Source organism: Haliotis rufescens, unplaced genomic scaffold (assembly GCF_023055435.1).
Source record: "Haliotis rufescens isolate VD_foot unplaced genomic scaffold, xgHalRufe1.0.p SCAF_10, whole genome shotgun sequence".
Lineage (NCBI taxonomy): Eukaryota > Metazoa > Mollusca > Gastropoda > Lepetellida > Haliotidae > Haliotis > Haliotis rufescens.
In genome coordinates this window covers 15055380-15199558 of record NW_025963780.1, presented here as the reverse complement: position 1 = coordinate 15199558, position 144179 = coordinate 15055380, and the positions used below count along the sequence as shown (strand labels likewise).

Below are 144179 nucleotides of genomic sequence, written 5' to 3'. Positions count from 1 at the left end.
CTCCGATGGCCCGGGCTCTGGGATGCTTAACAGGCAGTAGCTTCCTTAAATGTCATAATGGGACTCTCAACCATCCACACAAACCATCAAAGAAAGTACGTCTTGCGATTTACTGTGAAATTGTGCACCGATCCCTACGTTCTCCCACAGCTTACTCCGTTCCAAGTACCCACCATCAGCCGGTCTCGGAAGCTACACAGCCAGAGCCAGGACATATCTTCTCTGCCCTGGAAACACTTCATCGCAACTGGTGATGGTTTTATCGTTAAACACGGTAAATTGGATTACTTTAGAACCACTTATTGAGTTTTATTGGGAAGCCTTGTTGGCTGTCAAGCTGGAAAAAACGTTCAATTGACGACAAACGAAGAAAAACAACATTGCACGTTTTCCGCATATTAATCACGTTCTTACCGGTTGAACCTGGGCGAGATTTGAACGTGGGAAAACGCAATCATGAATCGCGTGCTTTTCACAAATCTGACAAGACTTGGGGATGAGAACAGTTAGCGTCAGCGCCAAGCTTAACGCGAGGCTTTCCATCTTATTACTAATGCCGCTACCTATTATGAAGCTCACATAACGCTGGCAGTGGCATTGACAGCTACAACAATGAGGTCGGCTTGCTGTGACGTCAGTCGCGTGTCGTCATTCTTATTCATCTCCGCTGAACATGTCTGCGAGGTCGATCTGTGGATAGAAAATTATCTCACCCTTTCGATCACTTTCCAACGACTGGACTGATATAACAGCAATTAATACGATATCACGTTTGTCGTTTACTGTTTAGTTTTTCGTTTATTTTACTTCTTTCATCGAATGTTATTTTTTATGTTGCCAGATCGAAAACAAGATGGCCTCCAATGGTGACGTATTAAACAACTGGCAATAAACGGTGACCGAATAACGGTGTATATATACGGTAAGCACAACTAAACACAGCTTCACTGATGACTTTCATGGCCACATGTGCCGTAGTGGACGAACGGAATTCATCCATTTCTTTTGTAGTGCACGTGGGACGGTCGGATAACCTAGTAGTTAAAGCGTTCGCTCGTCACGCCGAAGACCCGGTTCGCCGTGATATTGCTGGAATATTGCTAAAAGCGGCGTAAAACCATACTCACTCACTCTAGTGCACGTACGTGAAAGATTAAACGGTCTAAATCACTGCACGTCTCTGTACATAGTTGCGCCCCTTAGCCGTCCTCGATCCGATGATTATGGGTTTGAATCCCAGGATCGCCCAGATTATAATGCTTGTTTTGTCAGCACCATGACTAGCTCATGGGTTTCAACAAAATGGTAAAAGTCTAAGACCTGCATTACTTCGGACTTTCCTGCCACATCAAGCTGACGCGCCGCGATATAACTGGAATACTGTTCAAAGCCCCGTTAATCGTCCGTCACTCATAAACTTTTGTGCAAAAAAAACATGTCCTCTCCGATCCCTTCCACAAGACGATACACGGTCTTAATGACAAAAATTAATGAGCAGTAAACTAAACAATACTGCCCTATGTTCCCCATTAACGGAGGGAATGCCATGTGGAATACGGTTACTGACGTCCAATGGCCAGTCTTGGAGCCTCGGACCCGGCTTACAGTGTGTCGTGCCTCCCATGTGATTTCATGTCCTGATTTTCTAGAGATATATGCAGGCCATGTGGCGTACTGCTTTATGTCAAATAATGGGAAAATGTCACTTCTGGGTAATATTTCTTCACTCGCTGTTCCTGGCGACGTTTTGTGGAATAAAATATGTACATAAAATCGACCGACGGTAATGCGCAACTTAAACTTTGTGTCTTGCAATGGAGAAATTAATTTTGCTTACAAAATGTTTGAAGCTATTTTTTCGTGAAATAAAGGGAAAATATGTCCTTTGTAGATTTGTAACCTCGTCAAGCACATTAATTTCTTTTGTACAAAGTCGTGTCAGTCTGATTCAAGATTTTTTACTTTTATCGATTCCTGGTTCATATACAATAATTCATCACTTTAATTCAGCCTTTGAAGTTTTCAATGCGTTTAAAGATATAGTTAGACATTTCAAAGGGATAAAACGCGGTTAACGTTTCGCTGAACAACTGTATTTTAACCATTGTTCGATACTCATTTGGTCTTGCATTTATCATATGAAATAAGGTAAGCACCCAAAACTCCCCGGAGGAGAGAGTAAGTGAGTAGGATTTTACATCGCTTTGAGCAACATTCCGGGAATATCACAAGACCCCAGAAAAGTGACTACACACATTGTACGCTGGACTTACATTAAGGGCTATGAAAACATTTCTTTAAAATATACTCTTCAAAAAAGGTAACGCAATACGGATATTTTTAGCCATAGAAGCAAAATTAGCGGACCAAGAGCGGACCAAGAGCGGACCAAGAGGTTGAATGTGTTATAGTGTCAGTGACAAATTTCCCGGATTAGAATGATCACAACAAGGACATGCAAACCGTAAGTCGGGAAACACGTACGATTCGGAAAAACGCACCCAGTGCATTAACAAAAGGGTCATGGAGCTGCACGCACTGCACGTGCAGCTGCACAATGAACGGTATTAAAGTGCAGGGTTTTTGATTGCCTGGCATCTGCGTCAATCGAACAGTGACAGTTCAACAACATGCCAGGGCGGTCGGGTAGCCTAGTGGTTAAAGCGTTCGCTCGTCACGCCGAAAACCTGGGTTCGATTCCCGACATGGGTACAATGTGTGAAGCCCATTTCTGGTGTCCCCGGCCGTGATATTGCTGGAATATTGCTAAAAGCGGCGTAAAGCCATACTCACTCACTCACTCAACAACATGCCAAGATTAACAGAAGTGCAAAGAAACAACGTCAAAGGCCGGTTGCAGGCAAGGGAATCCCGATCAGCTGTAGCCCGGGTTTTTAATGTAGCGCCCAACACCATCACAAGGCTATGGGATCGGTTTCAAGAGCATGGGTCAACACGTGATCGGCCAAGGGACGACCAAGAGTAACCACCTCCAGCCAAGCTCGCTACATCCGACTGCGCCACCTACGTGAAAGGACGACCACAGCCACCCCAACTGCATCCCAAATACCCGCACCAGACCCGTTTCGACCAGACCGTACCAAAACCGTTTGAGAGCAACAGGTCTACGAGCAAGACGTCGTGTTCGACGCGTCATATTGAGTCGACAACATCGTCAACAACGACTGCATTGGTGTCGTCAACACAGGGTATGGCCTCAACTGCGATGGAGAGATGTCTGGTTCAGCGTCTAATCAAGATTTCTCCTCCGTCGAGGGGATGGAAGAGCACGGGTCTACAGACATCGGGGAGAACGTTACGCTGCGTACACGAAGTGGACAGGTTTAATGGGGGTAGCGTTATGATGTGGGCGACTTTCTCTCACCATGGTAGGACAGGTTTGGTCCATATCCAGAGAAATCTTACGGCTCAACGATACATCAACGAAATTCTCCTACCACAGGTCCTCCCAATTGCAGCCAACGGCAAGAGTGTTTTCCAGCAGGACAACGCTCGACCGCATACAGCACGAATCACAAGAGCCTGACTTCACAACAACGTTAAAGTGTTCTCCCCTGGCCCTCTCCAGATCCCCGGATTTGAACCCGATAGAGCACCTGTGGGATGAATTGGATAGACAGCTACGCCGACGTCAACCACAACGCCAAACGTTGCAGCAGTGGCTTTTGCGTTGCAGGCCGAGTGGTGTACCATTCCCCAGGATGTGATTCGCATACTCGTCTCTTCCATGGGCAAGAGATGTCAGGCCGCTATCGATTCCAATGGGGGACATACGCGTTATTGATGGTAGCTGACCTTCACCTTGGACTTTTCGTATGTACCGATAACTGAGATGACTACAATCACCAAGTGTTCTCTCCACAACATTTTGGCTCAATACCTTGTACGGTTCCTCGTATAAATGTATATTCCTACCTCACACAAATCTGACTTTGCGTTTCTTTTTTTGAAGAGTATAACCCCACCGCCTCAACTACTTAGGCAAGTCACTTAAATACTTAGACGCACTTCTTAACTTTTGTGGGTAAATTCATTGGACGAAGTGGCAGTTTGCGGATACATTGTCACCCTTGTTTATACACACGTGTTTCTTGGATATGTTCATGGTGGCAATGGATACAGTCATTTGTTTCAGACAGTGGGCATTTGGAGAATACCCTATGAGTTACTATAGGGGGTTATCTATCCACATCAGTCCAGGTATAACTCATTTCTTTAAAAGCTAATGTGGAATAAAACGTGTGTCAGACCAAGGAAGATAATCGGGGCGATTCTGGGACGTAACTCAGTTCACGTGTACTTGACGTTTACGGCAAGGTCACAACCCTGTGTGATGATCCACTGTGTAAGGTGCAGACCAATGACCTTTAATGAGGTGAATCAGAGACAGAGCCAACGACCTGCAGCTAAGGGACGCAACTCTAAAAACGCACCTTAGACGAGTGGGGACCGCGTAGCCCCGACTGTAAGAAACACGGCAAATAACTGTTAATTCTATAGCCATTGTGCGGTAAGTACTTGCATCGCTCCCGTTACAGGCACAGATAAAAACCTAATAATACCCAAAACACAGTTGATAGTTTCTTTCAATCGATTCCTAATCAGGACAAGTTATGGTTCATCTGTCGCCCCTGGTTACATGTAGATATTACTCGTAGACAAGGTACGTGTTGCCAAGTGACAAGTGACATGCTTCCTGCCTCAAGCTGAAACACCAAGCCGTCGCCAGGTGGCGCTTTCTACGCCCGCCTACGGACATTGCCGAAGAAGAGGTCCGAGATGATACAGGTTGATCATTACCGATGTCATCGCCTCAACCGCAGAAATTGGAGGGGCTCTGGCAGAAGATAATTTGTTCGTAAGTGACGACAAGCAGACGAGATTTTAATTATTGAGGGGAAAAGGCGAGATTTATGTTTGTGAATGTCAGCAATTACCACACGCACGAAGTTCAGTGTTAATTGTTGCCATGCAACTGACAAGCAGTACTGTCGACTATACACCTTGCTTTATGACTTGCTATTGTGGGAAGTCGGCAAAGCGTAGGATCCGATACTCTTGATTACTCGTACATCCACGGGTAAATGTATTTTGTGAACGGCATAATATAGACTGCAGTAATAACGAAATGATTAAAAAATTCAGCGGTACCGTAGTCAGGAGAAAAGAGCATCATTGTCTTTCAAAACATATTTCAGCCCTGCTTAAAATTGAATTATTTGTATTGCTTCGGTGCAATTCAATGTGCAGAGTTGCCTCCCTTTCCCGTTTCAAGATACCCTGATCGCGGTTCTGAATCAAAGATCCCCTCCCCTTCATGACCATAGGTGTGTATTCCTAAGAGGTCTTTGGCTTGGGTGACTTCAGGTTTCAAGTTCCCCTGACATCAAGCTGGCTTGCCGTGATGTAGCGGAAATAATGTTTAGAGCGGCCTTAAATCAAACTCTCTCGTCCCTGTATGAGGCATACTCGACATTTCTTGAAACCTGGGGTCATGTCTGGTATTGCCCGCACACGTGTACAAGACGATGACATGTGGTTTGGCCCCGTGAAGAATTGGCCTTCAGAAACCCATGTTTGTCGTAAAAGGCCACTAACGTGATCGGGTGGTCAAGCTAGCTGACTCAGTTAATGAATGTCATCGTATCCCAATTGCGCAGATTGATGCTCATGATACCAATCACTGGATTGTCTGGTCCGACCGCCACCATATAGCTGGAACATTGCTGAGTGCGGCGTTAAACAACAAACAAACAAACAAACAAACGATGTGTAATGTATGATTTTCCACCTTAAGGATTAAGATCGCTGGCATAGACGTTATAAAGACAGAATGGCAAGCAATGAACACATGTTGTTTGTAAAAGAATAATTACTATTGATTTGAAGGTTCTCTTCATTGGTAACTTCAAAGCAAGATAAAACGTGGTAAAATCAGTATTCTTGTAACACGTCCGGGCTTCTTCGTGCGTGGTACAAAAACCTGAAACGCAGGACGTTGTAAATGGGATATCAAATGTCTTTATGTGGTCGTCCTGTTGCACGTAAAATGCCATTATTTGCGGAACTTGTCTTGAATTTATCACAAATGTTTCAAACTGTAACAATGTCCATTAACGCAAAAATAATGTCGCATGTGATACAGACGAACATGTCAATCTGGCCGACATTACAAATGTCAGTCAACAGTTCGGCAAAGGCCAGGTGATGAAGAAAGTCGTGTACAGGATCTGACGGCGGCCGCTGTGATATTCGCAGCTGGATAGACGCAGCATCAGAGTCGACATGGTGGCATATGTCGCCTAGCCAGCAAGCACGTGCAGCTTTCTATATGTTTTCTCACAGACACAGAAATCGTGAAAATAAAGTCCTGGAAACAGACACGGTCAAACGCACAGAAACCGTCACACAAAGACATTCATAGACACATGTACCAGCACTCATACAGTGACGGTGACTTCAGCGTTTTTTTACCATAACTTCGTGTAATAATTACTCACGCGCGTGTGTCAGTATATGAACCCCAGTCTCATTACAATCAGATCTTAGTTCTAACTGCATAAACCAACATCTGAGGACATCCCATGACGGGTCACATCAGAACGACCTTTCATCCGACCAATCAGAGCGTCGCTTACAAGATCAGGAAAGTGACAGTCGGAATCATGTAACCTCGAAAGTCTTTACACGGGGTGTACCCAACGACAGTTTCTGGCTGGACGACTGAATCCGTCCAATACATCGTCTGTCTCTCGCTTGAATGGGATAAACATTTGCCAGGAAGAGACTTTCTATATCCCTTGGAAAGTACTGCCATACAATCTTGGCCATCTATCAGACATTTTAAAATGTTCTTTTGTTGAGTTTTCAAATTTTGAATCGTGAACTTTGTCAAAACATTTTTCAAAGCGTAGTCTGGAAAGGAAGTCGTCATGTCGAAACTGGTGCTGTATAACCCGTATAAATGATTTCTAATTGACTGATATCGACTACTTGTTAGTCATTCATTGGTCGGTCAAAGTTCGCGAAAGGTCGTTCTGACGTGACCTGTAATGATGTCCGCAGATCTTTGTTTAGAACTAAGATCTGATTGTAATGAGATTGTATGAATCCCTGATTCAAATCACATCATATCCCATGCTACTCACCAATGATTGGTCCAGTGGGACGTCACTGGCGTCTGCTTCAACTAGGATCATTAATGGACGGGGGCAAGAGAAATGACACACTGTTTCTATTTAGATTTGAAGCGTGACATCCAACACTCCACATCAAAGACAACTTGGATGTTACACAACTAAAGGAAAATACAACAGTTCATGTGCTGGCACTGTCATTTAAACAGCACGTGACAGAAAGACCAGTTACCGCCTACATACCAGTTGCTAAAAAAGTACAAAAGATGCTAACAAAAAAAATAAAGGCAACTGATATTTTACTGAATTGACAATGTCATCTTCAAAATGTTTTAGCCCAGTGAGTGCTAGCATAGTTATGTTAGAGTCACGGTTCTCTGTCTCAGGTTCTACTAAGTGTGTGTTTCGTCTACCTGGGAACAACAACAACAAACTGTCGGACATCCAGAATGTCCACTGAACAATTCTTTATTTATTTTTAAACCTGAGACCAAATGTTTTTTACCAGCATTTTATGAAAAACATAATTTCCTTCAAGAAGACCCCACTTTGGTGAATTCCAAGACCATGGGCATGTTACCAACACACAGCGCGGTGCAGGCCTTAGTGCCTCCTTAGTGCAGGCTAGCTTGAACAACCAAACGAAACGACTGACAATCATACAATTTTGTAGGTTAAGGTGTAGTGCTTTAATATAGTTCTAAAAGAGAGGAATATTTGACGTCAAATTGGATATGAGATTAGATCAGCCTTCAACAGAGACCAAAGGTTCGGTTTTATTTAAAAAACATATTTTTAAGTGTAAAACTTCAAGCTAGGCTGCAGACAAATCTCCCTGCGGATGCCGCTTCCATCATGAGCATGGGTCCTTGCACTTCTGCGTTATACGCCGCTGACGCTTTTGTCCATTCACAAAACTGGATCTTGTCATACAAAAATGTTGAGCACTGACAGTGATACTAAAAGAAACTCGACAGTGTGTGTTTTGTAAGGCCCAATGGTAACATTATTTCAGGGGTCCCCCGGGTCTACTTGTGATTAATCACAACATGCTTAACGTTATCTGCAATGATTGCGGTCGGAATTGATCGGGCGCAGAATCAACACGGAATGCATATCCTCGCCTCTCCTCGTACAACAACGAGATATCTGTGATAGTGGCGGCAGAGGGGGCGCTATGCCTTGGGCTTCGTTAACCGTTTATCAGCTGAACACTTGTTGGAGGGTTAGCTTTATCTGTGCGACGAGTAGTGGCAGACTCGGGAATAGGGTGGCGAGAGACCTCCCCGTCTAGTAACCACCTGATCAATTATTACGGTGTCCTTGCTAATTCATGTTTATAAAACCCTGGTGCGCACCATTCACCGCGAAAAAACATTTTGCTAAATGCGTCACACTTCCGGCTGTCGTTACAACTCCAAATAAACAAACGAAAAAGAACCAGTTCATCCTTATCGGCTACAGCCGAGTGAACCATTGAAGTTCGGAAATAGAAGTCTGTGTAAATTCACCCTAACAATCTAAGTACTATTTTCCATGCCTAGATTATACGAAGATATAGAGAACGAACAGACATCTGTTCGCGCACCAACTTAACTCAACGGGGACTCAATAGTTGGCGATTTGGATTCAACCATCACCATCAACCATCACAATCATACAGGGAAAGGTTTTGGTAGAAGCAGGACTCACTTTAAAACCAACTAAACAAGTCACCTACATATCTTCAGCAAAGATGGCATCCATGTCTTTATACTTCAAAAAATAGATTCAGTCACACAGATCCAGACCTCTAAAACATCTCCATGACATGTGTCATTTCTTAGATTTGGTCTTGTTTTATCACACTTTTGTAGCAAACCTTTCCCGCATCGTCTCCCCTCAAAACAACCTTCTGAAAAAAGACGCATCATCCTGACAACTGATATAGGGTACATTGTAGGACAACTACTTCTCAGGGCGTAACTTGGAATGATGTTGTTAATTCTGTCTTTTGACCATACTAGCTAAACAAAGTTAATTGGTAACGTTTCTATTGCTCGTCAGTTTCCAAGTAAGCGTATATGATGCTTAATTATCATTTCCCATCACTGTCAACAACTGTCATGGCCTCTTGTGTAGAAATCAAATAGTCCGCCCCTTAATGTGACCTGCACAGCCAAACCCGACCCCAATAACAGACTGTTCCAACAAATCCCTGAACAATACCTGTCTCAAAGTGCACGTGCACGTTACGTTGACTTCCTACTGAGATTGAAATATTCACGTCAAAGGTTACACTCAAAGCATATATTCGTGAATACGATACACGTATGTACTATAATTCATAGATAAAGAACTATTCGTTCTTACTTCTTTACACACAGCGTTGACATAGCCCAGGATCTGTCTCAAGGATGCCATTTCTTGTAATGGATCAGCAAGGCATGAAAATGTCGGGCCTAAACTTATTAGGGTCAGTTACTTTGGCGACAGTACCCCAACGTGGGTCAAGAGGCTTGGTGGGTGCAGTGGTGCTTGTGCTAAACATCTATACATACCCCAGGTGATGGGTAAAGTGTAAATGTATCACACTGGAATTGATTTTCACTTTGTAAACATTCATAAAGGGAGGGCCAACATTTATGAACGTCGGAGCTTGTTTGCTAGCATCCGTCTAAAACATGTATTCTCAACTTGTTAATGCACACCTACTTTTCCACAAACCGAATACCTGTGGGTACGTGTGAGCCCCGCTAGTGATTACTGCTACAGAGTTCTATCTGCACGGGGATCTGCGGGGCTCCACACGTGTCCCATGCGGTCGACAGTGTCACAGGGGGCGCCGATTGTGTTTGTCATCGTATTCTCACATGTTCAGCACTGGAACCCATTGCTAGCCAGCCTCACTGTATATCTGAGTTTGTTTCTAAATAAACAGCAAAAGATCGATTTAAAAAAATATAACCAGCGAAAAGCACCAGTTCGAGCATTTGAGTTATACAGTGCGACGTTCATGAAGACAATTTCCAAATGTAGTACTCTGGCACATAATCTATACAGTGCGACGTTTCATGAAGACAATTTGTGGGGACAAGTTCTATTCACTGACGAGTCTCGTTTTCACCTCAGCCACAGCGATGGACGGATTCGAGTGTACCGACGTCGAGGTGAACGTTGCGTCAATCATTGTGTTATGGAAGAAGATCGGTTCAGAGGCGGCAGCGTTATGGTATGGGGTGGGATTACAGCAAGACAGAGGACCCGTTTGATAGTGGTAGAGGGAAATCTCAATGGACAGCGCTACCGCGACGAGATCATCGGTACCGTTGTTCTACCGTTTTTGCGTCGTCATGGCCCAGGCATTACCTTTCAACATGACAACGCCCGGCCTCATATTGCTCGACTTGTTCAGGAATCTCTTCAACAAAACAACGTGAATGTCATCCCCTGGCCGACTCGTTCCCCTGATCTCTCACCAATCGAGCACATGTGGGATGAGATGGATTGGCGCCTTTCGACGTCAACCACGTGCTCCAAAGACACTCCATGAACTTCGAAACGTGCTCCAGCAGATATGGACAGATATCCCACAGGCCTTTGTGCGACGCCTGGTCCATTCCATGAGACGAAGATGTGTTGCTTGCATCGCAACCAGAGGTGGACACACACACTACTGATATGTAAATTGAAATTTTTGGCATGTTCATGGTTATTTTTTTATGAAATCACGCATTTTCTGAAGTCAGTATGGCAAATTAAACCATTTGAACACTTACAGGAGTCTTTTATTTGTTGCAAACTGAAATTGTTTCAGAATTGGTAAAAAACATAACTTTGCATTAAATCTTATTCAATGTCACAGGAACTTTTGTTGTTCAGTATATATCCCCCGCCAGCACTGCCGACATGAAGTGAGTGAGTTTCTTAACGCCGCTGTCAGGAATAGTCCACCATTTCACACTGAAGTATAAACAGCCGAGGCTGGACCAGACAAACCAGTGATGGTTAGTATGAACAATGATTCCCGCAGTGTAGGCTCCATGAAAACATGAATTGTCGCAGAGGATGCTTGGAAAAAGTTATTATGCTTCAGACTTTTGAAAAAAATGGAATTGTCACAAAAAATATATTGTTGCAAAAAGAATATCCAGTCTCCGTACAAATGCAATAATCTTGAACGCGACGGTAAACCTCATTTCACCTAACCTTTTATGTTTTGCTTCCTTAATAGGTTTGGCAATGGCGATGTAGAAATCAGTGACTTTTGAGGGGAAGCAAATATACATATGAAAGTCTACATGAAACTGATACAAACTGCTACTGGGATGAGATTACAGTACATTGAAACCAGTCTGCTCACAATGAAAAAAGACCACTTGCTGCTACTGAAATGTTTCAATGGCTAGGAATGTTCTCAATAATGACTTAGTTTGAAATAGAGACTAATCTAGTCTTCAAGATAGGAAGGCTCGGGTTTGTTCCAAAGATAATGATTAAGCCTACAAACGATTGAAACTTAATGATAAAGTTCAACCTTTACAATGATTATTTTATTTTTCCCAAAAAGTAACGAAAATATGATATGTCTCTGGCCTTTCTCAACAAACTGAGATTAACATTTGTTTCAGCTGTTTTTCTATTCAAAAGAGAGTGGTTTGACATTTGAATGTCAGCCAGTTGTAATGTCATTCATTAGAAATGACTACATGACCAACTGATAACTTGGATACACGTCACTATTGTGGGCACTGTGTAGTGTAATCTTGGTGCTTATATCGGGCCAAAGTATGTTTCTCGTCTTGAATTACTTATCAAATCGAAATGGCATCATTGCTATGAGTATTAATCACTTTCTCTCAATTATTCCTATATATCACCCGTTATCCACCATGATGGTATTAATTCTCCATCTTACACTCGGGATCCAATTGGGAAAGATTCAAGTTGTCCACATACATGGTTATTGTTTTTATGCTTTAAGAAATCGATTGATGGTTGAAATTTAATAATGCAGGACCATCATAATCCTTGATCTTACACGTGCATCATGTTGTGACACACGAGAATTGCAGTATCCGCTGCCGGTGTGTAACTCGGTAGTATTCTGTGATTGAGAGAGTATGGGAGTGTGTGTTCCTTCACGTCAACGAATACAGTCCCAGAAGTGGTGACCAATCAAAGTATTATCCGTATTCGTGCAATCTCAGTGTAAGTGAAGTAGCGTGGACCCTAGACAACCTAGGAGGGTGGATCCTAGAAAACCCAGGAGTGGGAACCCTAGACAACCCAGGCGTGGGGGCCCTAGAAACCCAGAAGTGGGGACTCTAGACAACCTGGGAGGGTGGATCCTAGACAACCCAGGAGTAGGGTGCCTAGGCAACCCAGGAGTGTTTATCCTTGACAACCAAGGAGTGAAGACCCTAGACAAACCAGGAGTGTTTATCCTGGACAACCCAGGAGTGGGGGCCCTAGACAACCCAGGAGTGTTTATCCTGGACAACCCAGGAGTGGGGGCCCTAGACAACACAGGAGTGTTTATCCCGGACAACCAAGGAGTGAGGACCCTAGACAACCCAGGAGTGTTTATTCTGGACAACCCAGGAGTGTTTATCCCGGACAACCAAGGAGTGAGGACCCTAGACAACCCAGGAGTGTTTATCCTAGACAACCGAGGAGTGGGGATCCTAGACAACCAAGGAGCGTTTATCCTAGTCAACCCAGGAGTGTTTATCCCGAACAACCAAGGAGTGAGGACCCTAGACAACCCAGGAATGTTTATCCTAGACAACACAGGAGTGTTTATCCCGGACAACCAAGGAGTGAGGACCCTAGACAACCCGGGAGTGTTTATCCTAGACAACCCAGGAGTGTTTATTTTGGACAACCCAGGAGTGTTTATCCCGGACAACCAAGGAGTGAGGACCCTAGACAACACAGGAGTGTTTATCCCGGACAACCCAGGAGTAGGGACCCTAGACAACCAAGGAGTGGGGACCCTAGACAACACAGGAGTGTTTATCCCGAACAACCAAGGAGTAAGGACCCTAGACAACACAGGAGTGTTTATCCTGGACAACCCAGGAGTGGGGACCCTAGACAACCAAGGAGTGGGGACCCTAGACAACACAGGAGTGTTTATCCTGGACAACCCAGGAGTGCGGACCCTAGACAACCAAGGAGTGTTTATCCTGGACAACCCAGGAGTGGGGACCCTAGACAACCAATGAGTGTTTATCCTAGACAACCCAGGAGTGTTTATCACGGACAACCAAGGAGTGGGGACCCTAGACAACACAGGAGTGTTTATCCTGGACAACCCAGGAGTGGGGACCCTAGACAACCCAGGAGTGTTTATCCCGGACAACCAAGGAGTGAGGACCCTAGACAACCCAGGAGTGTTTATTCTGGACAACCCAGGAGTGTTTATCCCGGACAACCAAGGAGTGAGGACCCTAGACAACCCAGGAGTGTTTATCCTAGACAACCGAGGAGTGGGGATCCTAGACAACCAAGGAGCGTTTATCCTAGTCAACCCAGGAGTGTTTATCCCGAACAACCAAGGAGTGAGGACCCTAGACAACCCAGGAATGTTTATCCTAGACAACACAGGAGTGTTTATCCCGGACAACCAAGGAGTGAGGACCCTAGACAACCCGGGAGTGTTTATCCTAGACAACCCAGGAGTGTTTATTTTGGACAACCCAGGAGTGTTTATCCCGGACAACCAAGGAGTGAGGACCCTAGACAACACAGGAGTGTTTATCCCGGACAACCCAGGAGTAGGGACCCTAGACAACCAAGGAGTGGGGACCCTAGACAACACATGAGTGTTTATCCCGAACAACCAAGGAGTAAGGACCCTAGACAACACAGGAGTGTTTATCCTGGACAACCCAGGAGTGGGGACCCTAGACAACACAGGAGTGTTTATCCTGGACAACCCAGGAGTGCGGACCCTAGACAACCAAGGAGTGTTTATCCCGGACAACCCAGGAGTGGGGACCCTAGACAACCAATGAGTGTTTATCCTAGACAACCCAGGAGTGTTTATCACGGACAACCAAGGAGTGGGGACCCTAGACAACACAGGAGTGTTTATCCTAGACAACCCAGGAGTGCGGACCCTAGACAACCAAGGAGTGTTTATCCCGGACAACCCAGGAGCGGGGACCCTAGACAACCAAGGAGTGATTACCCTAGACAACCCAGGAGTGTTTATCCCGGACAACCAAGGAGTGGGGATCCTAGACAACCTGGGAGTGGGGACCCTAGACAACACAGGAGTGTTTATCCTAGACAACCCAGGAGTGTTTATCCCGGACAACCAAGGAGTGAGGACCCTAGACAACACAGGAGTGTTTATCCTAGACAACCCAGGAGTGGGGGCCCTAGACACCACAGGAGTGTTTATCCCGGACAACCCAGGAGTGTTTATCCTAGACAACCTGGGAGTGGGGACCCTAGACAACCCAGGAGTGTTTATCCCGGACAACCAAGGAGTGAGGACCCTAGACAACACAGGAGTGTTTATCCCGGACAACCAAGGAGTGGGGACCCTAGACAACACAGGAGTGTTTATCCTAGACAACCAAGGAGTGAGGACCCTAGACAACACAGGAGTGTTCATCCCGGACAACCAAGGAGTGGGGACCCTAGACAACCAAGGAGTGAGGACCCTAGACAACACAGGAGTGTTTATCCCGGACAACCTGGGAGCGGGGACCCTAGACAACCCAGGAGTGTTTATCCTTGACAACCCAGGAGTGTTTATCCTGGACAACCAAGGAGTGAGGACCCTAGACAACACAGGAGTGTTTATCCCGGACAACCCAGGAGTGGGGACCCTAGACAACCAAGGAGTGAGGACCCTAGACAACACAGGAGTGTTTATCCTAGACAACCCAGGAGTGAGGACCCTAGACAACCCAGAAGTGTTTATTCTGGACAACCCAGGAGTGTTTATCCTGGACAACCCAGGAGTGCGGACCCTAGACAACCAAGGAGTGTTTATCCCGGACAACCCAGGAGTGGGGACCCTAGACAACCAATGAGTGTTTATCCTAGACAACCCAGGAGTGTTTATCACGGACAACCAAGGAGTGGGGACCCTAGACAACACAGGAGTGTTTATCCTAGACAACCCAGGAGTGCGGACCCTAGACAACCAAGGAGTGTTTATCCCGGACAACCCAGGAGCGGGGACCCTAGACAACCAAGGAGTGATTATCCTAGACAACCCAGGAGTGTTTATCCCGGACAACCAAGGAGTGGGGATCCTAGACAACCTGGGAGTGGGGACCCTAGACAACACAGGAGTGTTTATCCTAGACAACCCAGGAGTGTTTATCCCGGACAACCAAGGAGTGAGGACCCTAGACAACACAGGAGTGTTTATCCTAGACAACCCAGGAGTGGGGGCCCTAGACACCACAGGAGTGTTTATCCCGGACAACCCAGGAGTGTTTATCCTAGACAACCTGGGAGTGGGGACCCTAGACAACCCAGGAGTGTTTATCCCGGACAACCAAGGAGTGAGGACCCTAGACAACACAGGAGTGTTTATCCCGGACAACCAAGGAGTGGGGACCCTAGACAACACAGGAGTGTTTATCCTAGACAACCAAGGAGTGAGGACCCTAGACAACACAGGAGTGTTCATCCCGGACAACCAAGGAGTGGGGACCCTAGACTACCAAGGAGTGAGGACCCTAGACAACACAGGAGTGTTTATCCCGGACAACCTGGGAGCGGGGACCCTAGACAACCCAGGAGTGTTTATCCTTGACAACCCAGGAGTGTTTATCCTGGACAACCAAGGAGTGAGGACCCTAGACAACACAGGAGTGTTTATCCCGGACAACCCAGGAGTGGGGACCCTAGACAACCAAGGAGTGAGGACCCTAGACAACACAGGAGTGTTTATCCTAGACAACCCAGGAGTGAGGACCCTAGACAACCCAGAAGTGTTTATTCTGGACAACCCAGGAGTGTTTATTCTGGACAACTCAGGAGTGGGGATCCTAGACAACAAAGGAGTGTTTATCCTAGTCAACCCAGGAGTGTTTATCCCGAACAGCCAAGGAGTGAGGACCCTAGACAACCAAGGAGTGTTTATCCTGGACAACCCAGGAGTGTTTATCCCGGACAACCAAGGAGTGAGGACCCTAGACAACCCAGGAGTGTTTATCCTAGACAACACAGGATTGTTTATTCTGGACAACCAAGGAGTAAGAACCCTAGACAACCCAGGAATGTTTATCCTACACAACCCAGGAGTGTTTATTCTGGACAACCCAGGAGTGGGGATCCTAGACAACCCGGGAGTGTTTATCCCGGATAACCAAGGAGTGAAGACCCTAGACAACCAAGGAGTGGGGACCCTAGACAACACAGGAGTGTTTATCCCGGACAACCCAGAAGTGAGGACCCTAGACAACACAGGAATGTTTATCCCGGACAACCCAGGAGTGGGGACCCTAGACAACCAAGGAGTGGGGACCCTAGAAAACACAGGAGTGTTTATCCCGGACAACCCAGGAGTGAGGACCCTAGACAACACAGGAGTGTTTATCCCGGACAACCCAGGATCGGGGACCCTAGGCAACCCAGAAGTGTTTATCCCGGACAACCCAGGAGTGGGGACCCTAGACAGCCAAGGAGTGGGGACCCTAGAAAACACAGGAGTGTTTATCCCGGACAACCCAGGAGTGAGGACCCTAGACAACCCAGGAGTGTTTATCCCGGACAACCCAGGAGTGGGGACCCTAGACAACCAAGGAGTGGGGACCCTAGACAACCCAGGAGTGTTTATCCCGGACAACCAAGGAGTGTTTATCCCGGACAACCCAGGAGTGGGGACCCTAGACAACACAGGAGAGTACTTAGACAACCAAGGAGTGAGGACCCTAGACAACACAGGAGTGTTTATCCCGGACAACCCAGGAGTGGGGACCCTAGACAACCAAGGAGTGAGGATCCTAGACAACACAGGAGTGTTTATCCTAGACAACCCAGGAGTGGGGACCCTAGACAACCAAGGAGTGAGGACCCTAGACAACACAGGAGTGTTTATCCCGGACAACCCAGGAGTGGGGACCCTAGACAACCAAGGAGTGAGGATCCTAGACAACACAGGAGTGTTTATCCTAGACAACCCAGGAGTGGGGACCCTAGACAACCAAGGAGTGAGGACCCTAGATAACCCAGAAGTGTTTATTCTGGACAACCCAGGAGTGTTTATTCTGGACAACCCAGGAGTGGGGACCCTAGACAACCAAGGAGTGTTGATCCTAGACAACACAGGAGTGTTTATCCCGGACAACCAAAGAGTGAGGACCCTAGACAACCCAGGAGTGTTTATCCTGGACAACCCAGGAGTGTTTATCCTAGACATCCAAGGAGTGTTTATCCTAGACAACCCAGGAGTAGGTAGCCTAGACAACCCAGGATTGTGGACCCTAGACAACCCAGGAGTGTGGATCCTAGACAACATTGGAGCGTGGGCGAGTCATTTGGATTTAAAATCGCTTTGAAAAGTAGTTCAGTTATATCATGGGTTTGGGGGAAAGCCCAAATTGATGCAGGTCTCAGACGTCTACCACTTTGGTGAAACCCTATTGCACGGGTATGGTGCTGGCAAACATCATCAGGACAAACCAGGATTCGAACCTATGATCCAAGGTTCCTGGCATGCTAAGGGACGCAACAACGGGCGGCACAACACGCGTTGTCAGGACATCCAGGATGTACCGTGCACGGTTATCTTTGTTGAACACTTTGGCCAGTTCCTTTTCTTCCAGCATTTTCAGGAACAGATTATCTGATTAACAATTCCCAGGCCCAACCCAGAATATCGGTCTTTCCTTCAACAACATGCTTAAATGTTGTGAAATAACTGAAATACTGTGAAAGAACTGAAATACTGTAAAAAAAACTGAAATACTGTAAAAGAACTGACGTGTATACTGCTCGTCAACTCAGGCGTACAAATCAGCTGTATTTCTAGTTACACCATCATTATATGGAACAAGCTGAACCAGTCAAAAGCTCATGTGTTTCCCAGTACAGGTGAAAATACAGGAAAGAAAGCTATAACTCAAGGAAGGTTGCACATATTTGACAGGAGGGACAAACTGACATGGTGCTATTATTAGAGGTTTCTTTATCTTTTTAGTGCAAGCAGTGAATGTCTTCTGTGCTGACTTCTGCCTGTCGATACTCCCATGACTTGTGACCACATACTTCTCATACTTCCACTGAACATGTCACTTAACATACAGCTCACATCGTGTGATAATAAAGATTTAGATCGTCACAGTTATATACGGATTACTTGTTACCACATACTTCTTATATTTCCACTGAACATGTCACTTAACATACAGCTCACATCGTGTGATAATAAAGATTTGGATCGTCACAGTTATATACGGATTACTTGTTACCCCATACTCCTCATATTTCCACTGAACATGTCACTTAACATACAGCTCACATCGTGTGATAATAAAGATTTAGATCGTCACAGTTATATACGGATTACTTGTTACCACATACTTCTCATATTTCCACTGAACATGTCACTTAACATACAGCTCACATCGTGTGATAATAAAGATTTAGATCGTCACAGTTATATACGGATTACTTGTTACCCCATACTCCTCATATTTCCACTGAACATGTCACTTAACATACAGCTCACATCGTGTGATAATAAAGATTTAGATCGTCACAGTTATATACGGATTACTTGTTACCACATACTTCTTATATTTCCACTGAACATGTCACTTAACATACAGCTCACATCGTGTGATAATAAAGATTTGGATCGTCACAGTTATATACGGATTACTTGTTACCCCATACTCCTCATATTTCCACTGAACATGTCACTTAACATACAGCTCACATCGTGTGATAATAAAGATTTAGATCGTCACAGTTATATACGGATTACTTGTTACCACATACTTCTCATATTTCCACTGAACATGTCACTTAACATACAGCTCACATCGTGTGATAATAAAGATTTAGATCGTCACAGTTATATACGGATTACTTGTTACCCCATACTCCTCATATTTCCACTGAACATGTCACTTAACATACAGCTCACATCGTGTGATAATAAAGATTTAGATCGTCACAGTTATATACGGATTACTTGTTACCATATACTTCTCATATTTCCACTGAACATGTCACTTAACATACAGCTCACATCGTGTGATAATAAAGATTTGGATCGTCACAGTTATATACGGATTACTTGTTACCCCATACTTCTCATATTTCCACTGAACATGTCACTTAACATACAGCTCACATCGTGTGATAATAAAGATTTGGATCGTCACAGTTATATACGGATTACTTGTTACCCCATACTTCTCATATTTCCACTGAACATGTCACTTAACATACAGCTCACATCGTGTGATAATAAAGATTTGGATCGTCACAGTTATATACGGATTACTTGTTACCCCATACTCCTCATATTTCCACTGAACATGTCACTTAACATACAGCTCACATCGTGTGATAATAAAGATTTAGATCGTCACAGTTATATACGGATTACTTGTTACCACATACTTCTCATATTTCCACTGAACATGTCACTTAACATACAGCTCACATCGTGTGATAATAAAGATTTGGATCGTCACAGTTATATACGGATTACTTGTTACCCCATACTTCTCATATTTCCACTGAACATGTCACTTAACATACAGCTCACATCGTGTGATAATAAAGATTTGGATCGTCACAGTTATATACGGATTACTTGTTACCCCATACTTCTCATATTTCCACTGAACATGTCACTTAACATACAGCTCACATCGTGTGATAATAAAGATTTGGATCGTCACAGTTATATACGGATTACTTGTTACCCCATACTCCTCATATTTCCACTGAACATGTCACTTAACATACAGCTCACATCGTGTGATAATAAAGATTTGGATCGTCACAGTTATATACGGATTACTTGTTACCCCATACTTCTCATATTTCCACTGAACATGTCACTTAACATACAGCTCACATCGTGTGATAATAAAGATTTGGATCGTCACAGTTATATACGGATTACTTGTTACCACATACTTCTCATATTTCCACTGAACATGTCACTTAACATACAGCTCACATCGTGTGATAATAAAGATTTGGATCGTCACAGTTATATACGGATTACTTGTTACCACATACTCCTCATATTTCCACTGAACATGTCACTTAACATACAGCTCACATCGTGTGATAATAAAGATTTGGATCGTCACAGTTATATACGGATTACTTGTTACCACATACTCCTCATATTTCCACTGAACATGTCACTTAACATACAGCTCACATCGTGTGATAATAAAGATTTGGATCGTCACAGTTATATACGGATTACTTGTTACCACATACTTCTCATATTTCCACTGAACATGTCACTTAACATACAGCTCACATCGTGTGATAATAAAGATTTGGATCGTCACAGTTATATACGGATTACTTGTTACCACATACTTCTCATATTTCCACTGAACATGTCACTTAACATACAGCTCACATCGTGTGATAATAAAGATTTGGATCGTCACAGTTATATACGGATTACTTGTTACCACATACTTCTCATATTTCCACTGAACATGTCACTTAACATACAGCACACATCGTGTGATAATAAAGATTTGGATCGTCACAGTTATATACGGATTACTTCTAAACACATACTTCTCATATTTCCACTGAACATGTCACTTAACATACAGCACACATCGTGTGATAATAAAGATTTGGATCGTCACAGTTATATACGGATTACTTCTAAACACATACTTCTCATATTTCCACTGAACATGTCACTTAACATACAGCTCACATCGTGTGATAATAAAGATTTAGATCGTCACAGTTATATACGGATTACTTGTTACCCCATACTTCTCATATTTCCACTGAACATGTCACTTAACATACAGCTCACATCGTGTGATAATAAAGATTTGGATCGTCACAGTTATATACGGATTACTTGTTACCCCATACTTCTCATATTTCCACTGAACATGTCACTTAACATACAGCTCACATCGTGTGATAATAAAGATTTGGATCGTCACAGTTATATACGGATTACTTGTTACCCCATACTCCTCATATTTCCACTGAACATGTCACTTAACATACAGCTCACATCGTGTGATAATAAAGATTTGGATCGTCACAGTTATATACGGATTACTTGTTACCCCATACTTCTCATATTTCCACTGAACATGTCACTTAACATACAGCTCACATCGTGTGATAATAAAGATTTGGATCGTCACAGTTATATACGGATTACTTGTTACCACATACTTCTCATATTTCCACTGAACATGTCACTTAACATACAGCTCACATCGTGTGATAATAAAGATTTGGATCGTCACAGTTATATACGGATTACTTGTTACCACATACTCCTCATATTTCCACTGAACATGTCACTTAACATACAGCTCACATCGTGTGATAATAAAGATTTGGATCGTCACAGTTATATACGGATTACTTGTTACCACATACTTCTCATATTTCCACTGAACATGTCACTTAACATACAGCTCACATCGTGTGATAATAAAGATTTGGATCGTCACAGTTATATACGGATTACTTGTTACCACATACTTCTCATATTTCCACTGAACATGTCACTTAACATACAGCTCACATCGTGTGATAATAAAGATTTGGATCGTCACAGTTATATACGGATTACTTGTTACCACATACTTCTCATATTTCCACTGAACATGTCACTTAACATACAGCTCACATCGTGTGATAATAAAGATTTGGATCGTCACAGTTATATACGGATTACTTGTTACCACATACTTCTCATATTTCCACTGAACATGTCACTTAACATACAGCACACATCGTGTGATAATAAAGATTTGGATCGTCACAGTTATATACGGATTACTTCTAAACACATACTTCTCATATTTCCACTGAACATGTCACTTAACATACAGCACACATCGTGTGATAATAAAGATTTGGATCGTCACAGTTATATACGGATTACTTCTAAACACATACTTCTCATATTTCCATTGAACATTCATATACCGGAAACACATATCATGAGGTGTGGGGTAGTCGTGTGATTATAAGGAGCTCTTCACAGTCATACGCATCGTCCTATACCCGGTGTGGGATGTGCACAAGTACTGTAGTCAAACCCTAAGTGACGGCCTACATATTTTGAATATCCAACAAACTGATTGCATGACCTGGTTGTCTTTGCACACACACCGAAATAACCCGGATGAGATCATACAGCAAGGAAACACAGCGGAAATGCGTCGATCGTGGTCAACGCGAAACTCAAACAAATTGTTCCAACCTGGAAATACACTGAATGGCGGAAAGGAAAAAGAACCCATGTAAATTTGACTTACTATTTTTAGAACTTATGAGTCTTAAATGAAATATACAAATGTCCATTTTTAGGTCATGGCGATGTGAGACACATCTGAATTCATTATGCATTGATATGCGTCATTATGCGTGACTACCCAGTCTGTACATAGTTGATATGCTGCACATACCGAGTCGTGACTGAGGGACAAAAGAAACTATAGACGGAGTTGTTGTTTCTATGTAATCGAAATTTCACTGTTGTGAAATTTGATTATGGCTATATATTTGTAACAAAATGGCTCCTACCATGTTGTAAATTTGTGCCGAAAAAAATGTAAATTTGATGTCGAGATGTTTAAGATAGCCATCAGCAGTTTTGTTTTATGTGAACATTCTTTTTGAATCTTTAAACGTTGCAAATCAATATATATTTCCGCCAGTACAGTTCATTTTGTTATGTAATATCGCCAAGTTAGGATATTTTCAATTGAAAACCAAACATACACTCTGCAAAAAAGGAACCGCAAAAGTGATTTTAGATGTATGCTCAAAATTTGCACCCTTCATCGTTATTGATCCAGGCACCATATGTCACACATGGAACAGCAGGTTTTCAAGATGAATGTCATCTGTTCTTAATATCTTGTATGGCCACCATAAGAGTCCAAAGCTGACTGGCATCGTCGTCTCATGGAAGCAATCAGATCTCGAATTGTGGCCTGGATAATGTTCACCCACTCTGCCTGCAGTGCTTGTGCCAACTGTCGGAGGTTCTGTGACGGGTGCTGACGTGCTCGCCTTCGTTGGTCCAGTGCATCCAAGAATTGTTCAGTTGGGTTTAAATCTGGAGACCTGGAGGACCATGGCAGGACCCGTATATATTTTTGTTAATTTTTTGTTTCATTTTAGTTAGGCGGTCACCATTTCGTGAGTAAGAAATTGTACCCAATGAAATATCATTACATGCGTCAGACGACCCTGCTCAGAAGTTGTTTGATTAGGGTTACAACATTCGGGGCAACGGGTGGGACAGGATTCGTGAACACCTGGTGTCATCACTATTTGATGGTTGAAAACACGAGCATCAGTCTTAGCAAAATTTTCGAAGCTGTCATCAGAAGAATTGCATTTGAAACACGCTATGAGCAAGATTTTACCATGATGGTATCAACCTCGAACGTCAATGTCTACAAATCCGATCATAACATACAGTGATGGTTGCGTATATCTCTATAAAGGGTATGTTTCAAAGGTGTAGCTTCATATGAAATAAGCGCCCAGAGTTCATATTGAGAATCACACGCAACTCCAGGCAGTCATTGCATACATTTCCTACAGTACTTGTGTTTGTTTCACAGGTGTAAACTCAGGCTTTTGGTCCCAAATATGTACAAATATTTTTGTTAATTTCAAATAGACCTCCTGTGCAAAAAAACTGTTGAGAAATTTTGAATACCAGATTTGTTTATATGTAGCTGCTGCTGCTGAACGGATTACGTACCTCAGTGAACTAACCTGGGATAATCACGTGGCTGGACTAACGGCAGGTGTAAATGCTACTGAGTTCAGGACACTGGGATCTGGACGTAACGTTTGTATGACATCTACAGTGTGGCCCCTTGTCTCAACTGTCTCTTGTCATAGATGACACCAGTCTATGCGGTGAGTGAGTGGCGAGAACAAGTTGACACACACATAGAGAGAGAGCGGCATGAATACAACGTTATACAATGTACTTAAAAGCAAATTTGTCAAACATATTTTGACATCACAATATGAAGATACACTTGCCGACTCGGGTCTTTCAAAAGAAATCATTTTCAGAGTTCAAACCGTGTCAAAATAATCTCCCAAAATACGTCCCAAAATCACCCCGAAACGTGGGATGGGCTCACAGTGTGTCCTCCTGTAAAACCTCACTGAGGGTTTCATGGAGTCAAAAGGTGTGATGAATCTATTCTTATTAGTGTTGGTCTCTGTGGTCTTTATAGTTTTTGGTCTTCTAGATCGGGTCACGGGTGGCTGTTTCTCTGATTCATGGGTAATGTCGTCACACCACAAAGTGACAGTGGTGGAAAGTCTATGCTCGCGACCATTCTTCACCTGTGGCACTTGAAGGGGGACTTGCGCTACGGCCAGGAGCCTACTGCCTATGTGAGGACGCTGTAATACTTGTGTCAAACGAAGACATTGTCTCTGTGTAATGACGATAATCACTAACTGCTAGAGTCATATGATACATTCATCTGGAAAAATGGTAAGTGAGTGAGTGAGTTGGGTTAAACGCCGCTTTTAACAGTATTCCAGTCATATCACGGCGTGTCAGCGTAATGAGGAAGGAAAGCCCGAAGTGATGCAGGTCTCAGTCATTTACCACTTCGGTGAAACCCACGAACCCGGGTATGGTGCTGACAAACCTAGAAACATAATCGGGCGAACCGGGATTCGAACCCACAATCGTGTCCAGGGGACGCAATTCTGCACAGCGAATCGCGGCGCCTTCGACGACTGGGCCATCGGAAAAATGGTAAGCACCGGTACTTCTATATTTGCATATATCTATAACTTCCATTTATCTTTCGAAAATATATACAAATGACACTTTTATCATTATGATAATTGTCTAAGATACCAGCATTACCACCGATACCTGCTGAAACGTTTGTTTGTTTGTTTAACGCCGCACTCAGCAATATTCCAGCGGTCTGTAAATAATGGAGTCTGGAAAAGACATTCCAGTGATTGACATCAGGAGCATCGATCTACGCAATCGGGATACGATTACATGCATCAACCAAGTCAGCGAGCCTGACCACCCGATCCCGTTAGTCGGCCCTGAGGACAAACGGGTTGCTGAAGCCCAATTCTATCTCGGATATTCACTGTTTGTTCCTCAAGATGGTCACAAGTACTACGTCATATATCACGTGATGCAAAGAAGCGGGGTATACAAATATAGGCCATATGCAAATATATGCAAATATATGCAAATATATGCCATGTACTTCTGGTTTCTGCATGTATAGATAAGAGAATACCACTATGTAACCAAAAACACTTTTATTTCGTCAGAAAATTAATACAGGGTTAGGATTCACACATTTTACCCATGTCGGGAATCGAACCCCAGGTCTTCGGTCTGACGAGCGAACGCTTTAACCACTAGGCTACCCGACCGCCCCCACTTGAATGAAACAAGCTAGGGCTGACTGTTGTCCGGGTTTCCAGCCCCTGTAGTCCCACGCGGGAAACAAGGAAGTGCGGGTGGGAGAAAGACGATACATGTTTTTACAACATTAGTGACGGCGGATTAAAGGTTACTTTTACAAAGACGCATTTTTATCTAAAACGTTTACGTTTATAAATGCGTTTACTGACATGATCGACATTGAGAATCGAGCACCATTAACTTCAAACAACTCTTCTTCCGTTAATCGCTGGCGTCCGGAGGAAATTGCGTGCGTTTCTGAAGAAGTTCTTATGGCACTTCCCCACTGTCCGTCTCTGTGACCGACACAGAGCGTGGCAGCAAGGGGATACGTCTGGAACATGCCGTGGACGACAAAACAGGGAGGAGGACTGTTTGCCATTGCTACAAACGACAAAAGCGTTGTCGTTCTGATGTCGTTACATGAGACATTACTTGAGAACTGTAGACTGCAAATGATATTTCTATCGGAAGTAATGACGTTCCATACTAAGTATATCTAGTCTAACATATCCGGGGCCTAAGTCACACTTGCGTTAAATAACGTACTTAGCGTAGAAAAATCTTTCGTTGTTTAACGTATCCATACGTGGTTCATTGTAGCTGTCCGTGGTTATCTGTGTTCACAACAGATAGCCACGTAAGCTGACATTTTTGTTAACGTAGTAGTAACTTAGTTTAATATAGTTAGATGTAGTTTGCCGTTGTTATAACCATAGTCTACTGTAGCCAAACGTAACGAACATCGTTGTTATCAAGGCATAAAATATCTACGAACAACTAAGGTAAACTACATCTTAGTAGGGGCACAAGTCCGTCTATATAGTTCAACTTTCGTTCAACTTCACCCGGTTATACTACACTACACTACATTTACCTGATTGACATTAAAGAACGTTCAGTACAGCGAACTGAGTATTGGTACAGTAGTCTACGTTTTGAAAATGCTATATCACGTCTTGCTAGGTGTGCTCTTAGCATCTGGAAGTTAAATTAAGTTACAATACGTCGAAATAAGTTAAACTAAGATAACTAGGCAGCAAGTATTGGTTGATACACGTGATATTTATAACCCATGATGACACCAGTCTGATCATTTGCTGTCTGACGTCTGCAGACACAACAAGAGTGATAGAAGAGTAAATATGATTCGGTTCTGGGCTGTTGTCAACAAAGAGCTGCTATGTTATGCCCAGTGTATCATGCAATTTGAAGAGGATGAAGAGAAGCAGAGAAAAAAGAGAAGATGGTGGGGTCGTGACTGGCTTCTGCGCAGATCAATCCATGGTCAGTATGACGCCCTGATGGCAGAATTACAACTTGAGGATCCTGAAGCTTTCGTGAACTTTCTGCGCTTGGACATAGCCACATTCCATGAACTGTTAGCAAGTGTAGAGGACCGTCTCACCAAGAATAGGACCCGATGGCGTGATCCTGTGTCTCCTGGACTCAAGCTGGCTGTGACATTAAGGTTCTTGGCTACTGGAGACTCACACCACTCACTGATGTATAATGTCAGACTTGCTCACAACACCATCTCAGGAATGATTGTTTCCGTGTGTAATGCTATTTTGGATGTCATGGAAGCTGAGGTTATGAAGACTCCTATCGAACCCCAAGATTGGTTACAAGTGGCAGAGCGATTTCAAGGAAGATGGCAATTTCCACCTGTCTTGGGTGCTCTTGGTGGCAAGCATATCGCCATACAAAAGCCCTCCAATTCAGGCTCTACGTATTATAACTACGAGGGGTTCTGCTCCATTGTATTAATAGGCCTGGTTGATGCAGATTACAATTCCGATGGATTCAGGTTGGTGATGTTGGGTCTAGCTTCGACAGCCAAATATGGAACCACTGTGCCCTCCACCAATCAATACAACAGGGAGCCTTTATCATTTGATATACCCTATTACATCATTGCAGATGATGCCTTTGCCATGCAGAGTTGGCTAATGAAACTATTCCCTCACCGGGCACTGGCACACGATGAGCTAGTATTCAATTATCGCCTTTCAAGAGCTCGCCGTGTGGTTGAGAATGCCTTTGGGATACTCGCAAACAGATTCAGGTGTCTGCTTCGCACTCTCCAGGTTCAGGTAGATACTGCATCTTTGATAGTGAGAACGTGTGTGGTGCTGCACAACTACCTGAGAGAAAGGAACCCCTCCAATGATGTCATGACCCTGGACAAGGAAGATGCAAACCACAACTTGTATGACCCAATAGTTCTGACCCTCATTTTCATCCCTTAAATATGACAAAATGATCTCAGATTTTGCGTGAATACTAAGGAAAGATGTCTCTATCAAATTATTTGAAAACCTTTAAAGGGAAAGATTTGACCGATTAAATACAGTAATGTAGCTTTAACTATATATAAGCTTTATCTTTAATTGAAATGGGGCTCTTCCAACATCTATTTGCAATTTAGATTCTATCTATATTTGAAAATAGGACCTTATTTACAGAATTTGTTTCAAATGGTCTTTTAATAGGAACAGGCAGTTTGTTTTGGTTTGTTAGCACAAGTTAATAATTTGGCTGTTTTCATATTATATCATATCATATCAACAAGATCGCATTTGTATTTCTTATTTCAACTTTATGTTTAAAATACAAACAAACCTACCAAATAAACATGCAGGGAAGCATGAATAGCCTTTGATCCTCCCGGCAGGATGTGGTGACAGTGGTTGCCAGCTAGGAACAAACGTAAATCCATTCCTCAAAACCTCCACTCTAGAATTCAAGGAAGTCCTGTAGAGAGTGCGAAGGAGGTGCACTTGAAGACCACTCTGACTGTCCCTGCTGCGGCTGCTGTGGTTGATAAACATGCTGCCAGGGTGGCATCCATCCCGTTGGGCACTGTTGCTGCTGTGAAACCGCAATATTTGAAGCCATCTGGTAGTCCCCACTGGTGGATGATGTGACTGGAGGGATTGTGTGTGGCTGTTGATGCTGTGCTTGCATCTGAGATAGCAGATGTGGATGAGGTTGGGACTGTTGTAGCTGTACATGTGCCTTTGCTTGAGTCCTCGCTTGCGCCTGTACTTGCGCCAGCTTCCTCTGCCTGGACTCCCGCCTGTATCTGATAATCCGATGTTGAACATTCCCTTGAAATGAATCCCATGCCTCATCATCGAATTCTGCTGCTGATATACCAATGAGCCTTCCAAATGCCATGCGATCAGTCTCCTCCTGAAGTTGACAGAGAACAGGAGAGCTTACCAAAAATTAAAATTCATATTTCATGAAAAAAAATTCACATTTTGATATTATCTTTCATTTAAAAATCAATTTATAATCATCAATCATATTTATTAATCAGTCGTAAACAGTTAAGTACTGTAAGTTTATGTCAAAATTTTCAGTTAAAGTTCAAGAAATTCAAATACCAAAATCAATATCACGATGATATATCATTTCAATAATTGACTCTTATAATACATGTTCTGTAACAGCTGTTCCTGCTGCCTCTGGGTTGTGGCAAAACTTTCCTCAATCTTTTGGATGACCATTGCAGTCTCAGAGGTCTTACGGTTTTTTCTTGATTGAGCTGTGGAGGGAGGTTGATGCTCTTCACAACACACCGGAAGATCCTCTGTGTCTGACTCTGAGTTAGGAGCTTTTCCTTCCACTGCAGCAGGCTCTCGAAATCCTTCAGTTGGGCAATGAGCTGCAAGTAGAAGAACAAGACAAGATGTTAATTATATAAAATATTTGTGGCATTGAATTCTATTTTTTTTAAAACCCATGGGTCAATGGTTGTACTCACATCCACTCCACACCTCTTTGGTACCCTATACACGTGTTATATAGTCTGAGAAGCCAAGTCTCGCCTTCAGCCACTCTTCTCCGAGGGTGAGATTCTTTCTCCCAGCACCAGACGCTGTTCTTGTGGCCTTGCCATAAGTGCTTCTCATATTCGGGAACCTTGTGATCAGACGGGGACCCGATGCATTGGTACAAAAAATATATTCAAAAACAAATTAGTCATTTTGTTAAAGAAACATGAAGACCTGAGGTAAATATTACCAGTATTGTAAAAATGAATATTTGGAAAGAAAAGTCGCCGATTGGATTTTACTAATTTGATAACAAATTACAGAAATATTGAACACACCATCAGATTCCTTTGCCTGGATGAGTGCCGCACGTTCTTCCCACAAGGCTTCCTTCTGAGTTCTTTTGCAAAAAAATGAGTGGTTCTTGTTGAATAGTTCAGGGTGGGCTTCTACAAATTCAAACACCCGAACCTCCTGATCATCTTTGAGCTTTAGGCCAGATCTCCTGGGTGCTGACTTTCTTGGAGCAGCTGCCTCTTCCTGGACATTGCAACTCTGAGAGTGACATCAACTTCATCAATAGCCTGCAAGTCTTCATAGATCGGATCCTCAGCAACCCCAGAAACAGCTGGAACCTCAGGATTCTCATGAACCTCAGTAACCTCAGCAATGTCACAAGCTGGGGTTTGACCTCTCCTGTTTCTTGTTTTCCTCATGGCTAGACTTTATTTAAGATAACCCTAACTAAGACCAAAATGACGAGCGGAATGAAACATATATGTACTTTGTCAGGAATTCAAAAGTGAAAGAATGATGAAAACCACATGTCTCTTTATATACCCTGTACCTATTGCGGGAAATGGGCGTTGTTAACCCTAGTTTAACGTAATGTAACGCTTTTAAATGTAGTTCAACGTACCTGAATGTACTAGCTACTGTACTTTACTGTCGTCTAAAGTAGCTTAACGTAGGAAAACGTAGATGACGTGTAGCACCCTTTTCGTACTTCAATGTTGTTCACTCTAGTACAACGTACTTGTCTGTAATTTGACGGACATTTCCCTGGTAACACTTTGATATAGAAACGTTGTTCGAAGGTAGTCAAGCTTTTTTTTGACATATTACGACACGTTAGTGTTATTTTGGCTACGTTAATATCCCTAAAGATAACTATAGCTACTAACGCAAGTGCTTGTTTGTTTGTTGTTTAACGACGCGCTCAGCAATATACCAGCTGTATGACGTCGGTCTGTAAATAAAATAGAGTCTAAACTAGACAATCCAGTGATTGATAAAATGAGCATCAATCTACGCGATTGGGATACGATGACTGAATCCAGCGCGTGGGTTGTTTGCAATAATATTCACATCTCCATCTGATCCAGCACACAAATATTGAGTGAGTCAGTAACAGGATCGGGTGGTCAAGCTCGCTGACTTGGTTGATGCTTGTCATCGATCCCAATTGCGTGGATCGATGCTCATGATCACTGGATTGTCTGGTCCAGACTCGATTATTTACAGATCGCCGTCATATAGCTGGAATATTGCTGAGTGCGGCGTTAAACAACAAACAAACAAAACAAACATACATACAACTATTGTCTTCTACAGTCCAAATTATTGCGATCTAATGACATTGTACATTTTTCAGGTTTAAGGTCGACTATTTTAAAAGTCAATAATATTTATCAAAATACCTCTAAATATAACAAAGTTATAAACATCATTTAGAAACAAGTATTAGTCAATGTCGAAACACTAGTATATGAAACTTCAGGGCAAGTGATGACCAACCACCAGGTAGCTTTCTGCTAACACAATGCTTCAGAATCCCCGTGCATCAGACAACAGTGCGACCCATGCCCCTTAAGTGTACGAGGGTATCTGTGGTGATGACTCGTGAACATCTTAATTACTTGGATCTGCAACATGTGCATGCGATTCCCATGCTGATAACATTATTACAGTGTTCCTGGAATAGAAGCACTGAAACAGTCCAGCACTGAGTGTACCACTATTGCATTAGCTACCTCAGTATAGATACCAAGACACTGAACAGACGCCCGGGGAGCCTCCATGATGGGTTGATGCATGGCATGCCGTGCTGATGGCTGGTTATATTTACTTTGGAGATTTTTGTCCATTTGTCCAGGGAAACACCCAGCAGTGGCTGCTCATCATTTATTGAAGGTGCTGCAGGAGACTTGCATTTTCCATTTACAGCCAATTTGTGTTTGGGGGAATGTTTTTGTCAACTCATTAATTAAGATGTTTTTGCGACTGCGAAATGAGTTTAATTTAAAGTTTAACACTCAAATCCCCAATCAATTGCACATGACACGTAATGATTATGAGGCCGTGTTGAGTGTGCTCAGATTTTCTGTTCCTTTCTGTATTTATGTGTTGTGATAAGGAAATCAATATGGATTATGCATGTTCACAATATAGAGTCATGCTCCTGCAAAAACTGCCAGAAAACCTTGGGAAGAACATTAATTTTACCATATTACATTTTTGGATTAAACGAGGAGGTCCGAGTGGTCTAACCTATTTAAACCATAGCCGAGTGTAGACGACATAAACTCCTTCGTTTACATTCTAATATAAAAGTTGTGATTGCGGCCTATCACTTTTGCGAAGGTATGTAAATAGTATTTCCTCAATTCATGCTGCAGTCAAACTAACATATATGGCAGACGCCTAACGTTGGCGTGCACGTCTTGCGTGCAATGCACGTTCATTTCGAACCTTTTAGTGGTACAAGAGATTAACTATTCTTGTTCGAAGCTACCATTTGTTATATTTTGGGCCGTTTTACTCGCATGATATAATAAGTTGAATGCACTTGTTTGTTGCCACTTCGGGAAGTCCCCACATGTTATATTATAGACGTGTTGTCGGGAAGAGTACATGGTATATGATAAACGTGTTTGTCGCCACCTTGGGAAGAGTACATGTTATATTATAGAAGTGTTTGATAGAAGAGTACATTTTCCTCACAGTACATACATGAAATCGTAAGAGTATACCATCAATACAGGCAGGTTCTCCTGCCACATGACTCAAATAAAGTGACATTTAGGACACCGCAGTTTTTATAATAGGAATAACAGGAAAATAGGTTTCATTTTGTAAACACTGAAGACAGATGAACTGGTTTGTATACTGGTGTTTTATTTATTTCCTCAGTATACTAGTCGTGTTTCAGAGCAAACGGGAAGTTGGCAGGATTCGGACTGTGCAGGGGGGTTCCGGCAAAGGTCCTGAAGGTGTTACAACGCGACCTGTCAGCCACTTCATACACACTGACATCAACTTCATCTGACTGCTCTATGGTCGAAATTTTTGTTAACAAAAGTGAATGAAACTTTGAATACAATTAATGAAATAGGTTACAAAATTAATTCCAGATATACAATTAACAATTTTATAACCATAGAGTGTAATTACATAATTATTTTTCGTACTTCAGTAGGGATTTGTTGACATGGTACTTCCGGTGTTGCTCACGGTGTTGCTCTTTGCATTGCGTTGGGAAGAAAACATAACAAATTATGATGACGTGTATTAATTATGCGCACCCCTCACTAAACAGCTGTGTATTTTTTTGTAAAGATCGCAGGTTAGAAACAAAGTACAGTATGCAAGATAATTTCAAACCAAAATTTTTATCTCGCACGTTTTTAGAAATAATAACGATGTACACATCACTCATATCATTAATAGACGGCAACTTAGTAACTGTCTGTTAAAAAATAAACAGAAGTTTTTAAAGGAATGAAATTCCATGTATTATTTCTGCTGTAAGCCAATTGGTTAAGATCAATGTGAATGGCAGGGACTATGAATTATTTTGTACTGTCTGCCTTATATATCCTCAATTATCAGATCCAAATTCTTGACTGGTGATTGGTTAAAACAATAGGTTCAGAAATGAAAAATCAAAATTTCAATTGAAAAGTAGGAAATATGTTCAATGGTGTGAACATGAACAAGTTATGAATAAATTCATAAAATCATGCAAAATCACTTAATATATTTGTGAATTTTTACTTTATAAAGGTAACTGCAGAAAATGGAAATAATAACCAAGAACATGAAACTTTATAGAATTTATAAGGGCAAGTGAAAACATCGCAGGCCAAGTACAAAATACTATCTACCTGCCCTGCAGGACAAGTTGCTTGAGAATTTTTTCGAGCCCTGCTTTATGTATATTACATATTTCAGAGACCCCAAAGTCTATTTTTGAAAACCGAACCTTTTAAGTTTTTACATGCCATGAAATATTATCCATACTTCAGAGGACCCATAGAAACATACTTTCTTCTTAAATCCTGTTAATACTACCACTGTAGCTAACCTGATTATGTATTCAATACCCTAAATGTCATGAAAACAGTCGCCTGAGATAGTGTTTCTAGAAATGCTCACATCAGATATCAATTGTAAACCTATCTTTCATAAAGAGAAATGGGTTGTAAACTTGCTAGTAATTTATCTAGTTTAATCTTTAGATATTTATTGGCCTTTTGGCATAGTGTTAGTTTAGCGGTCAGAGCCTGCTTGTTTATATCAGTCACTTATCAGCTCCAAAACCAAGCTTGGATATAACTGAAGTACTTTTTAAAGCAGTGATGAACCCAGCAAAACTTGTTTTAAGGTAATTAAGCACAAATTAAAGAAACATTTTTCACATATATTTTGTGTATCTTATCCAAAAGAATACAATCAGATAAGACTATTAACTTCAGCACCTGGATGAGCACTATTCAAGAAACTAGTGTCTCATCTAATAGGTGAAAATGTAAGGGAGACATTCAGCTTCATCAGTACAGCGATGTCAGAGAAAATGTTGGACAACAATAATCAGATGATGACATAGGCAGTATTTGGCCTGGTATGATAGACAACAGACACTGCACCATGACATGGTGACCTTTACTATAACAAAACAATCATGATTAGAATGGTGTTTATTACATTTATTGTAGACACTCACAGAGGATGAAGTATGATGAAATGAAAGCAAAGTGCCACTGACGTGAAACTGATTGTGCAGAATCAATGATGTCCTCATCATGACACTGTACTTTATAGGAAAGGAAAAGAAATTTAAGCAAATCTCTTCCCTTCTGCAACATCTCCACTGCTGTCAGATGCAACATCTCCACTGCTGTTGGATGCAACATCTACACTGCTGTTGGAAAAGCTAACATTCTGCACTCAAATAGGGCGAAAAGTGTTCACAAATAATGTGCACAGCTATATTGGTATTCTCTGTTGCCAATTCACAAATCAACCCTATAATCCGTCAATTCTTTTGACCTATTGGAAGTTCCTGACTCTTGTAAGAAAACTGCCTATTGAACTCCATTTCTCTCTTTCTGTCACCTTGATACAGTAAAGAAGATATATTCAGAAATATCCATATACATTTTCTTCCCTAAGCCACAAAAAAAATATTTTGGAGCTTCATCAAATTCCCAGACAAACTTGTGTTCCTCCACAGGTCATCTTCAAAGACTGAAATGTCTATTCATTGTCTGTGTGTTTATTGCCTGCCACTTAGCCTCTGCAGTCTGTAAGCATGTCCACATATAAAACCCCTAAACACACCCACCCACCCCACCATGACCTTGTGCTGAAGTTTATAGGTCACTCTCAAGCTGTTGCAGCAATAACCTCCTCCTCTTCTCCAACTCCCCTTCACTCAACTCACTCTCAGTGCTGTCGTAGTCATCATCTCTCTGGAACAAATAACCTCCCATTACTTGTCTGTCTCTGTGGATAGGGGTACTTAGTGGTTTACATGCAATAGTCAAGTATTTCACTGAATGATGTTTCATGCCACAGCAATCTTGCAGCTATCCTGGCAAACATGGTTGTGGCTGAACAAGGACAATCAATAGGCTACATCACACATCCTAGCCACCCAACTCACAGTTGTCTCTCAGACATGCATGGGGCACTGGGAACCACATCGGCCCCACAATGCCAGCTGAGTCTTACAACAGTGAGGATCAATGTTTCTCAAATCATTGCTTACCAAGGTAATATCTGGGAATACTGTTTTACATCAAATCATAAATAGTAAATAATATACTGTATATCATTTGTCAGACAAAGAATTGTTAGCATGCAACCATGGTAACTACTGATGTACATGGGAAACTTGGATTATCTTCAATCTGCACAATACATGAAGATGCTCCACCTACTCAAATTCAACATTGTTTCATCTCACTGCAAAAGCATTTATCAACTATGCATATAAGATCCTTAACATATTTAGAAAACATGTTCAAGGCTCATTAACCATGTTATTTATTGAGACATCAAACCATGATATTACTCCTCAAATGTGAACAGTAATTGATTGTTTTATTGTAGTCAGCCATATTCCAGCTACCAGTATATCCTCATGGCCTGAAGTACTGTGTCCTGGGACAGGGAAACCAGTAGATCATCAATGTCCCACTAAACCAGAAAGTCACAGCCGATGTCAGGTTTTTAGGACATGCATGCGGGGGCCTATTCTGCCCCGGATACCAACATGTTAGATTGGGCTGGTCATCCAGAATGTGATATTCATCATCCCAAAATTCATTGTTTCTATTTCTTGTAAGGAAGGTCATTTTTCCCATTTTCCCCCACAACTGGGAGATCACCAGCAATACTGGCATGGCATCGTTCTCACCAAGTGTAACTACATTTCCCAAAAGCCCTCATGCAATGAATTCCATTCTTTAAATATCAATCAACAAAAAAAGAATGATATATGAGGTTGCCTATTTCAAACTTTTTCACATGAAATGAATCGTAGTCAACATGAATTGAATCAGCAATTACTATGTCTTCTCAGAAAACGTTCATCACCAAGAACAACAAAATATCAACAATGAAATTTGTATGAAATTTGAAATTGTCCACAGAGAAAAAAACAGAATAAATTTGAACGCATTTTGATTCTTCTTACACATCTCTTGAGAAATGAAACTCTGAAATGATGAATGAACTTGTCTCTAAATTACAGGCCTTAAATACTTAATCAATCAGGATTGGACCTTTGTGTCATTAATTCAACATTAATGATTATCAGAATCACTATACATTCAGACAAGAATAGAAAATAACAGAAAAGAAACCCAAGAAGAGTGTATTCAAGTTTAACTTGTATTTCTTCTAAATCAGAATCTTACAAAAATAATTCAGGGTTGACTGATTCAATAATACAGTAATCCAACAATAGACAAACCCCTGAAAGGTCCCTTGGTAGAGGAGTGGGCTTATAATAGGTGTTTCACTTTTCAAATGAACATAGAGGATGTCTGGGCGCAGTTATAATCACTTGACTGCCATCCTGTGGTAAGCTTCCCTTCCCGCCAGACAGTGATTCTGGTGACTTGTTGTTGTAAGTCATGCAACTAAGTGAGTGGGTGGACTCAGCCCCCAGCCTTCTACAGATAGGAAAGAGGGGCACCCAGCATCCTATAGTGAGAGAGTGGAATTCATGGACAACACCCAGTGTCGGAAGTGTTATACACAGATCACTCTGGGGGACATCTTGGTATATTCTCTCAAAACATGTCCGAAACCCCCACATGATACATGCTGAAACTGTGAGAGTGAGTTCACTGAAGCATACCTGACGTGGTTCGCAAATCCTCCAGGCCACAAATCAACAACAAAAGCACCTGATGGCTCTGACCAGTAATCCCTACACTGGATAATGTTGGAGAATTCCTCGTTTTTACTGTAGGATACTCCCTGACTCTTCTGAGACACTAGCTTAAAGTTGGCATAAACTATTCAGCTTGTACACCCCACTCATGACAACACATTATGCTGTAGTGAGCATCCATACAGGTCAAAACATAACATAACACACCAAACAAACCAGTCTATGACCAAGGACTACATTTGCAATTGGCAATCAATGTTTGCCATCTGCTCTCCAGGCCAGACACTAGCATCAACATGTCAGGTACGTGAGGTGAAATTGGGTTTAACGTCATGTTCAAGAGTATTTCACTTATATAGTGATGGGCACGTGTGTGTGGCTGCTCGTACTAGTCCAGACTAATGCAGATTTTATAGAGCTAGCCCACTGAGATATCATGCCACAGTTTAGCATGAATACCCCACTCTGACAAAGTATACTGACTCCTAGCCGACCAGTCCTTGTTTTATCCCTTTAATGATGAGTGCCAGCGTGGGTAACAAGTACAATCATTTAACATCTTTTGGTATGATGTGGAATTAACCCCGACTCCCCCTCTCTGGGCAGACACTCTACCCACTGCACCACAGTGGCGGTCCATCATGTGATGGAGGCGATATGTTATTAACACAACACAGAAAACATGTAACAAGGAACATCAATGCAAATGTGTGGATGAGTGAGTGAGTGAGTGAGTGAGTGAGTGAGTGAGTGAGTGAGTGAGTGAGTGAGTGAGTGAGTGAGGTGAGGTGAGGTGAGGTGAGGTGAGGTGAGGTGAGGTGAGGTGAGGTGAGGTGAGGTGAGGTGAGGTGAGGTGAGGTGAGGTGAGGTGAGGTGGGGTGGGGTTTAACGTCGCGTCCAAGATTATTGCACTTATATAGCTACGTGCATGTACATGTGTGTGTTTGTGTGGCTGCTTGTACTAGTCCGCACTGATGCCGGTTTTATAGTGCTAGCACACTGAGATACCATGCCGCAGTTTAACATGAATACCCCACTCAGACACAGTATACTGACTCCGAGCCGACCAGTCCTTGTTTTAGCCCCTTAATGCCTAGCGCCAGACAGGGTAACAATAAGTACCATCTTTTAACGTCTTTTGGTATGACGCGGTCGGGGATCGAACCCCGGACCTTCCGCTCTCCAGGCGGACCACAAGACCACGGAGGCGGTGAGTGAGTGAGTGAGTGAGTGAGTGAGTGAGTGAGTGAGTGAGAGTGAAATCTAAGTTATTGTGTGGATGAAGATGGAGAGGGTTGTGAACTACGATGTGGTTAGAGGGTCAATGATGGCTGATGATTCAACTAACCTTCTTGGAAGCATGCTGAAAAGGGAAAAACAGAGGATGTTATGTATGTCAGTCAGCAAGCACGTAATACTGTACATGATAACAAGCTCACTCCAGACATCCTAAACCTAACATACTTGACACCCCACTGCAATTTGTAGGTAGGTTAATTGAAAAAAAAGGAAATAATTTCTGATGAGGTTTTGAAAAGAGTGAGTAAGTGAGTTGGGTTTAACGCCTCTTTTAACATTATTCCAGTTATATCACAGTGTGTCAGCTTAATGTGAGAGGAAAGCCCGAAGTGATGCAGATATCATACGTTTACCACTTCGGTGAAACCCACGAGCACGGGTATTGTGCTGACAAACCCAGAAACATAGTCGGGGCGAACCGGGATTCGAACCTACAATCATAGGTTTCTGGCATGCCCAAAGGATGCAAATCCGCACAGCGAATCGCGGCGCCTTAGATGACTGGGCCACCCGTGCCCCCGGTTTTGGTAAGAACTGTATGATGCCCTGGCAGCAATATTCCAGCTACATCCCACCTGCCTGTAAATAATCAAGTCTGGGCCAGTGTATGAGAAACAAGCTACACTGTTGTCATTTGACATGAGACAGGTGCATCGGGCCTTACAGTCCTCATCCTTTTGTAATCAGCCTGAATTCCCCCAAGGAGTAGTTTCAGACTAGTGACAGATGTGGTTAACCATTCAGGGTCACAAGAGGAGTAGGGACAGATTACTGGAAGCAAGGTTTCTCAACATTGAACACATACCAGGGTTCTTGTAAAACAAGAATACTGTGTTATCACCATCCCCCACCATGGGGCAAATTAGAATTCTGATTGTTCATATAGTAGTGAATATGAACTATATTAAAGAAGCCCTATAAAGCCTTAGAAGAGATAGGCACTTGGGCCCGCTTTATGTCATCAGAAAAAAATAATTACATGTGAAGCTAATACACACAAAAGAACCCTTCTCTGGTTAAAATAGCTCAGTCTTGTTAAGTATCTCTCAGATAAGCTAACATCAGTAGTTTCTGAGAAAACTTGTTCCGATTGCAGACACTATGTAACAAGTAAACTATCATGGATCAAGGGCCGTAACTCTGTAAAAAAGTAATTTATCGGACAATTTTTCGAATTCAGTCTTGACAAGTATCTCTTTGATAAGCATGCAAACATTTATTCAAGTAACTTTAGTAGTTTCTGAGAAAAGTTGTTCCCACTCAGTTGAAAAGCAAGGAGCAAGAGCAATAACTTGGTAAAAAAATGAGTTTACGACACCAACTTTCGAACTCATTTGAGATCATGACCAGTAACATCAGTATTTCTCTGACTTAGTTAGTTTTTGAGAAAATTTGTCCACTTTGAGAAGCGGATGGAAGGAAGGAAGGAAGGAAGGACAAACTCCATTCCTATATCCCTCGCCCCACTTGGTGGCGGGGAGAATAACCTGGCGTCATGTCCTGATGTATATGAAATCATACACAAAGTCTTACATGCGATTCTCAGAAATTCTATTCTGTAGGTGGAAAAACTGATATATTGCTTGGTATATGATCCAGATGTGTTCATCTGTCAGTGTCTAGGCTCAGTATCAGCACGAACACCACAATCACAACGATGCATTGGACATATAAGACACTGTTAGATCCATCCATTCCCAACGTGCAGCATGCCCAAGCCAACGCAAGTTTGATTTCCAACAACACATGATAGCATTTCATTGATTTCAAACAATGTTGTCTGTCTATAAATGTGCTCAGTATTAAAAAGGAGGAGCAGTAATTGACACATGACATTTGGCAATCTCGGTTCCCATTACCGCAACTCATTACCTGTCTCATATCCTTGTGGTAATACATGTATCATTTTCTTCCAAACAATTTTGAAAAATGTTCCACACAAGATTTACTTTTAAACAGATTTGAGTACACAGACTGGGTTCAGATGTCTCCATACTAAACCAACACACAACTGCAAAGAACCTGTTTTGACTTATAATGCTAGCCTGTGATTACTCCCGAGTTATCCTGTCTTCCTAAACAAATTAGCTCTCCGTCCATGCTGCTGTTTTTAGCAGAGACTGGGAGACTCTTTCACTAGAATCACACCCACATTGCCATACAGAGGGAAATAAAACACAACAAACCTTATCATGTCTGTCTTTCCTGGAGGACGGTGTTGGAGATTTCTTCCTACGAGAAGACTTACTATCCCTCTCTCGTTCCCTGTCCCTGTCCCGTTCTCTCTCACGTTCCCGTTCCCGGTCCCGATCGCGGTCCCTGTCACGGTCCCGTTCCCGGTCCCGATCTCTTTCTCTCTCTCGATCATGTTCATGCTTCTCATCACTTGAATAGCCAGAACGTGACGGCTGAAAAACACACACCAGCCTTACAGATGAAGAGCTAACACACTATTGTTGTTTCATTAAATTTAATTTATAAATCTGTGGAAAAGTCAGTCTAGGAAATGTGGGTTACAAATTCTTGGCAGCCATCAGTGTCAACAGTGTGGGGACTTACAGATCTGGAGATGTGCTTCTTCTTCTTCTTCTTCTTGTGTTTCTTCGATGTCCGTTCAGGCTCAAATTCTACATAAACAAAATGCAAACTGATACTCATAGAAGTGAGAAAGGAGGACAAGTCATCAGCTTATTTCCTCATATAGGTGCTGCAACAACAAATTGCTTTTTCTTTAACATCTTTTGTTACTATAATCAGAGTAACCTCATGGTCAGTCATGGTGGTCAATCAGGTCAACATCAACTTGCAAAATGTCCACAGAATGTAACAGAAATGAGAACAACTCAACCAGTGGCTGCTAGAGGCCTCCTGATGGACGCAACCCACTATCAGTTGTAGAAATCTACAGTTTCACTTCACATAAGTCAGTTGATGGGATCAAGCAATATTAATGGTAGATGAAAAAAACCTCTAAGACAATGGGATTTTAACTGGTGACTTCTTCCACCCCCTGGGGATAAAGGGCAACAATTGTCCCCAAGCAAACTATGCTTGACATAAGTGATGACAGGTGTCCAGGCTTGGTTGAATGTGTGTCATCGTGAACTCCAACAGCGTTGATTGTTGCTCATAGTCTCAATCACAGGATCATCTCGCCCAGACTTGATTATTTATAGGCTGTGGTCCTATAGCTGGAACAACAAACAACAAACAATACACAATACACAAACAAACCTAACCTCTGTCTGAAGGTGTTCCGGGACTGGGAGACCTGGACTCAGAACGGGATTTCTTCTTCTTTTTTGCTTTGTGTCTTCGATCGTCTTCTTCCGAATCACTCTGAATAAACAAATAATATTCAATTATTGTGACACAACATAATGGAGTCCTGAATCAAAGACAGCCAACAGGCAGTTTAATAATTACATGTCTGTACAAATGACTTACGGAATGTGACCTTGACCTTGACCTCTTGACCTTGTGTTTCTTTGATTTCTTTCTCTTTGCATGGTGGTGCCCACATGTCTCCTCATAGGCAATGACATACTCCCTGAACAGTCTCATTCGCTCAGACTCAAGAGTGATTGCCTCAAAAGCTGTCTCCTGTTCTAACTTTGATCTTATCTGGAACAAAGAGAGATTCCTCTGCTATGAATCAATATCGTTTCTTTGATTAGCACATGAATGCTTCAGTGTTCCATAATGTGAAACCAAAATCCAGCCTAAATGTTTACATTACCATTACCAAGGTCATTGTGACATACTGCATATTGAATTAATGCATCACCCAGACAGCCAGTTTACACAAATCCATGGATAGTGTACACAGAGATTGGTAGTCGAGTGTCTTTCCATAAACCTTAACTTTACATAGTACATGTATTACAATTTGTCATTTCACAGTTACAGGTGTAGGTAGTGTTGGCAGCAGACCCAGGTGTAGGTGTAGGTAGTGTTGGCAGCAGACCCAGGTGTAGGTGTAGGTAGTGTTGGCAGCAGACACAGGGGTTGGTGTAGGTAGTGTTGGCAGCAGACACAGGTGTAGGTGTAGGTAGTGTTGGCAGCAGACACAGGTGTAGGTGTAGGTAGTGTTGGCAGCAGACACAGGTGTAGGTGTAGGTAGTGTTGGCAGCAGACACAGATGAAGGTGTAGGTAGTGTTGGCAGCAGACACAGGTGTAGGTGTAGGTAGTGTTGGCAGCAGACACAGGGGTTGGTGTAGGTAGTGTTGGCAGCAGACACAGGTGTAGGTGTAGGTAGTGTTGGCAGCAGACACAGGTGTAGGTGTAGGTAGTGTTGGCAGCAGACACAGGTGTAGGTGTAGGTAGTGTTGGCAGCAGACACAGGTGTAGGTGTAGGTAGTGTTGGCAGCAGACCCAGGTGTAGGTGTAGGTAGTGTTGGCAGCAGACACAGGTGTAGGTGTAGGTAGTGTTGGCAGCAGACACAGGTGTAGGTGTAGGTAGTGTTGGCAGCAGACACAGGTGTAGGTGTAGGTAGTGTTGGCAGCAGACCCATGTGTAGGTGTAGGTAGTGTTGGCAGCAGACCCATGTGTAGGTGTAGGTAGTGTTGGCAGCAGACCCAGGTGTAGGTGTAGGTAGTGTTGGCAGCAGACCCAGGTGTAGGTGTAGGTAGTGTTGGCAGCAGACCCAGGTGTAGGTGGAGGTAGTGTTGGCAGCAGACACAGGTGTAGGTGTAGGTAGTGTTGGCAGCAGACACAGGTGTAGGTGTAGGTAGTGTTGGCAGCAGACCCAGGTGTAGGTGTAGGTAGTGTTGGCAGCAGACCCAGGTGTAGGTGTAGGTAGTGTTGGCAGCAGACACAGGTGTAGGTGTAGGTAGTGTTGGCAGCAGACACAGGTGTAGGTGTAGGTAGTGTTGGCAGCAGACACAGGTGTAGGTGTAGGTAGTGTTGGCAGCAGACACAGGTGTAGGTGTAGGTAGTGTTGGCAGCAGACCCAGGTGTAGGTGTAGGTAGTGTTGGCAGCAGACACAGGTGTAGGTGGAGGTAGTGTTGGCAGCAGACACAGGTGTAGGTGGAGGTAGTGTTGGCAGCAGACCCATGTGTAGGTGTAGGTAGTGTTGGCAGCAGACCCATGTGTAGGTGTAGGTAGTGTTGGCAGCAGACCCAGGTGTAGGTGTAGGTAGTGTTGGCAGCAGACACAGGTGTAGGTGTAGGTAGTGTTGGCAGCAGACACAGGTGTAGGTGTAGGTAGTGTTGGCAGCAGACCCAGGTGTAGGTGTAGGTAGTGTTGGCAGCAGACCCAGGTGTAGGTGTAGGTAGTGTTGGCAGCAGACACAGGTGTAGGTGGAGGTAGTGTTGGCAGCAGACCCATGTGTAGGTGTAGGTAGTGTTGGCAGCAGACCCATGTGTAGGTGTAGGTAGTGTTGTCACCTGTGTCAGGGTATAACATAGCATGTACTTACGTCATCCCACTTGGTGTCAATATCTATGGGTGGAGACAGCTGTTTCAACAGAGTCTTGAAAGATCCCTCCAGTCGCTTCAGCTGGAAACACAGGATATAGTGTTAAACAGACTCATGTACTTGTCATACTATGCTATTTAAGCAATTTAAAGTGACATACATAGATAATCGTGATATATCCCAGCCAGATTACAACATAAAGTGTGAAAAGTTCTCACCAGTATCAGCTACCCTTTAGGGAAGCTAGGCTCTAGGTTTATACTGTACTGTGTGGGTGAATATTGCTTAACATTGAATTAGAAACATTGCAGCTATCTTTGTCTGAGGTCTCAATATAAATAGTTTCAATATGAGTAACCAAAATGTCTTGATACCGAAATAAATACACATCAGTTTCTTCAACTGTATCACCGATGTGACATGCCATAACTCTTTGAGTACTTGAGGTGAGACATATACCTTCCTGGCCTCGTCCTTCAGCCTCTCTTTCTCACGAGCCTCAGCCTTCTCTATCAGCTGCAAACATGAGATATACAGAATATGTTCACCTGTAGTTTCATCAAGTGATATCATTCATAAAGAGAGAGATTGACTTAACACAGATTACAGTATTTCAAGACCAAAGTGTCAGGGTTGTAGATGTTTGGTAAAACCAGTGTACAAAGGTATGCTGCTGACCGGTCAACCAGGAATCATATCAAGATCGGGGAACTGGGATTTGAACCCTCTGAACATCGAGGTGCGGAGCCTCAGACCACTGGTTTATCTCTGAACCATCAACAAAAGATAATGTATGTCATGACCAGCCACTGACAAATTTATGGTACTCCTAACCTCACATGAGGTCTGATCCTGTGATACATACACTATTATAGGTGAGCTTGATGTTGCCGGTGTCAAGGCTGATAGCCCGTCTGTCACTGCTGATGACAGCTGCAAAGTCATCGTATGTCGTGCTGACCTCCACCACAAAGCCCTTCTCCTGTTTTTAAACAAGCACAGTGTATGACATTAAATATAGTAGATCTGTGAAAGAAACACATGTCCAATACCCGATTGTACTTGGGTGTAATGGAATGATGTAGAGAGGTGGTTACTTCGGGGCCATGATCTTGGAAATTAGGTTGGGAAAGATGGGTGAGATACAACAAGACTAGAGCGCATCAGATGTATAAAGCCAGGGTATCTTTTCAACTGGAAAACCAAATAACAGTATTCATTCTGACAAGTCTCTTTGAATGTCTTCAGTTCTAACCTTTATCACATATCACCGTCTGGCCCTGTAAGTGAAATGTGTCAATATATCAGTCCATTGTTTTTTCCTAGTCTCTGACATTAAACAAGCGGTAATTTTACCTCACTGAGTCTACGACTGTTATATGTCTGGTAAGCACAGTTGTGTAGTGACACTGATTGCTGTATAAAATCCACATGCCTTAGTACATTCTAGCAAATAATGCTCCATCATTTCACAGTCTAGGTCATTAATCCAGATAATACTGATCAAAGGACTGCCACTAATTGAGGAAGACTGACTTTGCTGACTGGCTGTTCATTGTTGCAGGAAAGGCCCAATCTTTACTTATGATCACTGGTGGAATATCTGCACATAGCTAGAGGGACACTTATTACTCAGGTCAGGTTATTTAGCATATAGTATTTAAAAGAGATACTTCAAGTCAAATATCCTCAATAGTCCCAAGGACTTCAAGAAGAAGAGCTAATATCCCTGCCAGTTATTAAGTGTGTGTACTGTACTTACTCGGAGAATCTCCTTCACTATCTTCTTCTCGTCATGGAAGCGGGCCTTGAGGTCCTCAACATAGAACTTGAATAGGTCGAGCGGGGTTGAGCCAGGCTGTCCCAGCATCATGGTGAAGCGCAGGTCTTGACTAATGATGGGATACAGGTCCATCCACAGAGACATGGAGTTGAGCTTGCCCTGGTCGTGCAGCTCGTCCAGGAGAACCTGCATGTCAACACAGATCATGTTAGATGAAGCTACAACAGAGACATGGAGTTGAGCTTGCCCTGGTCGTGCAGCTCGTCCAGGAGAACCCGCAAGTCAACACAGATCATGTTAGATGAAGCTTGTTGGATGCAAACATAAATGACTATCTGTGGTGGTTGCAGAGAATTTGAAAATGTCAAACTTAGCACCAGACAGATGATGTCCACATACACCAAACAACAGATCAGGTGCTGTCCACATACACCTAACAATAGATCAGGTGCTGTCCACATACACCAAACAACAGATCCGGTGCTGTCCACATACACCAAACAACAGATCCGGTGCTGTCCACATACACCAAACAACAGATCAGGTGCTGTCCACATACACCAAACAACAGATCAGGTGCTGTCCACATACACCAAACAACAGATCAGGTGCTGTCCACATACACCAAACAACAGATCAGGTGCTGTCCACATACACCAAACAACAGATCAGGTGCTGTCCACATACACCAAACAACAGATCAGGTGCTGTCCACATACACCTAACAACAGATCAGGTGGTGTCCACATACACCAAACAACAGATCAGGTGCTGTCCACATACACCAAACAACAGATCAGGTGCTGTCCACATACACCAAACAACAGATCAGGTGCTGTCCACATACACTAAAGAACAGATCAGGTGGTGTCCACATACACCAAACAACAGATCAGGTGGTGTCCACATACACCAAACAACAGATCAGGTGGTGTCCACATACACTAAAGAACAGATCAGGTGCTGTCCACATACACCTAACAACAGATCAGGTGGTGTCCACATACACCTAACAATAGATCAGGTGCTGTCCACATACACCAAACAACAGATCAGGTGCTGTCCACATACACCAAACAACAGATCAGGTGGTGTCCACATACACTAAAGAACAGATCAGGTGCTGTCCACATACACCTAACAACAGATCAGGTGGTGTCCACATACACCAAACAACAGATCAGGTGCTGTCCACATACACCAAACAACAGATCAGGTGCTGTCCACATACACCAAACAACAGATCAGGTGCTGTCCACATACACCTAACAACAGATCAGGTGGTGTCCACATACACCAAACAACAGATCAGGTGGTGTCCACATACACCAAACAACAGATCAGGTGGTGTCCACATACACTAAACAACAGATCAGGTGGTGTCCACATACACCAAACAACAGATCAGGTGGTGTCCACATACACTAAACAACAGATCAGGTGGTGTCCACATACACTAAAGAACAGATCAGGTGCTGTCACCCACTGTCACTATACATGCTGAACACAGCTTGGAATAACACAACTTGCAACTGACGAACACTAAAAACTATGGCAATGGCTTGCTTTGAACTCACAATGACTTTGTATGCTTTCACTCACTCTGGTAGTGTGGGAGGGAATCCCAGCTGTGACTCAGCCCAAAAAAGTATGAGAATCTGTACTTTCCTAAGAAAGTGTTATCCTAAATATAACATTTATTCGGTTTGCCTTCAATAAAACAAGACAAAACATAATAACAGGAATTCCAGTTTGGCTAATGCTAAAGATATCCTTATGTCAGGTAAAATTTCAGGCTTTTTAAGGGTGTTACTGTTTGGGCTAATAAATGTTTCAGGATAAATTGCATCCCTAAGAAAGCCATTGTAGATGTGATCTCCTTGATGTTGTGAGCACACATCTAAGTGCACAGCTCTGTCCATCTGAGGCAGCTTCATGTAAAATTATTGTTTGTACAGAAGGGCATGTTTCAACAGAAGGGTTTGTAGGTTCATGCACAAATGTAAAAGCATGCAAAGTTTCCTGAAGTGGTTGGATAGATTAGAAGTGAATTATCAACAGTGATAAATAAGAAACATAACATTATCATTTTCTTATTCATGATTTGAACATATGCCAGAAATAAATAAACTATCCCCCTTTGTATCTGACTATACCACTGTATACAAGCATCACCTACCACACAACAGATAATGCTGGGACGTACATCATGGCGTCACTACAACTGTGATGAAGGCCTCACTTTCTCTAGTCCTTAAATCTCTTTATGACCACTCCCTAACACAGATGAAAGGTAATTGTCATCAACTCAGCTATCAAGTATAATGTGCCATGAAATGTCTGCTGCCTATTTTTATGAACTGAAGAAAATAACTTTGCCAGAGGAAGAAACACCAATTTCTGGGAAATTTTTCGCGACTTTTTCTTTCAAAACATTTGGTACACGTCAAACTTTATTTCTCAGCATCATTTCACAAATGTTGGCAAGACTAAAAGAAGAGAAAAGCACCTGCTTCTTTTTGGCAGATACATTCTCCATGCAGTGGAATGAGGATCCTTGAGAACACAGTGACAGGGCCACAGTGAGTGCTGTGACGGAGGCGTGTGGGGGTGATGTACATTACAGGCTGTCTAGCTCCCACATACCAGCATAACATGTCACCACGGGACTGTGTAAGCCAACTCCAAGACCTTCTTCCTTTAATTACAAGAGCAGGTGCAGGCTGAGATAATTCAATTCTGTCCCTCTTCTTTGTTCAAGCACCAGCGCATATTTAATCTGACGACAGCTACGGGCCACGGAAGCAAGTGCAACTTTGGTAACAATTATAGTGATTACAAACATAAAACTGTCATCAGTTCTGACATGCCTAAAATTTAGGTATGTTTTTTCATCTGAAAGGATGAGAACGTTCTCTTCTTCTGAGACTTGAATTGTCTATGATGGCAACTGGCAGTATTTTTCAGAATAATTAGAACTGTTTCTTGGGCTTATTGATTTGTTGTACATATGACTCAATAGCACCGTTTGTGTACTAATCAATGGTAAAAAACAGCAGCGCATTGTAACAGTTCTGTCCAAGAAATAGTTCTATTGCGTGATGGGTCTAATTCGGCAGTTACACTGACTGATGTGTCTCAGAAGCAGAAGTTGCAATGAGTTGGTTTTCAGTTGCTTTTTGAAAGTATTTCAGTTAGATCACAGTGTGTCAGTTTAATGTGTGAGGAATGCCCAATGTGATGAAGCTCTTGTACAATTACCACTCTGTGGAAAAGCTGATTAATATACCTCTAGGCCTACAGACAGGGTGGGTTTCACTGTACACTGGGACAAAATGTCAGTATACATGATAGCATCCACATGACATTATTAACATTTATATGTTTATATTTCACAGTGTAAATGTAAATGATTAATGTTTCTGGGTCAAAAGTTTTCATGAGTGAGTGAGTGAGTGTTTTACGTCGCTTTTAGCAATATTCCAGCAACATCACGGCGGGGGACACCAGAAATAGGTTTCACACATTGTATCCATGTGGGGAATCATTGTCATGAAACAAGGGGACATGAGGGAATGGATAACAGCACAGCCATTGTCAGAGATCCCCAGTCAGCCCGGGGACAAGGTCACTAAACGAATAATCGCCGCGAATAGCTGCAAAATTGCTGATGCGGCGTTAAGCAATATTCACTCACTCACTCACTAAACGAATAAACTGACAGTTGTCCCCACAGCACAGTCTCAGGACTTGACATTGATGCTGCTAATTAACTTAGTAAAACAGGCTCATACTGCAGAGCCAGGAGGCTCATCAGCCTAAGTTTACAAAATATTCCCACAATCAATGTCCACATGTCCACAGGTTTCCATTCACTCAGCTACAGACTTTTGGGAAACATGTAATTGAAAATAATGGAATTCTTTACATTTTTTGTTATATTTTGCAAAGAAGTATATCATTAACTTTGTTTATTTGATGAAGCTTATTAAGGTGACAAACATCAATGCCCAGCATTTTAAAACTTTAATTTGAATTTGCAAATAGTTTCAACAAAACAACATCACAAAGATTTTATCAAAATGTGGTGTTATCATAAGAAGAAACACACCATGCCAAATGTCAGCTTCATGAGTCAAGGAAGAAGTCAGTAAAGAGCATGCAAAAAGAACAAAGCTCTTTCCAATGCAAAGGTCAGTGTCAGGGTATTGTGAGAGTCATAGCTCTGTGGCCCAAGCAAAGAGTGAGCGAGTGAGTGAGTGAGTGAGTGAGTGAGTGAGTGAGTGAGTACCCTAGCTCTGTGGCCCAAGCAAAGAGTGAGTGAGTGAGTGAGTGAGTGAGTGAGTGAGTGAGTGGAGTGGAGTGGAGTGGAGTGGAGTGGAGTGGAGCGGAGTGGAGTGGAGTGGAGTGGAGTTTACGCCGCTTTTAGCAATGTTCCAGCAATATCACGGTGGGGCACACCAGAAATGGGCTTCACACATTGTAACCATGTCGGGAATCGAACCCGGGTCTTCGGCGTGACAAGCAAACGCTTTAACCACTAGGCTACCCGACCGCCCCTTAAGCAAAGAGTAATTTGGCTTTGACCAGCCATTGGGTAACTGACACACGTGTCACATTGGCCAAAACACTGGCCAGCTGTCTGTGGACAGTTTGAGTCTGAACTTGTGTCACTGTTTACCCTTACACCTCATTGTGTAGGATGGTTAGACTTGGCCTGGACCATAAGACTGACTCACACAGAAGCATTCATAGTTTGCACACAGATTTTTCAATTCATACCTCCATGAACAGAACAAAATACAGTCAACCCTTATAAATTAAATTCGACAATGAAAACATGAGTTAAGAACAAAAGTTGATTAAAAACAATTATATAAATCAAAGCAGACAAACATGATGAGATCGATAAACATTCCAGGTGTAGGAATACAAGGTGATCAGGTGATTGTTTCATTGATGCAGATAACTTGAAGTCAGAAGCTAACGATGGAGAGTAATGTCAAACAAAGTTTATTGGACTGGTCAATCAAGGCAAAAGGCAAGGGGAAAAACTTTTACGAATCAGGCAAATATGTCAGAGAGAAGGCGGCTGTTTCAAATGACATGGTTAGTAATCGCCAGATTCAAACATTAGTCTCATGAAACTGAAAGATATTGCTGGGAAAATGTGAGTTTGGAACTCAAAGAAACCCGAAGAAAACAGACGACATGAAATTTGATATGCTAACCCTGAACAGAAATCTAAACCTTCACATCACACTCATCCACAACTAACATTGAACTAGTGATGTCAAACTTCATGAATTTTAGAATGAAATAACATGTTTCACAATGTTGAATGTTTGCATATGCCTTAAAAGACCCCAAAGACTGTGATGTGACCTACTTTATTTACTACCCTGTGATGCACTCCATGATGCCCCAGGCACAGGACCCTTAGACTTTCAAAATTAGGCTCCCAAACGCTCTTGAATTTTGTATGAGGCATGTTCCTGAAGTCCTCTAACAGTCTAATTGCTTCAAAATGACCAACACACAGAGTTTTCCTCAGAGGAAACTCAGTACCCAGTAGGTTCTACATTGTGTCAGGAACGCATGTGTCACCTACCACAAAGCTCTCCCTGTTGTTTGGACACACAATACCCAGTAGGTTCTACATTGTGTCAGGAATGCATGTGTCACCTACTACAAAGCTCTCCCTGTTGTTTGGACACACAATACCCAGTAGGTTCTACATTGTGTCAGGAATGCATGTGTCACCTATCACAAAGCTCTCCCTGTTGTTATGACACACAATACCCAGTAGGTTCTACATTGTGTCAGGAATGCATGTGTCACCTACCACAAAGCTCTCCCTGTTGTTTGGACACACAATACCCAGTAGGTTCTACATCGTGTCAGGAATGCATGTGTCACCCACCACAAAGCTCTACCTGTTGTTTGGACACACAATACCCAGTAGGTTCTACATTGTGTCAGGAATGCATGTGTTACCTACCACAAAGCTCTCCCTGTTGTTTGGACACACAATACCCAGTAGGTTCTACATTGTGTCAGGAATGCATGTGTCACCTATCACAAAGCTCTCCCTGTTGTTATGACACACAATACCCAGTAGGTTCTACATTGTGTCAGGAATGCATGTGTCACCTACCACATAGCTCTCCCTGCTGTTTGGACACTCAATACCCAGTAGGTTCTACATTGTGTCAGGAATGCATGTGTCACCTACCACAAAGCTCTCCCTGCTGTTTGGACACTCAGTACCCAGTAGGTTCTACATTGTGTCAGGAATGCATGTGTCACCTACCACAAAGCTCTCCCTGTTGTTATGACACTCAATACCCAGTAGGTTCTACATTGTGTCAGGAATGCATGTGTCACCTACCACAAAGCTCTCCCTGTTGTTTGGACACTCAGTACCCAGTAGGTTCTACATTGTGTCAGGAATGCATGTGTCACCTACCACAAAGCTCTCCCTGTTGTTTGGACACACAATACCCAGTAGGTTCTACATTGTGTCAGGAATGCATGTGTCACCTACCACAAAGCTCTACCTGTTGTTTGGACACACAATACCCAGTAGGTTCTACATTGTGTCAGGAATGCATGTGTCACCTACCACAAAGCTCTACCTGTTGTTTGGACACTCAGTACCCAGTAGGTTCTACATTGTGTCAGGAATGCATGTGTCACCTACCACAAAGCTCTACCTGTTGTTTGGACACTCGGTACCCAGTAGGTTCTACATTGTGTCAGGAATGCATGTGTCACCTACCACAAAAGCTCTACCTGTTGTTTGGACACACAATACCCAGTAGGTTCTACATTGTGTCAGGAATGCATGTGTCACCTACCACAAAGCTCTCCCTGTTGTTTGGACACTCAGTACCCAGTAGGTTCTACATTGTGTCAGGAATGCATGTGTCACCTATCACAAAGCTCTCCCTGTTGTTTGGACACACAATACCCAGTAGGTTCTACATTGTGTCAGGAATGCATGTGTCACCTATCACAAAGCTCTCCCTGTTGTTTGGACACACAATACCCAGTAGGTTCTACATTGTGTCAGGAATGCATGTGTCACCTACCACAAAGCTCTCCCTGTTTGGACACACAATACCCAGTAGGTTTCTACATTGTGTCAGGAATGCATGTGTCACCTATCACAAAGCTCTCCCTGTTGTTTGGACACACAATACCCAGTAGGTTCTACATTGTGTCAGGAATGCATGTGTCACCTACCACAAAGCTCTACCTGTTGTTTGGACACACAATACCCAGTAGGTTCTACATTGTGTCAGGAATGCATGTGTCACCTACCACAAACATCTACCTGTTGTTTGGACACACAATACCCAGTAGGTTCTACATTGTGTCAGGAATGCATGTGTCACCTACCACAAAGCTCTACCTGTTGTTTGGACACACAATACCCAGTAGGTTCTACATTGTGTCAGGAATGCATGTGTCACCTACCACAAAGCTCTCCCTGTTGTTTGGACACACAATACCCAGTAGGTTCTACATTGTGTCAGGAATGCATGTGTCACCTACCACAAAGCTCTCCCTGTTGTTTGGACACACAATACCCAGTAGGTTCTACAGTGTGTCAGGAATGCATGTGTCACCTACCACAAAGCTCTCCATGTTGTTTGGACACACAATACCCAGTAGGTTCTACATTGTGTCAGGAATGCATGTGTCACCTACCACAAAGCTCTCCCTGTTGTTTGGACACACAATACCCAGTAGGTTCTACATTGTGTCAGGAATGCATGTGTCACCTACCACAAAGCTCTCCCTGTTGTTTGGACACACAATACCCAGTAGGTTCTACATTGTGTCAGGAATGCATGTGTTACCTACCACAAAGCTCTCCCTGCTGTTTGGACACACAATACTCAGTAGGTTCTACATTGTGTCAGGAATGCATGTGTCACCTACCACAAAGCTCTCCCTGTTGTTTGGACACTCAATACCCAGTAGGTTCTACATTGTGTCAGGAACGCATGTGTCACCTACCACAAAGCTCTCCCTGTTGTTTGGACACACAATACCCAGTAGGGTCTACATTGTGTCAGGTATGCATGTGTCACCTACCACAAAGCTCTCCCTGTTGTTTGGACACACAATACCCAGTAGGTTCTACATTGTGTCAGGAATGCATGTGTCACCTACTACAAAGCTCTACCTGTTGTTTGGACACACAATACCCAGTAGGTTCTACATTGTGTCAGGAATGCATGTGTCACCTACCACAAAGCTCTCCCTGTTGTTTGGACACACAATACCCAGTAGGTTCTACATTGTGTCAGGAATGCATGTGTCACCTACCACAAAGCTCTCCCTGTTGTTTGGACACACAATACCCAGTAGGTTCTACATTGTGTCAGGAATGCATGTGTCACCTACCACAAAGCTCTCCCTGTTGTTTGGACACACAATACCCAGTAGGTTCTACATTGTGTCAGGAATGCATGTGTCACCTATCACAAAGCTCTCCCTGTTGTTATGACACACAATACCCAGTAGGTTCTACATTGTGTCAGGAATGCATGTGTCACCTACCACAAAGCTCTCCCTGTTGTTTGGACACTCAATACCCAGTAGGTTCTACATTGTGTCAGGAATGCATGTGTCACCTATCACAAAGCTCTCCCTGTTGTTTGGACACACAATACCCAGTAGGTTCTACATTGTGTCAGGAATGCATGTGTCACCTACCACAAAGCTCTCCCTGTTGTTTGGACACTCAGTACCCAGTAGGTTCTACATTGTGTCAGGAATGCATGTGTCACCTATCACAAAGCTCTCCCTGTTGTTTGGACACACAATACCCAGTAGGTTCTACATTGTGTCAGGAATGCATGTGTCACCTATCACAAAGCTCTCCATGTTGTTTGGACACACAATACCCAGTAGGTTCTACATTGTGTCAGGAATGCATGTGTTACCTACCACAAAGCTCTCCCTGCTGTTTGGACACACAATACCCAGTAGGTTCTACATTGTGTCAGGAATGCATGTGTCACCTACTACAAAGCTCTCCCTGTTGTTTGGACACACAATACCCAGTAGGTTCTACATTGTGTCAGGAATGCATGTGTCACCTACTACAAAGCTCTCCCTGTTGTTTGGACACACAATACCCAGTAGGTTCTACATTGTGTCAGGAATGCATGTGTCACCTACCACAAAGCTCTACCTGTTGTTTGGACACACAATACCCAGTAGGTTCTACATTGTGTCAGGAATGCATGTGTCACCTACCACAAAGCTCTCCCTGTTGTTTGGACACACAATACCCAGTAGGTTCTACATTGTGTCAGGAATGCATGTGTCACCTACCACAAAGCTCTCCCTGTTCTTGCGCTGCTGGCGCTTCATCCTCCGCCGCTCCCGCTCCCGCTCGTCATCATACTCCTGCTCCAGCATGCGAATGTGGTCCTCAAAACAGATCAGGGCATCCTCCTTGTCCATATCTGACACCAGAAACAGTGATCAAAGTCAGTCGGCATATCAGCAGTGTTGAAAAAATAAAACCCCAGGTTGCCATAGGACCCACAGACTTTAGACCCTAACTTAAACTCTTCAGACCCTCATTTAAAAAACTACATCTTATTGTGACCAAAAAAACAACAAGTAAATTTACTGCAGGCCAAAAGTACCCATGTAACTTTGAAACTATGAGTTCAACATCAGATCTACCTGCCATGGGCCTACAGGCAGGCATTTACTTGAAACAATGCATATCACTCTCGTCAACTTAAGCACCCAAGTCAAATTTAATTTATCTTAGACCTCTAATAATTGCAAACAAGGCTAAACTCAACTTAAACATACTAAAATGACACAAAGATATAAGTTCAGGCTAGTACATAATGACTTCATGAGACCACACAGAGCAAGCATTGGGTGCCAACCCCCTAGGTAACGGAGTGGACAAGAAAACCTGCCCCAGGTCGTCCTGTAAGGCAGACCCACCCCTGTTCCCTGGACACCTGTCAGTGTTCTGTTACTCAATACAGACTGGGATCATTACAATCTCTCATTTGTAAAGAGAATTCCAGTAGCTGCATGCTATTGAAACAATAATCAATACCAGTTCTTCACTTTTCCCAAAACATCCATTAACTCTAAATGTGATTGTCCTTTGGACTGGTTCGTGTTTTGTATTTAAGATAAGAATAAAATGCTTTCAGAACTATTATCCATTGATCTTATCTGACTACAAATGAGTTTGTCGCCAGGCATTGTCTCTAACACTGCTTCTTCCATGGTGAGTGTGTATTTTCAAAATACAGACAGAGAGTGAGTGAGTGAGTTGGGTTTAACGCCGCTTTTAACAGTATTCCAGTCATATCGTGGCGTGTCAGCTTAATGTGGGAGGAAAGCCCGAAGTGATGCAAGTCTCAGATGTTTACCACTTCGGTGAAACCCACGAGCACGGGTATGGAGCTGACAAACCCAGAAACATAACCGGGGTGAACCGGGGTGAACCGGGATTCGAAACCCACAATCATAGGTTTCTGGCATGCCCAAGGGACGCAACTCTGCACAGCGAATCGCGGTACCTTAGACGACTGGACCACCCGTGCCCCCTACAATACAGACAGACTGAGAGGGGAAATAACCAGGCAGCTGAAGACTGCTGACGAGTAGTAACACCCATGACTGAACATGCTGGTGTTTGTTGCTTAACACACCACGCCTGTATTCCAACTATAAATATTCAAATCTGGACCAGACAAACCAGTGATTGATATCATGAGCAACCACAATGGCCATAAGAGTACAATCACATGCATTCAACTTCATCACCGAGCCTGACCACAGAAGTCATAACTCACCTCCGACAGCCAGCACGGGTTTCTAACTCAAAATGTCCAGCAGTTAAACATGGGGGTGAGGGTGATGACAAAAGACACCATCCCACATGGAACAGTGATCGATCATATTACTTGACACACTGATATCCTGGCTATCCTTGACTTACAGTAAGCAGCAGGTATCAAGGTAATACTCATTTTTTTTATATTTGGTAACAAATATTGAAAATTATACTCCGATGAACACATAAAACTGTCATGGACAATTGGCAAAACATAACTATATCAGAGACAATCCAAACTACTGTATAATCTGGTAATAAACTGCATTATTTGAGAAAGGTTGTCAGACAGGGAGATTTCCCCAGGTTCAAGTGCTCCCATGGGTACAATGTGTGAAGCCTTGTGAGAGTATTGCACTCATGCGGCACTAGTGCAACCATTGACTATAAATTTACCCATGGAGGTAGAATATTAACTTTCCTATCAGAATGTGTATGTAAAATAAATTGGAAATACAAGACTGGTTTGAAAAAGGACAATGCTTAGTAATGCATGAACAGGAAATCTGGACTTTTTTACATACACCAAGACAAGAGATGAGTACATGGTGCACCAACAGTTTTCTTTGACAGCTCTACGTAAACTTCTGTGAGCAGACATAATACTGTCTGAAGCCTGAACCGCTTATGATATAGCAAAGTGATCTGTATGCTTATGTAATGTTACACATTCTATGACGTCAAAAGAAAATACAGAGATACACATCCATGTGGCAGGACTCCCTTTGTTTAGAAATAGTACATTATTCAGTTCTCTGTGATGGAACGACAACATATTTCTGTATTGTTTTGTTCATGGGGAAGCAAACTGTTCTAACAGACATTTCAATATTGAAACCATGTACCTCTTGGTACCATCACAAATAATATGGTGAAATGGAGACCTTAGACTCCCACGTGCACCTGAATGTGTAAGTGTAATCTGACTCAATGTGCACATTATTAATGAGTAGCAGCCTCATCATCAAATGTACTGAATTACAGGAGAAGTAAAAGATTTGACATCATGGTTTGTTTTGTCTCTGAAGGCATTAGGGAAAGGCATTTTGGTATTTCTAAGATGCTTTGCTAAACAGTCAAACAGTATTAGAAATTTTGGCATTAGTCCTATAGGTCCTTGCCAAACTGCCTAATAGCTAAGATATCACAAGGACCAGTAGAAATTTGCCATTATCAAGGGTTTTTCAATAATATGTTATCATTATAAGGACGAGAAGACCAAAATTGTTAGTTTCCATCACTGCCAAAGGGTAATAAACTACAGTTATATATACACTATAACACTTTAATCGTTCTGGGAAAAACGATACATTATTACAACAAACATGGGGTTAGAGCAAACCTTATAACTTTTCTGAGAGCCCGAGTTTAAGACTAACCTTGTGTTTTATTAGATATGGGTTTAAAATCAAATCTGTAATAAGCGTGTAAAACTATACTTTATTACACCACACATGGGGGTAGAACAATTGTGAACAAGCAAATATAATTTTAATATCGGACATGCATGCATTCCATCGGAATGCGGTTGTTCCGCCTCATTTGTTTCAGTACAATACATTTATATGAAGAGGAAATTATGAAGTAAACCCTTCTGAGTCTTCAGTTATCAGGATAAATTGTAAAAGGTTTGCCCAACAGATTGGGTACATGTCAAGTTTGGGATTTTTAACAATTTTTACAGAAATAAAGTACTCTCCTGAGAATTCAATATGTAAGAAATAGTGAAACATGAAAAACAAAAATGAGAGGAGTAAATCCTTTGTGGTCAAATGTGCACCTGGCATCAATATTCTGTCAATTAAACCACCCAAAACAATTTTAGAAGTTGCTGTTAGGAACTTGCCACAATGACTCACAATTACACTGCAAAGGTAACATGGACATGCTGCAGTTTGAAACATTTACATGTTAAAATACTAAACTTGTTTGTTTCTAGCTGTTTTCTCATACAGAATAGTTGACTTGACTCAGTGTCATGGTGATGGGTGTAAGTCAGTTGTCAGTTGTCCTACTTTACCTTTATGAGTGAGTCTATGGACGCTATTCTGTCAAGTGACTGGGTTTTCCACACAAAATGTTGTATATGCAGTATCGAGATACATATCGTATGATGGCTTCTGTATCAAGATATGTATGGTAGGGTGTGTTCACTGACAGTAGTATGCAGGATGTTTACAGGAGGATTATTGTTGATTAAGGAACTTGGTCAGTGTTGCCTTTGTGATTTAGTGTCAAGCTAAGACAACTTCTGTTGAATTTACCAACTCAGTGTAATGAATCTGGTTTTAATTAATCAAGTCTTGCTACAACACACACATTAGGTTATCCCCAAGAAATGTATTATTCAAAGTGTTTAAAATGCCTAAATTTATAACTGGTTGATCAAGTAGCTGTTTTACAACAGACTATTTATAACTGAACACATTGAAAACAATAAAGTCACTAAAATATGAATGTTTTACGAAAGTGGAGAATACATCATGGAAGCCCTGTGCCACAGAAACAATCAGATCGTGACAGTTGAAAAGAACAGACCCACAACTGAATGTCAACCTCTTTACCTCAACCAAAAGGTTGTAAGTCACTTTTTGAAAGGCATATTATGGCAATCAATTGATTTGCAGTTAACATTAACTTTCTCTTCATATTCAGAATAAATCATTGATGGCCAATAAAATAATTGACAATCAACATGGTAACTCCAAACTAACTGCAGCAATGTTACTTGTTCTGCAACAAGTAATACTGTATGCAATTGCTCAACCAGATGGATTTCCTTCACAATATTCAACTTCAACACTCTCTGGGACTTTGGTAGTTTGGTGGGGGGGGAGTTGTTTATTTGTCAATCTAGAGTTTTTGTCCCAGACTTTGTGTGCTAGTTGTTTCTTTGTTAGTTGTTAATTTTTTGTCAGCAATATTCCAACCACATGACCGAGGTCTGTAAATAATCAAGTCTGGACCAGACAATCCAGTGATTGACATAATGAGCTTAGATATGTACAATACAATACATGCATCAACCAAGTCAGCAAGCCTGACTTCCCGATCCTGAAGGTCAAGTGAGCACATGGGTTGCTGAAGACAGATCTTCACCGACTGTCTCCGTTCTTTGGTGATATCAGACAGCTTGGTGATCATGACATAATGTGACACCATGTTTACTATGTTATGATTCTTAAATCAGCACTCCTGAATGATATCAACATGATTAATGTTTAATTTAATGAGCCTTGTTAATTAAATAAGGTTCCTGTTTTCTCATCCAAGTGTAAAAAAACTCTGCAACAATGAAGCACCACCACAAGCAATGAACCCTCATCCTAGTGTTTTACAACATCAACATTCATCATATAACAACAGATTTGCTGACTTGAAGAAGTATACTTCAGACATACCATGGAAGTCACTCGATGTCACCATATTTGGACATGATAACTGACCAGTGAGACTGTCTTCCATGTGGGCACTATCAAAGTAATAACTACCAGTGTTACTCGTACATGTCAGTAATGTCACACCACACATAAGAAAGATGTGGGAAATACATAACTGCATTTGTTTTTATCATGTTTATTCATTTGAGAAATTAGTAGCAAAGTGTTCTAAAAGAATAAGGCTTTATCTACACGTGGACAAATATTCAAAAAGTTTGAATATTACTAATAATATGATGACTATGTTTATGTAAGAATGTTGGTCCTGTGTTTCTGTATGTTCTGTAGTAAAGTGGGAATGTGGTCAGGCAAAATGCACAGTATAAGGCTGAAAACAAAAACATAATTGGTTCTCAGGCAATAGCTTTTGAAAATATCGTACGGGTGGGTGGCCTTTTTTTTTTGTGGTTGCGTACAAACTAGTAAGAATTCAAATCCATATATCGCTGTGTATAAGGCGAGTTTTTCATAACTAGAATTAGGAGGCTTTCTGTGTGTGGGGGGGATGGGGGGTGGGGGGTTGGGGGGGGGGGCAGCATCCTTTACACAGGGTTGAGTTTTTTAATGTTTTTGTCCGCAACACAAAGACATTACTGATAACATGTAACACCAGAAATACCATGTCAACAAATCCGTACTGAAGTATGCTAATTAATCATATAATTACACTGTCTGGTTATAAAAAGTGTTCATCATATATCTGGACTTATGGTTGTAATTTTATTCAACATTTCATTCAATATTGTTTCAATTCATTTCGGCAAAATGGTATGTGAAGTGATCAGAAGATTGCAAAACTCAACATTATTTACAGCAACCAGGGTCATATTGCTGCTCTTGACACTTTGAAACGAATTTTAGTGGATAGAAATATCATAAATGCCATACATTGAATCGCCGAAAGTCACATTTGTTGTAGTTTGACCATTATATGTCAACAAAGTTTTCGCCATCGCGGGCGCGGGAGCATCGATGAAAAAATATCAGGCAATGGCGATCAGCTGAACCAAAGTGCTTCGCTTATCGTTATTAATTTATTTCACATATATATAGTAAAGCTGCAACTAACATGATATTGGAATAAATTATTCCTGATAAAATAATAGTTTCAGATCCCATTCTTCCGCTCATTGTATCAAAATCCTGTAAAATTGACCGAATCACCTGTAGATTTCGAGAAACGTGTGTACAGATGATTGCTACTTCCGGCTCAGGTTACGAGACAAGACACACGGTAATCTTAATCTCTGCATATAAAACAATGCCAAACAGAACAGGAAATACAATTTAATCGGTAAATCATCATGTCTAGCAATGTTTTATCTCAAATTTGTATGGGCCAAGTCTAATTGTTATTATCTGTTCGTTTCCCTGAATTTGCTGAAGGGATACGATGTAATTTTTTTCTGTGGAAGACAAACACATTTTTATTGCAAATGTAGGGATTTTGTATGCACTGGTGACGTGCTTCATTCTGATTCCCTTTATAGATGGGGTATATAATTTAGCATCGATTTCCCGCTTATTTTACACATGTAATTGTAAATCTTAAACTCTGCGTATGAAGTATTGTCCCACATACGGTACAAAAAATACCATTAAATTTGTATTTGAAACCATCATCATGTCTTGTGATGTTGTATCGCAAATTTAATGTTTTCATTGACCAAATTTGCAAACAGCAAAACAAGCACACAAACTCCTATTGCCGCCATGACCATAACACACGAGATGTGCAGTAATTTGAGTAAAGCAGTGAGCATGAGAGGGGAAGTAACTCCACGTTATATTGGATCGCATTGTTTTTAAGTTTTGCAGCACTTCACTGTTGGGGGCCATGTGTTCGAGACACGGAAAATTTAAGGATTTCTTTTTTTTTTTAAAATGGAAATAAAAACGAAACGTGCGGCAGACTTTATGATGATGCGGCGGTGCCTGAGAACCAAGAATATTTTTTTCTTTTACCCTAACCCTTCCTTTTTTATTCAAACAGTTAGACTTGATCATAAATCTCAGAAAAGAGTTGCAGCCAGCAGACAACCATAAGCGTGATAAGTATTCAAATATCTTACAAACGTCATTATACAGAAGTCCCAGAGGCTGTTACATGGGCAAAGGGAGGTAATACCAGTGTAACAGGAGGCAATCACTGATGACCCTGTGACGAGGATTGTGTTGACTCTGGCATGTCTAATGTCTACATACAGGGGTGTTCAATTAGTATGCCCTACTTGCCCGACCTGGGAAAGTAAAGTGGCGGCCAATTGGAAAAATAATTTAGTTGCCCTCGGGCAGGTATGACAATCTGAAGTATTAACTTAGAAGATGCATTGTGTGTTTGTCAACTGCAGATAAAATATGTTACTTGACATTTTTCTATTCCACTTATCTCCCAATAGCTGTTGCTGCAGTTAAAAAGAATTTGTTGTTAAAAGTTGTCTTCTTTTCTCTAATTTAGCAGGGCAAGTTGATGATCAGACTGGGCAAGTAAAATATTAAGGTATAAAATAAAATATAAAGTTTACTTGCCCTTGGGCAAGTAGGAAATGTTGGTATTGGAACATCCCTGTACACCATTGATCAAGTTCTCTGTACTACAGCCTTTAAGTTTAAGTAGTAGAGAGAGCAATACTGATTGGTAGATCCAATTAATTCTATTTTTCAACCATATTGACTGGATTTGGGTTTCAGCCAAGACATTTGCTCATGAAATCTGTGGCTTCACATGTAATGACTTTCTTTTGGTATATATTATTAAAGTTTTATCAAATCATTAAAAAAAAATGACACTATAAAGGTTTCAAGGCTTATTCATACACTGTGGTATTTGGTACTTGATGGGGAATGCACAGAGTGCACAGAGTCTCTGGTCCTGTTAGTAGAGAAATACAAGCACCTTTCACAACCACACTACACCCTCGACAGGGTGTTACCAGATACCAAATGGTGCATCTTATATCCATGAAAACTGAATGCAAATGAAAAATGGATGCAAATATAATACAGATGACTATGTCTGTCTAAATCATTAAAACTAAGTCAATTATAGCATTCAGGGCAGATACAATCCCCACACACCACAGAGGCGGTCAGTGAGCACAGTATATTGAGATTCAAAGATGTTCACATAAAACAAGTACGCAAACACATGCAAAAGCATTACACAAGAAAACCCACAAGAAAACCCACAAGAAAACCCCCGAGAACTCTGACCCCAGTTCCATACCTTCCCACACATGATAGTCTGTCCATCTTTACCACCTGCAAACCATCCTACAGTTCCCAGCCTACATCTATGACAAAGAGGAGACAACACTGTATGAACTCACTCTGTAGATCCGGGTCCTCTGTGAAGCGGGGGTTGTCCAGCAGCATGGCTTGAGCTTCCGACCATGTAGTGCAGTATGTGAGACTCGGCATGCTGTCAAGGATTTCATTGAACAGTTTGGTGTTGCGCTTTCTTAGTGTCTTGGCTTCCTCCTGAAGGCATGAGAGAATGAATGAGAAGCTACAGAAGTGGCCATGTTCATGCTAAATCCACACACCACGCAACAAGACACTGTTGGTTGAAGTGAGGTAAAAGTTGATGTTCTCACTACACCAACACAAGGTTCATACAAAAATTAATGTAGTCTTTTGTTCACCATGTTCAGGCCTTCTCAAATCTTTCATCATACTAGGCTAAAAGTAAGTGTGCTTTCAAAAGATAAATGAGGAGAATCTTACATTGATTTTCTGTCAGAAAAGCTCCATTTGTACATTCAATTACACAATCAAAATATTAAAGTCCAGACATATTATCTATAGACTGAATTACAGACTAATCTTTGGCTATATAATGTGATCATGCAGTATTAGAAAAAGTAAATACAATATATTTATTGGTATAGTCCTTGAGTTAACTCATTGTTTCAAGGCATTTAATGAAATATTTAGGGCTTCTCACAGCAGATTCCAACTGAAGGCTTTGTCAAGCTGGGCACCAATCCAGAAAGCAATCATAGCACTATGACTGTCATAACTGATGTGAAGAATGGGAGTTACAATTATCTTAGTGCTATGATCTGGGGAACAGGCCCTGGAGTTCACACTGCAGCTGCCTAAGATGGAGTTACCTACCTTTTCCCGTTTAGCAAGGAGATGCACAACATCATCAAACAGATCCCGGCGGTCTCGCTCGTTGACTGCCCGCCACGCCTCCAGGTCTCCAAACATGTTGTCAGCTTTCCTGTAGTTAATATTAGTACGATAAAGTGAGTTGTTTTCAATCACAAACAGTAACAAATTAGACATGTTTAGAAATTACTGCAACAGCAATTTAAAGTTATTCAGACAAGGGTTTCCAGTGTGTGAGTGAGTGATAGAAAGCCATAAGCTACAGTCAGCAATATTACAGCTGTACCACAACAGATGATCAGTAATCCAATTTGGACGAGATCATCCTCGATTCTATTATGATATAGACGCTGGACCAATCCACACCACAGCTTTCATTTCACTAACCTAGAACAAACATTCTTTTACTCATGTGCTTGAAGCCAACAACCAACTGCCTCTTCTGAACGAGAGTTTGGCTTAGATCAAGATTCGTACAAGCAAAGTGACTGGTCTTGGTTCAGTCCAATATTTAATCAACTGAGAAGGAAGTTTAGCTAGTAAAGATATTTTGAGAATTTTGATGGGGAGGGGTGCCCTAGTGCTACTATAATTTCCTGCTGTATCTGAGGAGACCGACACAGAGGAGAGCCAGTTATCAGTGATATCACCACTTGTTTCAGTCATGAAAGAGCATGGTAGCTCATGAGTCCAGGGTAAATACCTTAGCAGAAAGGAGACATGATACGCACTCGATACCCGAGAATGGAGCAAAAACCAGTGGTTGATATAACACAAGCACCTATCAGGCCAATCTCATTAAAATTCAGATCTTAGTTCTCGCTATCACTAAACTAAGATCTGAGGACATCCCATTAATGGTCATGTCAGAACCACCTTTCATCCAACCAATCAGAGCGTCACTTACCAGATCATGAAAATGACAGTCGGAATGTGTTTTCTAATCATGCAACCACGAAATATTCAACATGGGGTATTCCGAACGACAGTTACAGGTTTTATGATTATATCCATACAATCTAGGCCATCTTTAAGCCATTCCAGAATGTACTTCTTATCTGTTTTAATTTTTTTAATCGAGAATAAGTCAAAATATGTTTCGAAGCGTAGTCGCCAGTTTGAAACTTGAGTCGGAAAGCTCAAGAAAGCTGCCTTCTGATTGGCTAATGTCGATTTCTTGTCAGTCATTTCATTGGTCGGTCAAAATTCACAAAAGGTCATTCCGATGTGACCCATAATGGGATGTCCTCAGATCTTTGCTTAGCGGTTGAGAGTACTAAGATCTGATTTTAATAAGATTGCTATCAGGCAGGTCATGCATTGTAACTATGTTATTCTGTTCTTGCAGACAGTGTGTTGAATAACACAGTGACATTTCTACAGTACAGTGTATCCTCTGATCACTGTCATATTCTAAGCCAATGTGTGCCTGGTCCAAGCACTGTCAGCCTGACACAGGAGCCTACCAATGAGGTCTCAATGAGCGTCTGATCATGTGTCCCCTCTCAGCCTGTCCGGACTGATTGTAAGGTCTACAGCAAGAATTCTCAACAGATTCCAGAAAATATTGTAGAAAGTCGGAAGGCTACTAGATGATCTCCTGAATCAGTATAAGGGGCAGTGGGGTAGCCAGCCATGTTGACTCATGTCGCCAAAGTACAGGGTTCAATTCCCAACATAGATACAATGTGTGCAGCCTAATTCTGGTGTCCCCCGTCATGATACTGCAGAAATAACGTTAAAACCGACTTCACTCACTCCGAAATCAGTAAGGTTAAAACATTTTTGGATGAAATGACACTTTATCAAATATTTCCACCTTAGTATACAATGGTATATGTCAGTGAAGTAGGCATTCTCTACCTCTTCAGCTGCTACATCAAACAGTGGGACAATCGTACCAGTATTTCACTGTAGAGTTCATCTTCTCATTGTTACACAGGAAGTGTTCAAGGTCTTCCTTGGCCTGCTTGGCTCGTAGTCGCTGCTCATCCTAGCAACACAATAATAAGCAATAAATGTGTATGATGTCATAACATCATGAACAAAACCTATTAAAGAATAAACACCAAATGAAAGTTCAAAGAAATGTTGTGTTGGATAAATAATAATATACTCCCTTGTCATGCTTCCCGTTTATTTTGTCAAAATCTAATAGCAGGGAAATGAATCTCATTAAAATCACATCTTAACCCTGATACGCTTACCCTTCTGGGCAAATATCTGACAACCTTTCACGTCACATGGACCCTGAGCAAATTTTGACCATCCAATCCAATGAATCATAATGAATGATGTTTGGGTTTCTTGAGCCAATCAAATGTCAGCTTTCAGATGAAGCTTTGGTGTCTTTCTTTATCACCTTGGGAATTTTGATCATAGCAAAAGAAAACCACCACATAAGACAAATATTCCCTCAACAGTTCACCATTGTGGTGTAGAGGGCATGGCACTCAGAAACAACAGGGTGTATAAGATATCAACAACAATATACTACCATGGGAGGTGCCCCAAGATCTTTACACAAAGTAATTAAATCAACACTTACAATTTTATATTTCTGTATTTGGCATTCTGCTTCTTGGCATGAAGGCAAATAAATCTCAGGCCTTAGTTATACTTAGATCATGTCTTTGGCGTAGTCACAACCACACAGTGTAAAACGCCCTGCAGCAGTGGTCGTACCTTCTCCTCCTTAGCCCTCTGTGTCTTGTATTCATTGAATGCTTGCTTCTTTTCATTGAGATGTTTGAGCGCTCCATAGCGTGGGTCATTGATGATGAGTTTCATGGCCTGCTCCCAGGAACAGTTGGACGGCACCTCCTGCAACACAGGTGCAACACATGTACATCTACATCATTCTGCCTGCAACACAGGTGCAACACATGTACATCTACATCACACTGCCTGCAACACAGGTGTAACACATGTACATCTACATCATACTGCCTGCAACACAGGTGCAACACATGTATACATGTATCACACTGCCTGCAACACAGGTACAACACATGTATACCTGTATCACACTGCCTGCAACACGGGTACAACACATGTACATCTACATCACACTGCCTGCAACACAGGTGCAACACATGTACATCTACATCATACTGCCTGCAACACAGGTACAACACAGGTACAACACATGTATACCTGTACCCTACTGCCCCATAACAGGTGCAACACATGTAAACCTGTATCATACTGCCTGCAACACAGGTACAACACATGTATACCTGTATCACACTGCCTGCAACACAGGTACAACACATGTATACCTGTACCCTACTGCCCCAAAACAGGTGCAACACATGTATACCTGTATCATACTGCCTGCAACACAGGTACAACACATGTATACCTGTATCATACTGCCTGCAACACAGGTACAACACATGTATACCTGTATCACACTGCCTGCAACACAGATACAACACATGTGTACCTGTACCCTACTGCCCCAAAACAGGTGCAACACATGTATACCTGTATCATACTGCCTGCAACACAGGTACAACACATGTATACCTGTATCATACTGCCTGCAACACAGGTGCAACACATGTATACCTGTATCACACTGCCTGCAACACAGGTACAACACATGTATACCTGTATCATACTGCCTGCAACACAGGTGCAACACATGTATACATGTATCACACTGCCTGCAACACAGGTACAACACATGTATACCTGTACCCTACTGCCCCAAAACAGGTGCAACACATGTATACCTGTATCATACTGCCTGCAACACAGGTACAACACATGTATACCTGTATCACACTGCCTACAACACAGGTGCAACACATGTATACCTGTATCACACTGCCTGCAACACAGGTACAACACATGTATACCTGTACCCTACTGCCCCAAAACAGGTGCAACACATGTATACCTGTACCCTACTGCCTGCAACACAGGTACAACACATGTATACCTGTATCATACTGCCTGCAACACAGGTGCAACACATGTATACCTGTATCATACTGCCTGCAACACAGGTACAACACATGTATACCTGTATCACACTGCCTGCAACACAGGTACAACACATGTATACCTGTACCCTACTGCCTGCAACACAGGTACAACACATGTATACCTGTATCATACTGCCCCAAAACAGGTGCAACACATGTATACCTGTATCATACTGCCTGCAACACAGGTACAACACATGTATACCTGTATCATACTGCCTGCAACACAGGTACAACACATGTATACCTGTATCACACTGCCTGCAACACAGGTACAACACATGTATACCTGTATCACACTGCCTGCAACACAGGTACAACACATGTATACCTGTACCCTACTGCCCCAAAACAGGTGCAACACATGTATACCTATATCATACTGCCTGCAACACAGGTGCAACACATGTATACCTGTATCACACTGCCTGCAACACAGGTACAACACATGTGTACCTGTATCATACTGCCCCAAAACAGGTGCAACACATGTATACCTGTATCACACTGCCTGCAACACAGGTACAACACATGTATACCTGTACCCTACTGCCCCAAAACAGGTGCAACACATGTATACCTGTATCATACTGCCTGCAACACAGGTACAACACATGTATACCTGTATCACACTGCCTACAACACAGGTGCAACACATGTATACCTGTATCACACTGCCTGCAACACAGGTACAACACATGTATACCTGTATCATACTGCTTGCAACACAGGTACAACACATGTATACCTGTATCATACTGCCTGCAACACAGGTACAACACATGTATACCTGTATCAAACCTATTATTTTACCAGAAATAACATATTCTTATACCTTGTTAATTTAGATGCAGCTCTACATCTATTTAAAATAAAAATAAGCATAAGCGTGGCACTTTAGTACATTGCCGGATACATTTCATGTATGGAACACATTGACAAGTCACTGTTTGACGCTTCCTGCAGTCTTTCTATTTTAATTGTGAAAACAATACGTTGACATAAAACTAGTGAAACAACAACAATTATGACTTTTTATTAGTGAGAGCATGGCATCTATGATATATGTATCCATTCTCTGACAACATTTCACAGTGTCAATAGCAGTAATCTGATCGTGATTGCTCTAAATGAGATTGGAGTTGGTGTGATCTGCCAAACAGATGACACATGATGTTACCATAATTAATGTAAACGATATTGAAGTAAATATGGAAAACAATTAATATTCATAGATTAGATCACTTTTCATAACCAGATAGTGTAATACTGCAGCAGATGTAGCCCTTGCACATATTTATTTAATTCTTCATATAATCTTAATTCTGTAGTGTCTGCAACTGAGTGTTTGCTTTTCTCTGTTTAACTCTTACGTAGTGGTTAGGATAGTTTAAATGTAGTTCATTGTCCTTCATGTTGTAAGCCTTTAACAACCCAAGCCATGACGTGCTCAACTGATTGGCCAAGCTAACCCTCTAAGTTAACCCTTTGTCTCACTGCATGTACTCAGTCTGCAAACACATTCTACACAGACAAGTTGACAGCAAACCACTACATCAGGTTAGTTGTATATGTGTGTATATATTTGTACTGTATATTATTGCATTTAAATATTGCAGTATATTAAACCTGTATTATTAGTAAACTAAAAGTGTCTAATATTATCTAAATCTCAGCTATAATCTATTTAAGAAATTGTGGTAAACTAGGCTTATAAATTGTAAGCTTTTGTAATTAGTAATGTGTAACTTTTCTATCTCTTTATTCTTGTATGAATGAGACAAGAGTGCAAGTGTTGTTTTACGGAATATGCTATGTTAATATTATGGTACACATTTTAGACAATCAGAAATGTTTGCACCGTAATTTCCAGCCACCTTTTTCTTGTTCACCTCAGCGGCGCAGCTTAGAGCTGAGATTTGATGGTTGTTTTAAAATAAATGTGAGGTAAGGTGACCACAGATGAACCTGATTGTGTAGCCTATGGTTTGTTTAGCAAGTACCAATAGGTTGAAATAAGTGCCATTCATATTTCATGCGATATCGAGCTGTGATTCGAACCGAGTGCGAAATCTTGAAAAAGGACCAAGATGGTGGGTGTCACTCCTTGTCTATATATATAGAGGGATGTGATTTTTTTTTTCTATTTGGATATATTGTGCTTTACACGCTATCATCAAATTCCTGTGCACTATTACATGTTGAGTCTGTTACTGTGTTACATATCAAATGTGTCAGACCATACTTATCATGTAACTAGTTCTATTATTAGATCAGTAAATATTTATCGAATAACCTGGTACAAAGTCGTCATATGCCTCAATGTATTTTGTAAGAAATTCATTAATCTTATTATACTAAGAATAATTATCCATCTTCCCGAACATTGTACACAGCTAAAATAATGCAAAATTCATTTTACTTATTATTCTTTTTCATGTTTTAGGGTGTACAAACAATTTTACGGTACTCTTTTGGTACATTCACTGCCCTGCTACAATACCAGAATTAACTTGTGTACTGTGGTACAGATTTGTTGACATGATATTTCCAGTGTTGTGTTGGCAGTCACTTAAATAAGTAATAAAAACTCATAGCACGTATGTATTATGCACACACCCTCTCCACAGCTGTATTTGTGGAGAAAAATAAATAAGATTGTATTTCCATACTTAACTTCAGGATCATCTGTTTACTGATATATATTATATATGCAAGCTTGAGTGATTAATTTGCACCAGTCGTCAAACGGCCAGGAACACCCTTTTCAGCCAGCTCTTACTACCAGCATGAGGCACACATGGTAGCTGAATATGTAGATAACAAGTCACCTTCTCCTTCAGCAAAGCCTTGAATGCCTCCACCGCCTCCTTCTTGTTCTTGAACACCAGCGGGACTTCTTTCTTGGGCTGCTTCACCTCCTCCACGTCAGAGCTGGAGAAAAACAGTCATCTTCATCATCTATTCTAACTCTGGCTCACGACTGAACTGCACTCACCAGGCACATTTTATCTGTCTCCAAGTTTTCACAAAGTCTCCTTGCAGTTAAGACCCCCACTTATCTTCCGAGCTGCTACATGCTTGCCAGTCTGGTGTCTCACTGTACATGTACACAACACTGATCGTGTTAAGTCAGAGAATGCCTGGCTGCCACTAATGCATGGCAGTCTGACAGTGATCTCCCTGAGGGTCAGTCGGGTCTTGACCCTCTAGGGGGACGAATGCCTGCAAGATGCCGCCTCGCCAATGCTGCATTATCATTATATGTATTCATATTAACATCACAAATAACATGTTGTGGACCCAAACATGGACATTCCAAAAATAATAAGTCCAGGATACAAGAAGAGCTCAGTGCCGGGGTACACAAAGTATGTGATACTACCAGTTGTCAGACTTTCTTTTTGTGGAAGCCTTTGTGTGCTGGCAATTAGGTGCCTCACTCTGGCAGTGTGGGTTCGAATCTGGAATGGGACACAACCCCCAAAGGTACTAGAATCTGTACTTTAGTGACCACTTTGTGTGTTCATATGACAGCAGTGTCTGGTCCAGACTTAATTATTTACAATCAAGAATCAACCAATATTGGTTTAAGTTACCATCCTGAATTCTTTGGAGCAGTTAAAACTAGAGTGAGTGAACTGATGTCCTCCATATGAACCAGTTCACATCAGTTAGTCTGTCTTAGGCCATTCTAGCCACGGCCATGTAACTACTAAGCGTAAAAAAAAATATATCTCAGGCACCGCCGCATCATCATAATGTCTGCCGCACGTTTCGTTTTTATTTCCATTTTCAAAAAAAAAATCCTTAAATGTTCCGCATCTCGAACACACGACCTCAACTGTGAAATGCTACAATACTTAATAACAATGCGATCCAATATACCGTGCAGTTACTTCCCTTTTCATGCGCACTGCTTTACTGCGCATCTCGTGTGTTATGGTCATGGCGGCAATAGGAGTTTGTGTGCTTGCTTTTCTGTTTGCAAATTTGGTCAATGAAAACATTAAATTTGCAATACAACACTTGACATAATGATGGTATTCAAATACAAATTCAATGGTATTTGTGTACTGTATGAGGGACAATGCATAGGTTATTTGTCTCGTAAAATAAGCGGGAAATCGATGCTAACTTATATACCCCGGCTATAAAGCGAATCGGAATATAGCACATCACTAGTGCATACAAAATCTCTACATTTGCAATAAAAATGTGTTTGTCTTCTGCAGAAAAAAAAGACATCGTAGCCCTTCAGCTACGGAACAGACTATATCAATTAAACTTGGTCAATACAAATTTGAAATTTGAGATAAAACATCACTAAACATAATGATTAGCCGATTAAATTGTTTTTTGTTCTGATTGGCATTGTTTTATATGCAGAGATTAAGATTACCATGCGTCTTGTCTCGTAAACTTAGCCGGAGGTAGCATTCAGCTGTATACACTTTTCTCGGAATCTACCGGTGATTCGGCCAATAATATAACTTTAAAGAATTTTGATACAATGAGTGGAAGAATTGTATCTGAAACTATTATTTTGTCAGGAATAATTTATTCCAATATCATGTTTAGTTGCAGCTTTACTATATATATGTGAAATAAATTAATAACCATCCATAAGCGCAGCACTTTGGTTCAGCTGATCGCCATTGCCGGAAATGTTTTTCGAATGGAAGAATTTGACCAATCACTGTCCATGTGCCCGCGATTTCAAAAACTTAATGTTGACATAATAGTCAAACTACAACAAGTATGACTTTCAGCGATTCAATGTATGGCATTTATGATATATGTATCCATTCTCTATCCACTAAAGTTCGTTTCAAGGCGTCAATAGCGGTAATATGACCGTGGTTGCTGTAAATAACGGTGAGTTGTGCGATCTTCCGATCACTTCACATACAATTTTGCCGAAATGAATTGAAACAATATTGAATGAAATTATTAAATAGATTACCAACATAAGTCCAGATATATTATGAACTCTTTCTACAACCAGACAGTGTAATTACATGATTAATTTGAGTATTTCAGTACGGATTTGTTGACATGGTATTTCCGGTGTTCCGTGCCCACAGTAATGTCTGTGTTGCGGAAAAAAAAAACATAAAAAACTCAACCCTGTGTCAAACCGCCTTGAAAGCCTCCTAATTCTAGTTGTGAAAAACTCGCCTTATACACAGCGATATACAAATTTTGGATTCTTACACAACCAAAAAAAAAAGAAAAAAAAGGGATGCCCGCCCGCACAATATTTTCAAAAGCTTTTGCCTAAGAACCATTTTTTTTTTTTTCAGCATTGACACGTTTTGACTTGTGTTGAGAGCATTGAGAGGATTTATTCATCAGAGCGGTTAATCAATGCAGACTTGGCCGACATTTTACGTGAAAACATCGGACAAACAAACAAAATCAGCTTCAACTGTCTGCATAAACAATTCATAACAAGTACTTAACATAGCTTTGACAAAGGTAGTAGGACCAATCCAAACGACAATGTAGTGTTTCCTTGTTTTACTTTTAGCCAAATGCACAACGTTTTGTAGAAGTCATGTTAGGGTATCGATATCGTTTGATTATGGCCTAGCAATGGGACAAAACAACTTATTCATAGTGGGAAAAGCCACAGAGATACAAAGTAAGGCTGATAGAAACACCATCTTGGTTCAAAAATCAGAAAGTCTCTGGACACAGGCAAGTGACACGGTGCACCTACCCGCTATCGGAATCCTCTGGCTTGGCTGGAGGTGCTCCCCCTGGGGCGGCGGGGGGCAGCTCAATGGAGGCCAGGGTGGCCTGCATGGCCTGCTGGATGGCAGACGACGGGGTGGACGACTGTTTCAGCTGGGGAATCGGGGCAGACACTGTCGACGACAGCTCCTTCCTACTACCAAACCATTAGACAAGAATTCTATCAAATTATTTGTTTAAGTTATGATATCATTACAAACATGAGGAAACTGTCAGGTTGGCCTACCCTTATGATGAATCCAGTTTACACATCCATGATATCTTCAAGTTGAGAACAAATTTCAAAGATAATCTGTGTCTAAGATTGCATTACAGAAATGAGATAAATCAGTACATAGTATCTATCCCTGCACTAAACTCACCTTGCTTTCTGGTCAGATAGCTTTTCTGAAATCATAAAAATACAGAGCTGTTAGTGTCATAATATAGTGGCATGTATTACCCAGGATGGATATACAGTATGCATACAGTGAAGGTGGAACTACATCAGCATCATTAGAAACTGGCACTAGTCCTATAGCCCTCCAAGCTTAAGCATAAGGACAAGTAGAAATTTGCCATTATCATGATTACTGACGGTTTTGCTGTTATCATAGTGGACTAAAATGTTAGTTTCTACCGCTACAACAGAGCAGTGTAGGTGAATGGCTCATTTTGTCTTGTCTGTGTTTCAAAAGGTAACATAGTTGGGCATCAGATAGTTTGCAGGATAAACAGATACCCTTATGTCCTTTAGGTCAAAATCAGATAATACAGTTTGAGTTGTGTCTTCTGCAAGAAGATGTTTTGGTTGAGTACGAAGCAGATTGCTAAACTGTGGATGTCAGCAGGGTCAAGTAGGAAACAAAAACACAAATATGTAATATTATCCGGAGTGCCATCATTGTCTTCCTGGACATGTTGGAAATAACAATTTGTGTGTTCAAGCAATGCCTCTACAAGTTACCAAGGTTACACAGTCTTACTTTCTAATTCCTCCAGGTCTTTGGGCTTGGTCCACTTGCTCTCCTTGGTCTGAGAGTTATGGTAGTACACCTTGCCATTGTCGGACTTGTACTCCTTCCACGGACACTGCGACAACAACCGCTGAAACACACAAACACCAGTAGCTACACTACCATAGAGATGGACAACCCATAGGAACGGCTGACGACGGAGTCTACATCATTTATGGTGGTCATGTTTCTTAAGTGGTATTCCTTGACCAGTCTATGTTTAAACATACAAGACATCTTCATGAACCTTTACGCATATACATAATCCTAGTCTAAGTTGTTGTATGTTGTTTTGACTGTGTTCTATCTTCATCTGTATGCTATGAATTTCTTTCTGCCCCAATGCATGTCACCTTGCATAAAAACTCTAATTTTCAACATAACCACCGTAAGTCATACACATCCAAGAACATGAAGTGTTCATTGTTGACCAAAACATGGCCCACTTGACTGTAAATAGTATGGGCCATTTAGAAATGTCAAAATGCTCCATTGAGCATTGAGTATTCTATGTATCACACAGAAGATCTAGTACATGGTACCACAATCCATCGATACAGGGCCACAACAGTATGATTGATGTCTTCACGGAGACGCTCCAACACACAGGTTCACGCAGTGCCTGGCTCATACATTCAACAAGCAATGGTTCTAAAGCCAGCAGGGGGCAACTTTCTTCAGACATGAATCTCATTCTGCATCACCTACCATTTTGCGTAATTATACAAAAAAATATCAGTAGCACTACATTGTTTTTACCAAACAGGTTCTAGTTTTCAAGCATGCATGCGTTACCTCTGTGTCGGACTTGAGGTCGTCAGGCTTCTCCCAGCTGGACTGCTTGGTGACATTGTTGTAGTAGTACGTCCTTCCATCTGGCGCCTTGTGCTCCGTCCACACACTCTGATAACACAACAGTACTTTACACTACTCACCACACCTTTAGTTTCTCTATGTAAATGAGAGAGTGTTCCTGCAAGTCAGCAACATTCCAGTTACATCTGACACTAAACATTCTGGGTTAGGCATGACCAACAACCCATGACACGTGGACACAGTCAGATCACACAGTCACAGGACCAGAGTAATCAGCTCTTCTCACAACACAATATTTGGACAAAAATCGGTGATTCAACACATGACCATTTAGGGTTTTACATAACGCACAAATGTTGGGATTGGACACAGGAAGAGAATCGACTGCATCCCAGAGGACGCACAATAATCTTCATTGTACCTACAGCGCATCAAGAGCAGTTATGGGGGTCTTTTTTTTTATCCATCAATCATGACCACTGTCCACATGATCATTGATTCATTCCAGGCTCTAAAGTAATTATCTAAACGTACAGTACACTACAACATTTCATTACTTTACCATGTTTACAGGACCCTCAATACTAATTATTGGGGGACCCCTGGATTGTCTCCCCTTCTGTGTATTTCTGAGTTACTCTGTTGTATAAGGGAGAGTCATAGAGTTCTGACTTACCTTGTCTCCACCATCCACTGCAGTGGTTGATGATGCAGATATGACAGGTGAAGATGTGGAACTGCCTGCTCAACATACAAAGAGTACTCATGGTACATACAGCATATACAACTCATACTATAGTAAGTGAGTTGGGTTTAACACCGCTTTTAACAGTATTCCAGTTATATCACGACGTGTCAGCTTAATGTGGCAGGAAAGCCCGAAGTGATGCAGGTCTCAGACGTTTACCCCTTCGGTGAAACCCATGAGCATGGGTATGGTGCTGACAAACTTAGAAACATAATCGAGGCAAACCAGGATTCGACAACGATCATAGGTTTCTGGCGTGCCCAAGGGACGCAACTCTGCACAGCAAATCGTGGCGCCTCAGATGCCTTGGCCACCCGTGCCCCCTTTCACTGCAAGAAACATATTCGTGAATGGAAGAAGTATGTTCAGACTGATTTAGGAAAACAGTGCCCAGCAGTTGTATTCATATAGATTCTCAGAATTATCTTGCGTTGCATACAAAGGTTCTTAGCTGGTTATTTTAGTCAAAACACAGCATGCTTATTGCTGAGGTTTTATCCATACGACTAAAGAAATTTTAACATCAAAGAGTAACTTTTGGAATGAAGCTTTGTTACTGAATCAGATTTCACATGATTTATACAAAGCTGACATGACGTAGTACTTCTTCCTGAGTTATGCTGCAACCATGTGTAGTCACGAAACAGTCACTGAAAATTTCTACCTTTCTCAGTTTTTCTACCTCTCCTCAGTCTGTCACTATGGTCACTCTCAGGTGAGCCATGCGACACATTCTGAATATCGCTAACATAACTTGTGGTCGGTGATTCTGTGATACTGAGTTCATTTCAAATGTTTTTGACATTATCAGAACTGTGAGTACTATATTTGCAAAAATGTGTTGACTTGATTCTGATTTGTGATTTTCCGCCAACAAAAGGCGCTGATAGTACATTGTGACGCATAACATGCGCATAAGGCAACGAAAATCATGGCGTTTACATTCAATAATAGAAGCAGCTGTCCTGTGGTGTACACTGTTTTTAAGACAGTAAGTCACTCCAATAACTACAAAAAATAAACTCATCCACATGAATACGCCCCTTGTCCCAATCAATAAAAGTTTGCGAGAATCCTGCAAGGCTGCTGCCTCGGCAGAACATTTCTGTCCCAGGTTCTCAGTTCCAGTGTGAGTAGTGAATGGAGTCCCACATCAGTCAACAGTATTATTATCAGAAATAGTAAGACTGGAATATAATGACACAATCAGCCAGATCACACATTGTAACAATCCCAATTCTTTTAATCTCTTACAACATAATGTACTGGGGACTTTCCTTTTTACCCAGAAACCCTAACATGCCCAACATGAATCCCTGCCATCTGAGTACAATAGGAGAGCCTATCACATGTATATGTGGTGAACAGACCCAATACTATATCAGCCTCTGTTGTCACCATGGGTGGCTCCACACATCCTTACCATGGTCTGAAAACAGTGAAGCTTGAGCCACTAGGCTTCTCCACTACCCTGACACCTGCAAAACAATCTGATGACATTGGGTACACACACTCTCTAACATGTTATGCAACCAGCCTTGAGTTGCGTTGAATGCCGCTTTAAACAGTATTCCAGTTATATTACTGTGCTTCAGTTTAATGTGTGATGTCTCAGACAGTGCTGAAGATCCTGGAAACATCATAATCAGGTCGAACAAGAATTCGAAACTACAATCTTAGGTTTCAAGTGTGCCCAAGGGAAGCAACTCTACACTGCAAATAGCGGTGCCCTAGACAACGGGGCCCCCTGTGCCCCCAACTGGCCTTGATATGACATAAACCTGTTAACGTGGCTAACTCACACTTACCTCCAGGGAACATGGGTGGGGGCATCCCCATCGGTGGCGGCATGCCGGGGGGGAATCCAGGAGGGGGCATGTTGGGAGGTCCACTATATCCTGACAAATTAAACACAAACATATCATTGGGAGTTGGGTTCAATGCCACTTTGAACATTTTTCCACTCATGTCATGGTGTATCAGCTTAACATGCTTACGTGGGACACATGTGGAAGGAAAGCCTAACATAACATATGTTGTCAAATCTGGGATTCAAACCCACAAACAGCGGATCCTGGCATCGCTAAGAGACAAAACTCAACAAATTGTGGTACTGTAGATGACTTGGACATCCATCCCCCCTACCTTTACAGAGATAATCAAAGAGGAAGTCCCCCTGTGTGGTGAACATGCCAACATGGCCAAGACCAAGGTAAACTAACTTTGGGTTTACTTCTTTGCTTAACTATCTCTCAGTTGTTCCCCACACCAGTTCAATAGTTCCCCACACCAGTTCAATAGTTCCCCACACCAGTTCAGTAGTTCCCCACACCAGTTCAATAGTTCCCCACACCACTTCGGTAGTTCCCCACACCAGTTCAATAGTTCCCCACACCAGTTCAATAGTTCCCCACACCACTTCGGTAGTTCCCCACACCAGTTCAGTAGTTCCCCACACCAGTTCAGTAGTTCCCCACACCAGTTCAATAGTTCCCCACACCAGTTCAGTAGTTCCCCACACCAGTTCAATAGTTCCCCACACCAGTTCAATAGTTCCCCACACCAGTTCAATAGTTCCCCACACCAGTTCAATAGTTCCCCACACCACTTCGGTAGTTCCCCACACCAGTTCAATAGTTCCCCACATCAGTTCAGTAGTTCCCCACACCAGTTCAGTAGTTCCCCACACCACTTCGGTAGTTCCCCACACCAGTTCAGTAGTTCCCCACACCAGTTCAATAGTTCCCCAGTTCAGTAGTTCCCCACACCAGTTCAATAGTTCCCCACACCAGTTCAATAGTTCCCCACACCAGTTCAATAGTTCCCCACACCACTTCGGTAGTTCCCCACACCAGTTCAATAGTTCCCCACACCAGTTCAATAGTTCCCCACACCAGTTCAATAGTTCCCCACACCACTTCGGTAGTTCCCCACACCAGTTCAGTAGTTCCCCACACCAGTTCAGTAGTTCCCCACACCAGTTCAGTAGTTCCCCACACCAGTTCAATAGTTCCCCACACCAGTTCAATAGTTCCCCACACCAGTTCAATAGTTCCCCACACCAGTTCAATAGTTCCCCAGTTCAATAGTTCCCCACACCAGTTCAATAGTTCCCCACACCAGTTCAGTAGTTCACCACACCAGTTCAGTAGTTCCCCACACCAGTTCAATAGTTCCCCAGTTCAATAGTTCCCCACACCAGTTCAATAGTTCCCCACACCAGTTCAGTAGTTCACCACACCAGTTCAGTAGTTCCCCACACCACTTCGGTAGTTCCCCACACCAGTTCAATAGTTCCCCACACCAGTTCAATAGTTCCCCACACCAGTTCAATAGTTCCCCACACCACTTCGGTAGTTCCCCACACCAGTTCAATAGTTCCCCACACCAGTTCAATAGTTCCCCACACCAGTTCAATAGTTCCCCACACCACTTCGGTAGTTCCCCACACCAGTTCAATAGTTCCCCACACCAGTTCAGTAGTTCCCCACACCAGTTCAATAGTTCCCCAGTTCAATAGTTCCCCACACCAGTTCAATAGTTCCCCACACCACTTCGGTAGTTCCCCACACCAGTTCAGTAGTTCCCCACACCAGTTCAATAGTTCCCCACACCAGTACAATAGTTCCCCACACCAGTTCAATAGTTCCCCACACCAGTTCAGTAGTTCCCCACACCAGTTCAATAGTTCCCCACACCAGTTCAATAGTTCCCCAGTTCAATAGTTCCCCACACCAGTTCAGTAGTTCCCCACACCAGTTCAGTAGTTCCCCACACCAGTTCAATAGTTCCCCACACCAGTTCAGTAGTTCCCCACACCAGTTCAATAGTTCCCCACACCAGTTCAATAGTTCCCCACACCAGTTCAGTAGTTCCCCACACCAGTTCAATAGTTCCCCACACCAGTTCAATAGTTCCCCACACCAGTTCAATAGTTCCCCAGTTCAATAGTTCCCCACACCAGTTCAGTAGTTCCCCACACCAGTTCAGTAGTTCCCCACACCAGTTCAGTAGTTCCCCACACCAGTTCAGTAGTTCCCCACACCAGTTCAATAGTTCCCCAGTTCAATAGTTCCCCACACCAGTTCAGTAGTTCCCCACACCAGTTCAGTAGTTCACCACATCAGTTCAATAGTTCCCCACATCAGTTCAATAGTTCCCCACACCAGTTCAGTAGTTCACCACATCAGTTCAATAGTTCCCCACACCAGTTCAGTAGTTCCCCACATCAGTTCAATAGTTCCCCACACCAGTTCAGTAGTTCACCACATCAGTTCAATAGTTCCCCACACCAGTTCAGTAGTTCCCCACACCAGTTCAGTAGTTCACCACATCAGTTCAATAGTTCCCCACATCAGTTCAATAGTTCCCCACACCAGTTCAGTAGTTCCCCACACCAGTTCAATAGTTCCCCACATCAGTTCAATAGTTCCCCACACCAGTTCAGTAGTTCACCACATCAGGAATATTGCATTCATCAGTCTAGAATTTGTCACTATTGTTGACAGCAGACTCTGATGCTTCAAACAATCAGATAGGACTTGGTTCAAGTTATATCAAGTTCCTTAAATTAAACCCTGAGGACCAATAAAGAAGAAGAGTTTAGTGCTTACTTTTACATAACTGTGATAAACATGTTAAATGCAATGTTAAAAATCCTCTGATATTTTGAATAAAATAGCGCTATTTTCCCCAAATTGTATTGAATTCCAGATAACTCTGTGACTGCTGTCTGTGTATCCCCTCACCTGGCAGTCCTGGTGGAGGTTGGTTCAGGTCACCGTGACCTCCCATTCCAGGTGGGGGGATGAAACCCGGAGGGGGGGCATTCCCAGGAGGTATCTGAAAGATACAGCTTCATGAGGATATCTGCCTTTCTGAGTGCTTCAATTTCTGTTCTGTTGGACAATGTCAATTTCAGTTCATGGTGTGATACACTCAAAAGGTTCAATGATTATCAATCTGCAATACAAGTTCCTAACATGGTAAATTCATCATGTACATTAAATAATACACAAGCATTCATGGTTTAGGTAAAACCTTTCATGATATATTGAACATTTTGCATCTCACACTATGCATTTCTTCCTTCTTCTTTCGATCCTTATGTGGAAACTTCCTTAAAGAAAGTTTCTAGCTAGTAAAACCATTTTGCCCGAACATCCCCATAGTCACAAACCAAATAAATGGGTCACTCCCTACAAACCAGGGCAAATAGACGTAAGCAGTCTGATCACCTGACACCCACATCATTCTCTGACAGGCTAGCAGGGCTTTACATGCAGGCATATAACGTGTGAGATAGGATAAGTATATAGATATACAATTTCATATAAAATTTTGAAATTTTTAAGCTTAACCTTATCTCACACAATGCATTTTATCACACAGTTGGACAGTGGGTCGTAGTACGCTAGCCTGTAGTGGTCTACAACTGGGAGAAATACATGAGGAACCTGGTGCTGAACATGCTTTTTTCAAGATTGTAACACAATAGCGTCTGAAAGACATGGACTCGTGACTGGGTAGAATAAGTGAGATAACGCTACTAGAACACAGTTACTATGACACAACGTCATGAAATTGGGTATAACATGTGTTATGTGTCTCCACGGAGGACATCGTTTCCAGAACAACCGCATAGTTTTGAATTAGGGAAACTATTCAACTACCACTTATAACCAATTTGGAAGGGGTCTCCATTTGTAGTGGGACGATACACCGATGCATCAGTGGATTGCGATATTTTATTTCTCGACACAGGTAAAAACAATCGCACACTAAGTATAAAGTATTGAGTCTTACCTTCAATATATTCTTTAATAAATGTTACACCAAACACAATTTACAAGTGAAAATGAGTTGTGAAAACATAAATATTTTCATCCATTGCACCATAAATGACACTGCAAACTGTAAATTGTTAGTGGGCCAGGAATTTGGCCATCCTGTCTGTGAAAAAGATAGCTTACACACCACCGATAAGAGCACATGATATACGGTATCGTTTCGGATCATGAGCAAGGTATCACACAGTTGGTGTCCCAGTCCTAGTCTCAAGTCAGTTAGTCTTAAAAGTCTACAAGACAAACCACGACATACGCTCTAAGACGGATGGATGATCAGTTTGGCATGCATCTCTTTTAACGCTTCGTCGAAGCTATCAATCCCACGTGGGATTGAAGCATGCTGAGACGAGAAGAGGTAATCATCAACAACATCCATAAGAGGATCTTCAAACCAATACTGAGACATCTCGTGCACTAGGCAGAGGTGAGAAGGTGAGGGTTTGGGACATCGCCGAAACGGACGCGCCTTGGGCAACCTCATCGTCGAAGACTAGTGTCTCTACAGACGAACGTCGACAGACTCCAACGAGTACTCAATCTGGGGACCTGACGTACAAATAATAAACAAAGGTATGGCCCTCAATAATTTATTCAGTATGTACAAGATACGAAGTACGAGTCTGTGGGAGCAGGTATGTGTATTAATTATCTGCGTTGCCAAGCCGTCATCAGTTTTGTTTGTTTGATTGTCGTTTAACGCCATACTCAGCACAATTCCGGCTATATGACGGCGGTCTGTAAATAATCAAGTCTGGATCAGACAATCAAGTGATTGACATCATGAGCATCAACCCACACTATTTGGATACGATGACATGCATCAACCAAGTCAGCGAGCCATACCGATTCCATTAGTCACCTTTTACGGCAAGCATGGGTTGCTGAACCCCTATTCTACCCCGGATCTTCACGGGTCAGCTGTCATCAGTTGTTGTGCAAGGACCAGCAGACCAAATTGATGGAGGCCTTGTACATCAGAAATGGAGATATCACGTAAGTAGTCGGAAGCGAAGACTGTATCCAACTTCCAAAAACATCCCTCCATGATGGCGTTGAGGCTGCAGATACTGTGCAGTGCCATCGTGGATGCGAAAGCTATCGTCTCGCGGGGATTCGCTGTCTGAGGCAGCGGCAAGTCGGCAAAGGTGTAGGCTCAGACCGGACATAACCAGATGTCCTCACGATTCTAAGATGGAGGCCTGGGGCGATATGGTAAATAATCTGTCGGGTTTTCCTGGAAGCTGGTTCTTCATAATGAAGTCCCAGTGGAGACAAAGATGCCATGACTGCATCTCAAAAACAAAGGCATGTATCTCGCCAACTCTAGCAGCAGTAGGGAGGGCCAGTAGGACATTCGAAGTCCTTTCCATCCAGAGGCTAATAATCTGCCATTGTCAAAAGGCAAAGAATAACACTCAGGTCCCAAGCAGGCGGATGTAATCTGGACGACTGTTCAGCAAGTTTGTAAGAGTTCAGTGGGACCCATTGTGTCCTGTAACATCATCAACTGGCTAGCGGGATGCACCCTCTGGAGCGATGTGGATGAGACAAAGGGGTCGTCCAATATGACCCAAAAGTCCCAGTCTTCCGCTTACTGGAGACTGAAATATTGGTACGACTAGAGACAGAAGGTCTCAGTCGTCCCGTAGAAGACGGGAGTCATTTGGTGGAGATGATGCCTTGCTTGGACGGCGCTTCATAGTCCTTCGTGGTAGTGAAGGTAACTGTCCTTTGTGCTGAAGACAAAGCCACATTGACCGCTGCGCCCTCTGCCACAATTTTTGTTGTTGATTCTGGAATTCCCCAATCAGTGATGATATAATCGTATGCATCATGACATGTGCATGTCAACATGGTTGGGGGTATTCTCCATATTCAGTATGAGCTATGATATTCAGGATTAAATCATGATTCCTCCTATCAATGTTTAACCTTAATCAGTGTTCAGAATTAAGCATCAGTGATAGACTGGGTGACCTGCGACTGCAGCAGCTTTTTTAGACACTGGTGATGGTGAACTTTCTTCGTACACTATCTATTTTATATTGGGAGATCCTTGACCATCATATTCATACAGATTAGAATACTGTAGTTGGAAACCTCAACATGCTCAAGGACTGGATAAATCTCTTTTGATCGAAAAATGCTCCTTACCCCAAAAGGTGGTCTCATCATTGGGTTTGGGGGTCCTCCCTGATTAGAAGACGCCTGAAAAACAAAACACCATGAGTTTGGTATTACCGATACTTATTTAAACATGTTAAACACCAATACATAGCACCAGTCTTTCAGTCATTTCAAGCAGTGTCAATGACAGCTTAATGATGGAGGAAAGCTCAAAGTGATGCAGAATGACCAATACCAGTAATTAGGACCACTGGTTCTATATCATGGCCAAAGGATATATATAAAGTATATAACTAAAGTACATGATGAAAACTTTTTATCAATAACTTAGTTACAATATGGCAGAAAAGGGGCAAACATTGCAGTGATCACTCAACAAATATCCCCATATTTCATAAGTGTAGCACAATATACGTGACATAAAATATGAATGTCATGACCTTAAAACTGGGGTGATCAGCATTCACTGTTCATGCTGTTGCACATCGCGCTGTGTATACTGAGTTGAAAATTAGCATAAGTATACTAGTCAACTTAAGGAAGGACTAGTGACATTGTTGACTACCATTTTTACCATTAAGTAGATGGCAACTCTGTAGAAGATCAGTTTTGTAGATTCATGAAAATTACTTTCTAACCCTGAATTGTTCATGTTGTATGATGTTGTGGCACCAAGAAGGTCCAATTAACATATTTCGCAAGTTTTGTTTCGATGTTGTTTAGCGCCTCACTCAGTAGTATTCCAGCTATCATGGCTATATGACGATGGTCTGTAAATAATTGAGTCTATGCCAGGCAAGTCACATACTGACATCATGATCACTGATCTACATAATTGGGATATGATGATATGCATCAACCAAGTCGGCTAGTCTGACCACCCGATTCCATTACCATGATAACCATGATTGAAATATAGCTAAAATGGAACCTCAGCAAAATGTCACTGAGTGAAATAGGCACCTAGCCTAAAGCAAAAACAGCTACTATTGCCTGACAAAAACGTCACCTTATTTTTTATTGCTGGAATAAATAAAATTAAACTCGAATGGTCACATGCAAACACAAATAATTGTGAAAAGTTAATCGCATTAAAACAAGTTTACATTAGAAATTAGTCTCAACTCCAATTTACTCGGCAACACTGAACATTTGTGAATGGGAGGCGCAAGTAAACTTATTTTTCACATCACATGTGTAGTTTTTAAGTAGCCATACTCAAATTAATTTAATGTCAAGCTGAAACAGTATTTAACATTGTGTTTAAGAGGGTGCTGTCAGAAAAATTATTATTCACAATGTCCTTTCGTTGCATGCGAGAAGAATGTCAGAAAAAAAAAATCAACATCCTGTATAGTGACTACTACATAGTATAAATCCTTCTTATCGTTATTAAAAATAGAGGTGCCCTTTTCGCCGACAATAAGTAGCCGTTTTCACCAAAAGTGGGGCAACAAAGGACCAGTGTGATGTGAATTACACTTAACATCATTAGCATGATTAGTAAAATGATAAGGTGGCTAAAAAAATATATATAAAAACTATACACTGAATCATTCGATACAAGGATGACGGTGATAGTAGCCAAATTAGAACACGTGAACACGTTTAAAACACCGATTTCGTAATAAACTATGTCGTATGCTACTTACGTTGCGTTACGTTCCGTTAATGTTTTATTGTTAAGCAAAGCAGCCAAATGATCGTCAGGTTGGCTGACGATGTTTCGGTGAACGAGGGGTTCAATGAGATGATCTCAAGACGTCTTTGTAAGGTTCGCGAATACCGAAGGGCTACATTATTGGAAACAGGTCTATCAAAATGTCATCAGCATTACGTGGTAACCGGGTTATATAGTATGATTCAAAGAAGACAAGCAACTCTCAAAAAGTAGCTAGCAGCTTATAGCGGTACCCTCCAAGACATCATTTCAATTTAATCGAAAAGTGAACGCACTAGGCCTACTCACCGCCATGATGCCGGAAGTTCATAAGGGAGGCAACTCGTCCATAAGCTGGGCCCCGTCTTTCAAATCATAAGTTGACGACCCGCATCGTGAGCCGGGAACCAGCTTGCTCGTCCAATCGTTTTCGCGCCGTCATATATTTTGAGAAACATATTAACACATATATGAACCAATGAAAACCATGCTCACTTACTCTGTCATGTTCTTAAGACTTCCGCCAATAACCCTTTTCCAGAAGTATTAAAAAGCATTTATGTAGGTTAAGGTTGCCCTAATCCATTCAGTAATAATATCACAATCAAATGAAAAGAAATGTGGGAGTTCTATTCAAACGAGGAAAGACGCAAAAATAGATCTACCACGTATATCCATTAAAGGCAAACCAGTAAAATTCGAAAAAATCGCGAAATGTTTATGATCGACATCTCACTTTGAGCATATAGAATATATTGAAGCAAAGCCATCAAAACCTGAACGTATTCCTGTGGCGGGATTGCGTCAGGTGCGCACAGACAACAGACAATACGATGTTCGTCAATGGCCAATATGTAATCCAAGATAGTATTCATGAAAGTAAAACCACCCAGGTGTGTGCATGGGCCTGGGTTGATATCCCACCTGGGGACGATGCCGCGCCAAGTTTCTACACAGTAGTACAAAACGCGTCTTGGAATTTGATCCAGAGATCCTTGTGAATAGCAAGTGAGAATATAGATATATGCATGTTTATCCTTATAGGGTTATAACTGTAGTGACCACTGTCCTTTTGGCCTATAGTATACAGCCTGGCTGCGTGCCCAAGCTGGCCATATAGACAAAAGGGCTTGAGTAGGGAAAGGGCTGAGGCTTTTGTGTTAGTGCACAGGGTGTGACTTTCACAAACTAACCATGCAGTAAGCATGCTTAGAAAAAGGGTTGTGACTGATTGTGTTGTGTGTGTGTGTGTAAGGTTGGCTGAGCAATAGATTAAGATGACTAAACCTGCATGCAATTATGTACATGAATTATACTTAAGAGGCAAAATGCAAGAAATATTCAATACAACTCCTTAATCCGACAGGAACAGCAATGTACAGCTACCTCACTAGAAGCACTACAAGTAAATACAGGAGGGCCCCCCATTGAAACTAAGAAGAGGAGGCAATGCTATCGTTATGGGGACGATCAGCAAACCCTTTTGTGAAAAAAATATAGCAAGCCGAAAAGAAAACGCCGAGATGAAGCCCTTGCTCGGGAAATTCCCTCTCAACAATGCACCTGGGCCCACTTGCACAAAGCGATCTTAGCGCTAAGATGATCGTAACTCCCATACTTCAGCATAGGCTTACAACAGTCTTAGCGCTAAGACTGCTTTGTGCAAGTGGGCCCTGGGATATTAGTACGTGGACTCACAACTTATGACCACATTCAGCCAGCAGAAAGTCACTACCAAGGGGTATATCCTCCCTGGACATTTAGAAACTCCCCAAGACGACACTGCGTTAACATCAGAAGTCGCTATAAAGAAAGAAAACCCAAACCTAGTACGATCAGTAGCGATCACTAACATTCTGGACAACGACAGCTGGGCCCATATACAAGTATATACACCGTATATACACTGATCCGCTTATACCTGACGAGCATCATTCACTACTGCATCACGTTCCCTAACGCCAACCAAAACTTACAGAATCAAAGGCAGTCTTCATATCGGACTTGCAGAAACTCAAACTCTAAGACAAGATTGAGTCAATGATATTCCATACGAATATACAAAACTCTCTGATCAGGGAAAACAGGTAGAACTATGTTTGATCATATCTCACATGGAAATGACAAAGTAGACACGCAAAGCGGAGATCCAGCCTTGTTCCCTTCAGAAAACTAGAGGTAGAATACAAAATAAAAGCCCCCATGGCCCAAAATGGCAAGCCCATATGGGACGCGAGTATGCTGATCCAAATGTCATATCCCCTAAAGCCAAGGAGATGCAATAGCGAAGACAAATCTAACTCTATTTCTGAAAGATGGTCCGCTATCTGAATAGAAGAGCCAAAGCAATTTTATCAATTTCTTTAATTATATATACATAAACGAGTGATTTCATCAGGTGTATAAGTATTAAATATAAAAAGTCCAGATATTCGTGCTTGTCAAAACTCCTATATCCACACAAGATCTTTCGCCGTTCAACGGCTCTTCAGGTGTAATGAAACCTTTAACTTACTTTGTAGTCTTAGGGGACGCATAACAGTGGCACTACCAGTTGTTATTCAACATGTAATTAAAGTCTCGCCCGCCGACCTGATTGTGGCGGCGTAAATCTGAAGTGCCAGATGTTGTTATGCAATTTTTTATCGCTAGTATGTACCAACAGGTCTTAAATGGTTAACCGACAACTTATGAATTGAAGGCGAATTTCACAAAAAGTTGAATAAAATATAGCAATTTTAGCACTGTTACAATAGTATTTGTGGCGTCGTAATGCCTATATATATATATGTTTAACAGTGACAATAGAGGGAGAAGTAAAACGTAGATATCAATACAAAAGCAGACATCTATCAATACTAAAATCTCCATGTGGATGGGTGTGCATGTGTATGTACCTACTCACGCACGAGGCCCAAAGAGGTTGCAGGTCAAACGAGATTGAGGCAGAAGGCGACCTATTAAACACTTAATAAGCGACGGAGAAGTATTTCAGTAATTGGATTCACAGCTGAATGACCACCGTCACCTTATTGCGATTATATCAATCGCGTCACGCCACTAGCCTAACGTGTTACATCAGATATATAGAGGTCACATCTATTAGGAATATGTATCATAAACTGGAAATGAAGACCTTGGTGTTTCGTCAGGGTATCTATACAGCTTGGCTTCCCAGTTTAATGAATATCAAATATTCCTGATTGCTATGGGTATCCATTATCACCATACATAAGTCATTGGGCATTGAGCGCAACCTATCCTTGTAGTGCCACGATGTTCATGAATAACATGGTTAACTTATATTCTGACGAGGTGTCTGTGAATGGAACAGCTGAGAGCTGTAGTGGGGTCCGAGAGTCATGGCATTGATTGTGGCCACATCTCATGTAGCAGCTAAGTTTTGCGTTACATGCAAGCCCCTGTGTATGAAGCTGGAGTTTTTGTTGAATGCAAATGTTTCTATCTTGGTGATAAATGCTGTTATGAACATTGTTTTAGAATCAGCATCTTATCGCTTGTTATAATCGATCTCGATGAAAGATGCGCACTTTTTTGAGAAAACAAGTATATATTGTCGAACCATCAGCTGCAAATGTTGTATCCATACGCCACCCTTATACCAACATCTTTCTTCAACTTTGAATTGTTCAGTGTAAATCCTAACTAGGCTCCATGGTGACCAGGGCCCCGTTCCACAAAGCGATCTTAGCACTAAGGTGATCGTAAGTCCCATACTCTAACATAGGTTTACGATCATCGTAGCGCTAAGATCGCTTTGAGGAACGGGGCCCTGTTCCAGCTCAAGTCGAGCTATTGTAATTTGGGTGTCGGCCCGGGAGTGCCAAATTTGATATTTAGGAGGAAAACTCCTCTTGGCGTTCCCGGGACCAGTAAGGACTCAGACACGGTTCATTGAAACCGGATTTGGCACTCCCGGTACCAGGCAAATAAAACGAGAACAAAGGAGTACCACTCATCAATTTCATTACCGTATTTATACATTAGAGTTTTAAATGTACAGAGTGTGGGCCAGTTCTTCAACATGGGAGAGTCTGTCTTCACAGGTTGAAAGGCGCGCAGTACACCCGACGACAGCACACCTCCACTACTTTGTTTCATGATGCGACGATATTAATATACCCGCCATAGTACAGTGCCTGCCCGCCTCTCACTCTCTCTAGTAAAATCACACTCACTTGGGCATTTGCCATTTTGGTGGTATATTGTTGTTGTTGTTGTTGCTTTAAGTGTTTAAGAGGTCGCCTTCTGCCTTAGCAATTTCGGCTGATCTGGCCCTCTTTGTGACTGGTGTGTGTGAGTTGGGTAATTATATCTATTGCGAGTTTTAGTATTCATAGAATTTCTGTTTTTGTATTGATATGATTTCTGTTTTCGTATATTGATATAATTTCATTTTTATCTTTGGTATATACGTTCGTGTAGCTGTCCATCTAGTTTTGATCTTAAGCGCTTTATCTGTAAACACATCCGCATCGTGAGTAGACTCACTAGCTGCAACTGTAAACACAGTCAAAAACTGAATAACTCGTTTATATAATAATTTTACTAATGTAAAGGCTTTACAATAAATAAAGAAGTTGTTATCCATAATTATCTCTACTTTGTCATCCGTCAACTTCTAAGTAATGCCTATCAAACAATTCACTCCCGGGACTATCTGAAATTCAGATTTGGCGATCCCCGCCCAAAACCGTAATTTGCACCATCTTTGTATAATAGGGTAATCGTAACCGTTAGATTGATTAAAACCACAGAACTGGAGTTAGTAGAAAAAAGACAAGCGTTATTTTTTAATTACTGGAATCAATCTCATCAGAAGTGTCCCTAGCCCAGTGAAGTTGTGTGTCTCTAACTGATGTCCATTGATAAGCTGAAAGTGCATGTGTTGCAACTCGCACGCCCAGAAAACACTAATGAGTTCTCCATATGTTTTGGCAATTTCCCCAGGGCCCATTTTATAGAAGTTGGTCCAGTGGTTGAAGCATCTGCATCCTGGCATTGCTTATGTCCATAGTAAGCAGGCACATTGGTGCTGGTACGACTTGCAAGGACTGCCACTTCACTCAAGCCTTGTCCGTCTCAATGTAGATGGAAGTGCGGTAGATTGTTTTCAAGGACCAAGGATCATCATCTTGGATTAGGAACAACCACCAGCGAGTCCGCAGCAACCGGACACTTAGATCTTGGCTACCTGTGTTTGGTATAAATCCACGTCTTAGAAAACACGCTTGATAAAGGTACTTAGATCTGTACGGAAACATTGCATGGAAATGATTAAAAGGACATGGCAAACCTGAAGTTAATCCTGTCTCTCTGATACTACAGCTTCTAAAAGCCACTTGGGAAAAAGAAAGGATTCGTACGCAACGAAAAAGGCTGGCCGCACCAAAAATTCTTGTCAGATTCGCCCCTGTTTTCAACATTTTTCGTACTGACTGACCCATACCCAAATTTGGAGGACCCGAAGCCATTTATGTTTTATACCAAGACGTCTGAAACGGCATTGCTTTAACCGGTAGAGACTACAGCACTAAATTCTCATATATTCTGAACTACACTTTCATAGCAATTTATTTATAGTATTATTACAATATTTACAAAATTCACTCATTTTACATTTCAAACATTCATTCATTTTACATTTAACATTTTCACTCATTTTAAATTTCAAATATTCATTCACTTTACATTTCAAATATCCACTCATTTACAGTTCCAACATTCATGCATTTTATATTTCAAATATTAATTCATTTTACATTTCAAACATTCATTCATTTTACATTTCAAACATTCATTCATTTTACATTTTAAACATTCATTCATTAGTTTCATTCATAAGTTGGTGAATGAACAATCAACCAAATAACTCACTCAATGCGAAGTGACAATGAATGACTACTAAACAGTTATTCATTCTTTAATATACTAGTAACATTAGGATTGAATACATTAAGTTAACTAAATTGGCCCTGCTCACGTTTTGTTGTTTTAGTATACAAACTACTAAGTTCTTGGAAGTCAGCCGGTGAAACAACTGCACACAAGACGGTCACACAGTCGGACAACCTATGTGTTTGCTATACCAAACACAAAACAAACAAAGCCTTAGTTGAAAACATGTTTAATTTGATTAATGTTTAATCAAATCATACATATTTTCATTGGGTAAGGATTTGCTTTTTGGGTTATGAGTCATCCAGATGATTAGGTACGAGTGGGAACGGGCTATCCACATTTGAAGATACGGATGGGCTGGTTGGTTGTGTCAGTGGATTACTCTGTACTGTTGGTCCAGGTTGTGACATAAGTGGAATGTAAACTCAGTACTGCTGGAGGATGTGACAGAAGTGGATTACTCAGTACTGTTGGTCCAGGTGGTGACAGAAGTGGATTACTCTGTACTGTTGGTCCAGGTTGTGACATAAGTGGAATGTAAACTCAGTACTGCTGGAGGATGTGACAGAAGTGGATTACTCTGTACTGTTGGTCCAGGTGGTGACAGAAGTGGATTACTCTGTACTGTTGGTCCAGGTTGTGACATAAGTGGAATGTAAACTCAGTACTGCTGGAGGATGTGACAGAAGTGGATTACTCTGTACTGTTGGTCCAGGTGGTGACAGAAGTGGAGTACTCTGTACTGTTGGTCCAGGTTGTGACATAAGTGGAATGTAAACTCAGTACTGCTGGAGGATGTGACAGAAGTGGATTACTCTGTACTGTTGGTCCAGGTTGTGACATAAGTGGATTACTCTGTACTGTTGGTCCAGGTTGTGACATAAGTGGAATGTAAACTCAGTACTGCTGGAGGATGTGACAGAAGTGGATTACTCAGTACTGCTGGAGGATGTGACAGAAGTGGATTATTCAGTACTGCTGGAGGATGTGACAGAAGTGGATTACTCAGTACTGCTGGTCCAGGTGGTGACAGAAGTGGATTACTCTGTACTGTTGGTCCAGGATGTGACAGAAGTGTATTACTCTGTACTGTTGGTCCAGGCTGTGACAGAAGTGGATTACTCTGTATTGTTGGTCCAGGTTGTGACAGAAGTGGATTACTCTGAACTGTTGGTCCAGGCTGTGACAGAAGTGGATTACTCTGTACTGTTGGTCCAGGCTGTGACAGAAGTGGATTACTCTGTATTGTTGGTCCAGGTGGTGACAGGAGTGGATTACTCTGTATTGTTGGTCCAGTTGGTGACAGGAGTGGATTACTCTGTACTGTTGGTCCAGGATGTGACAGAAGTGGATTACTCTGTATTGTTGGTCCAGGTTGTGACAGAAGTGGATTACTCTGTATTGTTGGTCCAGGCTGTGACAGAAGTGGATTACTCTGTACTGTTGGTCCAGGTTGTGACAGAAGTGGATTACTCTGTATTGTTGGTCCAGGCTGTGACAGAAGTGGATTACTCCGAACTGTTGGTCCAGGCTGTGACAGAAGTGGATTACTCTGTACTGTTGGTCCAGGCTGTGACAGCAGTTACAGCTTCTGGTAGCTGTCGCAACTATGGAATGCTTGTTACAACTCCACAACACTTGATTCAAATAAATATAAGTTCCCATTACTAATCATCATAATGATACCAGCTATCATTAAGGTTATCTGTGTAATTAACTTTATTGAGATGGCTTCATTAACACTACAGACTGCCAAAATGTAGCTCTGACACTGTCCATGTGTTCACTAATATTGCATCTGCTTCAAATCAGCTTCCTGAGATAATAAGCTAAACTGTTCATAATCAGGCGAACTGAAAAGTCAATGCAATGACCCCACACTGAAAGACTACAGAACAGTCTTCACCTCACCCTCAGATCATTTTTCAATAACTATTTATTTCAGACTATTTCCATTTTGAAAAAGTAACAACATATTTATACTGTCAAGGCAATTTATTTTTCATCACCAAATATAAAAAAATGTGAATTAGTACAACCAAGAATATCTTATAAGTCCTAAAGAAACAGAACATGGTACCAATTTGTACGAACTCTGAGGGACAGAGTGTCACAAATGTTTGTGCCAACAAGGAGCACATCCTGTGAGATGCTTCTGTGTCCACAAGGTGTCCCCCTCTCAGTAACACATGTCTGAACACAGGTCACACAAAGCTTCCCTTACCATTGACAATTTTCAATGTTAAATAGAAAGTTCCATTGTATAAGTAACCTAGATCCATAGCATGTTGGACCTATTGAGCTGATTAATGATCTATTTCTTTGAATACTAACTCTACATAATATGTCTATTGATTTCTCAAGAGTAGAAAAATATGAAATTTGGTCTGAGACAAAGATGAGGGGATTGTTAACAGTGGTTGTAAGTCATGAAACCAATACAATACAGTAGAGTGCATTCATTCACTTAGCATTCCTTCAGATCACATGGGTACTTAACATCAAATTTCTGAAACCACAATCACACATAATGCATAATCACTTCAGTAAACATCTGCACATCTTATCTTGGGACAGAATATGTAGCACCTTTCTATCAAGAAGTCGTCTAGTCTTTTCTTTCAGTTAGAACATTTCATGATTAAAAGTCCATAAACAAAACAAATAACCGACTGCCATCAGCTTCCTCACTTCACTGCTCCCGATGTTTGGCAATTCGTGAGATGCTGAGTTAGTATCAGTATATAATACAGGTGACATGACTTATTCATATTCTTTACAAGACCTGTACATTGGATAACAAATGACAGTGAATCTGCAATGACCAAGGATCTGCGAATCCCAAGACTCCAACATACAAATAGAAGTTCCTGGGACTTTCAAGTGTCTTATACAAATAGTTCCCTATTCTCTTTGAATGCCCACAAGAAAACAAAACTCAATACTTTGTTTAGTTCTAAAAATAAGGAGGCTTCATCACACTTTCACGTTTCTTCCAGGAATAACCTAATTATCTTTGAATCCCAGCTTCCCAGGGAATTCATACAACAATCATAATGAAAACAAGAAACATATTTACATTGTCTGGCAATTACATTCAGATTTGCTTCTCAAACTGTAACGTCTTTATGAAAGTTATATACTACTCAAAAAAAGTAAAGGATCACCTGATTCTTTCATATTACTATAGTTAATCGCTCATGTCATGACAGATTAACTTTAACATTATGAAAGAATCAGGTGATCCTTAACTTCTTTTGAGTAGTATATATAAGCACAATGAGAAAATATCTTTAGACTTATATACACACGATTGGTGCAATCACACAGGATAAAAATATCATTGTATATATAATCCGTGTGCTTAGAAGTTCTTCATTGAAATCATGACATACATATTTTGTATACATCAGTAACAACACATTACGTTTTTACACAATTGCAGATGCCACATCATGTCCGACAACCATAGTTCTCTTCAGGCACTTTAAGGAACTTCCTGTTAAGATGAAAAATAAACCAGTCCTTGAATAATGACTCTGTTGCAGGCTAATACTAACTTGCTAGAAGCTATCCACTACATCAGTGTAAGAACATAGGCTCTCACTGCAGAGCTTTGTCTGATGTGACCCATACATGGAAGTGAGAGAGTTCACCTGTCATCCAATGATAAAGAAAGTACAAGGATTTCACCATTGTTACAGATCACAAAAGACAGCTTGGCAAAAACCCCAGCTACAGCTACTTAAGTGTTACAGCAAATGTCTGGTACAGGCAAACCATGATAGTGACAGGAACCACACGGGTTCAAACTGGTGGTCGGCTTACTCCACCGTTACCTCCTCAGTGATATGACGCGGGTGATGTGATTTCTACCTACCCTGTTAGGTAACTCAGGTGGCATATCTTGAAAATCCGACATCAAACACTTAAGTCATACAATATTGATAATAAAACATTATGCTTTTTCTTAAACAATCAACAGAATAACACACAAACTAAACAGCAAGAAACATGACGTGTGCCAACTGCAACCCATTAAGCTCATTGGCTCTTGTACACAGCAATATGTGGTTTAGAAGTTTGGTGGAGTAGTTTTCAAATTGCAAGTGCGGCGTTTGATGTCCAGAATTATAGTGTATTGTTTCTCAGACATATAGGACAAGTACTTGTGAAATAACAGAACATCCTAAATTTCACAACACAAGAAGACTTCATATGGTGCAACTTTGTCTTGAACTGGATGAAAGGCAGTCCTCCAACACTGTTTATTTACATCCTACAAACTGAGTTGAAAATGGCAAGATTGTTCTTTCAAAATAAAAACAGTATATTTGAAGAACCCCTGTCCATGGTGGATCCTCAGATGTGTTCTATATATCCAAGCAATGGTAGGTCTTATTTGTCCAAAAAACTAAAAAATAATAATGAAGTTACATTTTGAATACATACACATCACCAACCAAACTTTAAACATCACTTACCTTAACAACATAAAAAGATGCTCAAGGGCATTTATTCATAAATAAGGAACCATGAACGAACAAAACACAAGTATGTAACAGGCAGCTTTCTGTGACGTCGCTGCATCAATATATTGACATAATGACATGCATTAATGACAAACAGCAGTGCATATTTCTGCCCTGTGTCTGTGACAAGCCAGGTTACAAGTCCAGTATTAAACCTCCCATAAACAAACCTCGAAGCAGTACTGATGTGAGAGGGGTCTGAATGTTTGTCTCCTGCACAGCAGATGGGGGGATTCAACTAATGGGGGTGGTGCTCGGTGGAATGAATAACAAATGGTGGGCACTTCACTAACTCTGGCAGCCATTGGTAGCTGGCAGGAAACAAAGGCATACAAACCACTATCAACCATAACGCAACTGAGGACATCTACTCCCCATGATCAGAGGACCAAGCTACAGTACAGTTTCTATATTGCATGCACAGTCTTTGTCAGCTTAGCAGAGAGCATTCATTGCAATAAAAACAAAGTGCTTTTCAGGTCATGTTTTGTACTATTTTCTTGTTCTGGGCATTGCCAAGTCTCCTACATATGCAGAAATTTAATACTTCTCTACTGAGAACTAACCTAATACTAGGTGTTGCTTGTGTGGAGAACTGATGTTCGAAATGTCTATTCTGTTATTTAAAGGGCTGTTCTATCCAGTGAGAAGTGTAGCCTGACAATAAACACTATTATGATTTACAACAATATCAAAAGCAAAAACATATAAATAAATGGTGAAACAAGTGATGAACACAGGTATTCCAAACAATTTCTCAAAATCCTAATGCAAACAGCAACAGAATATCAAGGCTATGTCAAACTACTTGGTCACGTGCACATTTATGTGGCTTGCTAGCACTTGGTGCATGAATTATTTTCTGAAATAGGAGTCAGGTTGAAACCAAAATATTAAATTTATGAATGTTCTTAATCTCTTCAAGGTGTTGTGTGCTGGGTGAAAGTCAAAGCGTTACTTCTCTACAACTTAGAACTTTGTTAGCATTACGAAAATTATAGCAGATTTGGGGGAAGAAGACATTTTGTTCAAAATAGTCTAATTTAATGAAATTGTGAAATTAGGGTTCAAGGATAAGTAAAACAAGTACCTAACACAACACACCTTGTTTCTGTGTTCTGTGGGACTTTCTACAAACATGACTGACATTGCTTCCTTACCCTGACCTGGGTCATCAGCTTCCTTACCAGAGGCACAGATAAGCAGCATATGTTTTGATGGCATTGCTCAGACATTAAGCAATGCTTTAATTGCCTGGCATCAGAGCATCGGAATTAGTCTGATATCAGGAGCATAGCCATTAGCCTAAATATCAGGAGCATAGACATTAGCCTAAATATCAAGAGCATAGACATTAGCCTAAATATCAAGGGAATACTGGTAGACATGATCTATGCATATTAAAAGCATCAACATGAGCCGCCATGTCAAGAGCATAGATACATGCCGGGTGTTAACTTCACCCAGGAGGTGTGACATGATGACTACCTCTAGTTGATGGCTGGAACGTCACTGTCGTGTTGTTTGATCGGTAAATGAGGAGCATAAATAAGATGGACATGATACAGTTAATATTGGTTATGATTGTACAAAAATTAAGAATATTAAATAAATACACATCTGGTGATTTTCCATACCTATAAGGTGAACATAATATAAATAGTTTCACACAAAATCAACAGGCTGTTTGTTGATGGGTGCTTCTCCTACAGTTAATGAAGTACTAGTAGACAACATCCCTACATTCACCATGAAGTTGTTGAACACTTGCATTAAGCATCACAAAAAGGCGGAATAAATGCTTATGTTATGGAATGAAAAGAATGACAGACTTGCACTTTGTCCTATAATTTGTATGATTAAAAGCAGCATGTGCATGATTATCTTATGAATGTACTGTCTATTATAAACACTTCTCTGCATATCAAGTAAACATGGAAAATGTGTTGCTGCACAGACATGATGACATGTTACTGGATGATAGCATCACACCGAGTGTGACAAAAACATGGGATGTGAACACTCCATCATGCTGTGATCAGTGTGCCAGGGCGACAAGCAGGCCACGAAGAACTGAAGGAGATCTTGCTGCCACAGACTCGAGGTGTTGTTACTTACAAGCTACATCCACAAGGAGTGAACACAGACTAATGGCCTAATCTGGGCTGAGTAAGCGGTACATTGACACAAAATCAAGTGCTAAACATCAGTATCTTGTAAAATAGAGGAACATGTAGGATATGAACAGTTTTAAGGACACATTCATTTGAGCAAAGTCTTCAACTTGTCTGATGTGAGGATTCAGCTGTTTGCTTCCAGCTGCTCACATTCAACCAGTGACACTCAAATCATGTATACAAACTCTGTAACTAAGTTCAGTGTGAAATACTGTAAACCTTGAAATTAATGCGAGCGTGAATTATATGCAAAAAATGCGAAAAGGTCTCCAGTCTCCACTGTGTGGTTCAACTGACCACTGAGTATCCCACTGACCAGTCTCCACTGAGTGTCCCACTGACCAGTCTCCACTGAGTGTCCCACTGACCAGTCTCCACTGTGTGGTTCAACTGACCACTGAGTGTCCCACTGACCGGTCTCCAGTGTGGTTCAACTGACCACTGAGTGTCCCACTGACCGGTCTCCAGTGTGGTTCAACTGACCACTGAGTGTCCCACTGACCGGTCTCCAGTGTGGTTCAACTGACCACTGAGTGTCCCACTGACCGGTCTCCAGTGTGGTTCAACTGACCACTGAGTGTCCCACTGACCGGTCTCCAGTGTGGTTCAACTGACCACTGAGTGTCCCACTGACCAGTCTCCAGTGTGGTTCAACTGACCACTGAGTGTCCCACTGACCGGTCTCCAGTGTGGTTCAACTGACCACTGAGTGTCCCACTGACTAGCCTCCTCTGTGGTTCAACTGACCACTGAGTGTCCCACTGACCGGTCTCCACTGTGGTTCAACTGACCACTGAGTGTCCCACTGACTAGCCTCCTCTGTGGTTCAACTGACCACTGAGTGTCCCACTGACCGGTCTCCACTGTGGTTCAACTGACCACTGAGTGGTTCAGAGATAAGATGGAACAGTTTGACCCTGATACAATTAATGAATAAGTAGCCCTTCAGATGTATGGCCATTGCCTGTAACTGTAACACAATATATGTACAGCAAAAGAAGGAAACAGTGATCATGAAATAAAGGAATCATGCAGAAACGTTGTATTCCTATAAGCACAGATTGAATCTTGGTGCCAGATGGGCAGCATGCAATACCATATACTCATGGATCATTCTGGACTGACATGCTTGCTGCACACTCTAGAGAACAGCAATGTTTATTAATCTTTCTTCAAATAAAGTTTACCCACCTCTGATTTCACACATTTGGAATTCCAACTAAATCCTTTTTGATAATTATAGAGTTCCAAGCCATTCCACACAGACTTGTGGGAAAGGATATATTTAACTCAACAAAATAGTAACGACCCAACATGTTACAATTCAGTGTTTGAAATTTAAAGCATTTACCTTGTAAAGATTTGCATCATTTGACATTGTATAGATGCTTGTGAGGCAAAGATATTTTCCACCATGATGGACTTTTCAAAGTTAAACAGAATATTTTGAGCAAGATCACGTTAAACACAAGATTGAAGACACATTGATGATACTTGAAACTAACAGCTGACATCATGAGTGATCATTCCTTGTAACTAATGTTGTTATTTCTTGTTCTAAGATTTGTTGTTCCATTCATTTCTGTTTTGGTTGGTTCTGGCTCGGAGTCCTCGTCGGACAGATCTGCATCACTCTCTGTGTCACTCCGAACATCTTTCTGCAGCTGGAAACAGAAACATCAGCATCAGTATATGGAAGACCTGCCATTTTATTGCTTAACACCGCACTCATCAATATTCCAGTTTCATAACGAGAGTGAACATAATCATATTTGGACGAGACAATCTAGTGATTGATATTGTGAGCAGCAATCCACTCATCAGGCCACAGTGACACACCATCACCAAGCCACCAAGCCTGACCACCACAGGGTTGCCTCTTACGACCAGCATTGGTTACGGGGGAGCAAATCTAACACTGCATCTTGATGGAGATGTCAACCTGCCAATAACTGACTAAGGCCAGCCAACCTAGTGGTCAACTGCATGAGCAACAGCCTATACCCTTGATCCTCATATACACAACAAGAGGACAAAGTCATATATATTCCCCACAATGGTAAATATCTGTTGTCAATACATCAACTAGTAATACTGACTGCAAAACCGTCCCCATTTTCAGACTAAATCAAAGTTGTTGCTGTGAAAACCTAAAAATTATCTTTTAAAAACTACTTAACTATCACAAAGCACCAGTTCCTATCTATGTGCCAAGTTTGGTGAATAAACATTGTACGGTTTTCAAAATCTGCTACAGAAATAACATCTTGCACGGACGGGGGGTATCCATTTAATTTGAACACAATTCCTCAATAGTTGGCTCTAAGACAAGCATGGGGTACTTGGGCCATCTTTCACCTCATTACCTCGCCACTGATTCTGAAACCTGAATCAAATTACTGTATTTCATGTAATTCAACAGTACTGATGGCAATGTTTTGCACTCACAGCTCCATGTGTGAACTTCTGGAGAGCTATCTTGAGGATGAGGTATGTCCAGATGGTGTGGAGCACGAGGAGGCCAAGCAGCAGAACCGTGAACATCCGGTGAGAACTGAAGGGGGGCACATATTCAGTGATCTCAAACACCACCGAGTTCAATACTCTGAAACATAAACAAATGATATTAACACACAACACAATAAAACTTGACAACACCAACCTTCATGGAAGAAATATAGCCCCTCCAGTGACATCTGAATAGCAAGCTATTTATGTTGCAATCATGCTGACCAAATAGTGCCAACGTATCCCAACAGGGTATATGTCTCTTATCCTTGAATCCAATGGTCCCTTGATGAGAGATACTATTGTTTGACACGGTAAAATCTTGTGAGTCTGTGCCATGTTAATATAGCAATCTCTCCTTCGAGAAAGTCATTTATATAAACACAATACTCTGAACCAAATTTCAGAAATCAAGAAATGTAAATATTTTGACAATTTCTGTGGACCTAGGTAAAGTGAACCAGTGAGAGTTTATATTGTTTCTATCTGACCTAGGTACAGCGTGGCAGTGAGAGTTGTTACTGTCTATATCTGACCTAGATACAGCGTGGCTGTGAGAGTTGTTACTGTCTATATCTGACCTAGGTACAGTGTGGCTGTGAGAGTTGTTACTGTCTATATCTGACCTAGTTAAAGTGAACCAGTGAGAGTTTATATTGTTTCTATCTGACCTAGGTACAGTGTGGCAGTGAGAGTTGTTACTGTCTATATCTGACCTAGGTACAGCGTGGCAGTGAGAGTTGTTACTGTCTATATCTGACCTAGGTACAGCGTGGCAGTGAGAGTTGATATTGCTTATATCTGACCTAGGTACAGTGTGGCAGTGAGAGTTGTTACTGTCTATATCTGACCTAGGTACAGCGTGGCAGTGAGAGTTGTTACTGTCTATATCTGAACTAGGTACAGCGTGGCAGTGAGAGTTGTTACTGTCTATATCTGACCTAGGTACAGCGTGGCAGTGAGAGTTGTTACTGTCTATATCTGACCTAGGTACAGCGTGGCAGTGAGAGTTGTTACTGTCTATATCTGACCTAGGTACAGCATGGCAGTGAGAGTTTTTACTGTCTATATCTGACCTAGGTACAGCGTGGCAGTGAGAGTTTTTACTGTCTATATCTGACCTAGGTTAAGCGTGGCAGTGAGAGTTGTCACTGTCTATATCTGACCTAGGTACAGCATGGCAGTGAGAGTTTTTACTGTCTATATCTGACCTAGGTACAGCGTGGCAGTGAGAGTTTTTACTGTCTATATCTGACCTAGGTACAGCATGGCAGTGAGAGTTGTCACTGTCTATATCTGACCTAGGTACAGCGTGGCAGTGAGAGTTTTTACTGTCTATATCTGACCTAGGTACAGCATGGCAGTGAGAGTTGTTACTGTCTATATCTAACCTAGGTACAGTGTGGCAGTGAGAGTTGTTACTGTCTATATCTGACCTAGGTTAAGCGTGGCAGTGAGAGTTGTTACTGTCTATATCTGACCTAGGTTAAGCGTGGCAGTGAGAGTTGTTACTGTCTATATCTGACCTAGGTACAGCGTGGCAGTGAGAGTTGTTACTGTCTATACAACTCTATATAAGTACAACTTACCTGAAGGGGTAGATAATCATCCGAGACACAATCCAGATGACAATGAAACATGCGAACAGCGCCTCACAGATAGTCTGGTGTTTACTGTACTTAGCCATCTTTGCTGCCTGAAATATAGCAATTTCCTGTTTAAAGACCCATGATAAGTGCATTTATATGAGTTCCCTTGTTGCAATTGGGAACCTGATGATTAATAAAACGACCTCGCAAAGAGTGACATTGAGGCCTGAGAACTACTTCACAATGTGACACTGAGGCCTGAGCCCTACTTCACAAAGTGACATTGAGGCCTGAGCCCTACTTCACAATGTGACACTGAGACCTGAGCCCTACTTCACAAAGTGGCATTGAGCCCTACTTCACAAAGTGACATTGAGGCCTGAGCCCTACTTCACAAAGTGACATTGAGGCCTGAGCCCTACTTCACAAAGTGACATTGAGGCCTGAGCCCTACTTCACAATGTGACACTGAGCCCTACTTCACAAAGTGACATTGAGGCCTGAGGCCTACTTTACAAAGTGACATTGAGGCCTCAGCCCTACTTCACAATGTGACACTGAGACCTACTTCACAATGTGACATTGAGGCCTGAGAACTACTTCACAAAGTGACACTGAGGCCTGAGAACTACTTCACAATGTGACATTGAGGCCTGAGGCCTTCTTCACAAAGTGACATTGAGGCCTGAGCCCTACTTCACAAAGTGACACTGAGGCCTGAGCCCTACTTCACAAAGTGACACTGAGACCTACTTCACAAAGTGACATTGAGGCCTGAGAACTACTTCACAATGTGACACTGAGACCTACTTCACAAAGTGACATTGAGGCCTGAGGCCTACTTCACCATTTGACACTGAGGCCTGAGCCCTACTTCACAAAGTGACACTGAGACCTACTTCACAAAGTGACATTGAGGCCTGAGAACTACTTCACAAAGTGACATTGAGGCCTGAGCCCTACTTCACAAAGGGACACTGAGACCTATTCACAAAGTGACATTGAGGCCTGAGAACTACTTCACAAAGTGACACTGAGGCCTGAGAACTACTTCACAAAGTGACATTAAGGCCCGAGGCCTACTTCACAAAGTGACATTGAGGCCTGAGCCCTACTTCACAATGTGCCATTGAGGCCTGAGACCTACTTCACAAAGTGACATTGAGCCCTACTTCACAAAGTGACACTGAGGCCTGAGGCCTGAGACCTACTTCACAAAGTGGCATTGAGGCCTGAGGCCTACTTCACAAAGTGACATTGAGCCCTACTTCACAAAGTGACATTGAGGCCTGAGCCCTACTTCACAATGTGACATTGAGGCCTGAGACCTACTTCACAATGTGACATTGAGGCCTGAGAACTACTTCACAATGTGACATTGAGGCCTGAGACCTACTTCACAAAGTGGCATTGAGGCCCGAGGCCTACTTCACAAAGTGACATTGAGCCCTACTTCACAAAGTGACATTGAGGCCTGAGCCCTACTTCACAAAAAGTTTGGTGGACTTACAGCCATCCAGTAGTCAGACACATCGTGAACCAAAATGATGAGTGCGCCAATTCGGACAAAGTTGAGAATCCAGGAAAAGTAGATGAGGTTAATTGTTATCAGGTGGTGTGCTGTCATCTCCAAGAAGTCCTGCAACATCAAATCATCAGTTACATGCTGACAATGTAGTTTGTAATCACAGAATACAACAAACTGTAGATATTTCTTACCATGGAAGCAAGTGTTGAATTAGACATTCATTGGTCATGTATTGGTAATTGGTTGAAAAACTCCTTTCGTTTAATAGAGATTCAATAATTGCTCTATTCAAAATGTGGATTTTTTTTATCAATGTTTAACGCCTTAGTATGTATGTTAATCAAAATGACATGAGCAGACAAAGCTGCTGTTGTTGCGGTCAGACGGCACAGAACCCACCAGGGATGTAGGATCTGTAACTCTTGGTGATATGGATAATGGGAGAAAACAAGTTTTAAAAACATTAATTCAGGGCAAGATAATCATGATAATGCACAAGTGGGAGGTCAATTTCATTGCTGGGTCCTGTAAAGTTTTTTAGAATTGCAGAACCCAGGGACTTTGGGTGTATATCTGTGTGAGTCCTGGGTATTGGGCGTCCCACGTAAAACCCTGTTGAAGCCCTGACAGAGTGTGAAGCTCCTCACCTTCCTCTTGACATCAGTTAGAGAAGAAAACAGCAGACTCCAATAAAAGCCTAACTCAGCAAGATAAAACAGGTACAGCGGATTGTCAACATGCTGAAACAGAACGGTGAGTGTGTGAGTTGGTGCTCAACAGTCAGCTCAATATCACCAGCTGGATGTGAGGGAAAAACCCAAAGTAATCAAGTCACAGACTTTTACCATTTGGGTGAAACCAAGAATCCTAACTGGCACGCATTTGAGAACAGAACCAAACTGCATCTGACCATGTCCACTAGGGCAAGAACGGACACAACTTTGGGGAAAGGAGGGATGATGATCACAAGTTTAAATACATGCCATTTCAGCAGTGTTGTACTACACTTCCACTTGTGTGTTTAGTTTCAATAAAATGAGGAGTACACCCTTTAAGATTCTCATATATATAGATTCATCATATAGATAACGATCATGATTACAATGTTTTCACATAAACTTTACCTAAAACGGAAATGCAGCCCAAGAAACAATTTACCTGATTTGGCCAGCCGACGTAGGAGTATTTGGTCTCCCAGAACCAGTCTCTCTGGAACAAACATGGCGACTTGATGACGAGGATGACAGGGGTCCAACAAGTGTACACAAAACAACATGGGGTAGTGTCACAAGTGAATGTTGGTCAAAGTCACGGGCAGCAATATTACAGCTACATATCACGGTACCCAGAACATTAACGAGTCTAGGTCTGACAAAAACCAGGCATTATAACAATGAGCAACATCCCATGCTGTCCCGGCATTGATGGTAAGCAACCAACCAAGTCTATGAGCCTGACCACCCAATCCAATTAATTGTTCTTTACAACTTAAGTTGGAGGGAGCACAGGCCACGGTCTGAAACATGAACTGTGTCAACAGTTGCTTTATACCAATACTTTAGTTCTTCTACATCAATCAAACACTTCATGTTGACTTGGTTTTTTTATACAAGTGCAGGCAAAATATGTAATTCTGTAAGCATTAAGATCTCTGATTCACTGGCGTGCCTGATACAGGTAGCAACGAAGGTACTTACCTCCCACAAAATATACACTCCATATACAAAGGCCGAGAAATAAAAGAGGAAGTGCCAGCTGAAACACACAGAAATAGTAATAATTACAACACAGAAATAGTAATAATTACAACACAGAAATAGTAATAATTACAACACAGAAATAGTAATTATTACAACACAGAAACAGCAATAATTACAACACAGAAATAGTAATAATTACAACACAGAAATAGTAATAATTACAACACAGAAATAGTGATTTATAAATTACAACACAGAAATAGTAATTATTACAACACAGAAATAGTAATAATTACAACACAGAAATAGTAATTATTACAACACAGATATAGTAATAATTACAACACAGAAATAGTGATTTATAAATTACAACACAGAAATAGTAATAATTACAACACAGTAATAGTAATAATTACAACACAGAAATAGAAATAATTACAACACAGAAATAGTAATTATTACAACACAGTAATAGTAATAATTACAACACAGTAATAGTAATAATTACAACACAGAAATAGAAATAATTACAACACAGAAATAGAAATAACAAGAAAACAGTGTTATCACTATCCCCTGCCAATGGGCACATTAGAATGCTGTTTGTTTATAAAGTAGTGAATATAAACTGTAAAATAAGAGTCCTATAAAGCCTTAAGAAGAGACAGGGACAAGGGTCGCTTTATGTCATCAGAATAAATTGATTAAATGTGAAATTGATACACACAAAAGGCCCCTTCTCTGAAAATAATAATTTATGGCACCAGTTCTCAAATTTGGTCTTGATAAGTATCTCTTAGATAAGCTAACTTCAGCAGTTTCTGAGAAACTCTGGAAAAAAATAATTTTCAGGACCAGTTTTTTAATCTTGACAAGTATCTCTTAGATTAGCATGCCATGCAAAGGTTCATTCATGACATGTCAGTAGTTTCTGAAAAAACAGTAAGTTGAATAGCATGGAGCAAGGGCTATAACTCTGTAAAAAAATATTTTACAGCACCAATTCCTAAACTCAGACTTGACAGGTATCTATAAATATGAGCATGCAAACTTTCATTCATGTAACTTCAGTAGTTTCTGGGAAAACTTGTCCCCATTTCATGCAGTATGCACTAAACTGAAAGCACGGAGCAAGGGCCATAACTCTTAAAAAATGAATTTAACACACAAATTTTCAAACTCATTTGAGATCATGACCAGTAATATCAGTACGTACACTTTCATTACTCTAACTAAATTAGTTGTTATGAAAATTTGTCCCCTTTGAGAAGCAGACGGAACGAATGATGGATGGACGGAAGAGCTCTATTCCTGTATTCCCCACCACAAGGACAGAAATAGTAATAATTCTTACACAGAAACATGGTAAGGTCTCTTCTTCATTAATTAGCTTACAGGCTTTTTCCCAAAAAAGTAGGGTAATTGGGCAATACAAACATAAATTAGTGAACATTTTAAGATTAAAATAAATGAAATGAAATAATGTTATAGATGTATATAACTGTTTTAAATATATAGGTGTAACTCAGAAAGTAAATTAGCTCGTAATTGTGCTTCGGAAATTAGCTTCTTTGTACGCATGCTGAAAAAGCTTCATTGGGTATTTACGCGAGCTGTTTTTATACATTTGAGTTTTTCATTTAATGCATGCGTTTCTGTATGCAAGTTAATTGAAAGTAATTGGGTTTTGAATATTTTGGGGGTTATTTTACATAAATACACAGTTTATCTGTAGCTCTGCATAAAGTACCATCTCACATCATTTGTAATGACTTACACAGAACAGCAATAACTTACTACATATTAAAAACCATTTAGATGAATAGAGTGTGTTCAAAGATCATTGTTGTGAGGACAAGTAGGGGTTAGGAAGACACACATTTGAACTGTTTAACATGCACTGGGTGCATTGAGACATCAATGAGCATTTTTGAGTAAATGCAATGTTTTTATACTAAGCTGATGCTACACAGTGATATTAGTGCAGCGTCAGGTAAGGTAAAATATAGTAAGTGGGTTTTTTAATAATAGGTTGCACTGGTGCTTGTTTTAATTAAATTGAGCCCTGTAATGTGTTACAAGTGTTGTTCAACAAAGGGCTTCCAAAATATCTCCAAAACCATACATTATTGCTCTTCTGAAAAGGTATGTGGCATGGTTTGAATTAAAAAAATGATGACAAAACATTAATTCAAACTTTTCTTGACCTAAAACTGGTCACTATGTTCCTATGATTAAATCAGTGAAGCCATTTTGTCACCTATGCTAATGGTCGTGATGGTGATCACATCTCTGATTAATACCCCAAAAGGATGTGTCTGAAGTGTTCAATGGCTTAATTCAGTTAGGGGCTGCTTGTAAACAAAAACATGCTTCTCTAGGTGTGTGTTTGTGGGCACAAAATATCTATTCCAGTTTAGGTACATATACAATTACACTCATTTCATACTGTCGTATCTCATGACCTCCTGACAACACATGTCATCATCCTCGTGAAGGACTAACTCACAACACTTGGAACACTTCCATATTTTCAAATATGTCTGAATGAGAACACAATGGGCATGTCAAGTTAAATGGTAGTTTAGACACATGTGTCAGTTATAACACACATACTGAATGATTCTGTTGAGTCAGCACAGATGTATAGGTCAGCTAGACAACAAGTAGCATGGAATCAGTGCATTCAAACACGGGCACACACGGACAATTTCAGAAGACAAAAAACTCTACCTAAATTCCATGGTTTCACTTACGACAAATTGAGATACTTTAACATTAAACATGTGTCTTATTGTCTACGTATGCATGACATAAATCTAGGCGTGCACGAACACCCCAAGGAAAGCCAATATTTAGTTATTAATATGCATATCTAAGCAGATATTAGCCCCTTTTTTCATGTGGGTTGCAGCAACCATCAGCACATCAATAACAAGGCACTGGAAACCATAGTTACAACAGATCAGGGGATACTCAAAGGTTAAGAGTGGTAATTATGAAATGGCTGCTGTCTGTGATGCCAATATTGTCAAATGATAGGAGTGGGTGCCACGACTAACTGACTGAAGAACATTGCCCAATGGTATTCACAGACTTTTCAATGCTTATGAAAACTGTAGTATCATTTCTTTTTCTTCGTCCCAAAAATGTGAGATTTGTAATGGCAACATTAATATTACATTCATAACACATTATGTCATGTCAGTATGTACAAGAACAACTGTACATTAGGTGATTTTTCTCTTCATTCTGCCAAACAGGGAGTACATTTGTCATTGAAACAGATGACATCATCCATTGTATCATCAGTGATAATGGGTGACAACATGGCCACGATATGGTCCTGTAAGTTCAAAATGTCTGCTGATAATTCTAGCGAATGGAACAACAACAGGACAAATCTTTGTCAACATATTGCTGGGCAGTCAAATGTCCCTTTACAACAACCAAATCAGTTCAGCTGTCATGTCTGACGCCACCCAGCACATGACAGTATCGTGCCCATATGCATATGGTCAAGAATTAATGCTCTGGCATACCCCTCACCACTACATCGCCAACAACGTTTTCTACCATCTGCGAAAAACCTTAATTCGTCTTCTGTAAACATGTGTAACGCCATTGGGGCACAGCCCGTCCCTGGTATTGCCTAGCATGCCCCAGTCTTAAGAAGGCTTTGCAAAAGGTGGGCTGCATACAGCCAGTTTGTATTGTTAGATGTTGAAATTCCCCTTCCTTTTATTGTACGGAATTCTCTTTTGATAACAGGAGCAGATTCGAATCTGTTGCATAGTGCAATCAATGTAATGAGATGGTCTTGTCTAGGTGTCATGTTTTTTAGGCCTGCCACGCCAAGGTCTCAGTGATGGTACATTGCCACACATTTGGGCAACTTGGGATGTCGATTCTCTCTCTCTCTCTCTCTCTCCCTCTCTCTCTCCCTCTCATCTCTCTCTTCTCTTTCTCTCTCATCTCTCTCACTTCTCTCTCAGGCACGCACACACACACGCATCCCTCTATCATACCCACAATTCGCATTTTGTCTGTTCATTTAGATACTGTCTCAGAGGCATTTTTAAGCATTTGCTCAATTGCATTTGTGATTGTGAGTTCCCTTATAGGCGCACACACTTTGACTTGTGCGTATGTTTGCATGGGCATCACATGGTGTACTGAGTATGGTTAGGAAGAAGCAGCACAAGCCCTTTCATCCTACTGCATCAGCAGGTGCTCCAAGGTAGTGTGAGACACAATCAACCTGCTGTAGAACAACACTGTTGGTTTCACCATACGGCTGGAGACTTGCTGTCACAGGGTCTTACAAAGGGATGGTTTAACAGGCATTGTCTGACACATGGATGGTCTTACATAAGGACCCTATTATGCAGGCCATGAAGTTATGGTGAGTGAGTGAGTATGGTTTTACGCCGCTTTTAGCAATATTCCAGCAATTTCACAGCGGGGGGACACCAGAGTGAGTATGGTTTTACACCGCTTTTAGCACTATTCCAGCAATATCACGGGGGGGACAACAGAAATAGGCTTCACACATTGTACCCATGTCGGGAATCGAACCTGGAGCTTTGGCATGACGAGTGAACGCTTTAACCACTAGGCTACCCGACCACCCCATGAAGTGATGGTCTTATAAAGGGATGGTCTAATGCAGGGGTTCTCTAACAGGGATGATCCTACATAGGGATGGTCTAATGCAGGGGAGCTCAAACAGGGATGGTCTTTCATGGGGATGGTCTAATGCAGGGGTTCTCTAACAGGGATGGTCTCACATAGGGATGGTCTAATGCAGGGGTTCTCTAACAGGGATGGTCTCACATAGGGATGGTCTAATGCAGGGGTTCTCTAACAGGGATGGTCTTTCATAGGGATGGTCTAATGCAGGGGTTCTCTAACAGGGATGGTCTCACATAGGGATGGTCTAATGCAGGGGTTCTCTAACAGGGATGGTCTCACATAGGGATGGTCTAATGCAGGGGTTCTTTAACAGGGATGGTCTTTCATAGGGATGGTCTAATGCAGGGGTTCTCTAACAGGGATGGTCTAATGCAGGGGTTCTCCAACAGGGATGGTCTTTCATAGGGATGGTCTAATGCAGGGGTTCTCTAACAGGGATGGTCTTTCATAGGGATGGCCTTAGGAGTTAATGGCCTAGCTAACACATGGATAAAACACACCGCACAGTGCAAGACAAATGTTTCTTACAAATGTCAAACTGACTTAAAAAATTAAGTCCTTGACAGAGCTGGTCAAAATCAAAATGCTTCTTCGACAAATAGGGGCCCACCACCTTGCAAAAAACTACTAGCACCAGTAGGGAAAGAAGTGACAGCGTTAGAAATTGGCACTAGTCCTGTAGTCCTTGCCAAACTGCCCAATAGTTAAGGTATCATAAGGACTAGTAGAAATTTGCCATTTTTAAGGGGTTTGCTATATGTTATCATTACAAGGACTAGTGGACTAAAACTGTTAGTTTCTACCGCTGAGTGAAGTTCTACATCACTGATTCCAGCACTATTGGTAACAATCTAAACTTAAAATAAGAAGCCAATCTTACTGCATGGACAGCTAGGATGAAGTAGACCTCTTCACAAACATACCATTGCAAGAAGTCCCACAGAGCAAGTTTACAGACCCACATTGACCACACACTCTCTCCATCAACAGCATCATACAGTCAACAGCCTCCTGCTTGAACACTTGCTTCATCACGTGCAGTGGCGAGATCCATCAGTAGATTCATGCCTCCCAATGTGTTTCCCTTATCCCACCTCATCACAGAAATTGTTATGACCAACTTTGAAGCAGCTGCCCTTAAACCTTTATGCTGGTACAGAAAACTAGATGACACATTCATCATCCTTGACAAAGGCCAGGACCCTGAAACCCAACTGGATCACCTCAACAATCTACACAAAAGAATCAAGTTCAACATGGAGACAGAAAACAACCACATATTACCATTCCTCAATGTTCACCTTGACAAAATACATGACAATGTCCACACTGCCGTTTACCTCAAGCCCATCCAACATGAACCTGTACAGTCACTATGACCAACATCCACCCACAGGGAAACAAGCCATACTTGCCACCCTCACCCAAAGAACCATAGCCATCTGCAAACTTGACAGTTTCCTCAAATGAGATACACAAAGCATAGTTCAGAAAGTCACTCAGAAATATTGTTGTTTCAAACTGATTGGCCATGTTTCATGCCTTGTCTTCCACTGTTTTTATTGCTTGTGACACTGCCCTCGTGACATCATAGCAGTCCATTGCAGCAAATAATCAAAGATGATATCACAGATTATATTTTGCAATGTTGTTTCAACAATAGCTTGTCTTTGCTGATGTTCTTGCACGTGTTCGAGAAAAACATACGTTTCTACATTTTCCAATAGAAATGATTGTGGCTAACATCTGTAATAAGCTGCTCGCAACTCAAAATTACACATGATCTTACCTTTGTGAATCAATGTTATTAGTTCATCAACATGGTATAGATTTACAACACTGGAGACAGACAAGATGCAGCTTGCTTTGTAAGCTGGTAGTTGCTCATACCTGCATTCTCTGAACTTCTTCATGGACGTATGGTTGTCCTTTAACCTTCTCTTGAAGAACCATCTTTCTACCTCTCGTATGCTTAATTCTGTCTTCTTTGATAAAATCTGGAACAGTGATGCACACACGAACATTAACTGACACCACAGTTGCAATGGCTATGTCTTAATCATGCATATATATATTCTTCACATGACACAAATTAAACAAAATGAAGTAGAATGTGTTTTTACTCATTAAAACACATGCCCCCCCCCCCCCCCCCTTGGTAAGGGGGGGGGGGAGGGGGGGAGGAGGACTTAGGAGAGAGATAAAAAAACACACAATAGGGCTCCCCTCCCTTTGGGGGAAGGGGATATAATTGAGAGCACTATCTTTTTTCAGAGGAAAGTGCCCTGGGGACCACTTCCTCATTTCAGATGCATTATGTTATATATTTTCATGAGGAAAAGCTGATATCAATCCATTAATATTTGCTTTCAGAGCCCAATTATTCACCTACTACTATTCAGTAGATAATGTGCCCAGTGTCCTCCCATTCCCTGCCAGGTTGCCAGGATAAAGCCACAGTCATCTACACAGGGTCTTCCGTCCTACATACTCACCCAGGCTAAGTGTGAAAACAAGCTTCAACAGTATACTGGCCATGTTATATCATGTTATCATGTTATAACACCCAGGGTGAGCACCTCAAAACCAGAGAATAATCTCTGCTAATGTTATTATTTTATACGAAATATGAAGTAATATTGTGCAATATGTAAATGTATCTCGAGGAATGTCTTGACGAACAAGGTACAAAGGGAATCATTTTCAGGTACCAATATGCATGTACAGGAATCACAAAGTTTCCATCTCTCTGTTTGTTCATTGAGTTTTACTGTCACATGAGGTGTCTGTGTGGACTACTTCACTTGATGTGTATTTACGACTATTCCATGTGCCAAGTGTGTTGACCTCCTCCTGAACCTCCAACCAGCGGTGTCAGAAAGCAGGGTGGGGGCACATGGGCCACACGGGGTTAGCCTGCAGCAGCAGCCCATCACCAGGCATCCTACTTCTGTGTTATCAGGTCCCAGTGTTATCAGGGACAGGGTCACGCCATGTAGTTCAAGCATGTGTGGCTAGGTGGCCAGTATCACCAAATGCTCCTGTGCAACTATCCACGCTATCCACGTCCAGCGCTTTGATAACAGCTCATGTTCGCAGCAAGGCAGTGGATGTGACCTACCACTCAGCTCTTATGTCAAATCATGACCAGGACACAGTACACAGGCGGCACATAAGATTTATCTTGGAACAGGGCATGTGTCAAATGTTTTAACATTGGTCATGGTCTATCAATTCAAATTTGATGTGTATCAAATGTTTGACAGTTGGTGATTCAGTACAGATGTTTAATTATCCAGAATGATATGTTCATTGCATGACAGTGTTCTGTTCAGTTTGTCATTACTTGTCTTCCTTACAAACTATCCCCCCAAATATTCCTGATCTCTAACTTTTTTCGTTCAGTATATATGAATCAACTTCTGTATAATAGAATCTTCGTTTTACAAGCTGTTAGATATTCAATGATATTCCAGTCTCCCTCATATAAGAACATTGTTACAGTGTTACAAGGTGTGTGAGCTGACTCAGGCTTCACATGGTGTGGAGCATGCAGCAAGTCTTGTGACAGCCATTATACCTAGAGGGGTAATCTTGACGCACACACCAAGGCTGTTTTCAGTAACTGAGCTGCCGAACAAATTATCCTCTCAGCTATGAATAGCAGAAGGAAGCTGAGGGTTCTTGTAAAGTTTAAAAGCGGGGGATATGATAGTACCCTAACACAAGCAGTTAGTGTAATCAGGAGTGTGTCATCTGTCAAGACAGACACAACTACGTCTACGACTACGAGGGAAGACATTTGGACTGGCTCTGCACCTGTCATAAAAAACGTCACGGTGAATGGTTTAGTAAACATCCATGGCTATGCCTGTCAAAGTAAATTAAGGTTAAACTATGCTTAAGTGACCATACTTTCTTAACAAGAAAAGTAATGGTCCCCTAACTAAAGTCATAACTGAATCTTACAGTGCAGGACACTGCACCATTTCATTACTTTCTAGGACCCTCATATGTCCTGTATGGATTCTTGAAATTTATTACTGGGTGTCCCCTGGACCCCCACATTTTAAAGTCAAGGTAAAACCCCAGCATATACTTGACCTAGGCCTCACTGTATACAGCATACAATACACCAAGGCCTACATACATGTACACATGTCCCGTTGCCCTGTGTTTAACCCAGTGGGAATCTGGGCTAGACATGCAGGAAGTGAAGCTAATTGCTATGCCTCTCATTACCATGATTAGTGCCTGACTACATATGTCCTGGAGGTGGAGGCGACAAAACTGCTGTCAGTACTGCCATAGCAACACATCGTTCATAAACACTGTCACTTGTAGCGTACATCAACTGATACAGGAACATCAGTGACTGACACAGCCATAAACTCCCCCTCTAGTATGTGTAGTTGTAGCCTACATCAACTGATACAGGACCATCAGTGACTGACACAGCCATAAACTCCCCCCCTCTAGATTGTGTAGTTGTAGCCTACATCAACTGATACAGGAACATCAGTGACTGACACAGCCATAAACTCCCCCCTCTAGATTGTGTAGTTGTAGCCTACATCAACTGATACAGGAACATCAGTGACCTGACACAGCCATAAACTCCCCCCTCTAGTATGTGTAGTTGTAGCCTACATCAACTGATACAGGACCATCAGTGACTGACACAGCCATAAACTCCCCCCTCTAGATTGTGTAGTTGTAGCCTACATCAACTGATACAGGAACATCAGTGACTGACACAGCCATAAACTCCCCCTCTAGTATGTGTAGTTGTAGCCTACATCAACTGATACAGGAACATCAGTGACTGACACAGCCATAAACTCCCCCCCTCTAGATTGTGTAGTTGTAGCCTACATCAACTGATACAGGAACATCAGTGACTGACACAGCCATAAACTCCCCCCTCTAGTATGTGTAGTTGTAGCCTACATCAACTGATACAGGAACATCAGTGACTGACACAGCCATAAACTCCCCCTCTAGTATGTGTAGTTGTAGCCTACATCAACTGATACAGGAACATCAGTGACTGACACAGCCATAAACTCCCCCCCTCTAGATTGTGTAGTTGTAGCCTACATCAACTGATACAGGAACATCAGTGACTGACACAGCCATAAACTCCCCCCTCTAGTATGTGTAGTTGTAGCCTACATCAACTGATACAGGAACATCAGTGACTGACACAGCCATAAACTCCCCCCCTCTAGATTGTGTAGTTGTAGCCTACATCAACTGATACAGGAACATCAGTGACTGACACAGCCATAAACTCCCCCCTCTAGTATGTGTAGTTGTAGCCTACATCAACTGATACAGGAACATCAGTGACTGACACAGCCATAAACTCCCCCCCTCTAGATTGTGTAGTTGTAGCCTACATCAACTGATACAGGAACATCAGTGACTGACACAGCCATAAACTCCCCCCTCTAGTATGTGTAGTTGTAGCCTACATCAACTGATACAGGAACATCAGTGACTGACACAGCCATAAACTCCCCCCTCTAGATTGTGTAGTTGTAGCCTACATCAACTGATACAGGAACATCAGTGACTGACACAGCCATAAACTCCCCCCTCTAGTATGTGTAGTTGTAGACTACATCAACTGATACAGGAACATCAGTGACTGACACAGCCATAAACTCCCCACCTCTAGTATGTGTAGTTGTAGACTACATCAACTGATACAGGAACATCAGTGACTGACACAGCCATAAACTCCCCCCTCTAGTATGTGTAGTTGTAGCGTACATCAACTGATACAGGAACATCAGTGACTGACACAGCCATAAACTCCCCCTCTAGTATGTGTACTAGAAAGAACTTGAAATCAATAATAAAAATAATGATAAAAATAACAACAACAACAACAATAATAATACAGTAAACTACGGTTGTAACGAACTCATAGGGACCATCCATTTTAGTTCGTAATATCCGTAGTTCGTTATAAGCATATATACAGCATATATGCAACACATGGCCGGGGCTAACAAGTAAGTTTGTTATATCGGTCAGTTCGTTATAAGCGTGTTCGTTATAATCGTAGTTTACTGTAATGATGATAATAATAATAAAAGAATTATAAAATCTTTCTATAATCATAAGAAATCTCTGCTGAAAGCAGAGTTCATTGTACAATTCCAACTACGGTATATCTTGTGTTGATTGATACAACAGGTTGTAAATGCAGTACAGAGAGAGTTGTAGGTCCACCCCCACGTAGTAGTGTCCGGAGCTCACCTGAAGGTCTCCCGGTGAAGCCTTTCCCTTGTGGCTACTGTATGCCTTCTCCAGGACTGGGTTGGGTTTGACATATCTTTTCCGATCCTTGACTCCCAGGAATTTGGCAAAAGGAACTATCACCAAACTGAAAGGACCAAAAAAACAGTGGTTAATTTGATGACAAGAACAGCTTTATACACTGTCTGGCTGTCTGTACAAGAATAGCTTCATACACTGTCTTGCTGTCTGTACAAGAATAACTTCATACACTGTCTTGCTGTCTGTACAAGAATAACTTCATACACTGTCTGGCTGTCTGTACAAGAATAGCTTCATACACTGTCTTGCTGTCTGTACAAGAATAACTTCATACACTGTCTGGCTGTCTGTACAAGAATAACTTCATACACTGTCTGGCTGTCTGTACAAGAACAGCTTCATACACTGTCTGGCTGTCTGTACAAGAACAGCTTCATACACTGTCTGGCTGTCTGTACAAGAACAGCTTCATACACTGTCTGGCTGTCTGTACAATAATAGCTTCATACACTGTCTGGCTGTCTGTACAAGAATAGCTTCATACACTGTCTGGCTGTCTGTACAAGAATAACTTCATACACTGTCTGGCTGTCTGTACAAGAATAGCTTCATACACTGTCTTGCTGTCTGTACAAGAATAGCTTCATACACTGTCTGGCTGTCTGTACAAGAACAGCTTCATACACTGTCTGGCTGTCTGTACAAGAATAGCTTCATACACTGTCTTGCTGTCTGTACAATAATAGCTTCATACACTGTCTGGCTGTCTGTACAAGAATAGCTTCATACACTGTCTTGCTGTCTGTACAAGAACAGCTTCATACACTGTCTTGCTGTCTGTACAAGAATAACTTCATACACTGTCTTGCTGTCTGTACAAGAATAGCTTCATACACTGTCTGGCTGTCTGTACAAGAACAGCTTCATACACTGTCTGGCTGTCTGTACAAGAATAACTTCATACACTGTCTTGCTGTCTGTACAAGAATAGCTTCATACACTGTCTGGCTGTCTGTACAATAACAGCTTCATACACTGTCTGGCTGTCTGTACAATAACAGCTTCATACACTGTCTGGCTGTCTGTACAAGAACAGCTTCATACACTGTCTGGCTGTCTGTACAAGAATAGCTTCATACACTGTCTGGCTGTCTGTACAATAATAGCTTCATACACTGTCTGGCTGTCTGTACAAGAACAGCTTCATACACTGTCTGGCTGTCTGTACAAGAATAGCTTCATACACTGTCTTGCTGTCTGTACAATAATAGCTTCATACACTGTCTGGCTGTCTGTACAAGAATAGCTTCATACACTGTCTTGCTGTCTGTACAAGAACAGCTTCATACACTGTCTTGCTGTCTGTACAAGAATAACTTCATACACTGTCTTGCTGTCTGTACAAGAATAGCTTCATACACTGTCTGGCTGTCTGTACAAGAACAGCTTCATACACTGTCTGGCTGTCTGTACAAGAATAACTTCATACACTGTCTTGCTGTCTGTACAAGAATAGCTTCATACACTGTCTGGCTGTCTGTACAATAACAGCTTCATACACTGTCTGGCTGTCTGTACAATAACAGCTTCATACACTGTCTGGCTGTCTGTACAAGAACAGCTTCATACACTGTCTGGCTGTCTGTACAAGAATAGCTTCATACACTGTCTGGCTGTCTGTACAATAATAGCTTCATACACTGTCTGGCTGTCTGTACAATAATAGCTTCATACACTGTCTGGCTGTCTGTACAATAATAGCTTCATACACTGTCTGGCTGTCTGTACAAGAACAGCTTCATACACTGTCTGGCTGTCTGTACAATAATAGCTTCATACACTGTCTGGCTGTCTGTACAAGAACAGCTTCATACACTGTCTGGCTGTCTGTACAAGAACAGCTTCATACACTGTCTGGCTGTCTGTACAAGAATAACTTCATACACTGTCTTGCTGTCTGTACAAGAATAGCTTCATACACTGTCTTGCTGTCTGTACAAGAATAGCTTCATACACTGTCTGGCTGTCTGTACAAGAATAACTTCATACACTGTCTTGCTGTCTGTACAAGAACAGCTTCATACACTGTCTGGCTGTCTGTACAAGAATAACTTCATACACTGTCTTGCTGTCTGTACAAGAATAGCTTCATACACTGTCTTGCTGTCTGTACAAGAATAGCTTTATACACTGTCTGGCTGTCTGTACAAGAACAGCTTCATACACTGTCTGGCTGTCTGTACAAGAATAACTTCATACACTGTCTGGCTGTCTGTACAAGAACAGCTTCATACACTGTCTGGCTGTCTGTACAAGAACAGCTTCATACACTGTCTGGCTGTCTGTACAAGAATAGCTTCATACACTGTCTGGCTGTCTGTACAAGAACAGCTTCATACACTGTCTTGCTGTCTGTACAAGAATAGCTTCATACACTGTCTGGCTGTCTGTACAAGAACAGCTTCATACACTGTCTGGCTGTCTGTACAAGAATAACTTCATACACTGTCTGGCTGTCTGTACAAGAACAGCTTCATACACTGTCTGGCTGTCTGTACAAGAATAACTTCATACACTGTCTGGCTGTCTGTACAATAATAGCTTCATACACTGTCTGGCTGTCTGTACAAGAACAGCTTCATACACTGTCTGGCTGTCTGTACAAGAACAGCTTCATACACTGTCTGGCTGTCTGTACAAGAATAACTTCATACACTGTCTGGCTGTCTGTACAAGAATAACTTCATACACTGTCTGGCTGTCTGTACAAGAACAGCTTCATACACTGTCTGGCTGTCTGTACAAGAACAGCTTCATACACTGTCTTGCTGTCTGTACAAGAACAGCTTCATACACTGTCTAGCTGTCTGTGCAAGAACAGCTTCATACACTGTCTTGCTGTCTGTACAAGAACAGCTTCATACACTGTCTAGCTGTCTGTGCAAGAACAGCTTCATACACTGTCTTGCTGTCTGTGCAAGAACAGCTTCATACACTGTCTTGCTGTCTGTACAAGAATAGCTTCATACACTGTCTGGCTGTCTGTACAATAATAGCTTCATACACTGTCTGGCTGTCTGTACAATAACAGCTTCATACACTGTCTGGCTGTCTGTACAATAATAGCTTCATACACTGTCTGGCTGTCTGTACAATAACAGCTTCATACACTGTCTGGCTGTCTGTACAAGAATAGCTTCATACACTGTCTGGCTGTCTGTACAATAATAGCTTCATACACTGTCTGGCTGTCTGTACAATAACAGCTTCATACACTGTCTGGCTGTCTGTACAATAATAACCTCACATAGTGTCTGTGGTTCTTACAACGTATCGCACATGTTTAATGCACTATTTTTTTGTGATGAACATCTAAGTTTGCAGTTGGCAGTATATATGGAAAAACAGAAAGAGTATTTTCAGATTTTATTTATATTTAAGTTTTAATTATGTTACATAGTCTGTTTAAAGTTTGGCCTTGAAGTGCTGAGTTTGCTAACATACACTTCCTTTTCACACTCACACAACAAGGATATTGTCACCCAGAGTGACCCAAGCTAAATTAGTTGTGGCTACATGCAAAAACAGCTTCCCCGCACTGGTTCCCAGGCCATACCACCTTCTGCCAGTCAACAGAATCACAGCGATAGGACCACAACAATATACAACAGTAGACTTGTAAATACAAGCATCACTATCACTTCACACACACCACTGCATTTTCAAGGTCATACCGACGCCATTGTTGACATCATTCTAATCTTATTGTGATGTATGGTTTGAATGACATCGCACATCATAGCTAAAGATTGTTTACGTCACTCAACAATTGTGGTTCTTGTTAGACAGTGGTTGTTCCTGATCAGTGCATTTTTGCTAAAGGTGAAAGGGGGGTTTCAAAAGGATTAAGAAATAATGGATAATGAAGAAATTTTTACACTTACATGTTTGAGTAATAATCTCTATATAGTCATTCATTAACATGTCCTATACCAAGCTTCATTCACCAACAGTAAACAATTTTTTAACTTAAGTATCATTTGAACAAAAGTATCGGTAGGTTATGACCATGTCCATATCAGCATGATCAGTAACAGATAGGTCAATTTCATAAGACTATGGGTACTAATTAAGAATTGACCTTCACTTTGTGTGAGTTCATTGGAGTATGAACCTTCTTAGAGTGAGGGCCTTATTGAAAGGTGATTGTAAAGATGTGTCACATAGATACTAAGGTACTTTAATTTATTGCTGTAGACTGTCACTGTAGTCTAGACACGGATCGAGTTGACACTACGGTAGTTTGGATGTGCTTTTCTTTGCTTTGTTCTCTAGGATGGGTTGTACAAGGATATCCTTGAACGGACATGCAATCAAACTCTGTGACCTATCCCAATGTACTCTAAAACGCTGAGTTCAAGATTACAGGGCCTAAATGATCAGAAACGATGCTTCTGTATGTTTTCGTGCTAGGGAATTCCGATGGGTTTCCCCAGGTATGTGGAAGAGGTCCGTCAGTGATTACGTTATTTCAAGTACATAATCTCGTGAAAACTTGTGAAAGTCAAATTGTGTCCTTCATACACTTATAAACGTCAATTTTGCAGCCATGTGACCGACCACACGTCCAATGGAAAAGCTGTATATTGAGTAAACTTCAAATTACAAAAATATGCCCACCATGTTAGCTTGGATCATTCATACAAAGATTCAGCTCCTGTCCATTTGCCAATGGTGAAGTTAAAGACAGACAGACAACTGAACAACGCACCATGACATAAGCTCACTTGTCGTAAGAGGCGACTAACGTGATCAAGGGGTCAGTCTCGCTGACTTGGTTGATGCATGTCACTGTATCCCAATTGCATGGATCAATACTCATGATGTCAGTCACTGGATTATCTGGTCCAGACTTGTTTATTTACAGAAAGCTGTCACATAGCTGGAATACTGCTGAGTGCGGCGTTAAACAAATAAAAGTAAAAGCTCCTCAATTGTAGATTCAGTCTTGGTGCAAATAATTGCATTTTATTAATATGAACCCCTGTTATCAGAGATAAGTATGCAACTGATGAGAACCTAAACTAATGTATATGTATTGGGAATGGACATAGTGTCCTCATGGGAAGACTATATTTACTGTCACTGCCTCGTACAGGATCATTGCAACATTCAAGCTGAAGCTTTCATCAAACATTAAATAAGCACTGTTCACCACTGCAGACAATTAACCACAACACTCCTCACAGCTGGGATTCCCCAACTCCTACATTCAGGTTAAAACAACACACAACATGATGTGTCTTGCTGGTGGATGACAAGTGCATAAAGCAGTTCTGACAGCAAAAAGAAAAGAAAACTTTGCCTAAATTTCACCTCTTTTCATATGAAAAAAAAGACAACTTGCGTAAACTATACCTTTATTCCTGACAAACACAAAGAAAACGATGGCAATAAAAGTGTACTCTTTCTTCACTCCACTCAGATTGTCTTTATTAATTTTGGATACAACATTGTGTTTCACTGCCCTGTATAAAGTGGTATATCAGATCCTTCACTTACAAATAAATATGTCAATAACACATGCCCCCTCCATGTTGTACTGCCCTGAATTTTGGTTGTACTGCCCTGATTCTAGGTTGTGCTGCCCTGAATCTAGGTTGTACTGCCCTGATTCTAGGTTGTGTGGCCCTGATTCTAGGTTGTGAGGCCGAGATTCTAGGTTATGAGGCCCTGATTTTAGGTTGTGCTGCCCCAATTCTAGGTTGTGTGGCCCTGATTCTAGGTTGTGCTGCCCTGATTCTAGGTTGTGTGGCCCTGATTCTAGGTTGTGAGGCCCTGATTCTAGGTTGTGAGGCCCTGATTCTAGGTTGTGCTGCCCTGATTGTAGGTTGCATAGCCCTGATTGTAGGTTGTGTGGCCCTGATTCTAGGTTGTGCTGCCCCAATTCTAGGTTGTGCTGCCCTGATTCTAGGTTGTGAGGCCCCGATTCTAGGTTGTGCTGCCCCATTTCTAGGTTGTGTGGCTCCGATTCTAGGTTGTGAGGCCCCAATTATAGGTTGTGTGGCCCTGATCCTAGGTTGTGAGGCCGAGATTCTAGGTTATGAGGCCCTGATTCTAGGTTGTGCTGCCCTGATTCTAGGTTGTGAGGCCCCGATTCTAGGTTGTGCTGCCCCAATTCTAGGTTGTGTTGCCCTGATCCTAAGTTGTGAGGCCCTGATTTACAGGTTGTGCTGCCCTGATTCTAGGTTGTGCTGCCCTGATTTTAGGTCTTGCTGCCCTGATTCTAGGTCATGTGGCCCTGATTCTAGGTCATGTGGCCCTGATTCTAGGTCGTGTGGCCCTGATTCTAGGTCGTGTGGCCCTGATTGTAGGTTGTGAGGCCCTGATTCTAGGTTGTGAGACCCTGATTGTAGGTTGCGTGGCCCTGATTCTAGGTTGTGAGGCCCTGATTGTAGGTTGCGTGGCCCTGATTGTAGGTTGTGAGGCCCTGATTCTAGGTTGTGAGGCCCTGATTCTAGGTTATGCTGCCCTGTCATGCCTGACTGTTTCTACAGAATATTTCAGAGTTTGTTTCTATAGAAACAAAGAAGCCATGTACTTAATCACACAATGAACTCTGAATGTGACAATATTTGAATGCTGAATACATTGAAGCCTGCCTGGTGTCCAGATTTCAACAACCACACTGCTAACTGTGGGAGAAAGACTTGACATACAGGCAGTATCATCTCATGTTTAACCTCTACTTCACAATAAACCTCATCATGAACTGTAAAAATTGATTATAAGTAAATACAGGATCTAATTTGGGCTCAACATCCGTAAAATGATTCCTGTTGTTCCTCCCCACTACATTCTCAAAATCAATAAGAAACATTTGTATCAGAACGACTGAGGACAAAGAATGAAATGTGCGTTAGTTTGTTATTCTGCCTAGAACAATAGGGCATCAGTGTGTGATGCAGTAGTTATAGCCTGTGTTTGCAATGTGACGTACATGACGAGGTGTACACGACACACTGCACACTGTGCTACAACAATGGTGGTAGCTATGCAGAAACAGAAGTAGCATTAGGTTGTCACCGTTGGCCTGTGATATAAAAGAAAAACTGACCTCCCCATTACCTAAAAAAAGTGACAGAAATAGCATTGAATATCATTGTGATACAAGAGTCATCAGAAGATGACTAATAAGTTATGAAAATTAGAAGTGAAAACGTAAAACATTTTCATCCTTTGCGCCATACATGACACTGCCAACTGTAAATCTTCATGTGCCAGGTATATGGTCATCCTATGAAAAACATGGCTTATGCACCACATATTGGAGCACATGCAAGTATCGTGATACATATCTGATCATGAACAAGGTATTGCAATCATGGTGATACGTATTGGATCTTACAGTTGGTGCATTGTCCCAGCCCTACTAGATTATCATATGCTGGGGATAATAATAAAAATAATACTGACCTCCCTATCAACTCAAAAAAGCATCAGAAGCAGCATTGAGGTATCATTGTGATATACTAAGACTTCGAATGATATACAGGCACTACTGCACTGCTGCCATGCCTACATGAAATACAAGTATCCTTCCAACATGTCCAGGTGTCTGGCAGGAGATAGCAAGGGTTTATGACAAGGGTTTATGGTAACATCCTGCTGCTTGATGCAATCACTTAAACTATCTATAGAAATAAATTCAACTATACACATGATATTGGCATACACATCACCTGCTATCGTTGCTCCAATCAGTCTACATACGTCATGAACATCATGTACATAGTCAGCTGACAATATGGAAACGATCTACACCTGACGTCATGCCATGGAAAGTGGAAGTTAATAGATTCACTGTCCTCATTCTCATTAAACAATAAATCCAGTGAACTTGGATCCACCATACAATGTTTGACTTTGTTAAATGAACACAAGAACTCGAACCCCACACAGTGCCTATCAACTTATCAACTCTTTATGTTCATACTGATCATGTTGATAGATAACATATCTGGTAGGAGGATAATTCTTGTGACAAAAGAAACATGCAATTGCCTTTGAGGAGTCTCTGTGCTTCCATAGTAGTTATCTTACCCCATTATTTACAAGAAAAGGGCATCATGCCCATGTTAATATTGAAACAGATTCCAGGTGTTAGAAGAAACAGATTATAGGTGTTGGAGAAACAGATTCCAGGTGTTGGAGTGAGTAAGTGAGTTGAGTTTAACACCGCTTTTAACAGTATTCCATTATATCACGGCATGTCAGCTTAACATGTTAATGTGGGAGGAAAGTCAGAAGTGATGCAGGTTCCAGACGTTTACCACTTCGGTGAAACCCATGAGCATGGGTATGGTGCTGACAAACCTCGAAACATAATCGGGGCGAACCGGGATTCGAACCCACAATCATAGGTTTCTGGCGTGCCCAAGGGATGTTACTCTGCACAGCGAATCGTGGCACCTTAGACAACTGGGCCACCCATGCCCCCGCAGGTGTAGGAGAAACAGATTACAGGTGTTGGAGAAACGGGTAACAGGTGTTCGAGAAACAGGTGTTGGAGAAACAGATAACAGGTGTTGAAGAAACAGATTACAGGTGTTGGAGAAACGGGTAACAGGTGTTCGAGAAACAGGTGTTGGAGAAACAGATAACAGGTGTTGAAGAAACAGATTACAGGTGTTGGAGAAACAGATTACAGGTGTTGGAAGAAACAGATTACAGGTGTTGGAAGAAACAGATTACAGGTGTTGGAGAAACAGATTACAGGTGTTGGAGAAACAGATTACAGTTGTTGGAGAAACAGATTACAGGTGTTGGAAGAAACAGATTACAGGTGTTGGAGAAACAGATTACAGGTGTTGGAGAAACAGATTACAGGTGTTGGAGAAACGGATTACAGGTGTTGGAGAAACAGATAACAGGTGTTGGAGAAACAGGTGTTGGAGAAACAGATTACAGGTGTTGGAGAAACAGATTACAGGTGTTGGAGAAACAGATAACAGGTGTTGGAGAAACAGATAACAGATGTTGGAGAAACAGATTACAGGTGTTGGAGAAACAGATTACAGGTGTTGGAGAAACAGATAACAGGTGTTGGAGAAACAGGTGTTGGAGAAACAGATTACAGTGAACTGATTGAGAGTCTGATCAAACCTTCACACATGATCTATCACGTCTCTCAGAACCATTATATCCTGATGCCAGCAGATGACAGACCTTCTACATAGACTGACAGAATGTTCCATTCATCTAACTAGTTTAGTCATTCAATATTTATGTCATTTTCAGTACCGTCTGGTATTGCTTCCAGTGCATCATTCTTGAAACATCATTATAAAATTTAGATAAAAAAGTGTTTAATGCTTCCATAGTTCCTGGCTTACCATGAAATTATAACCCGCCCAGGAACCTTGTGTATCAGTCACAGTTGCAAGGTAGTTTTATTATAGCTGCAATACATCCACTTGTAGCAATGTCGCTTGGACGGGGATGGGTGACTGGGGACCTCGGGTTGGGTGGGTCCAGAGAAGGGCCCAGGTACCCACTGGACTACCCGGATCCGTGGCAAGTCCTATGTTTAATAACAATAACAAATAAATTTCCATTGTTACACAGCAAGTCGCTTATGTTTGCATTTCTTTCAGACTATGCACACATTTCTTCTGACTTTTATATGTTGAGTAAAGACAAAGCTTCAGCATGCTCAGTCAACTTCAGTGTTTGCATGAGCAGATCATTTTATAATCGGATCTTTTTTACCCAGCTCTTGAGATCTACAGAGAGTAACCGGGTAGGGTCAGATAAGTGGGGGTCAGGTACCCGGGTAGTAAATCTGGACTCGTTCCAGTCCCAGATGTAGCGATGGGATCTACAACTCCATGCAGTGCATCAACAGTCACAGTTAACGGAAGCTACAACATCTAATGAACAAACTGTATAAAGTATAGTGTCAGGGAGATTTACTAACTCATTGACTTGTAAAAATTTGTAACATTAAAGAAAAATGTGCACTCAAAAATTGCCAAGATCATGAAAATGTCCCACAGTTGTCTGTGGCAAACTCCCCATAGTTGTGTATGCTGGAATCCACTGCCCAATGCCAATTCTACAGTGGTAAAAGTAGCTGAAACTGATATTAATCTACAATGGCTTCACTATCAATAGTTTGAGACGTGGGTATGAGGAGAGGAGATAATGACGTCAGCTACCCCCCTAAAACTTCATGTGGAACATAATGAGGAAGTGTGGGAAGTCAAGGTGCCCTCCCCCTTTACTAACACTCTATCAATCCTAAGTACTACAACTGGTACAATGGTTCGATCTGCCCACAATACTTACCCCTGCTTCGTGTCCAGTACAAACTTGAGGCTAACTTCATGCATGACAACATTGACACTTACATAACAAATCTTCAAGAAAGTTTCCAATGCTTATGACGGTACTTCCGTTAGTTATACTAGCCAGCATGACAGCCTAATGTTGGAGTAAGGTCCAAAGTGATGTTCAGGGACAGATGTTAACACATTGTAATGTTCCAATTAGGCCATTTGTAACCTCAGCAGGGGTGGGGGAGTCCACCCAAGAGCATACCAACAAAAATCACAAACACTGTATGTATAACATCATTAACTTACTTTATCATCCGTAAACTGGCTCCAACAGGAGATACGTTTGGGTGAGATCAAGCGATATCTACACTGTAGATATTGCTGCCATAAAATTGCATCACAATACATTGCAGACCATTGTGACGTCATTGGTTACCTTGGAGTTTTTCCACTTTTATCAATTCGTGTTTATATATTTGATATCAAAAGACACTCAGGTGAGATTCTCTATTTAAGTAACAAATCAACGTTATCATGTGCATACAAGAAAGGGAGGGAGGGCATCAACCTTCAGAACCCCATCTCTGGATCTGCCAGATATGAACTAGAAAAAAACAAAACATCTTTAAACATGTTAAACTGAAACACAGAAAAGTTTATTGGTATTCCATTCAACCCCATCCCAAACCACCATCTGTAGATACACATTCAAATATGTGTTTCCAACTAAAGTCCTATCTCACCACTAGTACAAGCACTGTGAACATCACTATGCTTCATCATGTTCATACGTGGGTAGTATTTATCTGCATATGCCAGAACCAGAAGTTTCCAATGTCATTAAGCTCTTCAACAGAATCAGCTTTCCACTTTAAGTAGTTTTTTAGCGAGTGTATCGTCTTGTATTCGGACTATTGAAACAAAAAAAGTTTCGTGTATCGTATCATCGCATGAAAACTCCCGATGCACTGTTTCCCCACTAATGACAGCTGCCTTGAAAAACATCATTCTTATTCGTAGATGATAAATCCATGTAAATATTAACAAAATACAATTAATGTGTAGATTTTTTATTTGATCAGTGACTGGACAACCGGAAGCACTGAAAGGCAAACAGCAGTACTTGAATACCGACAGTCAGGTGAAATATTTCTGGTTCAGATTGAACAAGTATTTGTCACAGAGTGACGAAATATCCCCCGCCTGTACACCATAGTACCAAACATGAAGACAATCCAGCGATTAGTTCTTGAGATATTGTGGCAACACCGTTTTCCAACTCCAAAAACAGATTTGCCTGCTGTGACCTTGAAAATGGGATCAAGGTCACCAAATCTGACAGGTGTATGCGGTGTCTGTATATACACTATAGTTCCAAATATGAAGACAATCCAGTGATTAGTTCTTGAGATATCGCGGCAACACCGTTTTCTAACTCCAAAAGCAGATTTGCCTGCTGTGACCTTGACAATGGGGTCAAGGTCACCAAAACCGACTGGTGTCTGCGGTGTCTGTATATACACCATAGTTCCAAATATGAAGACAATCCAGTGTTTAGTTCTTAAGATATCGCGGCAACACCGTTTTCCAACTCCAAAAGCAGATTTGTCTGCTGTGACCTTGAAAATGGGATCAAGGTCACCAAAACCGACTGGTGTCTGCGGAGTCTGTATATACACCATAGTTCCAAATATGAAGACAATCCAGTGTTTAGTTCTTGAGATATCGCGGCAACACCGTTTTCCAACTCTAAAAGCAGATTTGTCTGCTGTGACCTTGAAAATGGGATCAAGGTCACCAAAACCAACTGGTGTCTGCGGAGTCTGTATATACACCATAGTTCCAAATATGAAGACAATCCAGTGTTTAGTTCTTAAGATATCGCGGCAACACCGTTTTCCAACTCCAAAAGCAGATTTGTCTGCTGTGACCTTGAAAATGGGATCAAGGTCACCAAAACCGACTGGTGTCTGCGGAGTCTGTATATACACCATAGTTCCAAATATGAAGACAATCCAGTGTTTAGTTCTTGAGATATCGCGGCAACACCGTTTTCCAACTCTAAAAGCAGATTTGTCTGCTGTGACCTTGATAATGGGATCAAGGTCACCAAAACCGACTGGTATCTGCAGAGTCTGTATATACACCATAGTTCCAAATATGAAGACAATCCAGTGTTTAGTTCTTGAGATATCGCGGCAACAGCGTTTTCCAACTCCAAAAGCAGATATGCCTGCTGTGACCTTGAAAATGGGATCAAGGTCACCAAAACCGACTGGTGTCTGCGGAGTCTGTATATACACCATAGTTCCAAATATGAAGACAATCCAGTGTTTAGTTCTTAAGATATCGCGGCAACACCGTTTTCCAACTCTAAAAGCAGATTTGTCTGCTGTGACCTTGATAATGGGATCAAGGTCACCAAAACCGACTGGTATCTGCAGAGTCTGTATATACACCATAGTTCCAAATATGAAGACAATCCAGTGTTTAGTTCTTGAGATATCGCGGCAACAGCGTTTTCCAACTCCAAAAGCAGATATGCCTGCTGTGACCTTGAAAATGGGATCAAGGTCACCAAAACCGACTGGTGTCTGCGGAGTCTGTATATACACCATAGTTCCAAATATGAAGACAATCCAGTGTTTAGTTCTTAAGATATCGCGGCAACGCCGTTTTCAAACTCCAAAAGCAGATTTGTCTGCTGTGACCTTGAAAATGGGATCAAGGTCACCAAAACCGACTGGTGTCTGCAGAGTCTGTATATACACCATAGTTCCAAATATGAAGACAATCCAGTGTTTAGTTCTTGAGATATCGCGGCAACACCGTTTTCCAACTCTAAAAGCAGATTTGTCTGCTGTGACCTTGAAAATGGGATCAAGGTCACCAAAACCAACTGGTGTCTGCGGAGTCTGTATATACACCATAGTTCCAAATATGAAGACAATCCAGTGTTTAGTTCTTAAGATATCGCGGCAACACCGTTTTCCAACTCCAAAAGCAGATTTGTCTGCTGTGACCTTGAAAATGGGATCAAGGTCACCAAAACCGACTGGTGTCTGCGGAGTCTGTATATACACCATAGTTCCAAATATGAAGACAATCCAGTGTTTAGTTCTTGAGATATCGCGGCAACACCGTTTTCCAACTCTAAAAGCAGATTTGTCTGCTGTGACCTTGATAATGGGATCAAGGTCACCAAAACCGACTGGTATCTGCAGAGTCTGTATATACACCATAGTTCCAAATATGAAGACAATCCAGTGTTTAGTTCTTGAGATATCGCGGCAACAGCGTTTTCCAACTCCAAAAGCAGATATGCCTGCTGTGACCTTGAAAATGGGATCAAGGTCACCAAAACCGACTGGTGTCTGCGGAGTCTGTATATACACCATAGTTCCAAATATGAAGACAATCCAGTGTTTAGTTCTTAAGATATCGCGGCAACACCGTTTTCCAACTCCAAAAGCAGATTTGTCTGCTGTGACCTTGAAAATGGGATCAAGGTCACCAAAACCGACTGGTGTCTGCAGAGTCTGTATATACACCATAGTTCCAAATATGAAGACAATCCAGTGTTTAGTTCTTGAGATATCGCGGCAACACCGTTTTCCAACTCTAAAAGCAGATTTGTCTGCTGTGACCTTGAAAATGGGATCAAGGTCACCAAAACCAACTGGTGTCTGCGGAGTCTGTATATACACCATAGTTCCAAATATGAAGACAATCCAGTGTTTAGTTCTTAAGATATCGCGGCAACACCGTTTTCCAACTCCAAAAGCAGATTTGTCTGCTGTGACCTTGAAAATGGGATCAAGGTCACCAAAACCGACTGGTGTCTGCGGAGTCTGTATATACACCATAGTTCCAAATATGAAGACAATCCAGTGTTTAGTTCTTGAGATATCGCGGCAACACCGTTTTCCAACTCTAAAAGCAGATTTGTCTGCTGTGACCTTGATAATGGGATCAAGGTCACCAAAACCGACTGGTATCTGCAGAGTCTGTATATACACCATAGTTCCAAATATGAAGACAATCCAGTGTTTAGTTCTTGAGATATCGCGGCAACAGCGTTTTCCAACTCCAAAAGCAGATATGCCTGCTGTGACCTTGAAAATGGGATCAAGGTCACCAAAACCGACTGGTGTCTGCGGAGTCTGTATATACACCAGAGTTCCAAATATGAAGACAATCCAGTGTTTAGTTCTTGAGATATCGCGGCAACAAACAGGTGGGACGTACGGACGTACGGACGTACGGACGGACGGTCGTGAATACTATATCCCCCGCTTCGCGCTTTCGCGCGGCGGGGGATAATAAGGAAGAATAAAAGTCACAAGTCTTTTTTCCTCTGAGATTTAAAGGGGGAGTCCAAGTAAGGTAAAGTTGGTAGTCCAAGAAAATTTGATTCAAGATGTTTACTTGCTGTTTTCTTTGTATGTCAAACTGAAATGTCATGATGAACAACACTCCAGGTAATTCCATCGAGACACTGTCTCAGTTTAGCCCAGTGCACTTGCCACAGCATCAAGACTACCACTGTACGAAAGATGTGGAACAGTCTATCCTTCGAGCACAAACACCATGTCCACAACAACAATGAAATATTTCCTGTCAGTATATTCTGTCCCCATCTTGGACTCATACACAAATCCTGGCTGCGAAGGAACATCACTGAAAATTCATGAACTGCTGACATCAGGAATCTGAATCTATTCACCATGGAAACACTTTACCTTGTTTATACTTATAGTGCTTCCAAGGCTACAAAACAGATACAGGTATTTTTAAGTCCTTCTAATACATTGTATTATGCAAGCCAAGGCTTGATAGCACGAGCTGGAGAGCATGCACAACCTGCATACATGATACATGTAGTAAGCACACCACAACCCACCTTGCTATCACTGCTGCTTGACAACAACAAGCATCTTCCTGAGGCAAGAAAGATAACTGACTATAAAAGTCCAGTTTCCACCCTTGCCGAAATAGGCTGGTATTATGGAGTTACATTTTGGCTGGACAAACGAGTCTATGCACAGTCCAATCAAAATCGCGCACCGAAATCGAAATCCGGTTCGTAAACTGTCGTACAGATTTCAGTCAATTGCAGGATTTGCAAATCATGTGCCATCGCCAGCTCGTTGTCAGCAGATATTTTCCAAATCTTTTCATGTTTTAAAACAAGGTGCTCACATGATTTGACGCACTTCGCAATGAAAGACCCATTTTATCACAATATAGATCTTGATTATCGATCAGATTGTCCTGACCACCATTTTGCGTGAAGCAAATGCAAGTTATATGAGAGGTCGAATCTGATTGGTCCATAGGACAGGCTAAAAAGGGACATAACTGGTAATAGCCACTTTTGGCGCTATGATCGAGCCCAGTAATTCCAGCGTAGTTCAGCAAAGGTGGAAAGTGGACTTTTAAAGTCAGTCAACTCTCTTGCCCCAGGAAGATGAACAACAAGCTAGGTTGCCAATATCTAGCGATTGTGTAATTTCATCCCTATGCAGATCTTAAGCCATGTTAACCTTTAATGCAGCAGTGTCCTCTTTCCATAACTGCAATGACTATCCTTTTCTGGCATATGTCAGAGAATACGTACTTAAACGAAACCATAACAGAAAGAATACACAAATATGTCTTTTGTCTACTCTTCAGAGTTGGTTTGAAGACGCTGATTAATTTAACAAGTTCAGAGAAAGTCTACTAGTCTGAAACTAGAGGGTGTATCTTATTGTAATCGTTTTTATTTTATATTTTGTTCGTTGTTTAATGCCGCACTGAGAAATATTCCATTATATGACGGAGGTCTGTCAATAATAATGTTGGGAGCCAAAAGTTACTTTTGGATTTGGAATTGCTGTTTGTTGTTTGTACCTTTACGATCGAAAAATACTTTAGTTTCGTTTTTCAGGAGCCATTATACCCGATGACGACCCATGTGCAATTCTTCGCACCACTGAAACACGTAACCATAGTAAATAGTGAACAAGTTCTTCCATATAGCTGTGTTTGGAATTTAAATTAACAGTAACTAGGAAGTGAAAAATTATCATTTACTAGCATTATATATATTTTTAGAGAGATTGACCTGATCTAAAAAGTGCTATATGTTTAATTTGATTTCTGAGGGTTTTTTAATACTATCACATTTATATTCTTGACCAAAACATAGTTGCCAAATTCAGTTTTAAACAAGATGCCACCAGGCAACTGACACTAATATATGGCTCACCAAAATCCTAAATTGAATCAGCATGGCGACCAAACTAGATGCAAACTTCAGGCTTGTGGTGTACTGTGAATCTAGCCTGGCATCCACCCAAGGCGACACTTGAAAGGCGACAAAGTAGTACTCTGAGTTGCATGCCCGGAGAGTATCAAATTTGAAACATACACACACACCCCAACACACCCATAACCCACCTTTCTGAATCCTACTGAGTTGCACAGCATTGACAACACCACGTTTTGCTGGAGACCAAAGCTGGCGCAATATGTCCTTTCGCTTCAATTGTCAACAAAAGTAATGATTAATGTCATTAATGCCCAACCTAAATAATTATGACTTCTCTTCCAATAAAAACTGCCCACTTTTGTACATGATTGAACAGTACTTTTGTCATGAAGTGATGCGAGCAAGTGCTGTGCTGTAGTGGCTACTGTGTGTGATCCCAACACCAGCCTGGCACAAACACATGTGCTGCAGTCTCACAATGTAGCTAAGCTGTGGAGCATGCTTGACCAAACAGGTACAACAACCTGTGTCAACAACACAGTAAATGGCAGCGCTGCTGTGCCACCAACAGGTTTCCATGTTTCTCAGCAGTTCCTGGAGATGGCTGGACACTCAGTCAGCCACAAACACAGGACATATTTGCCACAGGTATCTACCTCACTCAGAGAAGATGGAATGAGCAAATAGCATGATGACAACAAAATGGAAATCCTGTATTCCCCTTCTTTTCATTTTAGTCTTATGACTTTTGCATGAGAACCAATTTTTTCTGTTTTTTGGTTGCAATTTCTGCAGGGAAGTAACATACATTGTTTTATTTTGAAAAACGTCAGCTCACTAGAAGACAAATTTCCATTGCTTGAGAGCATCATTCAATGCCACCAGGTCATGGCAACACACACTCTGTCAGGTTGGAGAGTCTTAAACAAGCACTGGACACTGGGGTCTATTCTGACCTGGAATCCCACACAAGTTCAGCCTAGAGTAGACTATCCAGCTGCCAGACAGGTTCAGTCAAAAGTAGACTATCTAGCTGCAAGACAGGTTCAGTCAATTGTACACTATCTGGCTGCAAGACAGGTTCAGTAAAGAGTAGACTATCTAGCTGCCAGACAGGTTCAGTCAAGAGTAGACTATCTAGCTGCAAGACAGGTTCAGTCAATTGTACACTATCTGGCTGCAAGACAGGTTCAGTCAAGAGTAGACTATCTAGCTGCAAGACAGGTTCAGTCAGGAGTAAACTATCTGGCTGCAAGACAGGTTCAGTCAAGAGTAAACTATCCAGCTGCCAGACAGGTTCAGTCAAGAGTAGACTATCTAGCTGCAAGACAGGTTCAGTCAAGAGTAGACTATCCAGCTGCAAGACAGGTTCAGTCAAGAGTAGACTATCTAGCTGCAAGACAGGTTCAGTCAAGAGTAGACTATCCAGCTGCAAGACAGGTTCAGTCAAGAGTAGACTATCCAGCTGCAAGACAGGTTCAGTCAAGAGTAGACTATCTAGCTGCAAGACAGGTTCAGTCAAGAGTAGACTATCTAGCTGCAAGACAGGTTCAGCCAAGAGTAGACTATCCAGCTGCCAGACAGGTTCAGTCAAGAGTAGACTATCTAGCTGCAAGACAGGTTCAGTCAATTGTACACTATCTGGCTGCAAGACAGGTTCAGTCAAGAGTAAACTATCTAGCTGCAAGACAGGTTCAGTCAAGAGTAGACTATCTAGCTGCAAGACAGGTTCAGTCAAGAGTAAACTATCTAGCTGCAAGACAGGTTCAGTCAAGAGTAGACTATCCAGCTGTCAGACAGGTTCAGTCAAGAGTAGACTTTCTAGCTGCCAGACAGGTTCAGTCAAGAGTAGACTATCTAGCTGCAAGACAGGTTCAGTCAAGAGTAAACTATCTAGCTGCAAGACAGGTTCAGTCAAGAGTAGACTATCTAGCTGCAAGACAGGTTCAGTCAAGAGTAGACTATCCAGCTGCAAGACAGGTTCAGTCAAGAGTGGACTATCCAGCTTTCAGACAGGTTCAGTCAAGAGTAGACTATCCAGCTGCCAGACAGGTTCAGTCAAGAGTAGACTATCTAGCTGCAAGACAGGTTCAGTCAAGAGTAAACTATCTAGCTGCAAGACAGGTTCAGTCAAGAGTAGACTATCTAGCTGCAAGACAGGTTCAGTCAAGAGTAGACTACCTAGCTGCAAGACAGGTTCAGTCAAGAGTAGACTATCCAGCTTTCAGACAGGTTCAGTCAAGAGTAGACTATCCAGCTGCCAGACAGGTTCAGTGAAGAGTAGACTATCTAGCTGCCAGACAGGTTCAGTCAAGAGTAGACTATCTAGCTGCAAGACAGGTTTAGTCAATAGTACACTATCTAGTCATCAAGGTGCTGAAGGTCTCTATACAATCACTCAATTATGTGTCAACAAATAGGTCAAAATGAAGGAAAGTCAAATCCCTGTTCAAAGTTTTGACAAATTTCGCATTTATATGTCAAGTAGAAGTGAAGTGCTGTGATCATGGTGATGGAACTTATTTCAATAAGTCACATGAACATAGACCATGTAAACACTTGTAACATGCAGTAGATCATGTGCTTCAATTAAAGTCTATTCATTTTGGATATAAACATACTATGTAGAGCTAGGTTACCTGTAGATAATATTGCGCTAAATTGAATTTGGAACAGAATGTGCAGTTGGAGGTTTCAAATATTAATTTAGCGTGGTTAAATCTGCAGGTAACCTAGGTTTCTCGGCAGGATAAAGCCAACGGATAACAACGATATCCGTTGGGGTCATATGCGAATAGAGATGCAAATATCAAAGGACTACTTTCAGTGTTTATAAACAAACATAGCGTCGCCCTTGTCATTCGGCGATCGAGTCAGAATTAACCAGTGGAAATCTGGATAAACTAAAGGGATAATTCTATCATTTTCAAAAGAACAGTCTAATATACTGAAAATCAGTGTCTAACTGTGACGTAGCTAAGGCATTTTATAGGTTTTGGCAACTTTGGAGATATAAATTTCGAAACAGTTTTGCGAGGGCACTAGGCCTAGCCAAGCAGGATCAGTAGCCATATCTGTGCTTGAAATCTTTTCCACAAATTAAAATAGTTCAATTTGGCCGAAATATGTTTGAATTGTTACCTTGTTTCGTTTTGTCCCTGTGTGTACGTCTGACTGCACTTAACCTTATGACAGGACAGACCGACTGTCAACAACGTCTGACCATGGCCGTGACTTCTCATAGACTCGGGTTAGAGTAGCTTCCCTTTGACAAAGGGCAGCTACTCTAGCGGACAGACCGATAGATTGCCGCGAAAGACAAGTAAAAACAATTGTTGTTTTGCGTATATGTTGCTTCGCCACTGTATAAGAAACAGATTTTAGTTGGAACTATATTGGCTACTGTCACTGTCCGACTGACACATCACTTACCCTGTGACGTAATAAATATTAATGCGCACATTCCAGGAAAACTCGCAATGTTTAGGTAATGTTGGTGAGTGAGGGGAAGCGATTTTCAAGCACAGAATTGAAGAATAACATTATATGATAAAGAGGTTATCACGCTTGTGTGTTTAGGGATGGTAAATATCCTGTATTAGGAATAAACACTATGTATTTAGCTCGCCAAGGCTCGCTAAATACAATGTTTATTCCTAATGCAGGATATTTACCATCCCCAAACACACTCGCGTGATAACCTCTATCTACATCGAAAACACAGTACCCGGTATGTCTATCTCCATTCTACCATGACTAAATGAAACATGAACTCTTTGGCGTTAGCAAATATACTGAGTGAAGCGACATGTCCAGTGTTTTAAGTCGGTTGTCGATAGAATTTATGAAATCATCGACAAAAGCCTTTAAACAAAATATGGCACTCTATATGCTCAAGTTTGTTTACATCATGACACTTCATTCGTACTTGTGACAGGCACTGAAAGCATGTAGCACAGCAACTTCGTAATCAAATGTCATGAGTAACGTGAGGTGGGCATCCTTGCAAAGGTTTCATTCTACACTGCACGTCACACCTCTCACTGTGACAAACATGTAGACAAGTTGTTTGAGTTGAACTTTGTTCTTTCAAAGATTAAGCAGTGCACTCTTATCATCTTAACTTTGTTTACAAATTGCAAGTGTGCTTTTAAAGCAAATGAAAAGAATGCTGCAAAATGTGCGGCCCAGTATATATTGCAAAGTTACGACATACTCGCGACACATTTATGTTCATGGTGATGTTCTGCGATTGTGACGTGGTTTATGCAATACACCCTGAGCACAAAATCTGTGTTATGATGCATCGCAAGCTTACGAATATCACTACTTATTTACAGATATATTTTTTAGCACATAGGACAATAGCTTGTATAATTTAATATCCTTCATTGCTCAATCTTACATTACAATAACATGCAGAAAATTGACCTCTGGCAAAACCAGTTAACACCGGAATTTATCATAACATAAACATTTATCTCCAATAGTGGTTTAATTGTTTATCTATACTTTCCATACAGGAATATTTATCTACATATTGATAAATATTTTAAACATATAAATACAAACATGAATTTTAATCTGTGGAACTCCCTTGATATACAATGAACCCCCAGCTTATTTTCCCTCCATCACAAAAGAGCTCAATGTCCTTGCTAATATGTGCGTCGTAAGTAAGTTAACGTTGCAATAGTAAAGACTGCTTCAAGAACAGCTCTAGTCATATGGCAGTTGTAATTTTTGCCGAAAGTTGCTAAGGTTAGCCTCAGCTAAGACAGCTTCATGTATAGCCCGCCAATGTCTTGAGTGTAAATAGGACAGTTAACCTGCTTCAGTAGCAGACAATAGTGATGTCATTGGATTGTGTTGTCTCGGTAACAGATGATGTCACAATGGTCTGCAAAGCATTGTGATGCAATTTCATTGTAATTATATCTCCCAAATGATATCTCTATTTTTTTTATGATAAATAGAGGTTATCACGCAAGTGTGTTTGGGGATGGTAAATATCCTGCATTAGGAATTAACATTGTATTTAGCGAGCCTTGGCATAATTCTGACTCGATCGCCGAATGACAAGGGCGACGCCATGTTTGTTTATAAACACTGAAAGTAGTCCCTACTTGACCTTTGATATTTGCATCTCTATCCGCATATGACCCCAACGGACATCGTTTTTATCCGTTGGCTTTACATGTGTTTATCCTGCCAGTTTGATCCTGCCGAGAACCTACCCATTATATGATAAATACTTTTGTGGGACAGCCTTGCACAGGGTCATCATGGTCATTTTAGTAGCTCCATATACTTTTAGTGTGTGACCAAAGGGTGGCAACTGGAATTTTAACTTCAGTTAACTCCCTTACTCCCTTACCATGCTTACTAAGGGAAGATGTTTTGAATGTTGATCTGCACCTAACTCACATTTAGAAAGCTTATTTTGATTGGTTGTTGAGCATAAAGTCAGGGACTTCCCAAAGATCTTAACTCAGTGCAGCTGGGAGGCAAATTGGGAAAAAGTGGTTTTTTTAAAAGTTCATATTTTCTAAAATTCAGAGGTATTTTGAGATTGCTTTTAATGCAGTAATATAAAATGAAGCATTAAAATGTGTTCCTATTTATCATGATTTATTGGTCTTGCTAAAAGTGAATACAGGTTACTTCTACAAAGTATATTGGCCTCTGAGCAGGACCAGATAAATCCCTGAAAGTTCATCACGAAATTCTGTGCTAGGCTAGCACCATGGGAGATGGAGAGTGTGACATCATTTCCACAAAAAAAGCTTTGGTGGCATGTAGGTCCAATGTTTCCATAATGGAATGGATAAGCAGCTGGATAATCGAGCATGTGGTGGACCCAACTTGTCCTCTTGGTGAAAAACACCCATGATACATGTCATAAGTAAACATGTACATAACTATCAATAATAGAGCTTCTTCACAACATCGTTAAAATCAGATCTTAGTACTCGCTACCACTATACAAAGATCAGAGAACATCCCATTACGGGTCATGTCAGAATGACCTTTCATAGGGAATAACACAGTGTCGCTTACAAGATCAGGAAAGTGACAGTCGGAATGTATTTTCTCATCCTACAAACTTATAAAGGTTAACACAGGGTGTTGTGAACAAGAGTTATGGGCTGTATGACTGAATCCATCAAAATCACCGTCTATCGCTCGCTTGAATGGGATAAATATTTGAATGGAAGAGACTTTCTATATCCCCTGGGAAGTACTGTTATACAGGAAGAGACTTTCTATATCCCCTGGGAAGTACTGTTATACAGGAAGAGACTTTCTATATCCCCTGGGAAGTACTGTTATACAGGAAGAGACTTTCTATATCCCCTTGGAAGTACTGTTATACAGGAAAAGACTTTCTATATCTCCTTGGAAGTACTGTTATACAGGAAAAGACTTTCTATATCCCCTTGGAAGTACTGTTATACAGGAAAAGACTTTCTATATCCCCTGGGAAGTACTGTTATACAGGAAGAGACTTTCTATATCCCCTGGGAAGTACTGTTATACAGGAAGAGACTTTCTATATCCCCTGGGAAGTACTGTTATACAGGAAGAGACTTTCTATATACCCTGGGAATTACTGTTATACAGGAAGAGACTTTCTATATCCCCTGGGAAGTACTGTTATACAATCTCAGGTCATCTATTAGACATCCCAGAAAGTTCCTTGGTTCAGTTTTCAAATTTTGAATCAAGAACTTTGTCAAAATATCTTTCAAAGCATAGGTTGGAATGGAAGTCGCCAGTTTAAAACTGGTGCTGTAGCGCTTGAGAATGCTGCTTTGTGATTGGCTAATGTCCACTTCTTGTTAGTCATTTCATTGGTCAGTCTAATTTTCACTGCTTGAAGGCTGTTCTGACGTGATATGGAATGGGACTTCACAGATCTTTGTTTAGCGGTAGCATGAACAAAGATCTGATGTTGATGAGATATGCTTTTTAATTTCATACTTTAGTATTTATCCCCCTCCCCAATACAACCCAAAAACAAAGTTCTAAACATACTGCCTCCTAAACAACAGGACTATTATTAAACAAGTATTGGTAGCTATTTGACTTGCAGTTGCACAGTTCATATATACATTTGCACTGTTCATTGCTTACGTGTCATACAGATAAGTTCATTGAGGAGTGTGGCATTAAACAACAAACAAACAAGTACACTGCACTGATTACTTCCCCTGCCTGCAGTCCATGAGGCACACCTGATGAGGACGAGGAGCGTGAAATAATGTAGTCCTCCCCAACTTCCTGGCCCACCCACATAGGAGACAACATTGTTGAGTCTTTAGCCACTGGTCACAAACCACTAGTGTGTAGTTATGTTGTGGAGTAAGTTCAGCTAATACTAGACCATACTGAAAATGTACCATGCGAAAAGTGTTCCATGAGGAAGTTTGCACTAATAGTTTTTTAACATGTTTAACACTGGCTGTTGCAAATGGATTAGCCACACTCAGGGTGTACTCCCTTACCATGTCTCTTTTTTCACAGCACAGGTTTTCGAAATATCACAGGTTAACTTATCAACTGGATTAAAGTGGAACTCCAGAGTCTATCAGAAGCCTTAGTGAAAGCTCTCCAGTGATTACACTCATGTGCTAGGGGCAGTCGGGTAGCCTAGTGGTCAAAGCCTTCGCTCGTCACGCCAAAGACCCGGATTTGATTCCCGACATGGCTATAATGTGTGAAGTCCATTTCTGGTGTCCCCTGCTGTGATATTGCTGGAATAATGCTAAAAGCGGCGTAAAACCATACTCACTCACTCATGTACTCTGAACTAATGATGTTTTCTGAACTCGTTTAACTAACCCATATATTTCTGTGATATCTGAGTGCAGCATACATAATTTCCATTAGTCACCAAAAGTGGAATTCTGATTTAGAAATTCTGGAAAATACAGATACTTTTCAATGTTATCTGGGTAACGATATGAAAACAAGCCACACATACAACACTGGCAGTACAATTTCCTTCTCTATAATATAATGGCACTGTGCACAGGAACACACCTGCCTCAATATAATTACTGCCATTTCATAAATAGCAGTCGTTCTTTAGCCACAAGACCAAAGCCATAGTGTGGGAAAATGTCTTTCTGTCTACGTGGTCTAGTTAGCTCAGCAAAGAAACAAAATTAATTAAAACCTATTACAAACTGTTGCTGGTAGGCTAGTTTGGGGTTACATGCAAAGAAAACTGATTTAATTATAGATGTGAACACTTTTCATGCTACACTTCAATAAGATACATGCTCAGGATGTCATGGTTGGTTGACTCAACATACTTTACTATATTACTATGTGAGGCAAGTAAGACTAGTAGTACTTATCATGCTCATGGCTAATACCTTATTCGAAGTGCTGGAAATGATCTGGCAAAAGTTTTGGTACACAAGCACATAAGTGTAGCAAGTAATCTATGTCTAATTCATAAATGATATTTTTATAATACATTGAGGATATTTCATGTGTCAAGTGAAAAATCATGTTTCTCTCATCGAGTGACCGGGGGGTTGAAAGAGATATTTTCAAGAGTGACGCATCGGTTTGCACATGGGTTTTTAAATTCATACCTCAATGAACATAAAAAATACACAGTCAACCCAGTCAACAGTTTGAGAAAGGGCCAGACACATATGATAAAGGGAGACAATTTGGGAGGTAGCTCTTGTATGATAATATTTTCCAGGGTTAGAAACTAACAGTTTTCGTCCACTAGTCCTTATAATGATAACATATAGCAAAACCTGTGAACATTGCACTTTGAAAGAACTATTATCATACAAAGTAAGGATAAGATATATGAATGAACAACTTCTTTATTACCACCAGGAGCGATGTTTCGGTATAGGTTCTAACACCGTCATCAAGCAAGTGAATCTACACCGAAACATCGCTCCTAATTGTAATAAAGAAGTTATTCATCCATATATCTTATCCTTACTTTGTATGATAATAGTTCTTTCAAAGTGCAATGTTCACAGCAGTGACATATCAAGTGTTATGTTCACTGCAATGAAAATATAACTTTTCTCAACTTCAGGAAACTTAATCTTTTACACTGAAGTATATAATAAATAGTCAACTGTAATCATATTAATATTTATTTGTTATCATAATTACTTTATGTTTTATTCATGAATGATGAATTTGTGTTACTCCATCATTGAGTTTGCCAGATCATTTCCAGCACTTGGAATTAAATATTAGCCATAAGCAAAAGTACTACTCGTCTTACAAGATTTACATAGTAATAGTAAAGTATGCAGAGTAGGTCAGATAGTGTTACGGGCGCTAGTCCTAATACAACGCATTGTTGAGCCTATGCCTTACACAACATCACTGAAGTGCCACACCCGTGACTGACAAGACAACCCAGATTCAACAGGTCTACTAATTCAAAGTTAGGATAACACATAACCTAAAAACAAACGAACTGAAATCATTGACTGGGTTGTTTGTTGGTTCATTACACCTCTTCACTTCCGAACTTATGATCAGGTTACATTCGTTTGTGTACTATAGATCTAGTCACCACTAGGCTTGGCCTGGCCTGGTGGGCTTGCATGGGCCACACGCCGAGCATACCCCTGTTTCCACATGAGCGGAGGCCTACATCACATTGTAGGGCAACTGTACACATCCGGCATCGTAACAATGCCACTTTAGTATACAGGTGTCTGTCCTTTTTTCATACCCTGTAATGACTAAAAGATCACGCGACCACAGAACATGCAACTGTTGTTAATGACAGTTCAAATCCAACAGGAGCGAGAAGTAGAACTAGAAACCTTACCTTTCATACAAATACCGCACCACGAGCATCAAAAGTCCCACAGCAAGAGACACATTAATATCTTCCACTTGTGGGAGATAGACATCACTGTCTTTACTTTTAAGATCTGCCCATATATATCCGTCAGGCAGCCAAAACTTCGTACTCCAAAATGTATCGCACACCGCTTTCCACTGGGCGGCCATGTTTTACGGTGTAAGGTTTGACAACTCTCTGTGCTATTTGGTACATCGGCTGAGTTCAATCAATGGAACATCTCGTACGACTCCGGCATACACGCTAACTGGCTACACAGACCGGTGTGCGCATACCTGCTTGACGTGTACACGCATGTTGCTCACTACCCAGTTGCTTCGCGACCGTGACTCACTGCTATTTATACAACAGTTGACATATTATGCCTTGATACAGAATAATGAATGGCTTAGTTTAATGTCACTGTTTTTCACAAATTTTCATCAAGACTACAACAATATCCTAGCTAAGATAACAGTTCTCCTACTAATAATAACCTCTGTGTGTACATGGCCGCGAGACACTGATTATGTGTCGTGTACATAGGTAGACTATCAAACCATTCTGCAACAAAAAACAAAGGCACATAAGCAATGCTTGCGATAACAACAGATACTG

General features: G+C 41.5%; 3 protein-coding genes across 6 annotated transcripts; 1 reads left to right on the top strand and 2 right to left on the bottom strand.

The window, feature by feature from the left end:
* Positions 1 to 26942: 26942 nt before the first annotated feature.
* LOC125377713 (putative nuclease HARBI1) lies at positions 26943 to 28049 on the top strand. Its single transcript, XM_048391742.1, has one exon. The coding sequence runs from the start codon at positions 26943 to 26945 to the stop codon at positions 28047 to 28049; it is 1107 nt and encodes a 368-aa protein (XP_048247699.1).
* A 6497-nt stretch (positions 28050 to 34546) lies between these two features.
* Positions 34547 to 86607, bottom strand: LOC124121264 (pre-mRNA-processing factor 40 homolog A-like). 4 transcript variants are annotated; one of them, XM_048387314.1, is made up of 25 exons: positions 86486 to 86605; positions 84544 to 84597; positions 81289 to 81382; positions 78349 to 78438; positions 76469 to 76533; positions 75772 to 75879; positions 74947 to 75067; positions 74344 to 74368; positions 73947 to 74114; positions 71053 to 71155; positions 66912 to 67049; positions 66128 to 66219; positions 64230 to 64338; positions 63440 to 63590; positions 55128 to 55261; positions 45753 to 45959; positions 44856 to 44972; positions 44450 to 44506; positions 43991 to 44071; positions 42016 to 42192; positions 41808 to 41907; positions 41128 to 41195; positions 40755 to 40976; positions 38618 to 38632; positions 34547 to 35335 (listed from the first exon to the last, which is right to left on the bottom strand). In XM_048387314.1, exons 1-25 carry the CDS (start codon positions 86489 to 86491, stop codon positions 35237 to 35239), a joined length of 2601 nt encoding a protein of 866 aa, XP_048243271.1. In that variant the 5' UTR covers positions 86492 to 86605; the 3' UTR covers positions 34547 to 35236. The 4 variants fall into 4 exon arrangements, with proteins under 4 accessions (XP_048243271.1, XP_048243265.1, XP_048243281.1 ...); XM_048387308.1 differs by having other exon boundaries at positions 73947 to 74117; positions 86486 to 86603; XM_048387324.1 differs by lacking the exon at positions 86486 to 86605 and adding an exon at positions 86169 to 86188 and having other exon boundaries at positions 73947 to 74117.
* A 7471-nt stretch (positions 86608 to 94078) lies between these two features.
* On the bottom strand, positions 94079 to 143833 carry LOC124121261 (ceramide synthase 5-like). Its single transcript, XM_046484221.2, has 10 exons — positions 143547 to 143833; positions 117098 to 117224; positions 112718 to 112824; positions 106130 to 106187; positions 105591 to 105641; positions 105080 to 105172; positions 104415 to 104543; positions 102905 to 103011; positions 101256 to 101412; positions 94079 to 100471 (listed from the first exon to the last, which is right to left on the bottom strand). The coding sequence occupies exons 1-10, from the start codon at positions 143729 to 143731 to the stop codon at positions 100331 to 100333; spliced, it is 1155 nt and encodes a 384-aa protein (XP_046340177.2). The 5' UTR covers positions 143732 to 143833; the 3' UTR covers positions 94079 to 100330.
* Between the last annotated feature and the right edge of the window lie 346 nt (positions 143834 to 144179).

What these genes read in the sequence shown, in the direction of transcription:
- LOC125377713 (XM_048391742.1), top strand. Translation starts at nt 26,943, where the DNA reads ATGATTCGGTTCTGGGCTGTTGTCAACAAAGAGCTGCTATGTTATGCC.
- LOC124121264 (XM_048387308.1), bottom strand. An exon ending in AACTCTACAGTGAAATACTG is followed by an intron (nt 64,339 to 66,127) that starts GTACGATTGTCC and finishes TATTAACTACAG; the next exon opens with GAAAGCTGACAACATGTTTG. An exon ending in TTGACACCAAGTGGGATGAC is followed by an intron (nt 42,193 to 43,990) that starts GTAAGTACATGC and finishes TCTTTGTTCCAG; the next exon opens with ATAAGATCAAAGTTAGAACA.
- LOC124121261 (XM_046484221.2), bottom strand. Translation starts at nt 143,731, where the DNA reads ATGGCCGCCCAGTGGAAAGCGGTGTGCGATACATTTTGGAGTACGAAG. An exon ending in AAGAAGTTCAGAGAATGCAG is followed by an intron (nt 106,188 to 112,717) that starts GTATGAGCAACT and finishes TGTGTGTTTCAG; the next exon opens with CTGGCACTTCCTCTTTTATT. An exon ending in AGAAGTTCACACATGGAGCT is followed by an intron (nt 100,472 to 101,255) that starts GTGAGTGCAAAA and finishes TTCTGTTTCCAG; the next exon opens with CTGCAGAAAGATGTTCGGAG.